Source organism: Symphalangus syndactylus, chromosome 16 (assembly GCF_028878055.3).
Source record: "Symphalangus syndactylus isolate Jambi chromosome 16, NHGRI_mSymSyn1-v2.1_pri, whole genome shotgun sequence".
NCBI lineage: Eukaryota > Metazoa > Chordata > Mammalia > Primates > Hylobatidae > Symphalangus > Symphalangus syndactylus.
In genome coordinates, this window is record NC_072438.2 from 63,693,967 (window position 1) to 63,838,145 (window position 144,179).

The window sequence follows — 144,179 nt, forward strand, 5'->3', positions numbered from 1 at the left end:
TCATAAGCCAAAGTCCCAAGATCAACTTTTCCAAAACTTAGGCCTATTTGTCAACATTGTTTAGATCTCAGTCATTGCTAAGCTTCCTCCTTAAGCCTTCTGGCTCCTTGTCTACCACAATTTTCAACTTCCCTACCCTCAATCAGTGCTCCACAGGGAAGGTTACAAGAAACCTCCATCTATATTCAAAACAAGGAAGGGAGATAATTAGGAGGATCATACTACCCATGGAACAAAAGAAAAGTCTTGCCTATTTAAGTCTATGCTAGCATTTCATAATACTAGCACTCTAGCTATAGCAAGAAACCACCCCTACACGACTCATTAACTATGCTGCTGTCTGGCAAGACACAACTAGCATATAATATCTGCAAGGTCTACAAGACAGTAAAGGGGCCAGCGCTAGAGTGAAACAGGATGAGCTCTATTCTGGGAGATAAAGAGATTTTTTAAGACTAGATTTTCTGCTCACTAGCTGTGAGACTGTGGAAAGTGACTGTAAAATGGACATTTTATTGAGCATATACAGCCAGTGTACTGAGCAATGAGGATAAGTCACTATTTTCACCAAGCTATAGGAGATTTGGGAACCAGATTTCCTCAAAAGTGCTTTTCTCTGCCACATTTAATGAATCTGTGCCCATGTCCATGCTAAACAGCCAATCATTACATTATTAAGAGACTCAAGATACTTTGGAGGCTTATTATCATCATAGCAAAGCTGCTTCATCCTATAGGGTCACAAGGGGGTCCAGTCAGTGGGCTTGAATACAGCTTTATATAATGCCTGACTTCAGGAGTTGCTCTTGGTGCTATCTGTGCAAAAAAGAGTTTCTGGACTTAGAGTTCAGTTGTGGCCCCTTATTAAATACTATCATAATGCACACGTGGGTTGTATATGGCCTAATGATACACCAATCTTGAGCCTTTCATGTTAATCCATTTTCTCTTAGGGATGCCAGGCAAAACTTTTTCTTTAATAAGAAAATTACATTTTACTGTTCCTGAAAATTCCTTGACCTCTCTGTGTTCCCAGTTGACTTGGGCAGCTGATTATTTTGTAATAGACCCTCAAGCCGACATCACATGTGCTTCGTTTTTCAGTCAATATTTCTCTGTCTTGGACATCATTGATCTGCCATATACCTAAGTCCCCTTCCCTGGAATTCAGTGCAAGTCTCCTCTCATAGAGATGCATGGAAATAACAGTGATAACAGAGCAGTTCCTATGTTTGTCTTTTCACAGGAAATTGTCCTCAGCCTATGAATCGAAAAGAACATTTTCATGTTTTCTTCTCTTGCCCACCTTCTCACCTCCAGCCCACCCCTTCTCAAACAACGGGAGTCTTTCCATCTGGTCTTGTTAACCCTTGGCTGAGGAAGCAAATTTTTCTATGTGATTGATATTTTGAATGTAAATCTAGAGCTTTGCCTTCACAGCCTGACAGGAATAAATAAAAAGACAAATTGTAGGTGCTTTGGTTATCACAGCAGGCGCTCCTATCATGGCATCAGCCTTCTTGTCCACAAATGTGTGAGTGGCCTGAAAGTCCAAGGTAATTGAAAGGCAGGCATAAACCTTTCTGTTTTCTCAGATATTAACGGAAATTGCCTCCTACTGAGGTCACTTTTCTGGCTTAGTGTTCTGAGAAAGAAACAGGCCATTCTGTTTCTAACACAAGTATTGAGTACGCTTTAACTAGTCCATCAAGGAAGAAAAATCTCAGTGGACTGGTATGGCTACTCAGTTCCGCCAATCCCATACTAAGAATGGCCCAATTTATCTCTCTCTTTCTATCTCTCCTGCCTCCCCTTTTCTTTTCTCTTCTCTTCTTTGTCTAACCACTCTACTTCAGAGAAGAGAAAGAGAAATACTGGATACCCCTGAACACCCACTTCATCTTGTGCCCAAAGTATGCAATATCTTAATTTATCTTCGAGTTTATGATGGTGACCACTTCCACTAGCTATTATGCTGTGAAAATAACTCAAATGCCTGTGGTGGGTGAGTATGTGTGTATAAGTGAGTAAGTTTGTGTGTATTATGTGTGAGTATGTGTGTATTATCTCCAAATAATCCAAATGCCTGTGGTAGATGAGTATGTGTGTATAAGAAATGTGAATAGGAACATAAAGAAAATATAGAAAAATGATAAACCATGGTGCCATGGTTTGCACATGTTTCCCAAAGTTCACATGTTGGAAACTTAACCTCCAGTGCAAGTGTTGGGAGGCAAGGCTTCATAAGAAGTGATTAGGACACGAGGGCTCTGTTGCTATGAATGGATTGTGTTGTTATAACAGGAATGGGTTAGTTATCATGAGGGTGCTTTTGTTATAAAAACGAGTTCAGCCCCCACTCCCTCTTGCTCTCACTTGCCCTTCCACGTTTTGCCATAGGATGATGCAGCATGAAGGCCCTGCCAGATGCCAGCAGCATGCTCATGGACTTCCCAGCCTTCAGAACCAGCAGCCAAATAAATTTATGCTAATTATAAATTACCCAGTTGGTGATATTCTGTTATAACAGCATAAAACAGACTGAGATAGGACGGGTCTCAGCAAAAAATATTGATTAATACACATACCTTGATCAAAAGAAAAAGTGATTAATAATTGGACACATAAGTGGACACATAATAAGCCGGGCACATAAATGGACACATACTAGGCTGTTTTAGGGAATGCTGTATAAACTAGCTGCTCAGCACTTGCAGGTCTTAGCAGTTACAAAACAATTAGATGGTTCACAAGACTCATGTGAAGCTGAGATTAGCCATGATCTGCCCAGCAAAGAGGGCAACCCTCAGTCAGATTAGCCAGTTAGCTGGCTATTTGCTAGGTAATCCAAAGTTCCAGGGGTCACTTGTCAGATTTCCTGCTTGGCACTGCACATCCCTACCATACCCTACCTGAATACCAAGAACCTTCCTTGTCTTTCAAGGTGATTACAAGTCATCCTGCACTGGGAAGGAAGGTTACATTAATAACAGTTTGAATGGGGCCCATTAAATCTCAGAGCTTAGACAAGCAGCATTACTTTTGATCGATTAGGAAATACATAAGATGTCACAGGAAAGCACTTCTCAAAACGATTAGGAAACATTCTCAGGCACCTTCTCTGCCCAGGTAACTTGTAGCGTCCTCATGAGTGGTAAGCAATGATCTGTAGGATGTGCCTTGGCCTCCACATAGCTCCCTGAAGCTAGTGATGATTAATGCACCAGCCAACTTCCTTCTCTCCGTCTGTTCCTTCTGAGGGCCAAATGACTCTAATCTCAGCAATGCTTTCTGCCCTCTGCCTCCTCCAAGGCTCTATCCCCTTCTAACCCAGATGACCCTCACCTGATCTGAGGCACAGGGAAGGGCAGGAAGATGGAATTCTCACACTCTGTATTCTTTTTCCATTTATTTTTGTGGCATAAAATCATTCCATTAACTTTCCTCAAAGCTTCTCCATAGGTGTTCAAGAACTTATTTTGGAAGTTTCAAAACATTTTTAAAAATTTAATCTTAAAAATGATTTTCTCCGTGCTGACCTGCTGCTACAATCCTAACTCTCCACAGGCAATTGTGAATGCCTCTGTTGGACTAGAGGAAAGGTCAGCACAAGAATGTTCAGAAAAGAAAAGGAGGAAAAAAATACAGTATTTCAAGATAACACCTCTTCAAGACAACATTCACTGCTCCTCTCCTTCTCCTCTCCTTCACTTCTCCTTCAATAACTCTGCTGAAATTCCTTTCTCAAACCTCTTAGTTACATCTACTCATTTCCTTTTTTTCAGACCTCAATCTCTGATGATATTTGATAATGCTGACCACATCCTCTGTATTATTTAGGAAGGGGGCATGGTGATACATAAGCGGTAGGAATCTAACTCCATACTAGCTTAAGCTAAGAGGAGAAATTATTGGAAGGATACTGAGGTATTTCCTTCCAAATGAATTACTTGTTCAACCTTTTGTCTCAGGGTCTGCATCCAGGCCTAGCATGTTCAAATGTGTCCTCCCATCCAGGGTAGAAATTAACTCTGTAATAACCTCTAACAAATGCAGTTGCAATGTCTGAATGTCATTGTTTTTAACCAATTGAAACCTGCCTCCTTGTAACTTCAACATATTATTTCTGCATCTTCCCTTAGGGCACACTTTGATACAAAAAGCTAGATCTGGATCAGACATAAAACTTCAGGCAAGAACACATTAACCATTCATCATGAAAATCTTCTCTAAAATGAAACATCATACAAATGAAACAATTCTGAAGAATAGCATCTTTAATGAGTTTTCTAATCCTTGTCATCTGAAGTTTTGAAATATATTTACCAGGGCCAAAACAATACAGAGATAGTATTTGTATAATAAAGCATATTTTAAATTTCATTTAAGCCCTCTCATTTCTCCTCCCACAGCTGCTGTTTTGTTTTGATGAAAGAGAAATAAGGAATAAATAAAAGGTCAATGCTTCAAACTAATCTAGCTGTGTACTCCCTGAAAACTCTGGGACTGTATCCACATTAGGGAAACTATTCTCAAATGCACAATCCCTCATGCCTCAGGCATGAACTGATGTTCTTTCAAAAGAAAAAAGAAGAGGGGAAAACTTCCAGTCCTATGTTTGAAACATACTAAAACCCCAAAGAGAAGACTGAATTGTATTTGTTCTCAGACAAGACACCCCTGTGACCACAGCATAATGAATTCAGCTCTGACATTTTAGTGTTTCAATCTCCCGACAAGAGTAAGTATTCCAGCCAGCCTTGGTGGTTCACGTCTGTAATCCCAGCACTTTGGGAGGCCAAGGCGGGTGGATTACCTGAGGTCAGGAGTTGGAGACGAGTGTGGCCAACATGATGAAACCCCATCTCTACTAAAAATGCAATTAGCTGGGCATGGTGGTGGGCACCTGTAATCCCAGCTACTTGGGAGGCTGAGGCACAAGAATCACTTGAACCCAGGAGGCAGAGTTTGCAGGGAGATGAGATCGTGCCACTGCGCTCCAGCCTGGGCAACAAAGTGAGACTCTGTCTTTAAAAAAGAGAAAAAAAGAATAAGGAATTCCTATCTGTGGTGGTTGACTCTATAGGATGAAGTGTGAGATTACTACTCAGGATAGAAATAGTTTGTATCTGTCATCTTTTTCAAGGTCCTCTTTGTATTTGGTTCCATTGAGGAAAACCAACCTCTCTAATCAGGAGATCACGTTCTTTCTGTTATCCTAGTCATTTTGTAGAGTGTGTTCTGGCCCATTGGCTGTGTCAATCATACTTAATAAAATGATAGGCCTGAATGGAGCATTCAAGTTTCTCTAGCACAATCCTCTAATTTTACAGATTTTAAAAAACCAAGGCCCAGAGAAGGTAACACGTATTTCAAGAACACGCAGCCAGCCTGTGCAAAGGCTCATATCCTTACTGACATTAAAAAGGAGGCAAAAGACTAATTCGATTCAGATTTGGGAGAACAAAGGATTGTGTTTATACAGATGGCTGGGAGTTGAGGAGGAAGGTAGACACTGGAGAAGAAGGAAAAGCTGTCCAGTGCCCAGTTATGCAGATGTTTTCACTCAGCCCCAGCTGCCTGCTGGATTCCAGGCAAGCTGACCAGGGCCTCCAGGAGCCTACTGGGTTTCCGCAGCACAAGGCCTTATGCTGGTGACAAAGATGCTCTGCCCTCTGCATCTCAGAGCGCCCGCCTCACACTCAGACATCGTCTGCTCCTTGCCGTTCACTTCCACACAAATGCTAAACCCTTCTTCCTCGCACTCCGATGCTTCTCGGCAGACACATTTGCTGCTTTCACCTGGAAAAGTAAGCGAAAGAGGTTTAATGGTACACTGTGGAGGTGGGGGAGTCAAAGCACATCACCTCCAAAGTAATAATGTGGTGATCAGAGCTATAGAAGCTCCTGCCTGGAATGATATAATAAATTATCCCCTGGAAAAGCAATAGGACCAGGAAATTAGGGCATTTTGCTCCACTCCAAAGAAATAGGTTTTGAGGTTGGTAGCAGGCTTTATATTGGTTAGACCCACATGAGGTGGTTTGATCCAAGTCAAGAGCTCTTCATCTGTCTCTTACATACATGCTGCTGTCCATATGAGGCAGCAATTGAGGTCAAATGAGAAGCCCTCAACAAAGAACCAAGTCAAGACTCAAACAAAGAGAGATTAAAAAAAAAAAAAAAGAGAACTTAACTTGCTTTGAGAGAGAGCATGACATGCAAAAGGCTACAAATCCCAAAAATCAAACCAGAAATGAGTTAGGGAGGCAAGGAGCCTGTGCATGGAAAGTCCATGGTTGGAATACACCAGCCAGGAGTCTTCCAAAGATGAGTAACAAGGTCAGCCGGCAGACAGTGGTGACTGCCTAACCAAAAGTGACCCAGACATGGCTAGAGTCACATATGTATGTCATCAGTCTGTGCTGCAAACCTTGAGGGAGTGAGGGGACAGGCGCCAGTGGGTACAGGCCAAGAGGGCAGAGAGTGAAGAGCTGACAGAGACCTTATGAGTCATAGAGTCCAGCTCCCAAATTTACAGATAGGGAAGCCCAGACAGTGACTCGGCTCTGAAGACCCAGCCATTCCCCTTTCACAGTACTGCCCAAATCATGGGAGGCTTGCCGTGCTCTTGGGGGAGTTCAAGATCACTGTAAGTGCTACTTAAACATAGTGTTAGCAAATATTGAACCACAACGTGAGAAAGTAACTTCTTCTTCTATTCTCTTCAAATCCGTCTGATTACTTCTAGAAGAAAGTGTCAGCTTGGTGCTAGTATGTTTTTAACACCCTTCTAACACTAGCTAAACTCACAGAGAAACAGCATAGTCAATGTTGGACCAGTATCTGGCTAGAGTCCACAACTTTATTTTGTTCCATTACATATAACTTTTATAGTTACCTAGTATTTATGGCAAGTGATACCTCCCTTTAAGGACATGATATAAAGTTTTCATTTTAAAGTTATTTTTATGTCAGACTTTTAAAAAATGAGTACACAATATGGATAATACAAGGACAGAGTAAAAATCATGAAGGTGGCATGGAATCACCCCCGTTTGGGAGAACATTTCCACATCAGGAAAGTGGGAATCTTATCCTCTGAGATCTGTGATCTGTGCCCCTCTCCAGTGAGGGGTATAGGAGAGGTCAGTACATGTCAAATCAGTCTGAGTTTTTAACATCCTCAAGTATCTTCTTCGGCCCACTGCTAAACTAGAAACTACATTTGTAAAATCCTCAGCACTGTGACTTTAGCATTCTTATACTTACAAATATGAAAGGCCCCTTACCATCACATTTTCCCCACGGTGGGCAGACACCACAGGCTTTCTCAGCTGAGGCAGGCAGAGTACAGCTGTCCCTACCAGCAAGGGTGTAATTTCTACCCTGACAGTGGAGAACATGCATCTTGCAAACTGTCAGAGGCAGTATCCTTTTGCTTCTCTCATCTCGAGCACATACATCCAAGGAAGACCTGAAAAGAATTTTTAATGACATTATTTACAAGATTTTTGTTCGTAAAAGCTGAGAAGGAGAAACGAAAAGTGATGCTCTGACCTTAGTGCCCCCAGATGTTATCACCCACAGCAAAAAAAAAAAAGGTGGAAACTCAAATCCCCTTCATTCCTAGGTCCAACTCACTTAGGTCTTCAAAATGAACATATTTGTATTTACTCTTCATTTGCTCACAATTTTTCTAAATGTAGATATCTAGTGTTGATCTAGTTCCATCTAGAACAGATCAGGTACAGCAAATTAGATGAGAAGGCAAGGTCTGCTAACAACAGCTGACAAAGGAGACACAAAGCCAGTGGAGACCAAGCATTCAGTGTGATCATAGTCAAATGGGACCATTAATTGCAGGAGAAATGAGCTCATCCCAGCCCAACAGTCAAGAGTTCATGTCCATAAAACTGCATCGTCCAAAAATGGATGACCCTAAATCATCACGGGAAGATGAAACTGTATTTTTCAATGCTACTTTTTAAAGTATCTATGTTTACAAAATAGTTTAGAAATATTTCCATAAGGTTGGGCGCCTGTAATCCCAGTGCTTTGGGAGGCTGATGCAGGTGGAACATTTGAGGTCAGGAGTTCAAGAGCAGGATGGCCAACATGGCGAAACCCCATCTCTACTAAGCATATAAAAATTAGCTGGGCGTGGTGGTGCACATCTGTAATCCCAGCTACTCTGGAGGCTGAAGCATGAGAATCACTTGAACCCAGGAGGCAGAGGTTGCAGTGAGCCGAGATTGCACTACTGCACTCCAGCCTGGATGACTGAATGAAACTGTGTCCCCCCCCAAAAAAAAAGAAATATTTCCATAAAATGTGCTACCTTTTTCATAGCATTGGTGCTAAAATAGTGGAAAAAAATAGCTATTTAGAAATGTCGCTATCAGAAAACTCCACATTTCTGAACGCGGATAGACACGGAGGGCATTACTGTCACTGAAACCTTAGACAACAGAGCATTTTTGTATACCAGATGGAGTCAGAAAGAGTCTATATTCACACACTTTATCTAGTTCTAATATTTTCCTTTTCTACCAAAAGCTAAATTTACTTGGAGTTATTTATAAAACAGAAACAAATCCTGTTGTTTTGAATCTATCTTTTCATGTTTATTGAAACTTTAAATAGAACTACTTACAACAGCTGAAAGGGTAAAGACCTTACAATACCACCTTGTTGCCAGTACCTGAGACCATGGAATGACATGGAGATTTATACCATAACTATTAACAACGAGCTGCAGATAAACTAAATGAAATGGGGAAGTTGGAAAGAGGATGAAAATGACTCAAAATAAACAATAATTATTAAAGATTAGCAGCAAAGTCAGAATATTAGAATCAGAATGTATCTAGGCTGACCACAATTTCCATCACACCATTTAGTTATTTATATTCTTCTTCACACCAGAAATTACTATATACAATAACAATTATCCACTGTAGCTTCAAGAAGTTGGATATCGGTTTTGATAACCAAAATCACTGAAAACCAAGTAATTAGTGTTTTGGTTCTTTTTTTTTTTTTTTTCCTTTTTGAGATAGGGTCTAGCTCTGTCACCCAAGCTGGAGTGCAGTGGCATGAATGTGGCTCACTGAAGCCTCAACCTCCCTGGCCTCAAGCAATCCTCCCACCTCAGTCTCCTGAGTAGCTAGGACTACAGGAGTGTGCCACCACACCCAGCTAATTTTTGTATTTTTTGTAGAGAAGGGGTTCCACCATGTTGCCCAGGCTGGTCTTGAACTTCTGAGCTCAAGCAATTGGCCCACCTTGGCCTCCCAAAGTGCTGGGAGTGCAGGCGTGAGCCACTGCACCAGGTCATGTGTTGGTTCTTAATTTTAAAAATGGCCACTAAGTCTAAGGGCTGGATATTTCTTATTTCCTCCCCGGATCCACTTTCCACTCTTCTCCACCTGCCTGGGAGGCTGACATGTATGGGCCACATCGTGGACTTCCTCGGCCTCTAGCTTCAGTTGGTTTGATCAATGGTGAGCACTGACTGGCAGGAGACTCGAGGCAGGAAAGAGAGTGCAGTTGAGGTATTTATGCCCCTGGCTCATGCCTGTGGGATCTCTGAGGTCCCTAAAATGAGAGTGTCAGCTCCTCCTCAGGGCCATCTCTACACAGCCCTCTCTGTCTCCAGTTTTTCCTGAATGCCCCTCTCCTTACTCCTTGGACCTGGGTATGGCTATATGGTCAAGCTGTTAGTCTAGGAATACCACCATGGGACTTGTAGTTTCCTTTCCTCTGTTCACATTTTTGTAAATATTCCTGCTAATAAAACTTTTCTTGTCCTAATTTAATTGTGCCATCTCTATCCTACTAGGACCGTGACACAGACATCTATTAACTACTTCAGAGATATCCTCCTACAATGGAATGATTTCAAGTTGGTGGCATTCTTAACCATGCAAATCTAGAGAAGATGCTTCAAGAATCAACAAAAGCAGCTGCTGTTTCCCTATCAGTATTGCTTTAAGAGTTTATGTGCCAAAGGAATTTCAGTTCTAATCCTCTAATCCTCTAAAGTTCTAAATCCTCAGCTGACAATTTGCCATTTTGCTCCATTTTATATATAAAACAAGCAGTGCTCAAGTAGTACTGCAGCCTTCTCCACTAGCCAGATTAGAACACTGCTTAATGCCATGGCTGTCAGCCCTTAGTGACCCAGGCAAATAACAGGCAGCAGATGGACTACATCAAAATGCAAACAAAGACCCTTAACTCTTGGTAAGCTACACCTTCCATCCAACAGACACTAGCATCTAAGAAACTATCCCTTATCATTAATAAAACAAAACAGAGAAGTGAGCAAAGGTGGCACTTACCCACATTCGTAGGGCATTTTACAAACACATCTTGAATTCTGCAGTTTCTCCCAGCGCTGACATTTAGGCACTGCCTGTGTTAACGGATTGTCTAAGAAAGGATAAGGGAGATGTGGTCGTTAGGAAAAAAGCTTCTTCATGGTAAACAAGGTATTATTTTAATTGCTGGACCAGGGTCTGTAGTATTCTCAAACTGCAATGCGTTTGCATAGTAACGATAGTAATAATAATCAAGCTATGATACATTTTACAAGCTATAGAGAGTTTCTAGAGCCACATTACAAATAACTGCATTAGTAGTAATAGCTACCATCTCATGAACATTTATATTTGTCATGCACTTTTTATACATTGGGATATTTATGCCTCCCTAACAAATGCCCACCTAAGAAATCAGAAAATTAAGAGTAAAAAAAGTTAGGAAGTTGGTGCTACTTCACCCATTTAACAAACTGGCCCAGGCAGCATTTAATTCTACATTGGTCTGAATCCAAGGACAATAAAGTGGCTCCCTTTCAAGAAGCTGGTGCTTATAAACTGTTTGTTGTTTGGACTGCAGTCTGCCTGCTGTGCCCATAATGAGGCAGAAAGCAGCAACATCACTTGACTTATACATGGAGAACTCCCTGGTATGCCGAGAAGATCTACAATAACCTCTTACATATGAATGTCTAAGTGGTCTCCCTCAACAGTGAATAAATGTCTGGAGGTCCTTACATTAATAAAATTCTTTCTATAACTTTGTGTTTTACAGAAACTGACAATTCAGTCATCATTTCAATTTTGACAGGTAAACACCATGGTCCAGCTTGCGAGAGCATAATGTGACCGCCATCCCCTCCACTATCCCTGATTGCAATGGGAATGATCTAAAAACGTCCTGACTTTCTTCACCTCCTAACAGCTTTATTACAATGAAATTCATTGCCATACACTTTTGCATCATAAAACTAGATAGTCATTTACTATATCTATAAAGGTAGTTTATCTGAAGAGGATGTTTTTATGAATACACAAACTATGGAATACTTCCTTACTTTGGAAAATTCAAGAGCCTTGGACATGACATTACAATCTTGTGAACATTCAGAAACCTGTAAAAATGGTGGCAATGTGAAGTATGCCTGCCATGGTCAGCAGTCTCAATAACAAGATTCATTATTAAAACACTTCTCTTGGCTGGGCGCGGTGGCTCACGCCTGTAATCTCAGCACTTTGGGGGGCTGAGGCAGGTGGATCACTTGAGGTCAGGAGTTCGCGACCAGCCTAGCCAACATGGTGAAGCCTTGTCTCTACTAAAAATACAAAAATTAGCTGGGCGTGGTGGCACGTGCCTGTAATCTCAGCTACTTAGGAGGCTGAGGCAGGAGAATCGCTTGAGCCCGGGAGGTGGAGGTTGCAGTGAACCGAGATTGCACCGTTGCACTCCAGCCAGCCTGGGCAAGCGAGACCTTGTCTCAGAAAAAAAAAAAAAAAAAAAAAAACCCTTCTCTTTAAAATGATATTATCCTAAATGCAATGTAGTACCTGAACTGGACCCTAGAACATAAAAGAGACATTAGTGGTAAAACAGGAGATATTTGAATAAAGTGTATAGTTTAGTCAATAGCATTGTACTAATATTAATTTTTTAGTTTTAACCAAGTTGTGTTATGTAAGATGTTAATATTAAGGAAGATGGGTGAAGGGTGTGTAGAAATTATATCTGTGACTTTGCTGAAATCTAAAATTATTCCAAAATGAAATTTTTTAAAAATGGTATTATCTACATCAGTGCTTCTTAACCAGGGGCAGTTTTGTCCCCCAGGGGACATCTGGAAATCACTAGAGACATCTTTGGTGTTCACAACTGCAGAATGTTATTGGCATAGGAGGATGCTACTGTTGGGTAGAGACCAGGGATGCTGCTAAACACCCTGCAATGCACAGAAGAGGCTCCCATAGCAAAGAATTATCAGACCTAAAATTCCAACAGAGTTGAGGTTGAGAAGCCTTAATCTAGATGTACCAAAACTTAAGGTCAATGATCAAGCCATGTAAATTAGTTCTGCACTGTGGTTAAAAATTTACTTTAGGACAAATCCCGAAATTTTAGATTTTAAAAGTTTACTTAAATTATTATAATGTCAAGCCGGACGTGGTGGCTCACGCCTGTAATCCCAGCACTTTGGGAGGCTGAGGCAGGTGGATCACGAGGTCAGGAGATCGAGACCATCCTGACTAACACGGTGAAACCCCGTTTCTACTAAAAATACAAAAAAAAATTAGCTGGGCATGGTGGCAAGCACCTGTAGTCCCAGCTATTCAGGAGGCTGAGGCAGGAGAATGATGTGAACCCGGGAGGCAGAACTTGCAGTGAGCTGAGATTGTGCCACTGCCCTTCAGCCTGGGCGACAGAATGAGACTCCATCTCAAAAGAAATAAAAGAAATTTATTATAATGTCTTTGTGAAAAAAAAAAAAAAACGATAGAATTACCTAGCCCAGAGAATTTTTGCATTTAAGAAGAACATAGCTTTGTTGCCTTTACAGCTTGGTTAACCAAATAAACACACTCTTGAGGCCCACCGAAAGTATGTGCTTTTGCTATTTTAAAAGCAAATTTATTCCCATCAAGACTAACTACAGGGACAGTAGGGGAAAGTGAGGAATTAATGTTTAATGGATATGGAGCTTCAGTTTGGAAAGATGAAAAAAAATGTGGTGATGGTTGTACAACAATGGGAATTACTTAATGCCACTGAACCATACATTTAAAAATGGATAAAATGGTAAATGTTATGTTATGTACGTTTTACTACAATAAAAAAAAAGACTAAATACTAGAACAGCCAACATTTTAAAACATCAACTTTAGAAGCCGGTAAGTCTTGGAATTTTTTTTTTTTGTTATAGGCTTAGGAGTAGTTACTGTTATTCACATCTTCAGAAAAACATACAGATCTGCAAAACATCCTTAATTAAAACTCACTTTAATAGAATTTTCTACTGGGTAAATGAAACTTCATGCCAAACTGTGGGGTAAAATAGCTGAAGTAGCATTTTAGACAGACTAGTCTACAATCTCATTTGGAACAAAAGTGCAACCTCATCAACTGTATATTGTTCTCTTTCATTTTTAGAATTATAAGTACTGGTCTATCACTTTAAATATTTCAAGTAAACTCATGTTTATACTTCAGTGTTTACAGAACACAAAACAACTGTCCTCTGAGATGGAGCTTTGATAACTTAAGAGCACATCAGGACAGGCAGGGAGGGCACTCCAAGGATGTGCGTCTTGCCCATTGTTCTGCCTCTCATCCACTTAACATCACAGCCCATATCTACCATCAGTATCTGAGTGCTCCATACCCTGTTGCATGGAGAACTTGGTTAGAAACATCTAATTCACCTCACACCATCACCTATGAAATCTAGTACTTCATCCTCACTACTAAAAATAAATTTCAGCATTTAATTAAATATCACATACTAGAGGGATAATATCACATAAAATAGTATGCAAGTGAGTTTTTCTTCATTCTCATTTTTGTTACAAATACAATATTTTCCATTTATTTAAAAAATGTAAACAAAGAATAAATAAGGGGTTATTTTCAAACAAATCTATCTCATCTAAAATTACCTCTAAAAAGAAATAATTTGGCTTTCTAAATCCTTTCTACCTTAGGTTCTTAAAAGACCATTTTAATTTTCTTGCTGTTAAAACACTGGATTTTTGAGTTTCCACATTAAGAACAATTTCACGAATCACAACACTTTTCCTTCAATAATGTCTGCTTTAAAGTGTTAAATGAAAATGCTTTCTAAATTTTCAATTTCAGAAATACTGATAAACTCTTTGAAAGCCCAAAAATGAAACATACAGAACTTTAAATAAATTATGATCTCAACTCTGTACTTAGGAAAAATGCAGGGGAAAAAAATCAAGAGGAAACAAACAAACAAAAAAAAACGGGTTTTAAAAATCCTTTCGCGGTGGCTCACGTGTGTAATCCCAGCACTTTGGGAGGCCGAGGTGGGCGGATCAAGAGGTCAGGAGATGGAGACCACAGTGAAACCCCGTCTCTACTAAAAACACAAAAAATTAGCCGGGCGTGGTGGCGGGCGCCTGTAGTCCCAGCTACTCGGAGAGGCTGAGGCAGGAGAATGGCGTGAACCCAGGAGGCGGAGCTTGCAGTGAGCCGAGATGGCACCACTGCACTCCAGCCTGGGCGACAGAGTGAGACTCCGTCTCAAAAAAAAAAAAAAAAAAAAAAAATCCTTTGTTGTCTTGGCACTATAACAGATATAAAGCTAATCTTTCACAAGGAGGGTTTAAATTAAAAGTTTCAGAATCACCAGGCTATCCTTGCCTTTCCTTGCTTTCATGAGTCTTTCTGTGCCATGTGAAGAAAATCTGTTAGTCTACAAACTGACCCCACGTTAGGGAGCAAGAATGGAGGGAATGACTCATAGCTATGGTGACACAGCACCATGAAGGTCGCCACAAGGACTCTCACTTGCCTGGGTACAAGTGTCCTTGGATAGACACGGAAGCCACTCACCTTTTCGTATACAGCGGGCATTCTTCATCTCAGGACTCCACTTAAGGCTGGAGCCACAGAGAAATGCTGAAGGACCTTCTAAGGACATGCCACCTGAACAGGAAACAGTCACCTTCTCACCAACTGTGTAGAAAGGTTTTTGGGGGTGACTGTGTATGCCATCCGTCAGTACAGGTAGAACACAGGCAATTTCTAAAGATAAAAGAGAGCAAAATATAAGGGTCATTGCTCTCCTAAACTATCTTTTTAAAAAAGTGTTATGTGATGCGGATACACTTGTTCTGCTTTTTCATATTAGAGGACAAGGAGGAAGAAGTGAGTTCACTATTAGGGTGGACTGAAAGACATGTCACACAGAGCCTGGCATGTAATTGACCCATGAATAACTAAAAACCAAAACAGCTCCCCCTCTCCCACCCCCCCTCAAAATGATGCAACAACTTAAAATGAACAACCCCAACAAAGTCCTAATGCCCAGCCAACTGTTGAAACTAAACTTTTCACAGCTGTCACTTATTTATGTGCTCTAGTGATGTTCCACCAGGAGAGTTTCATTAACTTTCATCCAGTTAGATATTTTGCCATCTGAAATTATTAAAACACCACTTTTATTTATTTATTTATTTATTAGGGACAGGGTCTCTCTTTTTGCCCAGGCTGGAGAGCAGTGACTATTCATAGGTCTAATCAGTGTATACTACAGCCTTAAATTCCTGGGCTCAAACAAGCAATGGGGAAAGGATTTCCTATTTAATAAATGGTCCTGGGAAAACTGGCAAGCCATATGCAGAAAACAGAAACTGGACCCCTTCCTTATACCTTATACAAAAATTAACTCAAGATGGATTAAAGACTTAAATGTAAAACCTAAAACCATAAAAACCCTAGAAGAAAACCTATGCAATACCACTCAGGACATAGGCATGGGCAAAGACTTCATGACTAAAACACCAAAAGCAATTGCAACAAAAGCCAAAATTGACAAATGGGATCTAATTAAACTAAAGAGCTGCTCAGCAAAAGAAACTCATCAGAGTAAACAGGCAACCTACAGAATGGGAGAAAATGTTTGTAATCTATCTATCTGACAAGGGGCTAATATCCAGAATCTACAGGGAACTTAAACAAATTTACAAGAAAAAAAAACAAGCAACCCCATCAAAAAGTGGGCAAAGGATATGAACAGACATTTCTCTAAAGAAGACATTTATGCAGCCAACAAACATATGAAAAATGCTCATCATCACTGGTCACCAGAGAAATGCAAATCAAAACCATAATGAGATACCATCTCATGCCAGTTAGAATGGTGATCATTAAGAAGTCTGGAAAGAACAGATGCTGGCGAGGATGTGGAGAAATAGGAACGCTTTTACACTGTTGATGGGAGTGTAAACTAGTTCAATCATTGTGGAAGACGGTATGGCGATTCCTCAAGGATCTAGAACCAGAAATACCATTTGACCCAGCAATCCCATTACTGGGTATATACCCAAAGGATTATAAATCATTCTACTGTAAAGACACATGCACACGTATGCTTACTGCAGCACTACTTACAATAGCAAATACTTGGAACCAACCCAAATGCCCATCAATGATAGACTGGATAAAGAAAATATGGCACATACACACCATGGAATACTATAATGGGTTAATGTCCTTTGCAGAGACATGGATGAAGCTGGAAACCACCATCCTCAGCAAACTAACACAGGAACAGAAAATGCATGTTCTCACTCATAAGTGGGAGTTGAACAATGAGAACACATGGACACAGGGAGTGGAACATCATACACTAGGGCCTGTCGGGGGATGGGGGGCAAGGGGAGGGAAAGCATTAGGAAAAATACCTAATGCATGCGGGGCTTAAAACCTAGATGATGGGCTGATAGATGCAGCAAACTACCATAGCACATGTATACCTATGTAACAAACCTGCATATTCAGCACATGTATCCCAGAACTTAAAGTAAAATTTAAAAAAAAATTAAAAACTCCTAGGCTCAAGCAATCCTCCTGACTCAACCTCCTGAGTAGTTGGGATCACAAGCACATGCCACTACACCCAGCTAAAGCACCACCTTTAAACTTGCAGACATAAAAGTGTTCAATGTTCCCTGACTTTCCATCTGTATTCTTTCTTACTCAGTTACATTCATTAGCTCAAATAGCTTACTTCAAAGAAGAACAGAGAAAAAGAAAAAACACACATAGTATAAACAGCAAGTCAGAATTCATGATTAAAAAAAAATCTTGCTAATCTCCCTAATGGACTTTGGACAATATTCTACAAAGTATTACTGTATCTTTACAGCATTGTCATCAGAAAACCCATTCATTCATTTATTCATTCAAAAACAGCATTTGATGGATGCACTGAAGGCTTTGACTTCACCACAATGAGACATATCAATGTAGCAAAATTGAGCTAATACTCCATGAATATATACAAAAATCTACAGCATTTTTTGAGTGGCTGTATTTTGCCAAATATGTTGTGTACTGCTTGGGACACAGCAAGGTACAAGTCACATCTTATGCCTTCCAAAACTTCATAATCTCGTATTGAATTTGATTGTTTCTGATGAGTCTGCTGTTTTGACAATAAATCTCCTACCAAGACAAAAAAATAGAAAAACTGTACAAAATTAAAAGGAAAACTATTTCTGAAAGAATCAGAGCACTAACAAGACAGTGCAAGTTTGAAAGTCCAAGATTTCAGAGAGAAGGGAAGTCTCATGTGGTGATTACATTTACATTTGGTATCACATTTTTCCTTGAGGTATTTGTAAATTAAAAAAAAAAAAAAGAAAATATGCTGAAAGGCTGCTAAAGTGAGGAGAAAACTGTAGCTCAGAGGCTAAAAAGATAAACAGATTTTAGCAGTCTCACAGGATCAGGATTTTAAAAACTAGAGCCCAGTCCTGTCAAAAAGAAGGGGCCAGGTAGAAAGCCCATACCTTCAGCTGGAATCCCTTAATGGCCACATCCTTGGAATAAAGATAACCCAGACATAAGCCAGCCTCACTGGTTGCCATAAACAAAAGTTAGTCTTCTCTAGAGGAAGATAGCATCATCCAATTTTCAAATTTTCAAATGTAAAGTCTGACATTCAATTAAAACTAATTTAACATTCAAAAAGACAAGAATTGACCAAATTCCAACCAAAAAAACCAATAGAAACAGACTTACAGTAACAGACTTATCTAAATAATGAAATTAACAGATACAGGCCCTGAAACAACCGAAATTACTATATTTTTTTAAATGACAAGATGGAGAATTACAACAGAGAATTAGAAAATATAAAACAGTAAACATAAATGTTTGAAGTAATTGATGTGTTATTTACTCTGATTTGCTTTTTACACACTATTTACACATATCAAAATATCGCTTAAAATTATATTTTTAAGTAAAAAATTTTAATATTTTTAAATATAATAATGTAAGAATATAGGCTCATTCATTATAATAAATATACCACATTAATGGAAGACGTTAATACCTAATAGGGAAACTGGGCGGGAAGTAAGGAAGTAGATGGGAGCTCTCTGTACTTTCTACTCAGTTTTTTGTAAGCTAAAACTGACCTAATAATGAAGTTATTAATTTAAAAATTCACTATGCAGTAAAAAAGTAGAAAAATGAAACCTCTAAAGTTAAAAAATAGCCAGGCATGATGGCTCACACCTATAATCCCAGCACTTTGGGAGACTGAGGCAGGCGGATCACTTGAGCTCAGGAGTTTGAGAACAGCCAGGACAACATGGTGAAACCCCATCTCTACTAAAAAGTACAAAAATTAGCTGGGCACTGTGGCAAGCGTCTATAATCCCAGCTACTCAGGAGGCTGAGACAGGAGAATTGCTTGAGCCCAGGAGGCAGAGATTACAGTGAGCCAAGATCGCACCACTGCACTTCAGCATAGGAGACAGCAGTAAAACCTGTCTCAAAAATATATATATATAAAAATAATTGTTTTAAGTTGAAAAATAAAATTGGTAAAATTTAAAACTCTATAATAGAGTTCTTAAAAGGAGATTATACAGAATGTACAGAGAATTAATAAATTGGAAGATAGGTCAATTGAAAACATTTAGAATGAGGCCAGGTGTGGTGGCTCATGCCTGTAGTCCCAGCACTTTGGGAGGCCAAGGCAGGCAGATCACTTGAGGTCAGGAGTTCAAGACCAGCCTGGCCAACATGGCAAAACCCCATCTTTACTAAAAATACAAAAATTAGCCAGATGTAGTTCTGCATGCCTGTAGTCCCAGCTACTCAGGAGGCTGAGCCAGGAGAATTGCTTGAACCTGGGAAGCGGAGGTTGCAGTGAGCCGAGATCACACCACTGCACTCCGGCCTGGACAACAAACCATCTCAAATAAAAAAAAAAGAAAATATTTAGAATGAAACAGAGGGGGAAAAGATGGAAAACAAACAAACAAAAAAATGATGTTAAAAAATATAATGGTCCAAAAAATGTATAATTTGTGCCCCATAGGGACAAGTGATCAAGAATGGGACAGAAGCAATGTTTTAGGACATAATGGTCAAGAAATGGTCTAAAACTGACAAAAGACTTAAAGCACAGGTTCAATAAGTGCTTTGAATATCAGCCCAGAAAAATATAAAGAAAATTATACCTAGACATCAGAGGAAAGTTGCTGGAGAAAACCAAAAGCAAAAAATAATTAATAATACCCTTTTCCCACCCTAGCACTACTGGGCCTGCATGTCTCTGTCAAGCCACAAACGCATGTCTCTGTTCCACAGGATGGGGTTTGTTAAAGTTGTTAATAACAAGGCCTACTTTAAAAGATACTAAGTGAAATTTAGAAGATGACAGGGTAAAGCTGATTACTATGTTCGGAAATGCTTGGTTATACATGATAAAAATAAATACAGCACATCCAAATACAGGATGATGCTTTGTGTAACAAACAGAGGTATCATTTTTCAGATTGCTTAGTCCTGTATAGAAGGGAACGTGATAGTCTGTGCAGTGTATGCACATGAACTGCCAAAATATGGTGTGAAGATTGGCCTGACAAATGATGCTAAAGCATATTGTACTGGCCTGCTGCTGGCCTGCAGGCTTCTTTATAGGTTTGGCATGGACAAGATCTATGAAGGCCAAGTGGAGGTGACTGGAGATGAATACAGTGTGAAAAGCATCGATGGTCAGCTGGGTGCCTTTACCTGCTATCTGGATGCAGGTCTTGCCAGAACTACCCTGGCAATAAAGTTTTTAGCACCCTAAACGGAGCTGTGGATGGAGGCTTGTCTATCCTCACAGTACCAAATGAGTCCTTGGTTATGATTCTGAAAGCAAGAAATTAAATGCAGAACTACACCTGAAGCACATCATGGGCCAGAATGTTGCAGATTACATGCACTACATAATGAAAGAAGATGAAGATGCTTACAAGAAAAAGTTCTCAATACATACAGAACGGCGTAACTCCAGACATGATAGAGGAGATGTATAAGAAAGTTCATGCTGCCATACGAGAGATTCCAGTCTATGAGAAGACGCCCAAGAAAGAAGTTAAAAAGAAGAAGTGGAACAATCTCAAAATGTCACTTGCCCAGAAGAAAGATTGGTTAGTTCAGAAGACGGCAAGCTTCCTCAGAGTTCAGGAGCAGGCTGCTGAGAGCTAAACCAAACAATTTTTCATGAGGATTTTTCAGATAAGGACAATAAACTTATTGACAAAGCAAAAAACAATAATTAATAATAATCTTCTTGAAAGTGGTCAGACAGAAAAGACATGATTTCCAAAGAAAAAAATTGCAAGACTAAAAGTTGACTTCTCCCTAGAAAACAATTGTCAGAGGGCAATGTAATATTAATAATATCTTCAAATGACTTAAAAAAAAAATAACTGCGAGCAGCCAGGCATGGTGGCTCACACCTGTGATCCCAGCCCTTTGGGAGGCTGAGGGGTGGGGATCACCTGAGGTCAAGAGTTTGAGACCAGCCTGGTCAACATGAAGAAACCCTGTCTCTACTAAAAATACAAATATTAGCCGGGCGTGGTGGTGGGTGTCTGTAACCCCAGCTACTCAGGAGGCTGAGGCAGGAGAATTGCTTGAACCTGGGAAGCAGAGGTTGCAGTGAGCCAAGATCGCACCATTGCAATCCAGCCTGGGAGACAAGAATGAAACTCTGTCTCAAATAAATAAATAAATAAATGAAATAAAAAATAACTGCTAGCTTAGAATGTCTTACCTAATAAAAATATCCTGGCCAGGCGAGGTGGCTCATGCCTGTAATCTCAACACTTTGGGAGGCCAAGGCGGACAGATCACGAGGTCAAGAGATGGAGACCATCCTGGCCAACATGGTGAAACCCCATCTCTACTAAAAATACAAAAATTAGCTGGGCATGGTGGTGCACACCTATTGTCCCAGCTACTCAGGAGGCTGAGGCAGGAGAATCGCTTGAACCCAGGAGGTGGAGGTTGCAGTGAGGCGAGATCATGCCACTGCACTCCAGCCTGGCGATAAGCAAGACTCCGTCTCAAAAAAAAAAAAAAAAAAAAAAAAATCCTTTGAAAAGTCAAGGTAAAAGGCAGACATTTCATCAGATTCACAATAAAGGAAAAGAAGCCCTTCAAGTAGAAGTTTCTTACTAATCTTTTCAAAGAACAAACTTTTGGCTTTATTACTCCCAACTAGCAAATATTCATATTTATATTCTATTTCATTTGTTTCTGTTTAAGGATTCCAAGAGAAAGAGAGAGAGAGAGATTAATATTAATAAGTAAAAGACAATGCCCATCAGTCAATGAATGAGTGGATAAAGAAACTGTGGTATATATATACAGTAGAATACTACTCAGCCATAAAAAGGAATTAATTAATGGCATTCGCAGCAACCTGGATGAGACTGGAGACTATTATTCTAAGTGAAGTAACTCAGGAATTGAAAACCAAACATTGTGCCAGGTGCGGTAGCTACGCCTGTAATCCCAGCACTTTGGGAAGCCGAGGCAGGCAGATCACGAGGTCAGGAGTTCAAGACCATCCTGGCCAACATAGTGAAACCCCGTCTCTACTAAAAATACAAAAACTAGCCGGTCGTGGCAGTGTGCACATGTAGTCCCAGCTACTCGGGAGGCTGAGGCAGGAGAATTGCTTGAATGCTTGAACCCAGGAGGCAGAGATTGCAGTGAGCTGAGATCATGCCACTGCACTCCAGCTTGGGCAACAGAGAGAGACTCCGTCTCAAAAAAAAGAAAAAGGAAAGAAAGAAAACCAAACATTGTATGTTCTCACTCACAAGTGGGAGCTTAAGCTATGAGGATGCAAAGGCATAAGACTGATGCAGTGGACTTTGGGGACTCAGAGAGAAAGAGTGGGAAGGGGATAAAGGATAAAAGACTACAAATTGGGTGCAGTGTATACTGCTTGAGTGACGGGTGCATCAAAATCTCACAATCACCATTAAAGAACTTACTCATGTAACCAAACACCATCTGTTCCCCAAAAACCTATGGAAATTTAAAAAAAATAAAATAAAAATTAAATTAAATTAAAAAATAAGACAAAGACAGACAAACCGATTATTTTTAATGGACACGAGACATGGACAGCCATTTCTCCAAAGAATATAACCAATGGCCAACAAACATATGAAAACAAGCTTAACATTATTAGTCATTAGAAAAAAATATAAAAATAGGCCGAGCACAGTGGCTCACGCCTATAATCCTAGCACTCCGGGAGGCCAAGATGGGTGGATTGCCTGAGTTCAGGACTTCGAGACCAGCCTGGCCAACATGGTGAAACCCTGTCCCTACTAAAAATACAAAAAATTAGCAGGATGTGTTGGCACACACCTGTAGTCCCATCTACTCAGGAGGCTGAGGCACAAGAATCACATGAACCTGGGATGCGGAGGTTGCAGTGAGCCAAGATGGCACCACTGCATTCCAGCCTGGGCAACAGAGTGAGACTCTGCCTCCAAAAAAAATATATATATATCACTATACGCTCACCACTATGGCTGATGCTATCAAGTGTTAGTAAGGACATAAAGTAATCTTGAATTACCAGATTATGCTAGAGATGTAAATCAGTACAACCACTTGGAAGGCTGGCAGCCTCCACTAAATCTAAATGTATGTATACCCAATGTATGAATACCCAATTACTCAGAAATTTCACAATAGGTGTATTCCCAAAGGCAGAAATATATATGTGTGTGTGTGTGTGTGTGTGTGTGTGTACTAGGGCTTTCCTCATATAGCACAGAGCAACTGATTTAGGAAAAATGCTACTATACTAAGCATTCTGATTTAGGAAAAATGTATCCCTGCAGCTCGGCCTATTCATTTGCTGAGCAAACTTATATTGCAAGTGAGATGGAAGCCAGAGTAGTTTTAGGGTGGTGCAGCATGCAGAAGCTATTATTCAGATGCGTCTTTCCGAACAGAATAAGATGCAAAGCATTTAAGGAAGTCGATTGATTGTGGTACATCCTGAGTAAGTGAACTCTAAAGAATATCCTAACGGTCTTCATCTAAAGAGAGTTCCCTGGCCTATTCTAATTTGCACCTGAAAGTTTTAAATTGCAATGAAATTGACCTCACTGAATGGGAACATTACCAACTAGAGAAGGCAGAGGGCTTATTCAAGTCGCTCCTAAAACTTGAACAGGATCATGTCAGACTTACAGGAAAGAAAGGCCAACACATGGGCCATATGGTGAGTGTTATTTATCTTGATTCATTCTCTTCCACTTAATTTTCTCATCTTAAATTATATACAACTGATGCCACTCACTCTGACAATGCATTTCCCCAACAAGCCACCGTAAATCTTCTCCACATCTGGCCACTGGGTTTCCAGTAAGAGAATATCCTTCATTGCAAGTGTACACTACATTTTTCCCCACAGGAAACATTGTACCTTCATCCTAAACAAAAGTAAAAGATGGAAAAGGAAAGAGTTTGTCTATTTTGCATTAACAAAATGTTTCTTTACATATATTTGGTCTATAAATCATAATCATCAGGCAAGCTACATTTAATTAACTGATTCAGAAAAGTGTCTATAAAAACATTTTCCCCATATAGTCAATAACACTAGCACCACCATTAATTGAAATAAAACTATTAATACCACTGTCTATAATGTATTGATTTCTCCCAAAATACCAAGGACTATACTAAGCATTCTACTAAAATTACATTCTATTAAAATTATTTGGACACTGTCCAAATAATTTCTTTTCCTTTAACTTTTAGGAAAAATCAGTTCTTTATTAGATTTGGAGAACATCTTTGTCAGTCAACTCTTCATATTAAGGTATTACCAGGCCGGGCATGGTGGCTCATGCCTGTAATTCTAGCACTTTGGGAGGCCAAGGCAGGTGGATCACCTGAGGTCAGGAGTTCGAGACCAGCCTGGCCAACATAGCGAAACCCTGCATCTAACAAAAATTAGCAGGGCATGGTGGTGCATGCCTGTAGTCCCAGCTACTCAAGAGGCTGAGACATGAGAATCACTTGAACCCGGGGGATGGAGGTTGCAGTGAGGCGAGATAGTGCCACTGCATGCCAGCCTGGGTGACAGAGCAAGACTCTGTCTCTCTCTCTCTAAAAAAAAAAAAAAAAAAAAAAAAGGTATTATGAGCTGTTCATTGACAATACTGCCTGAAAAATGTCAGCATGAACACCCAGAAATTTTCCAATCCTATTAATATGTTCATGAAAGTTTAAGTTTCTTGCTGATAACTTTTAGGGGAAGCATAATGTTGATCTTCTCCCATCCTACCCTCCTACTCCACAGTATATGTATGGAATGATGCTGGGGCTGGGTCAGATTCAAGAGCATTTCACTAACCTATAATGGCAGCAAGCGAGTTTTCATGGTGAAGCAAGGAGGAATTTGAAGTCTGAGCCTGGGGGTGGATGAAGGTTCATCACACTCATTCGGGGTCTCTCTTTCCTTACCCTTCTCATTCTCTTCCACCCAAGGGGATGGTGAAAAACTCAAGCCTGGGAGGGGGCTTGGAGCTCAGGCCTTGACCACCTCTGCTCTAGGGATTAGAACAAGATTTCCTGGTATCTCCTTCCCATTGTCAGTATGCGCTTCCTGGCCCACTCTGGCTCTATCATAGAAGTTAGTAGGAAACAGAATGGGCCAGGCTGATGCTGAGGTTTGAGGGAAATGGGGAAGAGCACATGTTCTGTTTCGACTTATGATCCTATTCCTTCCTCCACCTTGCAAAGACAAAACTAAACAAAAACATTCATATGAGGAAGTCTTATTCAACAGTGCACAAACGCGGCCGTATATCATAATCACTTGTAGAAATTACAAAATAGACTCTTAGGCTGTACTCCCAACCTATCAAATCAGAAAATGTGGAGGATGAGGGAGAAAGAGCCATCTCTAATTTTAAGTTCCCTGAGTAATTCGGATGCAGCCAGTCCATAGAGCAATATTTGGGACTCCTGGCTCTGAAAACAACACCACACACACTGCAGTTGGGGACAGCAGCCTCATGGTTTGCTAATATGCATGAGTTTGCTTGGCCTATTCTCTGAGCATATGTTCCATTCAGGAACTCCACGAATTATGGTGACTGTGGTAGGACAGAATGGGTGGTAGAAATGCTAGATTCATTTTCTCTCTCTCTCTCTCTACACAAACACACACAGACACACGTGCATGAACACACAACTTTCATCTCCCAGTAGTGCCTACATTTGGGGAAACCTCAGTGAATTTTCAGTGAATGCATGTTCAAGGGCCTGGGATTTGAAAAGCAAAATCCCTCGTGAGGAAAGCAGCGCTGGTAACATGGAGAGAGTCCTCATGAACAATATCCTTGTGAGCCATGAAGAGGCACCACTGGGGCTTCAGGCCAAAGCCTCATCATAAAGACTGAGAGCAGCACTAACTAAAATGTCCCAAAAGCCAAGAACAACAAAAGTCCCTAGAATGACAAATGGCAGATGACTACTCTTCTTTCCTGAACAGGAAAGTTCAATTGCTCAAAGTAGAATGATCCATATCTCACTAGACACTAGTTAACTGTCTTATTGACTCCTGGAATAAACCTAATACTTCATCCCAGGGCCTACAGTTATGAGGGGAAAAAAAATGTCAGTGGCAAAAATAAGAGAAGTTCTGTAAGTTAAAGAGCAAGCTTGTAGATTCCTAGTTTGGTGTTTAGAGTGGCAATGTTTAGTAGCCCTCTGGCATGATTACATTTTTGATTCACTGTGTGGCAGTATTGATTTCCCACACCATAGGAGATATACTGCCTTCTGCAGAATTCAAATCACCTTGGGCTAAAGAAAAAATCACACACTAAAACCCTCACCACTAAAACTAAAATGCACATATAAAATATTTTTGGCATGGCTTCACCATGGAGGAAGAAAATAGGTTACGAGCTCAGCAGAGAGATTGAAATTAGAGCATTATAAAGGAAAAAAATATCTTTCATAACCAACTTGAACAAATCCATCTTTCAAGGCAGGAGGTGATGGACAGAATTCTGTTGGAACCAAAGACAAAGGAAAGCAATGTGGTTCAAGCAACCTGGAAGGAAAAAAAAAATGTAATTAATGTGATTGATTTCCACAGTAAAATAATTATTTTGCATTACATCGGATTTCTCCTTTGTATCTGAAGGAACTCCATTCATTTAAGTACATTAGTGTAATATTTTTGTCATTCTTAGAACCAAATATCTGCTTACATCCTGTGGTAGAAAACTCAAACATAAACTCAAGCTAACAAAAGACAGTGATTTAAATAGCTGCCAGGTCAGTAGTATGAAAAACAAACAGAGGGAGGCAGGAGCCAAGATGGCCGAATAGGAACAGCTCCAGTCTACAGCTCTCAGCGTGAGCGACGCAGAAGACAGGTGATTTCTGCATTTCCATCTGAGGTATCGGGTTCATCTCACTAGAGAGTGCCAGACAGTGGGCACAGGACAGTGGGTGCAGTGCACTGTGCGTGAGCCGAAGCAGGGCGAGGCATCGCCTCACTTGGGAAGCGCAAGGGGTCAGGGAGTTCCCTTTCCTAGTCAAAGAAAGGGGTGACAGACGGGACCTGGAAAATCGGGTCACTCCCACCCTAATACTGCACTTTTCAGACGGGCTTAAAAAACGGCACACCAGGTGATTATATCCCGCATCTGGCTCAGAGGGTCCTGCGCCCACGGACTCTCGCTGATTGCTAGCACAGCAGTCTGAGATTAAACTGCAAGGCGGCAGCGTGGCTGGGAGAGGGGCGCCTGCCATTGCCCAGGCTTGATTAGGTAAACAAAGCAGCCAGGAAGCTTGAACTGGGTGGAGCCCACCACAGCTCAAGGAGGCCTGCCTGCCTCTGTAGGCTCCACCTCTGGGGGCAGGGCACAGACAAAACAAAAAGACAGCAGTAACCTCTGCAGACTTAAATGTCCCTGTCTGACAGCTTTGAAGAGAGTAGTGTTTCTCCCAGCACGCAGCTGGAGATCTGAGAATGGGCAGACTGCCTCCTCAAGTGGGTCCCTGACCCCCGAGCAGCCTAACTGGGATGCACCCCCCAGTAGGGGCAGACTGACACCTCACGTGGCTGGGTACCCCTCTGAGACAAAACTTCCAGAGGAGCAATCAAACAGCAGCATTTGCGGTTCATGAAAATCCGCTGTTCTGCAGCCACTGCTGCTGACACTCAGGCAAACAGGGTCTGGAGTGGACCTCTAGCAAACTCCAACAGACCTGCAGCTGAGGGTCCTGTATGTTACAAGGAAAACTAACAAACAGAAAGGATATCCACACCAAAAACCCATCTGTACATCACCATCATCAAAGACCAAAAGTAGATACAACCACAAAGAAGGGGAAAAAACAGAGCAGAAAAACTGGAAACTCTAAAAAGCAGAGCACCTCTCCTCCCCCAAAGGAACGCAGTTCCTCACCAGCAATGGAACAAAGCTGGATGGAAAATGACTTTGACGAGTTGAGAGAACAAGGCTTCAGATCATCAAACTACTCCGAGCTACAGGAGGAAATTCAAGCCAAAGGCAAAGAAGTTAAAAACTTTGAAAAAGAATTAGACGAATGTATAATTAGAATAACCAATACAGAGAAGTGCTTGAAGGAGCTGATGGCACTGAAAGCCAAGGCTCGAGAACTACGTGAAGAATGCAGAAGCCTCAGGAGCCGATGCAATCAACTGGAAGAAAGGGTATCAGTGATGGAAGATGAAATGAATGAAATGAAGTGAGAAGGGAAGTCTAGAGAAAAAAAGAATAAAAAGAAATGAACAAAGCCTCCAAGAAATATGGGACTATGTGAAAAGACCAAATCTACGTCTGATTGGTGTACCTGAAAGTGACAGTGAGAATGGAACCAAGTTGGAAAACCCTCTGCAGTATATTATCCAGGAGAACTTCCCCAATCTAGCAAGGCAGGCCAACATTCAGATTCCGGAAATACAGAGAACGCCACAAAGATACTCTCTGAGAAGAGCAACTCCAAGACACATAATTGTCAGATTCACCAAAGTTAAAATGAAGGAGAAAATGTTAAGGGCAGCCAGAGAGAAAGGTCAGGTTACCCACAAAGGGAAGCCCATCAGACTAACAGCTGATCTCTCGGCAGAAACTCTGCAAGCCAGAAGAGAGTGGGGGCCAATATTCAACATTCTTAAAGAAAAGAATTTTCAATCCAGAAATTCATATCCACCCAAACTAAGCTTCATAAGTGAAGGAGAAATAAAATACTTTACAGACAAGCAAATGCTGAGAGATTTTGTCACCACCAGGCCTGCCCTAAAAGAGCTCCTGAAGGAAGCACTAAACATGGAAAGGAGCAACTGGTACCAGCCACTGTGAAATCATGCCAAATTGTAAAGACCATCGAGGCTAGGAAGAAACTGCATCAACTAATGAGCAAAATAACCAACTAACATCATAATGACAGGATCAAATTCACACATAACAATATTAATTTTAAATGTAAATGGACTAAATGCTACAATTAAAAGACACAGACTGGCAAATTGGATAAAGAGTCAAGACCCATCAGTGTGCTGTATTCAGGAAACCCATCTCATGTGCAGAGACACACATAGGCTCAAAATAAAAGGATGGAGGAAGATCTACCAAGAAAATGGAAAACAAAAAAAGGCAGGGGTTGCAATCCTAGTCTCTGATAAAACTGACTTTAAACCAACAAAGATCAAAAGAGACAAAGAAGGCCATTACATAACGGTAAAGGGATCAATTCAACAAGAAGCGCTAACTATCCTAAATATATATGCACCCAATACAGGAGCACCCAGATCCATAAAGCAAGTCCTGAGTGACTTACAAAGAGACTTAGACTCCCACACAATAGTAATGGGAGACTTTAACACCCCACTGTCAACATTAGACAGATCAATGAGACAGAAAGTTAACAAAGATATCCAGGAATTGAACTCAGCTCTGCACCAAGCAGACCTAATAGACATCTACAGAACGCTCCACCCCAAATCAACAGAATATACATTTTTTTCAGCACCACACCACACCTATTCCAAAATTGACCACATAGTTGGAAGTAAAGCTCTCCTCAGCAAATGTAAAAGGACAGAAATTATAACAAACTGTCTCTCAGACCATAGTGCAATCAAACTAGAACTCAGAATTAAGAAACTCACTCAAAACCACTCAACTACATGGAAACTGAACAACCTGCTCCTGAGTGACTACTGGGTCCATAATGAAATGAAGGCGGAAATAAAGATGTTCTTTGAAACCAACGAGAACAAAGACACAACATACCGGAATCTCTGGGACACATTCAAAGCAGTGTGTAGAGGGAAATTTATAGCACTAAATGCCCACAAGAGAAAGCAGGAAAATCTAAAATTGACACCCTAACATCACAATTAAAAGACCCAGAGAAGCAAGAGCAAACACATTCAAAAGCTAGCAGAAGGCAACAAATAACTAAAATTAGAGCAGAATTGAAGGAGATAGAGACACAAAAAACCCTTCAAAAAAATCAATGAATCCAGGAGCTGGTTTTTTGAAAAGATCAACAAAATTGATAGACTGCTAGCAAGAATAATAAAGAATAAAAGAGAGAAGAATCAAATAGATGCAATAAAAAATGATAAAGGGGATATCACCACCAATCCCACATTAATACAACCTACCATCAGAGAATACTACAGACACCTCTATGCAAATAAACTAGAAAATCTAGAAGAAATGGATAAATTCCTTGACACATACACCCTCCCAAGACTAAACCAGGAAGAAGTTGAATCTCTGAATAGACCAATAACAGGCTCTGAAATTGTGGCAATAATCAATAGCTTACCAACCAAAAAGAGTGCAGGACCAGATGGATTCACAGCCAAATTCTACCAGAGGTACAAGGAGGAACTGGTACCATTCCTTCTGAAACTATTCCAATCAATAGAAAAAGAGGGAATCCTCCCTAACTCATTTTATGAGGCCAGCATCATCCTGATACCAAAGCCAGGCAGAAACACGACCAAAAAAGAGAATTTTCGACCAATATCCCTGATGAACATTGATGCAAAAATCCTCAATAAAATACCAGCAAACCGAATCCAGCAGCACATCAAAAAGCTTATTCACCATGATCAAGTGGGCTTCATCCCTGGGATGCAAGGCTGGTTGAACATACGCAAATCAATAAACGTAATCCAGCATATAAACAGAACCAAAGACAAAAACAACATGATTATCTCAATAGATGCAGAAAAGGCCTTTGACAAAATTCAACAACCCTTCATGCTAAAAACTCTCAATAAATTAGGTATTGATGGGAGGTATCTTAAAATAATAAAGCTATCTATGACAAATCCACAGCCAATATCATACTGAATGGGCAAAAACTGGAAGCATTCCCTTTGAAAATGGGCACAAGAGAGGGATGCCCTCTCTCCCCACTCCTATTCAACATAGTGTTGGAAGTTCTGGCCAGGGCAATTAGGCAGGAGAAGGAAATAAACGGTATTCAGTTGGGAAAAGAGGAAGTCAAATTGTCCCTGTTTGCAGATGACATGATTGCATATCTAGAAAACCCCATTGTCTCAGCCCAAAATCTCCTTAAGCTGATAAGCAACTTCAGCAAAGTCTCAGGATACAAAATCAATGTACTAAAATCACAAGCATTCTTATACACCAATAACAGACAAACAGAGAGCCAAATCATGAGTGAACTACCATTCACAATTGCTTCAAAGAGAATAAAATACCTAGGAATCCAACTTACAAGGGATGTGAAGGACCTCTTCAAGGAGAACTACAAACCTCTACTCAATGAAATAAAAGAGGATACAAACAAATGGAAGAACATTCCATGCTCATGGGTTGGAAGAATCAATATCGTGAAAATGGCCATACTGCCCAAGGTAATTTATAAATTCAATGCCATCCCCATCAAGCTACCAATGACTTTCTTCACAGAATTGGAAAAAACTACTTTAAAGTTCATAGGGAACCAAAAAAGAGCCCGCATCGCCAAGTCAATCCTAAGCCAAAAGAAAAAAGCTGGAGGCATCACGCTACCTGACTTCAAACTATACTACAAGGCTACAGTAACCAAAACAGCATGGTACTGGTACCAAAACAGAGATATAGATCAATGGAACAGAACAGAGCCCTCAGAAATAATGCCACATATCTACAACTATCTGATCTTTGACAAACCTGACAAAAACAAGCAATGGGGAAAGGATTCCCTATTTAATAAATGGTGCTGGGAAAACTGGCTAGTCATATGCAGAAAGCTGCAACTGGATCCTTTCCTTACACCTTATACAAAAATTAATTCAAGATGGATTAAAGACTTACATGTTACACCTAAAACCATAAAAACTCTAGAAGAAAACCTAGGCATTACCATTCAGGACATAGGCATGGGCAAGGACTTCATGTCTAAAACACGAAAAGCAATGGCAACAAAAGCCAAAATTGACAAATGGGATCTCATTAAACTAAAGAGCTTCTGCACAGCAAAAGAAACTATCATCAGAGTGAACAGGTAACCTACAAAATGGGAGAAAATTTTTGCAACCTACTCATCTGACAAAGGGCTAATATCCAGAATCTACAATGAACTCAAACAAATTTACAAGAAAAAAACAAACAACCCCATTAAAAAGTGGGTGAAGGATATGAACAGACACATCTCAAAAGAGGACATTTATGCAGCCAAAAGACACATGAAAAAACGCTCATCATCACTGGCCATCAGAGAAATGCAAATCAAAACCACAGTGAGATACCATCTCACACCAGTTAGAATGGCCATCATTAAAAAGTCAGGAAACAACAGGTGCTGGAGAGGATGTGGAGAAATAGGAACACTTTTACACTGTTGGTGGGACTGTAAACTAGTTCAACCATTGTGGAAGTGAGTGTGGCGATTCCTCAGGGATCTAGAACTAGAAATACCATTTGACCCAGCCATCCCATTACTGGGTATATACCCAAAGGACTATAAATCATGCTGCTATAAAGACACATGCACACGTATGTTTATTGTGGCACTATTCACAATAGCAAAGAATTGGAACCAACCCAAATGTCCAACAACAATAGACTGGATTAAGAAAATGTGGCACATATACACCATGGAATACTATGCAGCCATAAAAAATGATGAGTTCATGTCCTTTGTAGGGACATGTATGAAACTGGAAATCATCCCTCAGTAAACTATCGCAAGGACAAAAAACCAAACACCGCATGTTCTCACTCATAGGTGGGAATTGAACAATGAGAACTCATGGACACAGGAAGGGGAACATCACACTCTGGGGACTGTTGTGGGGTGGACGAGGGGGGAGGGATAGCATTAGGAGATGCACCTAATGCTAAATGAAGAGTTAATGGGTGCAGCACACCAACATGGCACATGGATACAAATGTAACAAACCTGCACATTGTGCACATGTACCCTAGAACTTAAAGTACAATAATTAAAAAAAGGAAAGAAAAACAAACAGAAAGAATGAAAAGAAAAAGAAAGTCTTAGGCCAACATACTACTTTCTGCTTTCTAGAGGTCACCTGTTTCAAAACCTATTTTTCCTCTTGCCGTTTGGTTCTGAAATTCATTTAATACAGAATTAATTCTGTATTGAAAATAAGGTATTGGGCAAGACGTGACAGCTCATGCCTGTAATCCCAGCACTTTGGGAGGACAGGGCAGGCAGAGAGACTGAGGTCAGGAGTTCTGAGACCAGCCTGGCCTACAAGGTGAAACCCCATCTCTACTAAAACTATAAAAATTAGCTGGGCACAGTGGTGCACATCTGTAATCCCAGCTACTTAGGAGGCTGAGGCAGGAGAATCTCCTGAGCTTGGGAGGTGGACATTGCAGTGAGCTGAGATCCCACCACTGTACTCCCGCCTGGGTGACAGAGTGAGACTCCATCTCAAAAAAAAAAAAAAAAAAAAAAGAAGGTAATTAGAGTTAGTGACCCCAAAAGAGAGGTAACACAAAATTATAACTACCTTTTACTAAGCATTTACTATGTGTCAGGCACCATGGCAGTTGCTCTGCATATGTGCATTATCTCAATTCATACAGCAACACCATGAGATACATGGAAAAAACAATGGCACAGAAAGTTCAAATAACTTGTCCAAGATTATGAACTAATAAATACCAAAGCTGGATTTACGTCTAGTCAATTAGGCTCCTACAATTGTGCACCTTCTACCTCTCACAAGGCAATAGAGAAATAAGAAGTCTTAGTGTCTACATCTTTTTCTGAATGTGTATAACTGAAAGCACATTATTTGGTGAAAGCAAGTTTAAGTAAGGCTTGGAGTAAGAATCTTAAGCCTAAAAGGAAGATGAGAGAACAGAAGTCCTAATATCATCCCACAAGTGCCAATCCTGACACTTTACCATCACTATGACCATCTCTTGGGGGAGCCTGTAATAAAGATAATGATAATGATGACATCTGTCATTAAACAATGGTTTTCAAGACTGCCTCTAAGGTCAAAATAACACTAATATTATCTCCACTCCAGAGACACAAAATCTGAGAGAAAGCAGTACAAACGGAGTGTGGCCTCCTTCTCAGCTGAGTTCCTTATAATCTTGCCACACTTTGAGAAAACTGTGGAAAGTTTGATTTTCCTATTCGTACTGAGAAAGAAGATACTTCCCCTCCCCTGAGCACCAAGAGTGAAAAATCTCTTCAATGCCTTTCTTAGGATGTACCTCTCCTCCTAGCTTTATGTCGAAAAGCAGGAAAAATGCATCCACTCAGAGATCTCCTCCCAGACCCTCATCCTCCCAGAAACATGTGCACCACAGCTGGCATCCTCTTCCCACCATAATTCACATGCTTGCCAGCTTCCTCAGTCAACAGATACTGATAAATGCCAGATTACAAGGCACCAAAGAGTTAGGAATAAGGCTTCCCACCTTATTCTTTTTTCTTTATTCACCCTATGCTTCTACCAGATACCAAGCACCTCATCTCTTTCTTCAAGTCACATGACCTTCAAATTATCTTACTAGAACATTTTGCCAAGTCCAGTCAGCAAAAATTACTAAGGACGATGTAAAACAGTAGGGTGTGGCATAAAGAATTCTGACCCAGGGCTGTGATTCATCAACTGAGCATTTTTGAGATGGCTTTTGCAGGGTCCTGACAAATGGAAAGTTAATGCCAGGCTACTGGGTTCACCCACCAAGATATTCTCCATCTCAAGCAACTGGCTCTATGCTTAATCCAAAAAATAAATGAGTAAGAATGGTATATCTTAAAAGTAATACTAACTTTAATGAATGCTTAGTAATCACTTTGGGTGCTTAATCTCATTTAATTCTGACAATAACAATAAACAGATAATCTTAATATCAGTTTACCTGCTATTATCATGCTAATTTTAGAGATGTGGCCAGTAACTTGCCCAAGGTCACACAGCAAGTCGGTGGCCAAAACGAATGAGAATGATCGTATCCACTCAGCAGGACTACTCCCAATTACCCAGCCTTTCGTAACACTTGTTTCAGGAAAACCTGAAGCACACAGAGCAAGCTCCTTCAACTCACCCTAGTGCTAAGGTACAAAGCAGTCCCTGGTAAAAATAGCCATTTAACTTCTAAATCTCTCGACAGCAGCGATCATGTGTTCCACGCCAACTGCAGACGGTACTGTGTTCTATGCAACTGCCAGGGGGTCGGGTCTCCATTACCTCAAGTGCTCCAGCTCCTCATCTTCGCATTGTGTGCTTTCTGTCATTTCTCCAATGCAGGATCTCCCACCGCCACTGGGAGGTGGGTTATTGCATTCACGGCTTCTTGTTTTCTTCCCTTGGACACAGGGGCTCCAAGAGGACCAGCAACTCCAACCTCCATCAACCCCTCCTATAAGATGAGAGAGAGGTTGATCAATAAGTTCTTAAAGAGGGCTTGAGAACTTAGTGCTATGCTTCCTGCTAACAAGTTAATTGGAGGAAGAGATCATTCTGGATATTGATTACCTTCACTCTTCATTGAGGTTTTCTACAATGTTCAGAATGGCTCTACATACAGACTAGGAATGTCCAAATTAAGATTGCATTAGTGAACCTCTTGCAATAATATCCTTAATTTGTTGATTATTTTACAACTGTTCCAAAGCACTTTTACGTACATTGTATCATTTATTTACTTCTCACAACAGTGAATGGAGGTGGGCAGGAAATATTACCATTCTATTTAATTAGACAGCAGGAGAGGGTGCTTCCATTTTAACAGATAAGGGGAAATCCAAGCCACAAAGGAATGAATCACAGTCGTAGAGTTTTAATTACCAGAACAGACCACTTGGAGAGACATTTGGGGATAAGGATGCCTTTGTAATGCTTGTATATAAGCCTCTATAGTTCAGTCTTATATTTATTCATTTATCGTTCATTTAGTGACTTCTATGAATCAAGCCTTTTGTCAAGCTCTGGGAATAAAGAAAGGAATCAAACAGCCCTGACCTTAAGTAATGAGCATTCTACAAGAGACAGACATGTAAATAAATATAGAAACAAAAGTATATAGATTGTAGTCATACTTTGACTACTCATAAAGTTAATTTCATATAGCCCTGTACTAAGTGCTTGAAGAACCATATACACTGTAGAGCACACAGCAGATGTTCAACAAATATTTGTGAGTGATTGATAGTACATCATACAGAATAGAAATAGAAATGTTTCAAAGAGCATGCCATCAGAAAGGTTAGGCAATGCAAATATACAAGCTCCACAGACCTTTGTTACAGCAAAACCTTATTGAGATAATTACAGAGGATGAAGGTGTTTTCATCATAACTCTATTCTAACAGAGAATGGGAAGTGGAGGGCACAGTGGGGCTGTTAGTTCAGATGGATAAATAGAGATAACAGCTAAGAGCCTTAACCACAGTAGCTATAATCTGGAAGTAGGAAAGGGAAGGAGGATTCTAAATTCATTTGAGACTTCATCTCTTCATACACAAAGAAGCATCTCAAGGAGCAAAGAAACAGGGTAATTCCCTTTCAATGTGTACAGGGTGACTAGAGAAAATTCACCCCACTGACCTGCTTCATTCCCTACGAGGACTCCTTGCTCACACGCCACACCAAATGTGTACGGTTTGCAATGGCACAGACAACGGGTCCCCTCAACAGTAGCCAAACCACCATTTTGACAAGGCTGGCAATGACAGGGGTCAAATTCATCCAGATACTCTTCAAGAGCCCGTTTCAGGTATAGTTTTTTCACAGAGGCACAAGGTACTTCCTTTACCAGCTCATATAAAGGTGTCAGCTATAGAGATAAAGACATTATGGTCAGTAATCAGGGATTTAGGCAAGAATACTTTGCTTTTCATGTTTAGGCACGACTCTCATTAAAACAAAATCAAAAGCCACTGGTAAGTTTGTTGCAATTGTTTCTTATGCAAATACAAAAGAAAGCAGTGCACTCTCTTTGCAACAAAATCAAGAAAAACATAGGGAAAATTAGGGTCAGATGGGGGAGGAATTTTTTGTATATCTTTTGTGCATGCATAAGGTTTTTTAAAAAAAAAGAAAAAAAACCAGGCCAGGCGCGATGACTCACGCCTGCAATGCCAGCACTTTGGGAGGCTGCGGCAGGGGGTATCACCTGAGGTCGGGAGTTCGAGACCAGCCTGACCAACATGGAGAAATCCCATCTCTACTAAAAATACAAAATTAGCCGGGTGTGGTGGCACGTGCCTGTAATCCCAGCTACTCAGGAGGCTGAGGCAGGAGAATCACTTGAACCCGGGAGGCGGAGGTTGCGCTGAGTCAAGATCATGCCATTGCACTCCAGCCTGGGCAACAAGAGCGAAACTCCATCTCAAAATAAAATAAAAAATAAAAAATAAAATAAAATAGACATACATTTTCTAGTTACAGCAAAGAAGCAAGTGAAATTAAATTCAGAATTAAATTTCCTAACTGAGAGATTTAACATCTCTTAGTGGAAATTATAGATTCTTTCCTCATGGAGAAATTTAAAACAGGTAAACATTATTATTCTGCGTTGGCTATTTCAGAAGAAAAGCAACTTTGAAACCACGGATGTGCTGACTCAACTTTAACAGTTTGCCCTCCCAGGAACAGAAACGTCTCTGCTTTGTAGCATTTGCCAGTTTCTGCAGTGTAGCTACTCTCACCATAGCCAATTTCAGGCTGCCACCATGATGCCTGAACTGGGAAGAGATATGCACCATTGGTTCCTGAGAGCCTAAGCTCTTGCGAACACAATGGCTTTGCATAGTCATATACCTGTACCTGCATAGTGCCTTTTCTTTCTCTGTTCCTTTTTTGCCCTGCTAAAAAGTTAGCACAAATATGATAATTTATAGTCCTATGTAGAAAAGTACATGGAGACTGTTAAAGAATATGTGTCTTTCTCTAAACAATAATTTAATCTAATCAAGAGTTTCTAAAGATTTGTGCAGAATGCTGACGATGAATATAGGCCATTTTGAATATTAACAGATGGTCCTTTAAGATAAGACTTTCTAGGAAAACTTCACCCTCCCTCCCTCACCTGTCTTTGGAAGCCGATGGGCACTTTATGGGTGTTAGGAGGGGACTTGAGGACCTATTGCAATTTTTGAGTTTATAAAATGTATCTCTGAAAATCAGGTTTTGCCTGGGACATTGACTTTCATGCAGGAAATAGATCATAGAATCGGTTCTACTATAATGTTTGTTTTGATAAGGTGAATTTGTTCCATTGAGATTGATATACTGAAAATTTTGAATATAGCACAGATTTGAGATTTTCTTATGTACAACTATGTCCACATGAAGCACAGGGTGAACACAAAATGCTTCACACAGCTGAAACAAGCCACATAGGAATATACAAAACTCATGCATACGCATGTGCGTAGACACACACACACATCCTTCAACATCTATGTCAGTTCATTTCCTGCACTGTAAACTATACTGTTCACATCTGCTGTTACAAATGTCTGTTGGGTTTCTGACTGCTGTCCTTCTACCACTTCACGGTAACTCACAAGCCGTAACCCTTCCAGCACCCAGAAAGCTTCAGGTCTTTTTCTAGGTAATGCACCACACTTATTGTAGTATAGATACATTTTTAATAATTTAACATGTATAAAACCATGCAACTATTTTTATTGGCACCTATCTTTTTCATATGAGTGTCACAGATGATAAATTTGAGTGCTGTGTCTCTAACCTGATTTTTTTTTCTATAAGCCCTTTATTGTGCAATTTTGCATAGCTCGATGATTTTTAGAAACACATACGTTGCGTTATAAAAAAATTGATGATAACAATAAAACATCTTAAAATTCTGCCAGCCAACTTGTTACTATCCTAATTTGTATGACTTCAGGAGCCCACGAGCCATGGCCACACAAAGAAAGGTGATAGGAACATAACAGAAGGCAAACCTACATGCCTTCCCTGTGCTAGAATCTATAACTCCTCTGAATTAGGAACCAAGGAAGACATAATCAAACTTAGATCAAAAGTTAAAAGTGCAAATTTTGTCATTAATTTCTCTTGGAAATTGCAAGACATTTAACATTTGCAACTAAAATATGAGTATAACACATCTTCTGTTTCTTATTATTATGTGTGCATTCATTTTACTCTACAAAATATAATTGGGATATAGAAAATGCTAATTATAGCCATGTCTGTTTAACCATCTTGATTTAACCACCTTCGTTTTCCTCATGCAAATAAACATGACTGCTTCCTATTGCTTTAAACAAAGCATGACATACCTTTTGTTTTATGACTTCAGGAAGATTAGTCACAGATTCTGCCCAGGAAGAATATCGCCTTTTGTTTCCAGCAGGATTGTCCAGCTCTAGGTAACTAAGGCCGGATATGAAGCCTGCACCTCCCCCTCTGATGAATGGGTTTCCTCTCAACACATTGTTCTGGGTTTCTATACAGAAGAAAGCAAATGAAAAGTGAAAAGTCTACCAAGTATTAAAAAAAATCTATCAAACTGTATGACAGCCTGGAAAAAGCCAAACTATGGAAACAGTCAAAAGATAAATTGTGGTCAGAAAGAAGGGAGGGATGAATAGGCAGAACACAAAGGATATTTAAGGCAGTGACACTGTTCTGTATACTACTACAATGGTGGGCACATGTCATTATACATTTGTCAAAAGTCATTAAATGTTCAACATCAAGAGTGAACCCTAATGTAAATTATGGACTTTGGATGACAATGTGTCAATGTAGGTTCATCCATTGTAACAAATGTTCCACTCTGATAGGAGATGTTGATAGTGGGGAAGGCTTTGCCTGTGTGGGAGCAGGGGATATACAGGAACTCTCTGTATTTTGCACGCAATTGTGCTGTGAACCTAAAACTGCTCTAAAAACTAAGCTATATTTATTTTATTTTTGGTGAGTTTCTTTTTTTTTTTTTTGAGACAGAGTCTCACTCTGTAGCCCAGGCTGGAGTGCAGTGGCATACTCATTGCAACCTCTGCCCCAGGGTTCAAGCAATTCTCATGCCTCAGCCTCCTGAGTAGCTGGGACTACAGGTGTATGCCACCACACCTGGCTAATTTTTGTATTTTTAGTAGAGATGGGGTTTCACCATGTTGGCTAGACTGGTCTCAAACTCCTGGCCTCAAGTCATCTGCCTGCCTCAGCCTCCCAAAGTGTTGGGATTATAGGCGTGAGCCACTGCACCTAGCCAAAACTAAGGTATATTTTTTAAAAAAGAAAAACAACTCTTGCCTGAGAGTAGATGATATTAGGGAATTATTGTTCATGTTCTTTATATTTTTAGTGTGAGTATCACATTATGCAAGATAATGTTCTTCTTAGATGATACATGCATATATTTAGTGATGAAGTATTATGATATCTGAAACTTACTTCCAAATACTTCAGCAAATATTATAAACACTTTAAATACATAATATATATTTCAAAGAATCAGTCAATATTATAAATATTATATGTACATATATGTAGTAAAATTACAAAATACTAATTGTATATAGGAAATGGGTATATGGGCATTTATTACAACATTCTTGTCTATATGTTTTAAAATTTTCATAATAAAATATTGGAAGGAAAACAGTTTATTGCATCTGGTATACTAACAATGAATAAAATAAGCTGTTAATTAACAGGAATCTATTACTTAACACATGAAAAGTGTTCTGAAAAGTGTGAAATGCTAATGGAAGCTTCTTTTCCATTTATGTGCCTCATAATTTTAGAAATACTTTATCTCCATTTGTAATGGTCATGACAAGAAATTTCCAACCTTGCAGATCGGATTTTGAGTGGTTTTCATTTCCTTGTAATTGTCCAAATTTTGCAATTTCATAAAATAAGCATATTGTACACATATTCAGAAATCATTAAAGCCTGACAGGTTTTTTTGCTTTTTTATTTTTTATTTATACACAATAATGGTACATATTTATGGGGTGCATGTGATATTTTGATACATGCATAGAATGTTTAATGATCAAATCAGGATATTTTGGATATCCATCACCTTACCATTTGTTTGTGTTGGGAACATTTCAAATCTTGTCTTCTAGCTATTTTAAAATATACAATAAATTATTGTTAACTATAGCCACTTGACTGTGCTATCAAACACTAGAATTTATTCCTTTTTTTTTTTTTGAGACAGCCTTGCTCTGTCGCTAGGCTGCAGTGCAGTGGCACTATCTCAGCTCACTGCAACCTCTACCTCTCAGGTTCAAGCAATTCTCCTACCTCAGCCTCCCGAGTAGCTGGGACTACAGGCATGCGCCACCACACCCAGCTAATTTTTGTATTTATAGTAGAGACAGGGTTTCACCTTGTTGGCCAGGATGGTCTCAATCTCTTGACCTCATGATCCACCCACCTCAGCCTGCCAAAGTGCTGGGATTACAGGCCTGAGCCACCACGCCTGGTCGAATTTATTCCTTTTACCTAACTACAGGTTTATACACATGAAGCAACCTCTCTTCATTGACCCCTCCTCCTCCCCAGCTTCTGATAATTATCATTCTACTCTATCTCCATAAGATCAATTTTTTTAGCTCTCACATATGAGAACATGCAATATTTGACTTTCTGTGACTGTCAATCTTGATAGTTTTAACAAATCACCTGATGCTCCCTCATCTTCATTGTTAGCTGTGTTTTCAATATATGCAGTTACCCTTTTTAATGCAGTGAATCACGTCCCATCCCTGTATTACTGAATCACAATCATCTGAGGGAACTGCAGATTTCTTAGTCCCCACCAAGACCTACAGGAGATTATCTGAGAGAATGAATAACCTTTGGAATCAGCATTTTAAAAGAATCCCCCAGGTAAGCGTCATGCATACTAAAGTTTGAGAATCACTGCCTTAGCCAGCACACCTATTTAAGAATTACAGATTCTCTGCTAAGAATGATGGTTTCCAGCTTCATCCATGTCCCTACGAAGGACATGAGCTCATCGTTTTTTATGGCTGCATAGTATTCCATGGTGTATATGTGCCGCATTTTCTTAATCCAGTTCGCAAGGACAGAAAACCAAACACCGCATGTTCTCACTCATAGGTGGGAATTGAACAATGAGAACCCTTGGACACAGGAAGGGGAACATCACACACCAGGGCCCATAGTGGGGTGGGGAGAGGGGGGAGGGATAGTATTAGGAGATATACCTAATGTCAGTGACGAGTTAATGGGTGCAGCACACCAACATGGCACATGTATACATATGTAACAAACCTGCACGTTGTGCACATGTACCCTAGAACTTAAAGTATAATAAAAATAAATAAATAAATATATAAAAAGAATTACAGATTCTACCATTATGATGTTTTTTTAAGGCTTTAGCCTCCCTTTCCATACCCCAGTGAGCTCTTTGTTCCAGCTAACTCTTTTCCCCTAGAAAAGGCAGCCCAATGCAATAGTCAAGACCCCAGACTGTTAAGCCAGATTTTATGCATTTGCATTTCATATCTAATTCTTATTAACTATAATCTTGGGCAACATTTCTGGGCCTCAGTGTCCCTGTCTGTAAAATGAGAATATGAATAATACTTAACACGTAGGTAGGAGGAGTACACTGGTTAATTTTTGTACATCACTTAAAATTGTGCTGGCACATAGTAGGTGCCCTGTGTTTGTTAAATGTGAAATAAAATAAAATTGGTAAGCGGCTTCCAACTGCCAGCCCAGCTGAGGACTGATGTCAACATCTTCTCAAAGCTCTCATTTCCATTTCTATGTTCAGATCATTCTTTTTCCACTTCATTCAAAAACTTTTCCTCCTCTGACATGTCAACTTCACGAAGACAAGCACTTTCTCTGGCATATTCACGGCTGTATCTTGAGTGTCTAAAACAATTCCTGGCACATACCACAGACTCCATAAATAGTTGATGAATGAAGCAAGTGAATGAGTACATAAACCTGGTTTTACTACTCATCTTCCTCCTTCTTGCATTCATCTACCAATATCCCAAGAATCCCTGCTTCTTCACTGAGAACCATGACACATGGGTCAGTGTCCACCTTTGCCATTACCCCAAGAGGATTTAAGCTCTGATACTGCTCAGTCTATGGCCTCACACAATGCACTGCAGTCTCACTTCCATCCCTACCATACTATGGAATCTCTTCCTTTAAAAGCAACTTTCTCTTCAACCTTTATTCTAGATTCATGGGGTACATGTTCAGGTTTGTTACCTGGGTGGATTATGTGATACTGAGCTTTGGAATATGATTGATCCCAACACCTAGGTAGTGAGCGTTAAGTACCCAATAGTTAGTTTTTCAACCCTTGATTCCTCCCTTCCTCCCCTCTCTAGCAGTCCTCAGTGACTATTGTTGCCATTTTTATGTCCATAAGTACCCAACGTTTAACTCCCACTTAAAAGTAAGAACATGCAATATTTGGTTTCCTGTTCCCACTTCTGCACAGCAAAGGAAACTATCAATGTGTAACAGACAACTCACAAAATGGGAAAAAATATTTGCAAACTATGCATCTGATAAAAGTCTAATATTCAGAATCTGTAAGGAACTTAAACAACTTAACAACTAAAAAATAAATAATGCCATTAAAAATGGACAAAAGACATGAACAGACACTTCTCAAAAGTAGCAACTAAGTCTTAATCACCAAATCCAGTGAACATTTTTAGGTCCTTATCTTCACTCTGTTGACCTCACTCCTCCTTTACTTTCCATCTCTTGTTTTTTAATTCTGCCAAATGTTTCCTTCTCCATTCTTCTTTATTCTCTACAACTTTACTTAGGTAATCTTTTATTTCATCACTCCATGTATTAAATCTTTTAATGGAACCCAATAGCCATCAGAATGAAATCCAAACTCCTTAACATGGTACCTTCACAGTCTAGATCAGTTTACCCTTTTGGTCCTTCTTCAATCACCCAAAGACTAGCATACCACCTTCCGCCCGTCTCCACTGCCAACCAGCATGCACCACAAACCTGACCTCCACGGAGTAGCCATGTCAGCAAGTGAAACTGAACCGTCTCTTGATATTGTCACTTGTCTAGGCTTGTTTGCCAATCATCATAAGGGAGAAAAGCACTGCATACTGATAACATATTTATAATACAGAGGAGATAACCTGGTGAACTCCCTATCCTGTGTGATGTCTCACTACCTTGACACATGAAAGAGAGAGCAGAGACAAAAATTACCAAATAGATTTTTTAAAACACAAAGTAGAACACCTGATAAAGCCTCAAAAGCCTTTGGAGATCAAGAATTAACAATAGAAGAGTGGAGTAGAGGTTAGGCTTGTAATTATTCACAATAGCAAAGACATGGAATCAATCTAAATGCCCATCAATGATAGACTGGATAAAGAAAGTGTGGTGCATATACACCATAGAATACTATGGAGCCTTAAAAAAAGAATAAGATCATGTCCTTTGCAGGGACATGGATGGAGCTGGAAGCCATTATTCTTAGCAAACTAAAGCAAGAAAAGAAAACTAAACGTTGAGTGTTTTCACATATATGCAGGAGCTAAATGATGAGAATACATGGAAATAGGGGAACAACACACACTGGTGCCTTTTGGAGAGTGGAGAGTGGGAGGAGGGAGATCAGGAAAAAAGTAACTAGTGAGTACTAGGCTTAATACCTGAGTGACAAAATAATCTGTACAACAAAGCCCCATGACACAAGTTTACCTACATAACTTCATGTGTACCCCTGAACTTAAAAGTCAAAAAAAAAAAGAAGTTAAGCTTGCAATGCAAATTGTTCTTTTTTCATTTACCTGAAGCATCTTTTAAAGCATTTTCAAGTTCCTTACATCCATGACTTGAAAATTTAACGATAAAATTCCAACCTGAGGATTTACATTTCTTTTCTTCGACTGAACTAAAATCTGGGGGAAAAAATATAAAAGAGACATGTTTAATTTCCGCATTCCTTGAAGATCTTCAGATATGAGAGCAGGGATAAGAGGTTGTTTGCTGCTACTATGGCCAACTAATCAAGAGTGACATGATATGAACATTTTCAAGTGCTCTAGAAGAGTCAAAGATCAGAAAAAATTGACTTTTGTTATTTTCCTTCTATCAGCTTCAGAGGGGAGGCAGAAGGGATTTCTACATAAAAAGGTGCAGGGAGTAGAAATTGAACACCCCAAAGAGTGATATCTTTCACCCATTTACAGTCAGCATCTTAGGCATAAGATAAATCAATAAAAGTAGGAGCATGACAGCTTCTTCCAGCAAATCTACTTAAGGCTCCCAAAGCTGGCTTCTGTTTCCACAGGAATTAACTCCTAAAATTCAAGTTCTTCTGGTTCAATCTCTCCATCTTTAACATCTGTGACTTCCAACATCTCCTTCCTATGACTTGTACCCTTAGAATGTGATCATTTCTACTCATTATCAAGGGGAGTTTTTTTTTTTTTTTTGGCCAATGCATTTTTTAAAAGTAGGATGGAAAATACTAAAATGTGCAAATATATTTTCTCATTTTACTAACTATATTACAATAACCTTAATGTTTCTTAAAGAACAATTATTTGGGGCATACACTATATCCCAGAGATTATCATTATATTTAAATAAAAATTTTAGGAAAAACATAAACTGCTCAAGAGTAAAATTTTTACTGAAAAATATAATTTTACCAGCTTGGAATGTTTTTTTAATCCTCTCCATTTCTTTTAAGTGCAATAAAAAGAAGTAAAACTGAATTTAGATCAAACTACTTGCTGGATTAATTCTCCAAAGAAATAGTGTCCTTGTCTTTGCTACAAAAACCTGTACTTGTGCACTCATTTCCAACCTGTAAGATTTGAAAAGATCAAATTCTAGTTAAATTTTATGTGGTAGAGAACTTAAAAAAAAATAGCTCGATGGAAATAAAAAAAAATTATAGTTTACCCATTTAAAAAGCTAAAAGACTTCCTCTGAATCTTATGTAAGAGATCTTACTCTTCTCCAAGGTTGTAACAGAATCTTTTCTGAAGAGAAAGACCTTGAAGAGGGGATTTGGAATAGAGACGGAAATGCGGGCATCAGCTAAAAGACAAAGTTAAGAAAAAAAAGGTTTGACTTGGAACATTAGTAAGCCAAGGCTAGTCTCTGAAGAGGAGGAGTGGATGTTAAGCCACCACCATCCCTGCCCATATCTAGACAGATAGTGAGGACCCTTCTGTCAATATGAAATTAACAAAGCATTAATTCAGGGGTATGTCCTGATTCTAACCAAAATCAGGCAATTTTAGCAGTGACATAGCATAAAGAATAAGCTAAACTGACTTTGAGGCCAATTAAACCCAGCCTTAAATATACCCTCCTTGCAATCTTTGTGACCTTGGATAAGTCTCATAATAGCACTGAGTCTCTATTTCTCACTGTGGGACAGAGATTATAATGCCCATTTCATTGGGTAGTAGTAAGGATTATTACTAATACATGTAACTCACTTGTCATGAGGAAGGTATCCCATCAATTTAAGCTATTGCTGTAAGTATTAAGTAGTAAACAGACTTATGATATTCAGAGCGGATTTTTTTTAAAAGAATGTGAGGATAAAAAACAAAGGTAAATGAAATACTTATTTAAACATTTTGATTTCTGAAATATTACTAAATTCCTCATTTAGTTTTTATTGAGAAATGCTGTTTAGTTTGGGAAAGCAGAAAGTTCAAAAAGCATTCTAAAAACCCAGCCAATACCCTCTAGAGATAGCCAATAATGATAATGATTTAGCTCAAGGTACTATGCAAAACAGTAGACATGTTTTTCTTAAATCATGTAAGATTTTAAGTAGAGAATAATACATTCTTGCAATTTTGGATTCCTTTGCAATTTAAATCTCTGTTTGTCAAATTTTAAAGCTCAAAAGCTTACATTAACTACATGTTATTTCCCCATTAAAATACCAGAAATGCTTTTAGACAACAAATTTTTTAATACTGTACCATTTTGTTTTAATTTTTCTGAGTCCACATAAAATAGAACTCTGTATTCTCCTCCTAACGACCCAGATTGCAGATAATGTGTCCCGTACTGGTCGATTAATCTTCGGTAGGCACTGTAGTCATACAGAGAGGGGAGGTGGGAAAGCTCCTTCCAGAAAGGCTCGGCAAGTTGTAAGAATTCTGGATTGTTATTAATGAACTGAGCCACTTCAACAGTGTTCTCAACAACCAGCAGCTGGTAACTCTATGGAAAGAAGAAAGAGTACAAGGAGTTTTAGGTGGAAGATAAAAAGGCAATGGAAATAGCTCTCTGTTCAATACGTTCATCAACTCTTATCTCCAATCAACCAAGACTACATGAATTTTTATTTTTGATGCACGATGAGCACTCCTATGGGCCCACTTACTGGATTCAATCAGGAATATTTGGAGTCTCAAATAGTAATAATATCTGAGTAATGGCCAGGCAAGGTGGCTCACTCCTATAATCTCAGCACTTTGGGAGGCTGAGGCAGGCAGAGCACTTGAGACCAGCCTGGCCAACATGATGAAACCCTGTCTCTACTAAAAATACAAAAATTATCCTGCCATGGTGGTACATGCCTGTAATCCCAGCTGCTCAAGTGGCTGAGGTAAAAGAATCGCTTGAACCCAGGAGGCAGTGATTGAAGTGAGTCATGATCACACCACTGCACTCCAGCCTGGGTAACAGAGTGAGACCTCATATCAAAAACAAAAGTCTGAGTAATGCTATGTTAAGCCATCATCCCCTCTCACATCTGGACAGATAGTGAGAACCCTTCTCTCAATATGAAATCAACAAAGCATTAATTCAGGGTTCAGGATTAATTCAGGAAAATTCAGCTTTGTCCTGCCTCAGCCACTTGAGTAGCTGGGATTACAGGCATGCGCCACCATGCCCGGATAATTTTTGTATTTTTAGTAGAGGTAGGGTTTCATCATGTTGGCCAGGCTGGTCTTGAACTCCTGACCTCAAGTGGTCTGTTTGCCTCAGCCTCCGAAAGTGCTGAGATTACAGGTGAAGAAATTATATGATAATTTCTTATATAAACTCCAAAACCCCAGGACCAAGTTGCTATGCCATCTTCAACTAGAAAAAGAGAATTAATCCATTAACTGATAAATATAAGTATATAAAATAATGTGTCCCTATGGTCCACATCTTGACAATGACTTGTAGGTATTATTTATCTCCCATGCTAGGGTATTTGCAGGTGAAGCTACTTTATAATGAGGTCTCTTAAACACTTCCTAAGCATCTTTTAATGACGTCCAAGACAGATCACAGATCTACTTTTGCCAAATCCCCACTATGTGAACAATATAATGTGGAGACAATAAATGTTTTTACAACTCATAGCTCCATAGTCAGTTTCTCAGTCATAAAACAAATAAAATCAATATTCCTTATATTTTCCTAAGTGATTTATTAATTAAGTTACTAACTTTAAGAATGTGATGAAATGTGCAGATTGTGAATAATGATCAGCCTAAAAAAATTATTCAGCCATAACTATGTATCAATTAGTACAATCCATCTCTACTGTTCAGGTTTCTCAAGAGGAAAGTTGTAGTATTTCAAAACAATGAAGTATTTAAAAATAAGCCTTTTAACTTCCTTAGATAAAAATGTTGGTATCTCAAAAGCAATAAAGTGTTTTTAAAGTATTTTATCTTCATGCACCTTCTAAAAAGCCTCTAGCATTTGCATTTAAGAAGCATATATAAGCATTAATTAGATTTTTTAAAATTGTATATGACACTTAAAATAGTATCACCAGTAATCACAAATTTAAGAAATTTAAGATCATTTAAAATAGAAGATTTCAAGGTAATAAAGGCTTCTTCAAATAAAAACAAACATCTTCAAATAAAATAAAAAGATAAAAAATAAATCTTCAAATAAAAACAAATATTTTTAATGAGAAGTTTAAACGATAACTAAATATGCACATAGGTCTCACTCTGTTGCCCAGGCTGAAGTGCAATGATGTGATATTGGCTCACTGCATCCTCTCCCTCCAAGGCTCAAGTGATCCTTCCACCTCAGCCTCCTAAGTAGCTGGGACTACAGGCATGCACAACCATGCTCAGCTAATTTTTGTATTTTTATAGAGACAGGGTCTTGCTATGTTGCCCAGGCCGGTCCCAAATCCTGAGCTCAAGCTCAAGCAATCCACTCACCTTGGCCTCCCAAAGTGCTGGGATTATAGGCATGAACCACTGCGCCTGGCCGGTATAAATAAATATATTATCAAAGAGATTTAATGAGACAATATTGTACCTTTTAGAGAAAGATATTGCATTGACTCTTAAAGGAAATACTATTACTATTACTAATTTTAATATGAAAGCTGATCCTTTTGATAAATACAAGTTTATTAATGTAAGCAATACTTAAAAAGAGTAAAACATGGAAAAGTTAACTGACATTTTATACTAACCTTTCCTTTATGGATTTCTTTGGTATGTGAAGTATAACCGTGTGAAGAAGATGATGAAGATCTAAAAAAGAAGCGCTTCCGACTGGAGGATGTATGTTCTGTCGAGGTATGTTTTATGTAAGACCAAGTACTATTGTAAAATTCATAATTAAAATCATTATTTATTTTCACCTACAAAGAAAATGAAAAATTTTGCTATGACTAAAGTAATGCTTGGAGATACTCAGGATACTTTTGTCACGGATCCTTTATCATGCATACTTTCTTCATGCAATCTTCCCAAAGAGAAAAGCTCTTCATTGGCACAAAGCAACTGTGACTCTCATTAAGACCAGGCCTGTATGATTACAAGGCAAGAGTTCATTCTATGATTATTTTTTGTTAAGCAGGACACATGGTACCAACAATGGCAATCCCAAGTGATTCACAAAATGCATTTAGGTACAAACAACTTCTATGTTCCTTTAATGTCAGCATTTGGCCCAGAAGTGAGCAAATTAACAAAAGCTACACTGACAGAGAACTAGAAAGAATTTGGTTCTTGATTTTTCGTCTAATAAAGGGGAACAGAGATGCAAATAGGTAATATGAAACAATTAGCTCTTTTGGACTTTGTTTTGGAATGTTCTATGTGATCCAATAGTGGATTTAATTTTCTGATTCTGTTTCACTTGGATAAATGCTAAAATTGCATTTTTTCTTTGCTAGATAGAAGAAAGGGTCACCCCAAAAGAATTTTAGAGTGGACAATAGGTTAGTCACATGTAGCTAAATGAGAAGTGGCAGCTTTAGCTTTTATTGAAGAGACAATCATTCATTTATCCTTTATTTTACTTTAGATCAAGTGTCAAAATGAAATGCCCAAAGGGAACTGGCAAGTAATATCAGTGTTGGAAACCTCCAGTGGACAGCATGGTGATGAAAAAGTGAGCACATACCCTATCTAAAAGGGACACACAACACTCAAATCTACTAGACAGTCACTAGATGTAACTACAGGTTCTGGTATTGACAAATTGTCTGATTTTTTCCAAGGGATACATTTGACTGTTTATGTAAAAATCTCTTGATTTGTTAAAATTATAGACAACTAATTTGCTAAAAATGTCAGTCCCTGTGGGAATAAAACAAATCAGGCAAGAAGACTCCCTCTCACTGTGTTTGTTCTATATAAATATTCAAATTCAGAACTATCTGCGTTTGAGATCCAAGCATAAGGATATAGAAAATTGAACTGATGGAAATGATATACTTTTTTGAAAACTAAAAGGAAAGAAAATGACAATATTACACAGTCATAATAAATGATGCTTGTGAAGGCAAAATATTCATGTTGCCGAATTAAATAAGAAGACAGGTATAAGTGTGAAAATGCTGTTAACACAATCATGCAAGTATACGCCCAGTCAAAAAATACAAGAAAGAAATACACCAAAATGCCAGAAAATACAATATGACTGTTATCACTACCCCCATTGAGTATCAGATATGCAGGCTAAAAAGATAAGAAAGATAAGAAGATGGATTTAAGCAAATCTTTTATTAGAGCATTATTTCCATTACGTTATGAAATTGGTTTGTTTAAAAGTCAGACGCAAAAATTCAGCTTGGGCTGGGAGAATATATATGTGTGTGTGTGTGTGTGTGTATGTATATACATATACATACACACACACACACATATATATATACACATATACACATACACACATATATATAATTGATTTAAAAAATATTTAGTTTATTATCTCTTTGGAGAAAGAAAGTTATATACATCCCTTTCAATGCAAAAAAAAAAAAAAAAAATTAGCCTATTTCCCCCTGTCTTTATATTGACAATTCAAATACAAATAAGCCTCTCAGATGCTTTAGTTCAGCATCTTCTCACTCCCATCCACCTACACATAGCTGCAGGAATCACCTTTCTCAAAGTGGTGTGGTCTTATTAAATTTTCTTTAATTAATACCCTCCTTCTTCCAGCTTAGATCCTGGATTCTCCAAGACTGATTCTTCCTCTGAAATCCCAAATTCAACCATCCTATATTCTAACATCTCTTATTCTTTTAACTCTCATTTTATTATTGCCACATCTATTATTTAACATTATAGAAACATGTTCTTCCACTTATTCTTTCTCCCTATCAATACTTTCAGTTTTTTCACTTCCTTCCTGTTTCAGCTTAGGCTTCTTGGCTCAGGACTTCAACCGTTCTCTTGCCAATGGATTTAACTTCCTTGCCTAGATGACCTGCTATCATGTTTTCCTGGCAAAAACCCAGCCCAGGCTTGCCAGGCCAAGCAGCTTAGCACCACTCCAGAAAATCGCACAACTGGCTGGGCGCGGCTGCTCATGCTTGTAATCCCAGCACTTTGGGAGGCCGAGGCGGGTGGGTCACAACATCAGGAGATGGAGACCATCCTGGCCAACATGGTGAAACCTCATCTCTACTAAAAATACAAAAATTAGCTGGGCATGGTGGTGCGTGCCTGTAATCCCAGCTACTCAGGAGGCTGAAGCGGAAGAATCGCTTGAACCCAGGAGACGGAGGTTGCAGGGAGCCGAGATCGCACCACTGCACTCCAGCCTGGTGACATAGCAAGACTCTGTCTCAAAAAAAAAAAAAAGACAGAAAGAAAATCGCACAACTCTACAGATTGGTGCCACTACAAATCCATTTGTGCTTTTCAACTTCAGTAGAATCCTCAAAACCATCCAACAATACTTTACTTCTCTAGTCGGTTCTCTCCTTCTCCCATTCTCTACAGTACCTATTTTTAAATTCCGAACAATTTTGAAAATTTTTCAAAATTCAATTCCTCGATTCTACAGCCACTTCCTTCACTCTCAGAAGATGATCTTACCTCTTTCTTTTTTTTTTTTTTTTTTTTTATTTTGAGACGGAGTCTTGCTCTGTCCCCCAGGCTGGAGTGCAGTGGCGCAGTCTCGGCTCACTGCAAGCTCCGCCTCCCGGGTTCACGCCATTCTCCTGCCTCAGCCTCCCGAGTAGCTGGGACTACAGGCGCCCGCCACCACGCCCGGCTAATTTTTTTGTATTTTTAGTAGAGACGGGGTTTCACCGTGTTAGCCAGGATGGTCTCGATCTCCTGACCTCGTGATCCGCCCGCCTCGGCCTCCCAAAGTGCTGGGATTACAGGCTTGAGCCACCGCGCCCGGCCGATCTTACCTCTTTCTTTACAAAAACTCCCATCTTCAGAGACCTCTTAAACTGCTGGCTAACAAATCTACAAACTTATTAACTTTTCTTTCCTTCTTTTTCTCCATAGGTGTCCCTCCCCTTGTCTTAGGATAAATTTTCTCTCTCTTCTCTGTATTGCATTCTCTCTGACCTCTTCAAAGGGTGGATTAGATGGGTTGATTGTTCCCTCTCCTACAGCTTCCATTTTTCTTGCTCTACTGGCTCCTTTCTATCAAAACATACATGTTCTAACACAACCAACTAAAATAAGAAAGGCTTTACCTGTTACTATATATTCCTTCTTTCCTACTTTCCCATCTCACCACCTTAAATGAGTTGACTATAATTAATTATCTTAGATTCCTCACCTCCCATTCAGTCTTCCGCCTACAATGGTCTGACTTCCAACAATGCTGCTGGCACTTTCCTTATTTCACCAGACAGTGAACACTTCTCTCAACATAATTCGGCACTGTTTACCACTCTCTCCTACTGGAAATACTCTCTTCTGTTGGCTTTCTAGTTTTCTTTTTTTCTCTCTGGCTGTTCCTTCTAAGACTCCTTTACGCATCTCCTTCTATTACTCCTCTATGCTAATTCCAAGAAGAACAGTGTTCTCTACTCTGTGGCTTCAATTACCATTCCTATACTAATAATCACCAAATGTCTATTTCCAGCTCAAACACCTTCTCCTGAGCACTTGGACATACTTTAGATATCTAAACTGGATTTGTCTTCTCCCTGCAAATCGGTCTTTACCCATCTCAGAGGGTTGTATTTTCATCTGGCCATTGGTCCAAATCAGAAACCCATTCATATCCCAGACTGCTCACTCTCCATCATATCCGGCATTCAGCCACTCACCAAGTTTTCTCAGGCCGCTATTATGTCCCTCAGGGATTATTACAACGGTTTTCTAACCAAGGTTCTTTCCCCCAGTTGGCCACCCTCCAATCTATTCTCCACTGTTCATAAGAGTAGCAACCCTTCTTAAACTCTCTAATGACTCTTTTTTTTAATCCAAACTCCTTAACTAACCAGAAAAAAGTCTTTTTTATTTACTTTCCCGATCACTCATAACCTCATTTCTTACAACTCTTCACACTTCACTCTGTAATCCAGCCAGTTTGAACTTCATTCAGTTATTCAAAAGTGCTCCTCGGGCCAGGGTCAGTGGCTCACACTTGTAATCCCAGCACTTTGGGAGGCTGAGGCGGGTGGATCACTTGAGGACAGGAGCTCAAGACCAGCCTGACCGACATGGCGAAACCCTGTATCTACTAAAAATACAAAAATTAGCCAGGCATGGTGGCACATGCCTGTAATCCCAGCTACTCGGGAGGCTGAGGCATGAGAATCGCTTGAACACAAGAGGCAGAGGTTGCAGTGAGCCGAGATCACATAACTGCACTCCAGCCTGGGCAAATGGGTGAATGAGACTCCCTCTCAAAAAAAAAAAAAAAAAAAGAAGTGTTCTTCTTGCGCTCTCGTTTTTTCATTTTCTCTCTCTCTCCCACTCCCACCCACATATAGAATGAGACACGATATACATATAGATAGAGATAGAGATATTCACTGTATATACATACATATATATACTATATAAAATGCTTGTAAGTATAGTGTCTGCTAAGAGGGGGTTTGGAGCCAGACTTCCAAAGTTCAAATCCCACCTTTGTCATCTACTATGCTGTGGATAAGCTATTTAGCTTTTTCGCCTCTGTTTTCTCATTTGTAAAATGAGATGCCAGTACCTACCTCCTTAATTATTATAAAGAAAATAGATCCATGTAAAGCTCTTGGAACAGTGCTTAGTATATAAAGGGTTCTTATATGTGAGATATTTTTAAACATCATTTAAATTATTCCTAGCTAACAAGGTAGATTTAGAAATCTCAGGTATCTAGTCCTCATACCAATAGAGGAAGCAAAGGCTTAGATAATATAGCATTCATTAAAATTGCCTTTACAATTTGTTTTTGTTTTTCATTTGATATGCATTTAGGATTTCTCTTCAAAATATGTAATGAAGTATATTCAAGACCAACCATAGAAGAAGTCATGAAGTTTCTCCACCTTGATCATAATTCATTCCCTTCTGCAATTCATCACACACTGAGAATAAACACAACAGTCTTCTGCCATCTCTCAGGCTGCACGAGGCAGAGGGGCACCTTCCCAAGCCACAAATGCCTTCCTTGTTGTATAAAAAGTATAAGTAGACAGAGAATGTGCACAGCATCAAAGTTAAGTAGCTTACTCAACAAGAAATTGGGTTTGCCCTGGATAAACCACGATGCTAGAAACCGAAACAGGGATTATAAGAGAGACCGGCCAATTCTGTTTTATGTTTATTACTAATATTTATGTTCCAATAAGCCAAAAGTCACTTTCCACCTCAAAGAGAGCTGAATACCCAGTGGGCCCGAGATGAATTTATTTGAACCATGGAGGACATTCACCACCTCCGCATCCACACCTGGGTTTAGCATTTGCATGGCTGACTCACTGCCTGTTGCTTCCACTTCACTTCCCTCAGACGGGCTCCTCAAAACATCTCTGTTCCTCACTTTATAGCAGGCTATAATTTCCCTCGACTCTGACAAACACCTTCACATTCGGTGATGGGGAAGGCATTTCAGATGTCAATCTAAAGACCAAGCCCTGCTGAGGAAAATGAATGTCAGGATCACGTTGTTAATAAATTATCCCTCTTCTTCAAAAATGCAGACTTCCTGTCTATCTACCTTCCAACAAAGTCAGAAATGCTCTTTCTTATTATTTTCTCTGCTCTGTAACTTTCTAAATTTGACCCTTTCAAAAATATACATGCAAGTCTCCACATTATAATTCTGAAACAATTAGGAATATATTCTCTAAGGTATAGAGGGAGAAAAAAATTATCTGTATATGCCTGTCTTACATTCTCCTTTCTGGCCAAAGGTTAAATTGTAATATGTGTTATTCACCATGTTGAATTTAGAATTGAAAAAGAAATTAAATGAAACACATGGGGAGAGTAAAATGTAATGGAAAAATAAAAGGCTGTGAAATCTGACAGACCAGATCTAAGCTCTACTACTTTTAATTTGGTGAGTTTGAGTATGTCAGCTGAAGTCCTCTTGAGCCTCAATTTCTACATATATAAAATAGTAAAATATTGCTTACTTTCCAAAGCTGCTGTGAGAATTAAACCTATGCTAATCACCTAAAATAGTGTAGATGCCACAGTAGGTATTCAAAAACTGGTAGCTACAATTATTTTTCACATCTGTTTTACTTCTCATTTATATTACTCAACAACTCTTAAATGCAACTAACTTATTCTATGGTAAATTGGAAGACGGTATGTTTGCTATTTATAATCAAAGCTGCTTTCTGGAGAAGGTTAATTTGGGTAAGCAAAAGGCCCTTTTGTCTGAACATTTCAGTAGTTTGGGTTTACAAATTTAGAAGTAATCAATATTAAAAGCTGAATTAGACATTTTTGGAGTTTGGGGACAAAGGGAGGAAAAGGAGTGAGAGAGGGGATCTTGAAAGACAAGAGCAAGAAAGAAGCTAACACCCAATGAGACCGGAAATTTCATTGTGTTGAGGCTGTGGAAGAATGTTTTAAGATAGAAGATGCCAACTGCTATTGCTTCAACATGTTTGCATTACTGCAACAGAAAATCTCTCCTCTATCTTCCTTCTAAATCTTCCGTAAAGTTTCCTAAAGCCATAACTGTTTTGCATGAGTACGTTTTGAGTTGATCAAAACCTACTCATGGGTGAGTTTAGGTGTGTATGACAGAAATAGCTTTTAAGAAAGAGAAGCCTGGAGCCAGAGGAGATCTGAGATCATAAGCAAAATTAAAAAGTTAAGCAATACCAATGTTGGCAAGAATGTGAAGTGGAGGCCACTCATCCCCACTGCTGGGGTATGAAATGATCTAGCCATTTTGGATACTTTACCTAGTAAAATTTAGTACATACATATCCTATGAGGTAGCAATTTGAGTTCCAGGTGTATGCCCTGGAGAAGCTCTAGTTCGTTTGTATGGGACTCAGACACAAGAATGTTCAAGGCATTTTCATAAGAAAAAATTGGAAACAGCAATAAAAATGCCACCTGCAACAGCATGAGTAAATCTCAAATCCATAACTTTTAGTGAAAAAAGTAACAGAAGAATAGATATGATTCTATTTATACAAACGGAAAAAATAGGCAAAACTAAATCACAAATTTATATTTAGGGACAAAGGCATATAAAGAATAAGCATTTATAGACAAAACAAGGATAATTAATACAAAATATAAGATAGTGGTTGCCTGAGGAGTGAGAAGGATGTGATCCAAGAGGGGCGTACAGGAGCCTTTAATTCACTGGCGATATTCTATTTCTTAAGGCAGATGGTGGGCATATAAGCACAGTTTTCTTCAAATTACACATATATGTTATCCACACTCTTTTGTATATATGAAATAGTTCACAATTTTAAAATAAAAGCATTTTAAGTGAGCTGACACTGTAGCAGTGTCAGGAGACTATCATTACCAGTCATGGACGGGGCCTTAAGTTTTAATGCCTGTCCCGGCACAGACAATAAGGTCTTGGGCCCATATAGAACATGAAGTTGCAAATGAGGTATAAGGATATGTCAGCTTGAATGACACATGTTAAAAGTATCACTGCCCTGTACCCCAAATCAAAAACACTGTGTATACTTTTTAAGTCAACATAAAACATTTGTAAAAATTGACCACACGTTAGGCCATAAGTAAATTCTCAACAAATACCTAAAAGTCAATATCATATAAATAATGCTCTCTGACAATTCCAGATTAGAAATCAATAACGTCGTAAGTACCTGGAATGTATAGGAGAGGACATTTCCACTCAGCCTGTAGAAATCTTTTCCATCCCCACTAAACACCTTTCTACATTGACCACCAAAACTTTTGGTATTGATGACTCTGTTCCTAAACTGGCCAGTGAGTTCATTGTAACTGTTAAAAGGAGGAGGAGGAGAAGGAGGAAATAAAAAGTCGTTAAAAACCAGAAATAGCACTTGGTGGGAAAAAAAAAATTATTAGAGAACTCTAGAAATTCTTAAAATGCATTACAGATAAACACTTCATTGAGAGAGCTCAAATGAAGAGCTCAGCATCCTAACGCACACCATACATTATCCAGCTTCCCTGCTTGGTATAATCGCTAAAACTAATGGCTTGGAAAATCCAACATTCTTTCCGTCTAAGAACATATTTGGGAAACACATGGCTCTTTTGTATCTATGGCAACAGCTGGTTTTGAATTGAATCTGTAGATAAAACCAATACAATTAAGGTTACTCTTGACGAGAGAGAGCTCTCTATAATAAATTTTAACTAATTGCCTCTTAGCATGCTGAATGGTGTACACTTTCAAATAATTTTACCCTATTTCTCTGTTAATAAATTTTAAAATATTTCAGAAAAATTACTTCTTTCACTCTAAAATAGGTTATTTTTAGGTCTTGAAACCTTAACAAGTCATATGACCCTTAAAAATTCTTCAGAATTCTCTTTGATAAGGTAAACACAGTATTTTCCAACCTTCACTTGGAAACGAAGTTTCTTGGCTAGTTTAGACAATTCCTCTTCAGCCTGGATATTACAACACACTTGCTTCTGTCTCTCTTCTCATCCTGTTCTCATTCTATTGTCTCTTCATTCTCTTGAATAGCCGCATATTATTGAATTAGTCTTTTTTCTCTCTCTCTCCCTCCCTTCCAACCCCCATGAAGTGACCAACTGTCCAGGTTTCCCTGGGCCTGAGGGGTTTCTTGGAATTAGAATTTCAGTGCTAAAACTAGGACCATCCCAGGACAAGGGGTCACTCTGCATCTCACCACATGTGTCTACAGGTATACATGTGTGAACAAAAATACTGTCTCAGGATGTGGCAAAGAGCTCTGAGCCAACGAAGAGTCTTGCCTATTAGGAGACTTGTTCGTAGACTTACCAAACTATAAAATAAGACAAAATTTAAAACTACAATTCATTGATGTACTCAGGAGGCTGCCCAGCACCTTACCCATTTCCAGTAAGTTCTATGTTAGGAGGAGGTTTATCGATATCACAGGAAGGTCTCCTTTCTGAGTCCTCACATCTGTCTTCATCAGCACTGTCTTCATCACAGTCAGAATCCCCATTGCAAACCAACGATTTGCTGATGCACTGACCTGAACACAAGAAAAATCCACATGCAAATGTAGAAGAGGGAAGAAGAGAAACACTACCCAGGACCAAAAAAGGGTTTTCCTGCCACCTGCAACACTGCACTGATATGCCAATATAAATGGGAGATAAATCCTCAGAGTGTCTCGGAAAGGACTAGGGAGTATTTTGTCTCCATTTTGTGGCACATGGAAATGGTTCTTAACTCAATTAGACACAAAATTGAAAATAGGATCTGAATTCAGAATTTCAGGATCTCACCCATAATCATCAAGCAGCTTGTCTAAATTATATAATTCCAACTACTGGGAAAATAGACTGACTTCCTGCCCTTCAACTTTCACTTTTTTTCTGTCATTCTAAGGTGACAAAGTTGAGCTTTTTTTTTTGATAATTTAAATTTGTAAGCTTTAAGAGCAGGACAATTTTATCAAAAGGTTAAAATTCAACATTTCTATAGCGCAATAGGGGCTGGGATTCAAATATGAATAAAAATGGCCTTTGCCAGACTTTTCATATACCTTACAATCTAATAGGAAATACTACAAAGACACAGATCATAATTGCTGTGATAGCCATAAATCTAGAGTACCAAGGAAGCACTGGTGCGTACCAGATGATCTAGTTCCTGCCTATCTCCCCAGCATCATCTCCAGCCATTCTCCCACTAGCTTCTTATACCCTAGTTACACCAGACTAACTGAATGAATAAAAGGCCAAGCTTTCTGTCATCTCCAATGATCTTGCACTTAGTTAGTTCTCTCTGCCTAGAAGGGTTTTCTCTACCTATCTCTTACTTGTCCTTCAAGAATCAAATTAAACATTATCTCTTCTTGAAAGCCATCACTGCCTCACAGGCTCTTATGCATGTTCTTCCTCTATGTCCTCACAGGATGTTTGGTGCACAGCTGTCCTTATAGGACATGTACCCAGCTATACTGCCACTCAATCCAATGTAGCAAACATTTGTTGAGAACGTGTTATGTACCAGGGACTCCAGAAGCCAACATGTAAGAAATATAATTCATGTCTTCAAGGAGTTCACAGTTCACCAAGAGAGACATTCAGGCCAACGAATAATCCAAATGACAGATGGTACAATACGCATAAAGAACATATGGAAGTGATTGGTTAATTACTTCTATCAGTTGGGAATTTAGGGCAGGCTTCCTGAAGGAGTTGTTATCTAATTTGGATTTTGAACGTAAAATAAGCATTCAACAGGTATCACTGAGGAGCACTTCTAACACAGGGATTATTTATGTACTATTCTGCCCATAAAACTTTAATATTTGTAAGGGCAGAGGCATGGGTTTCACTTGTATATACAACCCTCACCACTATTTGAAACAAGAATCATAAATGTTTACTAAATGTTGTTACATTAATCTGACTGCATAAATGCAACATAGAGTATTGGTCAAATAATATTCAATGCCAAAACTATGTTTCAATCACCCCATGCATAGGAGAGAACTGTATTGCTTGTTAATCAGCTCATTAGGGTTGCTTTTCTTGTAGATATAATAATTTAGGCAGTAACATTGTTTTCATCTAATCTCAATATATGTACAAGACTCTCTCTGCGTCTTTACTCAAAATACACTGTCAAGAACTATTTGGGTCTGTCAGTAACCCGAGTTCCATTCAAAGAGACAAAGAGCATTCCTATGTTTATTACCAGATGCATCCCCTTGGATTTGAAAAAATGATAGCTGAGTGTGTGATTAACATACCAACAAAAATCCTGATGGTATTTGGGGGAATTAACTTTAGGCCAATATAATAAATTCAGTAAAATTTAACAAATATATAACAAGCAAGTTCACTAAATAACATTTGAATTTACAATCTGCATGCTGAGCCTATGGAAAACAAATTACCTGAAAAGCACCTGAAACGCTCTCCACATCCCGTCTCTGTTGGACATCCTCTTGTAGGTTCACAGGACTGTGTTTCAAAAGCATTTCCAACACAAGGTTGGCCCCCATACTGCCCATACACAGCAACTGACCGCCTGCGAGTCTAAACACAAAGCAGGCAGTGGTTTGTTTGTTTGTTTGTTTTCAAAGAAATCTCTAGTTTCCTTTATCTGAGTAACAAAATCTGAGAGAAAGTAATACAATTAGACAAACAATGTCTGGAAAATTGTTCTGGTGTTCTACAGAAATAAAACCTCAAAATCAATGAATCCACAGACCTACTTGTCCTTGAGTTCAGCAACATTTCAGCTATTATTTATAGAGAGCTCCCAAGCATATATTGACTTTCAGGATTAAATGCAAAAAAAAAAAAGATGTTAGTGAATCTTTAAGAAAGTAACCTGATTGCAGTGAGCCGAGATCACGCCACTGCACTCCAGCCTGGGCAATAAAGTGAGACACTGTCTCAAAAAAAAAAAAAAAAAAGAAAGAAAAGAAAAGAAAAAAGAAAGCAACCTCAGTAAAGCTTAGAGGGTAGACATATAAGCAAATAGATTAGAGCATAGAATGATTAATATATTTACCAAATCTGTGTTCCAAGACCTCATTAGAGAAAGTGAAATGACTTTTTCTGGAGAGAGGATAAGGTACTGGGGAAGGGGTTAAGATGAAGCAGAGTTAGGGAAACCTTCAGAAGAGTGATGGCTATTCCTTTCAGCTAAACTGTAAGCCTTCTTCAGGAAGAAAGGCAAGCAAAAACAATTCAGAGAGAGATACATGAATATGGAAGTCAAATTTACAAAACAGAAGCCTAAGTAATCCAAAGGTGGAGCTACATCTACAAAGGAATATGTAAAATACAAACTTCTTGAGGGAAAAGAATATAGGAAAACTGAAGAAATTATCAAACTAAATGAGAAACTTACAATTAATTCCTACTAAAGTTTATTTAATCCTCATTCACTACGAACACATGTATCTAACATTTAAACAAAAAGAAAGATCTACCCCTGGCAATCAGTGAGCATCTTCCAGGCCTCTTCCTGTACTCACCTCTTCTCCATTAAAAAACAAAACAAAACAAAATGGAACCAAAACTGAGCATCCTGAGGATTTAAACCTTGAGTGAAGATCAACAGGGAAGAATTGCTGTACATATCAATGTCGAACTTATTCATCCATCCTCAATTGGGTTAGAAGTGGGAATTCCTTGGCATGAGGGGTCACAGTGGCATAATTTGAACTCTGAGCAGGTACGCACCAGCCTGAGCATGGCTCTGGTGCCTTTCATTGCATTTAAGCAAAGGAGCCACAAAGGAATATGAGTGGGGAACGGAAGTCGGTAAGGTTTCTTGATACCATTTTTAGTCCCTTTGTAAGTGATGAAGATGCTGCTCATGTGTGACTTAACAGTGTCCTTTTGTGAAGTTCCAGAGCCCAGATGGTGTTGTTTGCATAAGGAAGTGTTTTTCTTCTCCGTATTACCAGGGAGCCCTTGATGGCAGCCACTCTCCACGGTCTCATTCTCACCTGTCAAAGTCTGACCCTACAACCCCTTTCTCATTTTCACTTGTCTCTTTCTGAATGAAAATTTTGTTTTTATAATCTAGGATGTATCCATTGCATAATGACCTTCACTCAAAGAAAAAAATTGCCTGTATAAAAAACACCCTCTATCTCTCTGCTTCTATTTAGTGTTCTTTCTTCTTTCTAAATGATAAAAATATTTAACGTGTTTGATGTTTCTTTGACCTTTGCTTGTTATTCATGTACCTGTTTGCCTGTAATCAGAGCTGTTACTTATTATACTTGCTAGAAGCCAAATTCTTTATTCGTGTAATTTGTTTTGAAAATACTGCTCATGTAGGTACTAAATAAATACCTGATCTTAATGATGATGCTTCAAAATAATAATTATCTTCTATGGTATGATTCTGTTATTTTAATAATTAAAAGTGATTTTTAAATATATATTTTTACCCAAACTGGACTATTTCTAGAATATTTAACTTTTGAAATGTTCAGAAACTTTAAGATAAACATTTTATTTCTAGGACTATCCTCAGAAAATTATGGGAAAAGAGGACAGATATCTACATTCAAAAATGTTTATTAAAGTTTTCTTTATAACAAAAATGGAAACAACTTAAATATCAAACAATAAAAAAGTGGAAAAATAAGAAGGCTATATTCATATCATGGAACATAATACTGCTGTTATAAATTATTTTGCTGATAGTATAATGTTAGATTAAAATAGAATACAAAACTATGATAAAATAATCTCATTTTTTTTAATTATAAGCACACACAGAGAAAAAGTAGAGCTGAGGGAATAAATATCAAATGCTGTTATATAATTTGTTTCTTCTAAATGGTAGAATTGGCCAGGTGCAGTGGCTCACATCTGTAATCCCAGCGCTTTGGGAGGCCGAGGCGGGTGGATCACGAGGTCAAGAGATCGAGACCATCCTGGCCAAGATGGTGAAACCTCGTCTCTACTAAAAATACAAAAAATTTGCCAGGTGTAGTGGCACGTGCCTGTAGTCCCAGCTACTTGGGAGGCTGAGGCAGGAGAATCACTTGAACCCAGGAGGCAGAGGCTACAGTGAGCCGAGATCATGCCACTGCACTCCAGCCTGGCAACAGAGTGGGACTCCGACTCCAAAAAAAAAAGAAAGAAAAAGAAAAAGGTAGAATTGTGAATAATGCTTTATTTCTTTATAACTTTCTGTATTTTCTCCAGTGAACATTTTATAATAAGGAATACAAACATTTTTAGAAGCTTTTTATAACATCCAGATTAAGACCAACATTGTATTTGTATTACTTAGCAATTAAACTTTAAGACATTTTGCAAAATTTTTTTTTCATGGTTGTTCGCAATTTGTAAAGTAAAATCAAGCAGCCATTTTGCTATTTGCAAGTGTTTGAGATGAGAAGAAAAGTTGAACTCAGTGAATATAAAACATTTTAAATTATCTAAAAATTTCATTCTATGTTATTCCTATTTCTCTCATAGTTAAAGAGTTAGTAAATTGCCTTGAACTTTTAGCCTATATACATTTCTAGCTCCTAGGTAAGATCTAGAAAAATGAATATACAAGTTACTTTATTACAATATTACAAGTTACTTTATTACAATATTAATTATTAAACAAGTCATACTTTTCTCCCCTCAAAATTACTAACAGTTTTCAAGAAACATTGACACTATTTAATGAACATTCAAAAGTTAATACCATTTTGGCCATGCCTAAGTATTTCTGCAATAAATAATCAAATACAAAGTTTTGCATGGTCCTACCTGAGTCTTGGTACAGCCATTGCATTCTGACCAAGGGGCATAGGAGTCCCACTGGCAGTTGACTGGAGAGGAGGCCCTGCCACAGTGTCAAATTGTCCATCATAAAGCAGGTAGAAAGATACACAAGGGAGCACAAAGAAGAGTGAAAACAGTCAAAAATAGTTAAATGTTGCCTCAAATATTTTTTCCTAAGAGACACTAAAAGTATCCTAAAATATATAAAAATGGAGGGAGCCCCACTTTCCTAGAGATTAACACTTAATAAACACCTATTATGCTGGCACAGTGGCTCAAACCTGTAATCCTAGCACTTTGGGAGGCTGAGACAGGCAGATCACCTGAGGTCAGGAGTTCGAGACCAGGCTGGCCTACATGGTGAAACTCCGTTTCTACTAAAAATACAAAAGAATCAGCGAGGCAGGGTGGCACATGCGTGTAATATCACCTGCCCAGGAGGCTGAGGCAGGAGAATCACTGGAACCCAGGAGATGGAGGCTGCAGTTACTGGAGATTACACCACTGCACTCCAGCCTGGGTGACAGAGGGAGACTCCATCTCAAAAAAAAAAAAAAGGTCATTGACTATTGACAGAAGGAAGGACAGAGACACAGATGTATAAACAAATAATCATAGTACAATATATCTCATTTGATGGATTTCAGAACAGAAATGCATTCAGTATAATGTGTTATGGGAATATAGATAAGGGAGAGTTTGAGTTAAGAGGGTAGGTGAAAACATATGTAAATATGTTTTACGGCCTTTGAAGGGAGGAAGGTTTTACGGCCTTTGAGGGGATTCTGAATGATGAGTTGAAAAGTTATCCAGAAACACTTAACTGAGAGACAAGAAACTATCAACAGTCCCCATGAGAAGTGGAAAACTAAAAATTGGCAGAGGCCGAATGGACAGGAATTTATTTAAATGCACCCCCTGTTCATTTAGGCCACTTTTGAAGCACACAACCAAGGAGGGCAATCTGAGCTTAAACAGCTCCACTAAAATACAGTACATGTGAAAATGGAGAGTTGACTCTCATATAATGCTCACATTCTGGCCGTGTCATATGGAAAAGACTACCTGAGTCAGCTTTAAGAGACTAAGGAAGACTTGCCTAAAATGATGCTCTACGAAGGATAAAAGAACTAGTATTCCTGATTTCTGGATTCCCAGCACATTCCTTGGCTGGGTGATATCTTGAGTTAAGATGATTCTTGCATGTCTTAAGAGGGTCAGGTTACTCTGAAAGTAATGACTCTCATTCTGTAGTGTGTGCCTTGGCTGCTTTTACAGGGCCAATCTTGCCAACCTGTGGTTTTTGTATGGTACCAAAGATCAAAATACCTGAATACTTTTGACCCTTGAACAATCTGAACTTACTGTTATTTTTCTAGCCTCTGTCCTGGGGAAACGCAGAGGGCTTCCCCAAACATGGAGGCTTAGGGGAGGAAGTTTGCTTGACCTTCCTGCTGTGCTCCCACATCACCCTGAGCAGGCTTCTGTCAGAGTCCTTAGCACATTCATACTGCAATGAACTGGCTCAAGATACGAATCACCCAGCATGCTCCCAGTGCCTTCTTTCTCCTTGTGGTATCCCCAGTACCTAGCACAGCCCCTGACACATTTTCTGATAGTTCCATAAAGTGAACTGACCTGGCTCTGTCTCGTCAATCTGACACAGTGAGGACATAACAAAGCCTTGGATAAACGATGCTGGCTTTTTTTCCAGGCCTGAAGAACTGGTAAGACTATGTTCTTAAAAAACTCTCATCCTTTAAAATCCAGAGGATATTTTGCAAGGATTACATTTAAAGCCCAAATATTGCTCTAAGATATATAAGTCCACTGTGATTATCTGCATTACAGATAAAACCACGGCACTGAGACAAAAAACTTATACTTCTAGTCTTCAATTTTACAGGGAGAAAAATTAAGTAAAAGAACGATAATTAAAAACGCACACTTTTGTTATCATTGTCTTTTATAAAAATATGGAAAGAGAAAGTATGTTGGAGGGATCCACAGATTCAAAGTGCAATGTCAACATTAGACTAAAGAATTTCTGCCTGTAATCCCAGCACTTTGGGAGGCCGAGGCGGGCGGATCACGAGGTCAGGAGATCGAGACCATCCTGGCTAACACGGTGAAACCCCGTCTCTACTAAAAATAGAAAAAATTAGCCGGGCGTGTTGGCGGGCGCCTGTAGTCCCAGCTACTCGGGAGGCTGAGGCAGGAGAATGGCGTGAACCCGGGAGCCGGAGCTTGCAGTGAGCCGAGATCACGCCACTGCACTCCAGCCTGGGCAACAGAGCGAGATTCCGTCTCAAAAAAAAAAAAAAAAAAAAAAAAAAAAAAAAAAAAAAAAAAAAAGAATTTCTAAAACGGTTTTTAAATTTAATGATTTTTACACACAACCCAAAAAGTCCTCACCTTGAAAAAATTTGGAACTCTCCTATAAATCCCACCAAAACGAATAAGCTTATCACCTGGAGAAGAAAAACAATAAAGTATTATTTTAGCTTGCATTTCTTTTTATAACTATAAATTGACATTTATAATTGTATAAATTTATGGGGTACAAAGTGATGTTATAATTGCTAAATACAATGTGAAATAATTTAATCAAGCCAGTTAACATATCTATCACCTAAAATATTTAACATTTTTTGTGGCAGAGATATTTGAAATTTACTCTTGGCAATTTTGAAATCTATGATACCCCGGCCGGGCGCGGTGGCTCACGCTTGTAATCCCAGCACTTTGGGAGGCCAAGGCGGGCGGATCACGAGGTCAGGAGATTGAGACCCCGGTGAAACCCCGTCTCTACTAAAAATACAAAAAAAAAAAATTAGTCGGGCATGGTGGCGGGCGCCTGTAGTCCCAGCTACTGGGAGAGGCTGAGGCAGGAGAATGGCGTGAACCCGGGAGGCGGAGCTTGCAGTGAGCAGAGATTGCGCCACTGCACTCCAGCCTGGGCGACAGAGCAAGACTATGTCTCAAAAAAAAAAAAAAAACAAAAAAGAAATGTATGATACCCCAATATTAACTATATTCACCACACTGTACAATAGAATTCAATATATATTTCTGCTAACTGAGATTGTGTACCCTTTGACCTTTATTTCACTATTACCCCAGTCTCTGTAACCACCATTCTACTTAGCTTTTACGAGTTCGATTATTTTACCTCGTGTAAGTGAGAACACGTGCTATTTGTCTTTCTGTCCCTGGTTTATTTAACTTAACATAATGTTTTCCAATTCCATGTATGTTATCATAAATTACAGAATTTCCTCTTTTTAAGGCTAAATACTATTCCACTGTGTACACACATCACATTTTCTTTATCCATTCATCTGTTGAGGGACACTTAGGTTGATTCTATAACTTGGCTATTGTGAATAGTGCTGCAATGAACATTTACTTTTGTAAATACCAAAAAGTAGGATTGCTAGATCATAGGATAATTTTTTTTAAGTTTTATGAGAAACCTCCATGCAGTTCTCCGTAAGAGCTGTACTAATTTACATTCCTACCAAGTGTACAAGTGTACAGGGATTCCCTTTTTTCCACATCCATACCAATGCTTGTTACCTTTTGTCTTTTTGATAATAGCCATTCTGACAGGTGTGAGATGATAAATTAATGTGACTTTAATTTGCATTTCTCTAATGATTAGCAATGTTGAGCACTTTTTTTATGTATCTGTTGGCCATTTGCATGTCTTCTCTTCAGAAATGTTTACTCAGGTCTCTTGCCCATTTTTTGTTTTTACTTTACTTCCTTCCCCCTTTCCTGGTATTTTGCCAATTTTTTGTTGGGTTTTTTTGTCTTCTTGATATTGAGTTGTTTGAGCTCCATATATATTTTTGATATTAGCTCCTTATTGAATGTATGACTTATAAATATTTTCTCCCAGTCTGTAGGTCATCTCTGAAAACTGATAATTGTCTCCTTTGCCATGCAGAAACTGTTTAGTTTATTGTAATCCCATTTGTCTATTTTTGCATTTGTTGCCTGCACTTTTGGGGTCAGATCCAAAAAATCCCTACCTAGAACAATACAGTTTTTCCCTTAGATTTTTTTCAACTAATTTTTCAGTTTCTGGTCTTATGCTTAAGGCTTCATCCCATTCTGAGTTGATTTTTATATATGATGCTAGACAAGGGTCCAATTTAATTCTTTTGAATGAGGATATCCAGTTTTCCCAATACCATTTATTAAAGAGACTATCCTTTCCCCATTGTGTATTCTTGGCACCTTTGCAAAAACAATCAATTGACCATATATGTGGGGTGCATTTCTGGGCTCTGTATTCTGTTCCACTGGTTGATGGGTCTATTGTTTTGCCAGGATCATGATGTTTTAATTACTGTAGCTTTGTAGTATAGTTTAAAATCAGGCAGAGTAATACCTCCAGCTTTGTTCTTTTTGCCCATGATTGCCTTAGCCATTTGGGGTTTTTTGTGATTCCATATGAACTTTAAGATATTTTTTCTATTTCTTTGAAAAATGATGTTAGAATTTTGATAAAGATTGCATGAAAACTCTAGATCACTGTGGTAGTATGGACATTTTAGCAATATTTTCTTCCAATCCATGAACAAGGGATATCTTTCCATTTCTTTATGTCTTCTTCAATTTCTCATCAATGTTTCATAATTTGCAATGTACAGGTCTCTAACTTTCTTGGTTAAATTTATTCCTAAATATTTTTGTAGTTATTGAAAATGGGATTGTTTTCTTAATGTCCTTCTCATATAGTTTGTTGTTAGTTTATAGAAATGTAGTTTTTAGTGATTATTTTATATTCTACAATTTTACTGTATTCATTTATTAGTTCTAACAGTTTTCTGGTGGAGTCTGTAGGGTTTTCTGCATACAAGATTGTGTCACCAGAAAACATAGGCATTTTCACTTCTTCCCTTTCTATTTTGATGCCTTTTATTTCTTTTTCTTGCCTAATTTCTCTGGCAAGAATTTCCAGTACTATGTTGAATAAAAGTGGCAAAAATGGGCATTTTTGTCTTGATCCAGAGCTTAAATAAAAGGCTTTCAATTTTTCACTGCTGGGTATAATGTTAGCTGTGGGCTTCTCATATATGGCATTTATTGTGTCAAAGTACTTTTCTTCTGTACCTAACTTGGTGAGAGTCTTTCTTTATCTTGAAATATTGTTGAACTTTGTCAAATGTTTTTCTGCATCTAACGAGATGATCATATAGTTTTTGTCATTCATTCTGTTAATCTCATACAACATATTTATTGATTTGTGTTGAACCACCCTCACATTTCAGGAATAAATCCCATTTGATCATGGTAGATGATCCTTTTAATGTGTTGTTCAGTTTGCAACTATTCTGTTGAGATTTTTGTATCTATGTTCACTATGTTCATCAAGAATGTTGGCATGTAGTTTTCTTTTTTTGTAATGTGCTTCTTTGGCTTTGATATCAGGATAACACCGGCCTTATAAAAACAATTTGAAAGTATTCCCTCCTTTTCAGTTTTTTGGAAGGGTTTGAGAATTATTAGGATTAGCTCTACTTTAAATGTTTGGGTTATCTCTTGCACCCACCATTGCCATGTGACATGTCTGTTCCCACTTTGCCTTCTGCCATGAGTAAAATCTCCCTGAAGGCTTCACTGGAAACTGAGCAAATGTTGATGCCATGCTTGTACAGCCTACACAACCATGACCCAATTAAACCTCTTTTCTTTATAAATTACCCAGCCTCAGATATTTCTCTATAGCAACACAAAGAACAGGCTAATACAGAAAATTGGTACTGAAAATTGGGGCATTGCTCTAAAGATACCTAACAGTGTGAAAGCAGCTTTGGAACTTGCTTCCAAATGAGCAGAGGTTTGAAGAGTTTGGAGGGCTCCAAAGAAGACAGAAAATGAAAGAAAGCTTGAAATTTCTTACAGACTGGTTAAATGATTGTGACCAAAATGCTTATAGTGATAGGCACAGTGAAGTCCAGGCTGATGAAGTCTCAGATGGAAATGAGAAACTTGTTGGGAATTAGAGCAAAAGTCACCTGGTTTTGTCTTAGCAAAGAACTTGGCTGCATTCTGTTTATGCCCTAAGGATCTGTAGAAGTTTGAACTTAAGAGTGATAACTTAGGGTATCTAGTAAAACAAACTTCTAAGCAGCAAATTTCAAGATATGGTCTGGCTGCTTCTAACAGCCTACACTCAGATTTAGGAGCAAAGAAATGACTTAAAGTTGGAATTTATACATGAAAGGGAAGCAGAGTATAAAAGTTTGAAAAATCTGCAGCCTGGCCACACAGCAGAGAAAGAAAAAGCATCATCAGGAGAGGAATTCAAGGAGGGCTGTGGAGCAACCACTTGCTAGAGAGATTTGCATGACTAAAAGGAAGCCAAGTGTTAATAGTCAAGACAATGGAGAAAAGGCCTCAAAGGCACTTTAGAGATATTTGAGGCAGCCCCTCCCATCACAGGTCAGGAGGTTTGGGAGGAAAGAATGATTTCTTAGGCCAGGCCCAGGGTCTTGCTGCCCTGCACAGCCTTAAGACACTGCTCCCTGCATGCAGGCCACTCTCCAGCTCCAGCCTTGGCTCAGTGAGCCCCAGATACAGCTTGGGCTGCTGCTTCAGCGAGTGCAAACTGTAAGCCTTGGCAGCTTCCATGTGGTGTTAAGCTCATAGGCATACATAGCGCAAGAGTGAAGGACACTTGGCAGCCTCCACCTAGATTTCAGAGGATGTATGAGAAAGCCTGGTTGCCCAGGCAGAAGCAGGCTGTAGGGGTGGAGCCCTCACCGAGAACATCTACAAGGGCAGTAAAGAGGGGAAATGCAGGGTTGGAACCCCCCCACACAGTCCCCACTGGAGTACTGCCTAGTAAATTAGTGGAAAGGGGATCACTGTCCTCCAGACCCCAGAATGGCAGATCCACCAGTAGCTTGCATATTGAGCCTGGAAAATCTTCAGGCACTCACCTCCAACCCGTGAGAGAGTGGTGGTGAGAGAGTGGTGGCTGAACCCCACAAAGCCAAAGAAGTAAAGCTGCCCAAGATGTGGAGTGGAGCCCACCTCTCGCAGCAGTGTGTCCTGGATGTGGAACCTGGAGCCAAAGGAGATTATTTTGAAGCTTTAGGATTTAATGACTGCCCTGCTGTGTTTCAGACTTCCATGGGGCCTGTAGCCTCCTTCTATTAGCTGATTTCTCTTCTTTGGGAAAGGAGAGTTTACCCAATGTCTGTACCCCAATTCTATCTTGGAAGTAAGTAACTTGTTTTGATTTTACAAACTCATAGGTAGAAGAAACTTATTTCCAGATTGGACCTTGTCCTTGAGACTTGTGACTTTTCAGTTAATGCTGGAATGAGTTAAGACTTTGGGTGACTGTTTGGCAGGTATCATTGTCTTTTATAGCGTGAGAAGGCCATGAGATTCAGGGGGCCAGGGGTAGAATGGTATAGTTTAGATGTCCCTTTCAAATCTCATGTTGAAATGTAATCCCCATGTTGGAGGTGGGGGCCTGTTGGAAGGGGTGGATTTCTCATAAATGGTTTAGCACCATCCACCATCCCCTCAGTGTCATCCTTGCAATAGTAAGTCTCATTAAGATCTGATTGTTTAAAAGTGCATGACATTTTCCCCTCTCTCTCTCTTTTTTTTTTTTTTTTTTAGACAGAGTCTTGCTGTCGCCCAGGCTGGAGTGCAATGGCACAGTCTCGGCTCACTGCAACCTCCACCCCCTGAGTTCAAGTGATTCTCCTGCCTCAGCCTCCTGAGTAGCTATGATTACAGGCACCTGCTACCATGCCTGGCTAAATTTTGTATTTTTAGTAGAGACAGGGTTTCACCATGTTGGCCAGGCTCCTCTTTAACTCCTGACCTCAGATGATCTGCCTGCCTCAGCCTCCCAAAGTGTCGGGATTACAGGCGTGAGCCACCACACCTGGCCCCCTCACTCATTCTTGCTCTCACTGTTGCCATGTGACATGTCTGCTCTTGCTTCACCTTCCACCATGAGTAAAATCTCCCTGAAGGCCTCACCAGAAGCTGAGCTGATGTTGATGCCATGTTTATGCAGCCTGCAGAACCACGAGGCAATTAAACCTCTTTTATTTATAAATTACCCAGTCTCAAGTATTTCTTTATAGCAACACAAATAATGGCCTAATACAATTAGTGATATTGAGCATTTTTTCATATACCTGTTAGCCATTTGTATGTCTTCTTTTGAAAAATGTCTATTGAGGGCATTTGCCCATTGTTAATCAGATTAATATTATTATTAATATATGCTACTGAGTTACTTCCCTATATATTTTGATTCTTAATCCCTTGTCAGAGGAATAGCTTGCAAATATTTTCTCTAATTCCATAGATTGTCTCTCTTTACTCTTTTGTTTGCTTTGTAGAAGCTTTTTAGCTTGATATAATCCCATTTGTCCATTTTTACTTTTGTTTTCTGTGTTTTTGAGATCTTACCCCAAAAAATGTTGCCTAGACCATTGATCTTTGCTGTTTCCCTATGTTTTCTTCTAGTTGTTTCATAATTTCACATTTTACATTTAAGTCTAATTCATTTTGAGTTATTTTTGTATATGGAAGAAGATAGGCATCTAGTTTTATTCTTATAAATATGGATGCCCAGTTTTCCCAAAACCATTTCTTAAAGAGATTGTCCTTTCCCCAATGTATGTTCTTCTTTTTTTTTTTTTTTTTTTTTTGACAGAGTCTCACTCTGTCACCCAGGCTGGAGTGCAGCAGTGCGATCTCGGCTCACTGCAACCTCCACCTCCTGGGTTCAAGCGATTCTCCTGCCTCAGCCTCCTGAGTAGCTGAAATTACAGGCACGTGCCACCACACCCAGCAAAATTTCTGTATTTTTAGTAGAGACAGGGTTTCACCATGTTGGTCAGGCTGGTCTCAAACTCCTAACCTCATGATCCGCCCACCTTAGCCTCCCAAAGTACTGGGATTACAGCTCTGAGCCACTGCGCCCAGCCCCAAGTGTATGTTCTTCTTTTTTTTTTTTTTCTTTTTTTTTTTTTTTTTTTTTTTTTTTTTTTTTTTTTTTTTTGAGATGGAGTCTTGCTCTGTCACCCAGGCTGGAGTGCAGTGGCACAATCTCGGCTCACTGCAAGCTCCGCCTCCTGGGTTCAAGTAATTCTCCTGTCTCAGCCTCCCAAGTAGATGGGACTACAGGCGTGTGCCACCATACCTGGCTAGTTTTTGTATTTTTAGTAGAGATGGGATTTCACTATGTTGGCCAGGCAGGTCTTGAACTCCTGACCTTGTGACCTACCCACCTCAGTCTCCCAAAGTGCTGGGATTACAGGCATGAGCCACTGCGCATGGCCTCCAATGTATTTTTTTGTTCTTTTGTTTGTTTGTTTGTTTGTTTTTGAGACAGAGTCTCGCTCTGTCACCCAGGCTGGAATGCAATGGCATGTTCTCAGCTCACTACAACTTCCACCTCACAGGTTCAAGCCATTCTCCTGCCTCAGTCTCCTGAGTAGCTGGGATTACAGGTGTGCGCCACCACGCCTGGCTGATTTTTGTATTTTTTTTTAGTACACCATGTTGGTCAGGCTGGTCTCAAACTCCTAACCTCGTTATCCGCCCACCTCAGCCTTCCAAAGTGCTGGGATTACAGGCATAAGCCACCATGCCCAGCCCAATGTATGTTCTTACCACTTTTGTCAGAAATGAGTTGGCTGTAAATACATGAATTTATTTCTTGGTTCTGTATCCTGTTCAGCCATCTATGTGTCTGTTTTTAGGACAGTAGTATGCTATTTTTGTTAGCATACTACTTTTTTTTGTATAAACTATTTTTTTTTTAAATAAACTACTTTGTTGTAGCTTTGTAGTATAATTTAAAAGCAGGTAGTGTGATGCCTCCAGCACTGTTATTATTCAGGATTTCTTTAGCTACTTGGGGTCTTTTGCTGTTTCATAAATTTTTAGAATTTTTTTCTGTCTGTGAATAATTTCATTGGTATCTTAATAGAGATTGCATTGCATCTGTAGATCACTTTGGGGAGTATAGATATTTTAATGGTATTAATTTTTCCAATCCATGAGCATGGGATATCTTTCCTTTTTTGTGTTCTCTTAAATTACTTTCATCAGTGTTTTATAGTATTTTTTGTAGAATCTTTAACTTCTTTGATTAAATTTATTCCTTGGTATTTTATTTTATAGCTTTTATAAATGGAACTTATTTCTTGATTTTCTTTTCAGAATCATCTCTGTTAGCATGTAGGAATGCTGCTGATTTTTGCATGTTGATTTGGTAGCCCGCAAATTTACTGAATTCATTTATCACTGCTAAGATTTATTTAGTGTAGTCTTTACTTTTATTTTTTATTTTTATTTTTATTTTTTATTTTTTTGGAGACAGAGTCTTGCTCTTGCTCTGTCGCCCAGGCTGGAGTGCAGTGGCATGATTTTTGGCTCACTGCAACCTCGGCCTCCCAAGCTCAAGCAATTCTCCTGCCTCAGCCTCCTGAGTAGCTGAGATTATAGGTGTGCACCACCACGCCAAGTGAATTTCTGTATTTTTAGTAGAGACAGGGTTTCCCCATGTTGGACAGGCTGGTCTCAAACTCCTAATCTCAGGTGATCCACCCACCTTGGCCTCCCAAAGTGCTGGGATTACGGGCATGAGCCACCATGCCCAGCTTACATTTTTTTCTAAATATAAGTTCATGTTGTTTAAAAGCAAGAATAACTTGACCTCTTTCCTTTAAATTTGAACGCCATTTATTTTGCCATCTTGCCTAATTGCTACTGTTAGGACTTTCAGTATTATGTTGAATAAAAATGGTGACAGTGAGGAAAAATAAAAAATAAATGTTTGGTAGAATTCAGCCATGAAGCCATCAAGTCCTGTGCTTTTTTTTTTTTTTTAAATGGGAGAATTTTTATTACAGATTCAATCTTTTTACTCATTATTGGTCTGTTCAGATTTTCTATTTCTTTATGATTCAGTCTTTGTATGTTGTATGCTTTGGAGCACCTAAACATATAAAACAGATATTCATGTTTATATAATATATAAATATTGTATTGCAACCCATCCCTTTCTTCAGATCCACAGGATCTGATGGATTGCAATATAACAGCAGAAAACTTCAATATCTCAGTTTCAATGCTGGAAGATCATCCAGACAGAAAATTAATAAGAAAACATTAAACTTGAACAACACTGTACAGAAACACTTTACAGGACCTAAATGGACAGAAGAATTTAACCACTTCTTCTTAGTTATCCAATTTGTTGGTGTATAGTTCCTGATGATCTTTTGTATTTTTGTGGTATTATGAATCTTCTCTTTGTTTTAAATTAATCTAGTTTGTCAAATTTGTTCATCTTTTCAAAAAAGAGCTTATTTTATCTATCTTTTGTATTGTTTTTCTAGACTCTATTTCATTTATTTCTGCTCTGATTTTTATTATTTCCTTTCTTATGCTAACTTTGGCTTAGTTTATTCTTCTTTTTCTGTTTCCTTGAGGTATGACATTAGCTTATTTATTTTAAATCTTTCTTCTCTTTGATGTAGGCATTTATTGTTATAAACGTTCCTCTTTGAACTGTTTTTGCTGTATCCCATATGTTTGCTATGCTGTGTTTCCATTTTTGTTTATCTTAAGATATCAAGATCTTGTTATCTAAAGATTTTTAATTTCCCTTTTAATTTCATTGACTTATTGGTTGTTGAGGAGCATGCTAATTTCCATATATTTGTGGATTTTTCCATATATTTGTGGATTTTTCAAAATTCCCCCTATATTCATTCATTTATTTTTAATTATTTATTTTTAGAGACAGGGTCTTTTTCTGTCACCGAGGCTGGAGTGCACTGGCATAGTCATAGCTACTGCAGCCTTGAACTCCTGGACTTAAGCAATCCTCCTACCTCAGCTTTCCAATTAGCTGGGACTACAGGCACATAACATGACACCTAGCTTCCTCCCATAATTGATTTCTAGTGTCATATCACTGTGGTCAGAAAAGATACTTGAGGCCAGGTGTGGTGGTTCACACCTGTAATCCCAGCACTTTGGGAGGCCAAGGTGGACAGATCACTTGAGGTCAGGAGTTTGAGTCCAGCCTGGCCAACATGGTGAAACCCCATCTCTACCAAAAATACAAAAATTAGCTGCATGTGGTGGCGCACGCCTGTAGTCCCAGCTACTCGGGAGGGATGATGTGGGAGAGTCACTTGAGCCTGGGAGGCGGAGGTTGTAGTGAGCTGAGATCAGACCACTGCACTACAGCCTGGGTAACAGAGCAAGACTCCAACTCAAAAAAAAAAAAGATACTTGATATAATTTCAATCTTCATAAATTTGCTGAAGCTTGCTTTTTCCCCTAACATGTTATCTGTCCTGGAGAAAGTTCTGTGTGCACTTGAGAAGAATGTGTATTCTGTTGCTGTTGGATGGAATGTTCTGTGTGTGTGTGTCTGTTAGATTCATTAGGTCTAAAGTGATATTCAAATCCAATGTTTTCTTACTAATTTTCCGGATTATCTTTCATTGTTGAAAGTGGGGTATTGAAATACCCTACTATAATTGTATTGCAATCTGTCTCTTCCATCATATCCTTAATATTTATTTTATGTATTTAGGTTCTCTGAGGTTGGGTGCATATATATTTACAATTGTTATACCCTCTTGATGAGTTGACTCCTTTATCATCATATAATGTCATTTTTTTTTACAGTTTTTGACTTTAAGTCTATTTTGTCTTATATAAGTATAGTTATCCCTGCTCTCTTTTGTTTTCTATTGATGCGGAATATCTTTTTTCCATTGCCTAACTTTCAATCTGTGTGCCCTTAAAAGTGAGGTGAGATTCCTACAGGTAACATATAGTTGGGTCTTGTTTTTTTATTCATTCACTTACTCTGTATCTTTTTATTGGATAACCTAATTCATTTAAACTCAAGGTAATTATTGATAGATAAGGACTTACTACTGCCATTTTGTTATGTTGTTGTTATTGTTGTTGTTGTTGTATTGTAGATACTTTTCTTTTGGAGATAGGGCCTCTGTTGCCCAGGCTGGAGTGCAGTAGTGTGATCACAGCTCACTGCACCCTCAACCTCCCAGGCTCAAACGATGCTCCCACCTCAGCCTTTGTGAGTAGCTGGGACCACAGGCACGTACCACCACATCCAGTTAATTTTTTTTAAGTTATTGTAGAGATAGGGCCACCCTTTGTTGCCCAGGCTGGAAGATACATTTTTCTTTCTTTCTGTCTTGCTGTCTTTGTGGTTTCGTGGTTTTCAATAGTGGTATTCTTTGAATATTATTTCTGTTTTGTGCTTCTACTAAAGATTTTTGCTTTGTGCTTATTATGAGGCTTCCAGAGAACATTTTATAATCATAACAGCCTATTTCGACGTGATTACAACTTAACTTTGCATACAACTCTACATTTTTACTCTCCCTTCAGTTTATATTTTTGTGATGTCAGAATTTACATCATGTGTATCCTTTGATAAGTTATTTTAGTGCTACTATAGTTGTCATTAATAGTTTTAGCTTACATTTCTTAAATGATTTGAAAACTAATACATTTGTACAAGTCAAGATTTGTGACTTGGCAGTATAAAAAGTGAAAGAACCATGGAGAAGGCTAAGTGATTCTGCTTATCTTTTTAAGTTTCTATTTTAAATAGAAGTTTGAAGGATCTTCAAAAAATTAAAAATAGAACTAGCATATGATTCAGCAATCCCCTACAGGGTATATAGCCAAAGTAAATGAAAGCAGTATATCAAAGAGAAATGTGCACTTCCATGTTCATTGCTGCATTATTCACAATAGCCAAGATACAGAACCAACCTAAGTGTCCATCAAAGGATAAGGGGATAAAGAAAATGTGATAAAAAGACACAATGAAATAGTACCTGGCCTTAAAAAAAGAAGAAAATTCTGTCATTTGTGACAACATGGATTAACCCAGATAACATTATGTTAAGTGAAATAAAACAAGCAGAAATAAAACATTCAGTATTTTTCTAGAAAGAAAAATGCTGAATGATCTCACTTATATTTGGAATCTAAAAATGTTGAAGTCTAATATGTAAAGAGTAAAGGCTGTGGGGGCAGGGTAGGGATTGTCGAAGAGATGTTGGTCAAAGGATACAAAACTTCAGTTACATAGAAGCAATAAGTTCAAGAGATCTATCATACAAAATGGTGACTTACTTAATACCAATGTATTATATTCTTTTTCTTTTTTTTTTTTTTTGAGATGGAGTCTCGCTCTGTCACTCAGACTGGAGTGCATTGGCACAGTCTTAGCTCACTGCAACCTCTGCCTCCCAGATTCAAGTGATTCTCTTGCCTCAGCCTCCCAAGTAGCTGGGATTACAGGTGAGCGCCACCATGACTGGCTAATTTTTTAATTTTTAGTAGACACGGGGTTTCACTATGTTGGCCAGGCTGCTCTAGAACCAATGTATTATATTCTTAAAAACTCCTAAGAGAGTAGATTTTAAGTATTCTCCCTACAAATGATAAGTATGGGAGGTAATGCATATGGTTAATTAGCTCAATTGAGCCATTCTACAATATATACATATTTTATAACATCATGTTGTGCACAATACATACAATTTTTATTTGTCAGTTAAAAGAAATAAATTACAAAGATAAATAAATGCTTTTTTTAAAAAATTAAAATTTCATACAATCCTGTCAAACCCTATCTCCTACCGTTGAATTCTGTAAAGACAAGTAAGTGTTGGGTGATGCCATAGACACACAAATTGAAAATACTCAGTAGACTTAAATGGTTTCAAGCATTTCCTTAAGGTCCCATCATCTTTTAATCCCTTATTCCACTCCAGTTCTCTCTGACTACAGCACTCCGGAGGGATACCAAGAGGAGAGAAAACCTGAATGAAGTAGCAGTGCGAATGGCTGATTTTAAAAAGAAACCAAGCTTCCTAAGTCAGTAATCAAGGTTGAAGCACAGCAGTAGGCAGGGGGCAGTGACTCTCATCTTATTCTTTAGTACTGTGGGTGGTCCTTTTGGTGTTTAAAACACTCCTGAGGCCTTTTGTAATCATCTTTATGTGATAGCACAAGCCTAAATATTGAGGATCTGATAGGTTACAAAATTGTATGTAAAATGTGATTACATTTTGTTTGAAAAATCAAATGTGCATTGAAAAACAAAATCTAGAAAGAAATATAATAAAGCATAATAGTTTATTTCTGGTTGTCAAATTATAGGTAGTTTCTACTATATATTTTCCTACTTTAACTGTATGTATTTTCCTACTTTAACTGACAGCTGAAGGTGATGGAGAAGATACAATTCAAATCTTTACTGATTCTCTAAGAATATCAAATGCATCCAATTTACAGCTCTGGATAAAGGACTTTAAAATCATCTCACGTTTTAATAGTCCAATATTTTCTCTCTTCTTCCTGAACTACCCAAAACTCTTTTTCTCAATGTACCTATGAAAAGTCTTCTTAACATTATTTTCTAGATCTTTCCACTATCCTTCTTAGATAACCCATTCTCTTATTAGGTATCTTCTTTTCAGTTGTAAAATTCTCCTTGCCTGCTTCTAGCTGTTATAGTTCCAAAAATGTTTAAGCCTATTGTGCTGATTAGCATATCCGAAAGGGTGAAAAAGTGCCAAGGAGTTGGGAAACCGTGAACAATGTTGGGGGAGGTTATTTGGGGGAGATTATGAATACTTTTATGACTTCAACAAACATGTGGATCATATAATTTTTAAAATGTTTTTGTTTTAAATTATAAGCTATGTGGGGTGTGTTTTTTTTTTCTTTTTCAACAATGTGGCTTTCCTCTGTGCTGTGTCAGCTCATTGTTTCTTGTCCCTGGGAAAGCCTATCTCACAGCTTTACTAGTCATTATTAGGCATTAACCACTAGTCACATTTTCAGAAAACAATCTATTATGATATTCAAACTTCAATTTATCCTCCATTTTAAATCTCTCTCCCTTACTTTCAGTTTCTGGGTGCTTGTAATGAGGGAGGAGTGGGGTCCACTTCAAAATTGAGCCACCTGAATCCTCTTCCCCACCTCCCCAAGCTGCCTCTGTCCTCTCCAAAATCAGAGCAACAGGAATGAGAGAGACAAGAGTAAAACAGAATCTTGCTTGAATGATCCAGTTGGAGGCTGGTGATGGTAAATCAATGTGTTAGACGTTTGACTGCTGGGTCTTTATCTCTCGCGGTGTTTTTGTGGTTCTTTGGACATCTTCCTACTACTCTGTAGCCACTGTACTCTGGCACACATGATTCATCCCTTTGTTAATCACTTTCGATTCTCACCCATGCCTGCTTCCTGGTGGTCCTTTCCAAACTGATGCTATTTCTTCGGGTTGCTTCATCCTGCAGTCAAGCACTCTCTCAGGCAGTGTCTGACAATCCAAATCTGGCTCCCTTTTAACCATCCATATGCGGGCCATGGGATCCCTGCACACATCCGTGTCCTTCCAAACTCTGAATGTCCACGCTGTAACTGATACTGCTGGGTTTATTTACTCTGCTAAAGGAGTCTGTACCTTTACATTTTCTCAAATGTGCATAGGGTAGCATTTCCTATATCTCCTATGCACAATCTTGTATTCTCTTGAGAATGGGGATGGCCTAAGGGTCACCAAACAGATTTGGGAATACTCTCTTTGTAATATTGCATAGAATGTCTAGCATCTCACTTTAAAATGTGAAGGTCCTCCTGTCTCTCACCTTATACAAAAATCAACTCAACATGGATTGAAAACTTAAATGTAAGACCTGAAACTATAAAAATACTAGAAGAAATCCTAGGGAAAACTCTTCTGGACATTGGTCTAGGCCAAGAATTCATAACTAAGACCTCAAAAGCACAAGCAACAAAAATAAGGTTAGACAAATGGAACTTAATTAAAATTGAAAGCTTCTCTACAGCAAAAGAAATAATCAACAGAGTGAACAGACAACCTACAGAATGGGAGAAAATATCTGCAAATTATGCATCTGACAGAGAACTAATATCCAGAATCTACAAGAAACTCAAACGATGATAACAACAACAACAAAAACATTAAAAAGTGGGCAACGGACGTGAATAGACATTTTTCAAAGACATACAAATGGCTCACAAGCATATGAAAATGTGCTCAACATCACTAATCATCAGAGAATTAAATTAAAACCACAAGGAGATATCATCTTACACAGTCAGAATGGCTACTATTAAAAAGTGAAAAAACCGGCTGAATGTGATGGCTCATACCTGTAATCCCAACACTTTGTGAGGACAAGGCAGGAGGATTGCTTGAAGCCAGAAGTTTGAGACCAGCCTAGGCAACATAGTAAGACTCTGTCTCTACAAAAAATAATTCTTAAAAAATTATTTGGGGCGGTTGGACGCAGTGACTCACACCTGTAATCCCAGCACTTTGGGAGGCTGAGGCGGGCAAATCATGAGGTCAGGACATCAAGACCATCCTGGCTAACACGGTGAAACCCCATCTGTACTAAAAATACAAAAAATTAACCAGGCATGTTGGCACACACCTGTAGTCTCAGCTACTTGGGAGGCTGAAGCAGGAGAATCGCTTAAACCCAGGAGGTGGAGATTACAGTGAGCCGAGATCATGGCACTGCACTCCAGCCTGGGTGACAGAGCAGACTCCATCTCAAAATATATAAATATACATACATACATATATATATATATATTTGCACATGGTGGCACATGCCAAAATAGTGCCAGCTACTCAGGAGGCTGAGGCAGGAGGATCACTTGAGCCCAGGAATTCAAAGGTGCAGTGAGCTATGATTGCACCATTACTCTCTAGCCTGGATAACAGAGCAAGACCCCATCTCTCTTTAAAAATGTCAAAAAATAACAGATGTTGGTAGGAATGCAGAGATAAGTGAGAATAGGGAATAGTATATATTCCCACCAATATATACTATTGGTGGGAATGTAAATTAGTACAACTTCCATAAAAAACAGTATGGAGATTTCTCAAAGAACTAAAAATTGAACTACCATGAGATCCATCAATCCCACTGCTGGGTATCTACCCAAAGGAAAAGAAATTATTATATCAGAAAGATACCTGTACTCGCATGTTTATCTCAACACTATTCACAATAGCAAAGGTATAGAAGCAACCTAAGTGTCCATCAACAGATGACTGGATAAAGAAAATGCAGTATTTACACAATGAAATACTGTTCAATTTTTTAAAAAAGAATGAAACCATGTCTTTTGCAGCAGCATGGATGGAACTGGAGGCCATTACATTAAGTGAAACAACTTAGAAACATAAAATCAAGTACCTCATATTCTAACTTACAAGTAGGAGCTAAATAATGTGTACACATGGACAAAAAGTATGGAATAATAGACATTGGAGATTCAAAAGAATTGGGGATAGAAAGGGGAAGAGTGATGATGAGAAATTACTTAATGGGTACAATGTACATTATTTGGAAGATAGATACACTGAAAACCCAGACTTCAACACTACCCAACATATCCATGTAATGAAATTGCACTTGTACCCCTTAAATGTATACAAATAAAATAACTAAATGAATAAAAATTCTAAAAATAACCATAAAATTTCAAAAAATCTTGAGTACTTGTTCTTGGCCTTTGACTCTCAGCCAAAATGTGGATACTGAAAATAATTATTTCTAACATTCTGTCACAGGTGTTTTAAAATAATTTCAGCCAGGTTTGGTGGCTCATACCTGTAATCCTGGCATTTGGGGAGGACGAGGTGGTAGGATCACCTGAGCCCAGGAGTTTGAGGCCAGCCTGGGCAACCTAGTGAGACCTCGTCTCTACAAAAAATACAAAAATTAGCCAGGCATGGTGGCGGGCACCTGTAGTCCCAGCTACTCAGAGGACTAAGGTGGGACTTGAGCCCAGGATGTAGTGGCTGCAGTGAGCCATAATTGCACCACTACACTCCAGCCAGGGCAACAGAGCAAGATCTTGTCTCAAATTTAAAAGTATTTTTTAAAATAAAGAATTTCAACGAAATTTTAGGAAATATACTTTTTATCATCATGGATGCCTTTGTCATCACCTTCTTCATATACATGCTCATTATAACCCATCACGGTCTGCTTATTACAAAACCAGTTCTGTTCATGAGTTATACAAAGTGAATCTACTAACCAAAAGCATTTCCTGAAATTTTGCTAGCCTTAAGATAATTACCTTTGGAAAAAATACCTTATAAATGAACAAGAGAGACAGAACAAACACAAATAAATCACATGAATGACAGTGATAGACATACATCTGAACTGACTCTATAAAAGAATTGCTTGGTTGAAAAAGTATATGGGGCCGGGCGTGGTGGTTCACACCTGTAATCCCAGCATTTTGGGAGGCCGAGGCGGGCGGATCATGAGGTCAGGAGTTCAAGACCAGCCTGGCCAATATGGTGAAACCCCATCTCTACTAAAAAAAAAAAAATACAAAAATTAGCCAGGCATGGTGGTGCACGCCTGTAGTCCCAGCTACTCAGGAGGCTGAGGCAGGAGACTTGCTTGAACCAGGGAGGCGGAAGCTGGAGTGAGCAGAGATCGTACCTCTGCACTCCAGCCTGGGCGACAGAGTGAGACTTTGTCTCAAAAAAAAAAAAAAGAAAAGAAAAGAAAAGGTGTTTGGTATTTTTGTTCTGTGTCAATGTAGCTAAGCTGGAACTACATTCCCCTGCATTATCTTCTCCTCTTTATCATCACTGAGTGAGCATTAGCTCTACCTCCTTCTTCCAGTATGTCCCAGCTACAATCCTGATTTGAGACATTACTGTGCTTGACCATCACTGTGCTTGGGCACTGTGACGACCATTCTCTAGATTCACAGGCCCCAAGATCAGCTCTGTCCTGGATGGACAGAACAAATGGCTGGCCCACAGCCAGCTCCAAGGGAAGTCCCTCGGACATACATCCTTGGCCCTGACATCCTTCTCCAACACCTCAGACCCAAGTTATTTCCTATCCAAGAACACAGAGAGAACCAAAGGGAATCCTGTGACTGTCTCTCTGAATTTAGTTCACGTGGGGGCTGTGGGGCCAAAATATTGCTTCCTCTTAAAAGGTCTGACATAGAAACCATTTCTAGCTTCTTGATAGCCCAAGGCTTTCACAAGTGTCCCTTCTTTGTCACATATCACCAAAGCGTGTCCTTCAGATTTACTGTAAAAATATGAATGTCCACTTTCAAATACAGGTAAGAACTCTACATGCGACTTGGAGTGAAATAATTGCTTTAGTGTTACAGTTGTTTTAGAACTTGTCTATCAGGCTTCCCAATTTTTGCTGAAAAGCCCTTATACGTAAAATTTTTTAAAAATTAATTGCTTTATTTGTTGATATTTTGTCAACCAATTAAAGGACAGAAGTATATTTATTATTATAGCAGTAAACTATTATAATAATCAATGATTGTAAACATGTTAAGCCAAAGCAATTATTAAGATTTCTCATTGTAAAATAAAGTAAAAGATTAATAGTTAACACAAATATTAGGAAAAAACATTTTGGCTAGATGACTTTCAGAAGAGCATCATATTATTTTCTTTTTTTTTTTTTTTTTTTGAGACAGAGTCTCACCCTATTGCCCAGGCTGGAGTGCAGTGTCCAGTGTTGCCATCTTTATGTCCATGAGTACTCAATATTTAGCTCCCACTTAAAATTAAGAACATGGGGTATTTTGTTGTCTGTTCCTGTGTTAATTTTCTTACGATAATGACCTCTAGCTGCATCCATGTTGCTGCAAAGGACATGATTTCATTCTTTGTTATGACTGCCCATCATAACTTTAAACAAATTAACTTTGTTATTTGTGTTTAATTTTTAATTATTTAATTTCACAGAAGGCATGGGTTAATCAAGACCCATATCTTGCTCCTCCTCTAACCCGAATAATGAGCGAGCTTGGATTCGGTGCCACAGTGGGCAATACAGTGACTATGGAAGCAATCTAGCCACTGACAGGTCTGTGAAATTATTCCTACAGTCTTACAGTGCAACATTTTTAAAGTTTAAATACCAAAATTTACAATAATAAAATTTGAATAGCAATCTCAACTTATTTTTGCATTCCAAAGATTTAGTCTATGATAGTGATTTCTATCTTTGGTCTTATCTTTAGTTGAATAGTTTTTTGGTTGTGTTTTGTTTTTTAATACTTGGCCTTTTTGCATTGGGCCAGCATGTGTACTTGGTGGACCTTTAGTTTTATTCCATCTACTCGTATCCTCTATTCTCACAATGCTGACTCTTTCATCCAGGATTTCAAATTCTCAAGTTCCAAGTCTGCAAATTTGCTTTTCTATTAGCTCTTAGATAAATCACAGGACCCTATTGCCTGGCTCCAAATCCAAACAAGCAAAAAAAAAAATACACCAGAGGAAAGTTTTTCCCAAGAAATAACAATAGTACGATTGTATTTCTTTATGACTTTATCGGGACTTTCATAAACATTGTCTCCAATTCCTGATTCCCAGACCTCTGGAACTATAATTTCACCACAAGGTAAGAAAAAGGAATTCACTTTGGCTAAACTGTTAAATATGTTTAAATAAGGATTTATAAAAATCACCCCCAGGTCTTTTCTGTATTTTCCTCTGGCCTTCTACTTATTTGATGTCTTTCAGTTAAGTATTACACCTCTTCATTTAAATTACATTTATATTACCCCCGTTCATTGGAAAAGATAGCTTCATTTACAAAAGTAATGAAATTATTGTCTTACCTTCATGTTTAGGAAAACATTCAGGGCAGAAGAGAGGAGGAAAATTTCCTCTGTAAGGGCAGGATAAGTTTTCAACAGCAGGAAGAGGCCAGCAGGCTGCCTGCCTCTCTGCCTTTCCCTGCTCTGGATTATCTTGGCACTCATATATAGAGCAAGTGGTCCTGAGATTTAGCTCCTACCCCAACCGGATTCTCCAGCGACAGCAAGAGCCTGACCTTGTACTTAATCTGTGCCTTGAAACCAGATGCATCTTATCAATTATACAGCCTTAGCTACAGCCAGCTGGGACTGTTTGGAAGTTATAGATATGTTTCTTAGAAACATATCTATAAATCAGGAAACACAGCAAATGTTCTCATTTCAATGTTTAAGTGATTTTCAACCAAAGGAGACTCTGTAAGGCAAGGGATGATCCTCCTTCTTGTTTCAATCTACTAAACTAAGTGGATGTTTTCATGATTCTCTTAAAAGGTGTTATACACCAGACTTTGAGATTAAATATTTTGTGAAAGAAAATATTTAAATGCAGTTCTGTCACTCAAAATGTAAATGGAATGTTCTGGAGTAGAATTTTTCCCCAAAGTACAGCCTAACACAACCCAGTAGTCATCCCTTCATGCTTAACTTTCACAGAATAATCACAAAGAACATCAATTTTTGCAAACATATTTGAGGACATCACTAATTTTCTCAAGAGCTTCACTTAATTCTTTGATAATCAGATTACTGTGTTGGAAAGTTCTTCTCAGGGTCATTATCCACATCCATTTTCTCTCCTTCGCTTTTTATCTTGTCTTATTCTACCAGGTCTTCATTTGTCCATAGCTTTGCATTGATTCTAGCAAGTCCCCAACATCACCTTCATACCTTTGATAAGATGCTGCTTATTTTGCAAGATTTTAGATTTCCTACTAAAACTGAGCTGCAGTTGGCCGGGCGCGCTGGCTCATGCCTGTAATCCCACCACTTTGGGAGGCCGAGGCGGGCGGATCACGAGGTCAGGAGTTCGAGACCAGCCAATATGGTGAAACGCCGTCTCTACTAAAAACACAAAAAAATTAGCCAGGCATGGTGGTATGCACTTGTAGTCCCAGCTACTCAGGAGGCTGAGAGAGAAGAATTGCTTGAACCCGGGAGGCACAGGTTGCAGTGAGCTGAGATCACACCACTGCACTCCAGCCTGGGAGACAGAGTGAGATTCCATCTCAAAAAAAAAAAAAAAAAAAAAAATTGAGCTACAGTTTTATTTGTATTGTTGGACCAAATATTCTAACACTAGCTGCTAGTGCATTATGAGTGAGGTAGAATAAATGTTAAGCGGGAAAGAAAATTTGAGTTAAGAATAATTTTATAAGTAAACATTCCATTAGTGAAGATTTTCTAGCTTTAATGACTTTTTCTTCCTATGTCCAAAGCACTGGAATAATAAAGACAACACCTAACCTCCCCTCATAAATTAATGGTGGTTTCCAGAGACAAAGCTTCCACATCTTTTGTTCAAACCTTTAGTGATTTGTGTGGAAGAAATTTTGTCACAGAGACAAAGATCCTGACTCCTGAAAGAAATATATTTTTTATTCAGCTCCAACTGCATAAATTCCAGATGCCATAGACTCATCTTAAATTCTCAATAGACAATTCCATTTCAGCGGCTGTCTTAGTTTGGGTTCCCCCAGAAGTAGATTCAGAGACAAGAATTCAATTGCAAGTAGTTTGTTTTTGTTTTTGTTTTAAGAGATAATCTTAGAAAGCACGGCTGGAAGTGGGAAAGTGAGATTGGGGAGAAAAGAAAGTCAATAAAGGGTGTTTTATCAAGCAAGAGACTCCAGTGGGCAATTTGAGTTCAGTTCTAATGAGGAACCCTGAAAGACATTGCATACCAACTCTGCAATTAAGAGTTAGTCCAGCCAGGTGTGGTGGTTCACACCTGTGATCCCAGCACTTTGGGAGGCTGAGGTGGGTGGATCACTTGAGGTCAGGAGTTCAAGACCAGCCTAGCCATGATGGTGAAGCCCCATCTCTACTAAAAATACAAAAAAAAAAAAAAAAAATAGCCAGTCATAGTGGTTCATGCCTGTAATCCCAACTACTCAGGAGGCTGAGGCACGAGAATCACCGGAACCCAGCATGCAGAGGCTGCAGTGAAGTGAGATTGCACCACTGCTCTTCAGCCTGGGTGACAGAGCGAGAGCCTGTCCCAAAAAAAAAAAAAAAAAGTCCAATTAAGGGGTAAGGAGACCCATCGCTGATGATGAAGGTGGCTTCCGAATCCATTGGCTCTCTGGCACCACCAGCTTGCCCTGGGGGCAAGCTAAGCACACACCTGCAGCCATAAGTAAAGATTTTCAAGCAGGGAATTGTAGCATTTGCAATATTTGCAGGTGTTTACCTTTGTCATTTAGAGGCGAGCAATGAAGGAATATGGGTAGGGTACCAACAGCATCTGCTACAGTAGCTTTTTATTTATATACACATGCATGTATTAATTTTTTCATTCTGAATTTGATCATATTTTCTAAAATGTGTAATATTATAGGCTATCAGCTTTGACAGGTAGAAGCCTTAAGCTATATCCTTCCTTATTTTTATTCTTTACATGCTATAAAGGACCGTATTAGCCCATTTACAGAATATCCTTAATCTAGAGGATGATTTGGATATATTTATAGTAATTTAGAACTTGAATTGTTCAGCTCAGGTATCCCATAGATCATTCAATTCTGAAATATTCAATTCTGAAAGGGTTACAGAAACTTCCTTTCCCCAAATGCCTTGCACACTCCTACCTTCATATCTGTAACGTCACAAGAGCATTTCTTCTATCTGTAATTTTAATGGGGGAACCATTAGCACAAAGGCTTTAAATGCAGGTGGGAGCAATACTGTGGGAAGTTTTACTGCTGGCATAAGTTGTATGGACTTTATTCACACAATGAGTCACTGAGAATTCACCCACTGACGTTTTTAAGAAAGAATCAAAGCAGTGTTTTAGATTGATTGAAACAGTAGCTGTGTGCAGCCTACATAGAATAGGTAAGGAAAGGAGGCAGGAAGCGTGACTTGGAATTTATATCAGTAGTTTAGACAAGGGGATCAAGGCCTCATTTAAAAAGGGATAGACACAGCTGTCTCTACAAAAAACACAAAAATTAGCTGGGCGTGATGGCACATGCCTGTAGTCTCAACTACTCAGAAAGCTGAGGTGGCCCAGAAGGTTGAGGCTGCAGTGAGCTGTGATCAGGTCACTGCACTCCAGCCTGGGTGACAGAGCAAGGCCTTGTCTCAAAAACAAAAACAAAAACAGAAACAACAAAAAAAGAAGGGGCTGGGCACGATGGCTCACACCTGTAATCTCAGCACTTTGGGAGGCCGAGGCAGGCGAATCACTGGAGGTCAGGATTTCAAGACCAGCCTGGCCAACATGGTGACAACCCCATCTCAAAAATTAGCCAGACGTGGTGGTGGGCAACTGTAATTCCAGCTACTTGGGAGGTTGAGGTAGGAGAATCACTTGAACCTGGGAGGCAGAGGTTGCAGTGAGCCAAGATGGCACCACTGCACTCCAGCCTGAGCAACAGAGCAAGACGCTGTCTCAGAAAAAAAAAAAAAAGAAGGATAGACAAAAGAGCCAGAAGAATTCACAGGGTTTAGTGATTAAATATGGTTTCAAGTCTGATTGACTCACAGAATTGAAAGAATTTAAGAAAAATTTAAAGGAGGAAGAAAATTAGAAGTCAGAAAGGAAGAGATGGTTTTGGAGAGGAGACATTTTTACTTTGAGGAAAGCATCCAACATATAAGTAAAAATGTAGGTCTCTTTGGGAAGAGACAGGCTTCACCTATGTCTCTTGGAGGGGGACATGGGTGGAGCCGCTAGCATGGAGGTACATAACTAAAATCATGGACTTCAGTGAATCTTCTAGAGACTGAACATAATGAACCATAAAACCACAAGAAATGTCCCTGTTCAGGAGTAAGAAGAAAAAAAAATCCCAAAAAGGAGAGGTTACAGAAAAAGAAGAAAAACCAAAACAATGCAACATCAAGCCAATTCAGGGGAATTTCAAGATGAAGAACCCAGTCCACAATTACTCCCAGCAAATGCCCAGCCTTGGATTTGCAAAGCACAGTGCATTGTAAATTAAATGTTCTGAAAGTTCTGTAACAAGTAAAACTTTTTTAACTTTTTCAACCCAGAATTTCTCAAGTTCATGTGACCCCCTGGACTTTTATTTCTAACAAACCCCAAAACTGGTATATGGGCATGGTTTGGCAAATAAATGGTGTCTGAGCCAAAGCTAAATCAGTAGAGGGATAAAGCAGATTTCTGCCAGACTGGGGAAGGGTCAGTAAGGGCACAGCCCTCTCCTCATCTCCTGTGACACCAGCTCTTCCCCATTTGCCCTCACCCTTGGCAGCCCCTCAAACACTAACATCCCCAAACCCTAATGAAACTATTACGCCACCGATGGTATCAGGAAGCAATTCTGGTCCGCCACAGGGAGATATTTGAAAACATTTTAACGAAGCTATTTCATTTACTAGTCATTTCATTTTGCTCTGAATTGTTCCAACAGATTTAGCTGACTCTGGGGGTTTCAGAGGAACAAACTCACTGGGGAAGAGTAAAAGCCTCCTTTTTCCTCCTGTCTTGCATTGAGGCTGATAAGGTCAGAATTGAACTGGCTGGGAGTTGGAGTGAAGAAGCAAGAGCATCCTCTAGTGGCAGACTGCTCCAGGCCCTAGAGTCAAAGAATACCATTAAGCTCTGGAGTTAAACCACTCAGGAGGGAGTGAAACACAGTGAATCTTCCTAGGCTGCCAGGCAAGTGCTTGTTAAGCTAATAAGTACTCTAGGTGGTATCGCTTTTTCCATTTAAAGTGTCACACTGTGAACAGTCTGAGAATGAAAAATGGCTGCCAAGCAATGCCTTATCCAAAGGAAGGTTTCAGTAAAATGATGATTATTAAATGCTTTATCATTACACATAATAAGATGCTGCCCATCTCTGCTGGAAGCACTGCAGTAAATGCTGTGATTTGTGCGTTAATTTAAAGTGAGGCCACTAGATTAATACTCCCTGTTGGCATCCGGTTCTTCATAAGAAACTTGTTTAAGGTTTAAATAGATTAGGAAATACAAGGTTTCACACTTCCCTTCTGGACAGACTTCTGGACAGGTGCCATTGTACTTTTCCACACCGGACAAGCCTTTGCCCTGGTGACCCTGATGGCTGCAGATGGCAAGAATCAAATTACAATCACGAGGAGATAAGAAGTTTTGTCGTTATGGTTTTTAATAGCGACAGGCATTTGCTAAATTTAGGAGAAGGCCCAGATTTGTTTGGGTTTCTGAATGGCATCTGGGTTTTTCAGTTATTGCAATGCACATTGTAGCAGTAGCCTGCAAGTACAAGATATATTTCATTTGGTTTAAATTCGAATTAAGTCAAACAGCTCTGAGAAGGAAGACATAAAATACAAAGATTTCAGTGGTTCTGTAACTGCCTTATGTAAAGTCCTGTGGAGGAAGGGTAAAAAAGGACAAGGGCATTTATTTGATCTACACTTCAAACTTGTGGTGCCTAAACAGAAAGTTGTTTTTGTTTTCATACCAAGAGCTCAGCATGCAACAGGCCTAAAATAAAGATCAATCACTCAGAAAATGTCAGGCCACCCCATAATTTTAAGCTTTAACTCTTTAAACAATCTTTAAACAGATATGTTTTAGTATCAGATTCATCGTTAAATATTCCACAGGCCAAGAAAGAATAAACAACGTGGTTAAAAAAAGTAAAATCCTAGGCGAGTGGATCACAATGTCAGGAGTTCGAGACCATCCTGGCCAACATGGCAAAACCCCATCTCTACTAAAAATACAAAAATTAGCTAGGTGTAGTGGCACATGCCTGTAATCCCAGCCACTCAGGAGGCTGAGGCCGGAGAACTGCTTGAACCCTGGAGGCAGAGGCTGCAGTGAGTCGAAATCGTGCCACTGCACTCCAGCCTGGGTGACAGAGAGGGACTCTGTATCAAAAAAAAAAAAAAAAAAAAAAGGAAGAAGTAAAATCCTGAATTGTGCAACCTCTTAAAATGTTTGTGAAAAAAAATCTTAGTAACCAGTGAAGAATAGTCACAAATACCTCACTAGAAACTTCTTAGGAGGAAAATTTTTCTAAAAGCAAAATGAGTACTAATTTGTATTTCTTTTTTTTTTTATTTTTTTATTTTTTTGAGACGGGGTCTCGCTCTGTCACCCAGGCTGGAGTGCAGTGGTGTGATCCTCCCACCTTAGCCGTCTCTTGAGTAGCAGGGACCACAGGCACATGCCACCATGTTCAGCTAATTTTTGTATGTTTTGTAGAGCTAAGGTTGCCCAGGTTGGGCTCACACTGCTGAGTTCAAGTGAACCTCTTGCCTTGGCCTTCCAAAGTGCTGTGGGCCTCTAATTTGTGTTTCATTTATACAAATATGTGCTCTGAAAACCGATAATCTGGGTTCAAATCTTGGGCAGGTTTGTTAATCTCTCTTTCTGTTTTCTTATCTGAAAGGTGGAAATCATATTATCTAACCCATAGGGTTATTATGTTAAATGAGATAATCCAAATACAACAATTAGCATCATGCCCAGAATATAGTAAGCTTAGTCCAATAAATATGAACTAGTATGCAAATTATCGTAAACAATCCAGCTAGGCACAGTAGCTTGCTCCTATAATCCCAGCACTTTGGGAGGCCAAGGCAGCAGGATTGCTTGAGGCCAAGAATTCAAGACCACCCTGAGCAACACGGCAAGACCCCATATCTACAAGAAAATTTAAAAAATTATCCATGCATGGTGGTGCATGCCTCTGGTCCCAGCTACTCAGGAGGCTGAGGTGGGAGGGTCACATGAGCCCAAGAGATTAAGGCATCAGTAAGCCATGATCGTGCCACTGCATTCCAGCCTAGGCAACAAAGCAAGAACATGGCTCAAAAAAAAAAAAAGTTGGGCCAGGCGCAGTGGCTCACACCGGTAATCCCACCACTTTGGGAGGCCAAGGTGGGTGGATCACCTGAGCTCAAGAGTTCGAGACCAGCCTGACCAACATAGTGAAACCCTGTCTCTACTAAAAATACAAATATGAGTCGGGCATGGTGGTATGCACCGTAGTCCCAGCCACTTGAGAGGCTGAGGCAGTAGAATCGCTTGAACCTGGGAGGCGGAGGTTGCAGTGAGCTGAGATTACACCCATGCACTCCAGCCTGGGCCACAAACTGAGACTCCGTCTCAAAAAAAAACAAAAAAACAAAAAAACAGTGGAACAATCCAAATAGTCATCAATGATGGATTGGTTAAATAATGTATAGCATGTACACACTTTTTTTTTTTTTTTTTTGTGAGACTTGCTTTGTTGCCGAGGTTGGAGTGTAGTGGCGCCATCTTGGCTCACTGTAATTCCACATCCTGGGTTCAAGCTATTCTTGTGCCTCAGCCTCCTGAGTAACTGGGACTACAGGCATGTGCCACCACGCCCAGCTAATTTTTTTTGTATTTTTAGGAAAGACAGGGTTTCACCATGTCACCCAGGCTGGTCTTGCACTCCTGAGCTCAGGCAATCCACCTGCCTTGGCCTCCCAAAGTGCTAGGATTATAAGCGTGAGCCACTGCGCCCAAGCACAGTATGTACACACATTAAATGGAATATTATTCAGCTAAATAAATGGAAGAAACACTCTATGCACTGATATGGAAAGATCTACAAAATATACTCTAGAGGTGAAAAAAAAAGGTACAGAACAGTATGGTATTTTGGGTTAAAAGAAGGGAGGAGAATAAGAGTATATATTCTATTTGTTTGTATTTGTATGAAAAAACTCTCATAGGATACACAAAGAAACTAATAAAAATTCTTATCTGAGGATTAATGTGGGAAGGAAACTAGGTGAAGAGATGGAAACAGAATGAATAGAAAAAGAGGTGGAACTAAGACTTTTACTTTACACTATTTTATAGTTTTAATACATTAATGAATGTATTTCTGATTTTTTAAAAATATAATTACTTAATTTTATTTTGTTAGCTTTTATTATTTTAGAATTCAAAGTACAAAACAATAAGCATCCTGGCTGGATGTTGTGGCTCACGCCTGTAAACCCAGCACTTTGGGAGGCCAAGGCAGGTGGATCACTTGAGGTCAGGAGTTTGAGACTAGCCTAGCTGACATGATGAAACCCCATTTCCACTAAAAATACAAAAAAAAATTAGCCAGGCGTGGTGGTGCGCACTTTTAGTCCCAGCCACGTGGGAGGCTGATGCAGGAGAATCGCTTAAACCCAGGAGGTCGAGGTTGAAGTGAGACAAGATCACACCACTACACTCCAGCCTGAGCGACAAAGTGAGACTCCACCTCAAAAAAAAAAAAAAAAAAAAAAAAAGAATAAGCATCCTAATATATTCTTTGTCCTTTGTTTGCTTGTTTGTTCATTTGTTTATTTGAATGAATAATGGGATACTGTAGGGATACACATAGCACTAAAAGAAACAGCAATCTTACTAAAATGCTTCATAGTCACCAGGGCCAAAAGGATGGTCTGGAAGGTAGATATAGTGATTCACAGATCTTTGCTTTAGTGCACCACCAGTTTATTTCTTTGATATTTATGTGACCAAGTTTCCAAATGCAAGCTCTCAAAGTGAGCATATGAGTAAACATCACTGCTCCTATGTAATTAAATATACATGAAATGTAATAAATTACACAGACTCACAAAGAAATTGGTTTCATTCTCTTCTTGCTCCTTTTCATCTTCTACTGATTTGGGTCTGTTTCTGGAAAGAAAATGTGGCTTGCCAAAAAAGGCATCAAACAAATCTTGTCTCAGATTTAGAGTTCACAATCTGCTATCTGTATTATCCTCATAGGCCTCAATTTTCTTACATAAAAAAGGGAATGAAACTTTTTATAGGATTGATGAGATTCAAGATATATAAAAAACATAGCACATCATCCTGAGCACATATAAGCTCCACACTCATGAACAATAAATGAGTTTCTTTTAAATATGCATAAGTAAATGTGAACCAAAGAGAAATTTTTATCAAAACAGTTTATTTTTTTCTTATTATACTTTAAGTTCTAGGGTACATGTGCACAACATTCAGGTTTGATACAAAGGTAAACATGTGCCATGTTGGTTTGCTGCACCCATCAACTCATCATTTACATTAGGTATTTCTCCTAATGCTATCCCTCCCCCAGGCCCCTACCCCCTGACAGGCCCTGGTGTGTGGATGTTCCCTGCCCTGTGTCCAAGTGATCTCATTGTTTAATGCCCACCTATTAGATAGAACATACAGTGTTTTGTTTTCTGTCCTTGTGATAGTTTGCTCAGAATGATGGTTTCCAGTTTCATCCAGGTCCCTGCAAAGGACACGAACTCATCCTTTTTTATGGCTGCATAGTATTCCATGGTGTATATGTGCCACATTTTCTTAATCCAGTCTATCATTAATGGACATTTGGATTGGTTCCAAGTCTTTGCTATTGTGAATAGCGCCGCAATAAACATACATGTGCATGTGTCTTTATAGCAGCATGATTTATAATCCTTTGGGTATATACCCAGTAATGGGATTGCTGGATCAAATTGTAATTCTAGTTCTAGATCCTTGAGGAATCGCCACATTGTCTTCCACAATGGTTGAACTAATTTACACTCCTACCAACAGTGTAAAAGTGTCCCTATTTCTCCACAGCCTCTCCAGCACCTGTTGGTTCCTGACTTTAATGATTGCCATTCTAACTGGCATGAGATGGTATCTCATTGTGGTTTTGATTTGCATTTCTCTGATGGCCAGTGATGATGAGCATTTTTTCATGTGTCTGTTGGCTGCATAAATGCCTTCTTTTGAGAAGTGTCTGTTCATATTCTTCACCCACTTTTTGATAGGGTTGTTTTTTTCTTGTAAATTTGTTTGAGTTCTTTGCAGATTCTGGATATTAGCCCTATGTCAGATGGGTAGATTGCAAAAATTTTCTCCCACTCTGTAGGTTGCCTTTTCACTCTGATGGTAGTTTCTTTTGCTGTGCAGAAGCTCTTTAGTTTAATAAGATTTCATTTGTCAATTTTGGCTTTTGTTGCCATTGCTTTTGGTGTTTTAGTCATCACGTCCTTGCTTATGCCTATGTCCTGAATGGTATTGCCTAGGTTTTCTTCTAGGGTTTTTATGGTTTTAAGTCTAAATTTCAGTCTTTAATCCATCTTGAATTAATTTTTGAATAAGGTGTAAGGAAGGGATCCAGTTTCGGATTTCTACTTATGGCTAGCCAGTTTTCCCAGCATCATTTCTTAAATAGGGAATCCTTTTCCCATTTCTTGTTTTTGTCAGGTTTGTCAAAGATCAGATGGTTGTAGATGTGTGGTGTTATTTCTGAGGCCTCTGTTCTGTTCCATTGGTCTATATCTCTGTTTTGGTACCAGTACCATGCTGTTTTGGTTACTGTAGCCTTGTAGTATAGTTTGAAGTCAGGTAGCGTGATGCCTCCAGCTTTGTTCTTTTGGCTTAGGATTGACTTGGCAATGTGGGGTCTTTTTTGGTTCCATATGAACTTTAAAGTATTTTTTTCCAATTATGTGAAGAAAGTCATTGGTAGCTTGACAGGGATGGCATTGAATCTACAAATTACTTTGGGCAGTATCGCCATTTTCATGATATTGATTCTTCCTGTCCATGAGCATGGCATATTCTTCCATTTGTTTGTGTCCTCTTTTAGTCATTGAGCAGTGGTTTGTAGTTCTCCTTGAAGAGATCCTTCACATCCCTTTTAAGTTGGATTCCTAGGTATTTTATTCTCTTTGTAGCAATTGTGAATGGGAGTTCACTCATGATTTGACTCTCTGTCTGTTAATGGTGTATAGGAATGCTTGTGATTTTTGCACATTGATTTTGTATCCTGAGACTTTACTGAAGTTGCTTACCAGCTTAAGGAGATTTTGGGCTGAGGTGATGGGGTTTTCTTTTATATATATATATATTTTATTACACTTTAAGTTTTAGGGTACATGTGCACAATGTGCAGGTTTGTTACATATGTATACATGTTCCATGTTGGTGTGCTGCACCCATCACAATCATGTCATCTGCAAACCAGGACAATTTGACTTCCTCATTTCCTAATTGAATACTCTTTCTTTCCCTTGCCTGATTGCCCTGGCCAGAACTTCCAACAGTATGTTGAATAGGAGTGGTGAGAAAGGGCATCCTTGTCTTGTGCCGGTTTTCAAAGGGAATGCTCCCAATTTTTGCATTTGAGTGAGTTTCTTAATCCTGAGATCTAATTTGATGGCACTGTGGTCTGAGAGACAGCTTGTTGTGATTTCTGCTCTTTTACATTTGCTGAGGAGTGCTTTACTTCCAATTATGTGGTCAATTTTAGAATAAGTGCAATGTATATTCTGTTGATTTGCGGTGGAGAGTTCTGTAGATGTCTATTAGGTCTGCTTTTTGCAGAGCTGAGTTCAAGTCCTAGATATCCTTGTTGACATTCTGTCGCATTGATCTGTCTAACATTGACAGTGGAGTGTTAAAGTCTCCCATTATTGTTGTGTGGGAGTCTAAGTCTCTTTGTAGGTCTGTAAGGACTTGCTTTATGAATCTGGGTGCTCCTGTATTGGGTGCATATATATTTAGGATAGTTAGCTCTTCTTGTTGAATTGATCCCTTTACCATTATGTAATGGCCTTCTTTGTCTCTTTTGATCTTTGTTGGTTTAAACTCTGTTTTATCAGAGACTGGGATTGCAATCCCTGCTTTTTTTTTCTTCCCATTTGCTTGGTAGATCTTCCTCCATCCCTTTATTTTGAGCCTATGTGCATCTTTGCATGTGAGATGGGTCTCCTGAATACAGCACACTGATGGGTCTTGACTCTTTATCCAATTTGCAAGTCTGTGTCTTTTAATTGGGGCATTTAGCCCATTACATTCAAGGTTAATATTGTTATGTGTGAATTTGATCCTGTCATTATGATGTGAGCTGGTTATTTTGCCTGTTAATTGAGGCAGTTTCTTCATAGCATCAATGACCTTTACAATTTGGCATGTTTTCACAGCGGCTGGTACCTGCTGTTTCTTTCCATGTTTAGTGCTCCCTTCAAGAGCTCTTGTAAGACAGGCCTGGGGGTGACAAAATCTCTCAGCATTTGTTTGTCTGTAAAGGATTTTATTTGTCCTTCACTTATGAAGCTTAGTTTGGCTGGATATGAAATTCTGGGTTGAAAATTCTTTTCTTTAAGAATGTTGAATATTGGCCCCCACTCTCTTCTGGCTTGTTGGGTTTCTGCCAAGAGATCCACTGTTAGTCTAATGGGCTTCCCTTTGTGGGTAACTTGACCTTTCTCTCTGGCTGCCCTTAATACTTTTTCCTTCATTTCAACCTTGGTGAATCTAACAGTTGTGTCTTGGGATTCCTCTTCTCGAGGAGTGTCTTTGTGGTGTTCTCTGTACTTCCTGAATTTGAATGTTGGCCTGCCTTGCTAGGTTGGGGAAGTTCTCCTGGATAATATCCTGAAGAGTGTTTTCCAACTTGGTTCCATTCTCCCCATCACTTTCAGGTACACCAATCGAATGTAGATTTGGTCGTTTCACATAGTCCCATATTTCTTGGAGGGTTTGTTCATTTCTTTTTACTGTTTTTTCTCTAACCTTGTCCTCTCACTTTATTTCATTAATTTGATCTTCAATCACTGATACCCTTTCTTCCACTTGATTGAATCGGCTATTGAAGCTTGTGCATGTGTCACAAAGTTCTCGTGCCATGATTTTCAGCTCCATCACGTCATTTAAGGTCTTCTCTACACCGTTTATTCTAGTTAGCCATTCGTCTAACCATTTTTCAAGGTTTTTAGTGTCCTTGCATTGGGTTCAAACATCCTCCCTTAGCTCGGAGAAGTCTGTTATTACTAACCTTCTGAAGCCTACTTCTGTCAACTCATCAAAGTCATTCTCCATCCAGCTTTGTTCCGTTGCTGGCGAGGAGCTGTGATCCTCTAGAGGAGAAGAGGCATTCTGATTTTTAGAATTTTTCAGCTTTTCTGCTCTGGTTTCTCCCCATCTTTGTGGTTTTATCTACCTTTGGTCTTTGATGTTGGTGACCTACAGATGGGGTTTTTGTGTAGATGATCTTTTTGTTGATGTAGATGCTATTCCTTTCTGTTTGTTAGTTTTCTTTCTAATAATCAGGTCCCTCAGCTGCAGGTCTGTTGGAGTTTGCCAGACCCTGTTTGCCTGGGTATCACCAGCAGAGGCTGCAGAACAGCAAATATTGCAGAACAGCAAATATTGCAGAACAGCAAATATTGCTGCTCAGTCCTTTCTCTGGAAGCTTTGTCCCAGAGGGGCAGCTGCCTATTTGAGGTGTCTGTCAGCTCCTACTGGGAGGTGTCTCCCAGTTAGGCTACACAGGGGTCAGGGACCCACTTGAGGAGGCAGTCTGTCCATTCTCAGAGCTCAAACGCTGTGCTGGGAGAACCACTGCTCTCTTCAGAGCTGTCAGACAGGGACATTTGTCTGCAGAAGTTGTCTGCTGCCTTTTGTTCAGTTATGCCCTGCCCACAGAGGTGGAGTCTAGAGGCAGTAGGCCTTGTTGAGCTGCTGTGGGCTCCACCCAGTGTGAGCTTTCCGGCCATTTTGTTTACCTACTCAAGCCTCAGCAATGGCAGACGCCCCTCCTCCAGCCAGGCTGCCACCTCACAGTTCAATCTCAGACTGCTGCACTAGCAGTGAGCAAGGATCTGTGGGCATGGGACCGGCTGAGCCAGGCACAGGAGAGAATCTCCTTGTCTGCCAGTTGCTAAGACCTTGGGAAAAGTGCAGTATTTGGGTGGAAGTGTCCCGTTTTTCCAGGTAGTCTGTCATGGCTTCCCTTGGCTAGGAAAGGGAAATCCGCCAACCCCTTGCACTTCCCAGGTGAGGCGACACCCCGCCCTGCTTCTGCTTGCCCTGCGTAGGCTGCACCCACTGTCCAACCAATCCCAATGATATGAACCAGGTACTTCCGTTGGAAATGCAGACATCACCCGTCTTCTGTGTCGATCACCCTGGGAGCTGCAGACCGGAGCTGTTCCTATTCAGCCATCTTCACTCCTTCCATCTCAAAACAGTTTATTAGTCAAACACAGTGGCTCATGGTTATAATGCCAGCACTTTGGGAAACCCAGACAGGAGGATAGCTTAAGGCCAGGAGTTTGAGACCAGCTTGCACAGCATAGTGAGACCTCATCTCTACAGAAAGTAAAAAAAAATTAAAAAGCCAGATATGGTGGCAGTGCATGCCTATAGTCCTAGTTATTTGGGAACTGTGGTGGGAGGATAGCTTGAGTCCAGGAATTTGAGGCTGCAGTGAGCTATGATCATGCCACTGTACTCCAGCCTGGGTGACAGAGCAAGACTTTGTCTCTGGAAAAGAAAAAAAAAACAGTTTATCCAAAGACATGCCTTCAATAATACACAATGAAATCAACCTACAAACACTCAATCCAGGAGTCCAGAAAGAACCCAACTGTAATTACTACCAGGGTAATTGCCAACTATATGAAATTAGATTCTTATGAGTTTGTGAAGATAGTCATTGTGTACCTAGGGCTATTTTTAAATTTACATGATCCAAAATGAGAGTGCAGCAGCCTATTAAAGTATCGAAACTATTTTCTTTGGATTGAAGATTATATCAACTAGCATTGTGATAGTGATGGTATGGCTCACATTAATCAGAAGGTCCAGTTAACATCTGCATATATTATAACTTTGATTAAGCAAAAGATGAAACAAATTATGTTAATAAATGCTTTATTATCAAAAAAAGTATCTCAAAACATGTAGTCCAATGCAGGATGAAGAAGAGGCTGCCTCGTTTGTGAATAAGTCAGGAAGAAGGTTTTAAAATAGCAGTGTAGAAGTAAACTGGCTTACTACTCCCCACAGAAAACCTAAAACAAATATACAGCACTAAGATTTTCACCAGCAACAACCCATAACTCGAATATGAGAATGAGACAGATCCTGGGGCCACAGAGAAATGAAAAAAAAAAAAAAACTCTGAGCAGGTCTTAGGAGATAATTCTTCCTCATCTGCAAGGCCCACCCCATTCTGCCCAGCAACAAGTGCATAAAAATATCTCCCCCCAAAGCACCGTTTCTACACTAGAAAAACTGAGATTGAAGTGGTCAACCAGCTTTTCCAACATCTTGGATTTTCTGGCAGGAGACCGGTCCTTGCCTTAACCCATGAGAAGCACTGTAGCTGTCTGAAGGGAAAAATATACCTAAGAATGGGCAGCGACAAAAGGTAGAGGCAAGATTAGCATCCCCAGCCCTGGAAACTCTGCTCTATAACTTGGCCAAAGGAAATGCCAAATTAGAGTGGGTATTCAGCAGCAGCACACTATAGGAAGTACGTTTCATAGGTCCCCTTGGGCACACCACTAGTAAGCTTACCCACATGGCCAAGATAATTCCTTTGGGATAGGTAACACTGCAGTCATTTTCTAGAGCCAAGGAGAACCTGGACTTAAGGTGCCACGCAAAGCTGAAAAAAGGCAGTGACCTAGCACTAATGACTTGCTAAGAAAATATATACAATAAAAACTGAAACAAGCCAGAGAGAGAACACTGGAATAAATAAATTCTTCAATGCAAAGACATAAATTTATACCCATGAGAAACAACAGTAAACAGGGAATGACAACCTCCCTCAAAAGGACAAAGCAAAAATCCAGTGATTGACCCTAATGAGATGGCAATTTGTGAGCTCCCTGACCAAGAATTCAACAGCACTGTTAAGGAAACTCAGTGATCTCCAAAATAATACAGAAAAGCACTTCAGAAATTTATCAGAGAAATTTAACAAAGATATTGAAGTAATAAAAAAAATCCAACAGAAATCTTGGAACTGAGCAATACGTTTGCTGAACTGAAAAACTCATTACAGACTTTCAAGAGCTGAATGGATTAAGCAGAGGAAAAAAAATTAATGAGCTTGAAGACCAGCTATTTGAAAATACACAGTCAGAGAAGAAAAAGAAAAAAGAACAAAAAGGAACAAAGAGCACCTACAAGACATAGAGAATTACCTTCAAAGAACAAATCCAGAGCTCAGGAAGAACAAGGGATAGAAATCTTATTCAAAGAAATAATAACAGAAAACTTTCCAAAACTTGAGGAAGATATAAATATCTGGGCACAAGAAGATCTGAGAACATCAAACAGATTCAACTTAAATATGACTATCCCAAAGCATATAACAATCAGACTCTCAGCCACACACAGTGGCTCATGTCTGTAATCCCAGCACTTTGGGAGGCCGAGGTGGGCAGGTCACTTGAGGCCAGGGATTCAAGACCACCCCGGGCAACATGGCGAAACCCCATCTCTACTAAAAATACAAAAATTAGCTGGGCATGCTGGCATACGCCTGTAATCCCAGCTACTTGGGAGGCTGAGATATGAGAATCTCTTGAACCCAGGAGGTGGAGGTTGCACTGAGCCAAGATCATACCACTGCACTCCAGCCTGGGTGACAGAGTGAGACCCCATCTCAATAATAATAATAATAATACTTTACTGATAAAAAATGCTACTGAAGTGAATATGTGCCATTGGAAAATCGGTACTGATAAATTTGCTTAACACAGAGTTTAGCACAAACCTTCCATTTATTTTAAAAAATGCAGTATCTGCAAAGCACAATAAAATGAAATATGCTTGTATTTTCTCTCATTCTGTAGGTTCTTTTTTCACTTTCTGGTGAGAAAAGTTTTAATAGACTTTTGATGGACTAAAGTTTTTGATTTTGATAAAGTCCAATTTATCTAATTTGTCTTTGGGTGTTTATGCTTTTGTTGTCATATCTAAGAATGTATTGATGAATTAAAGGTCGTGAAGATTTAATCCTTCTTTTCCAAAGAGTTTTATAGCTCTTTTTTGGTCTTTTATCCATTTTGAGTTTATTTGGCATAGGTTGTGAGATAGGGGTCCAACTTCATTCTTTTGCACGTGGATCTCCAGTTATCCCAGCACCATCTGTTGAAAAGACTTTTATTTACCCATTGAATATTCTTGGCACCTTTATCAAAAATCGATTGACTATAAGTATATGGGTTTATTCCTAGACCCTTAACTTTATTCCATTTATCTAAATGTCTATCCTTATGCTAGTACCACAGTATTTCAATTACTTCAACTATGTAATAAAGTTTGAAATCAAGAAGTATGAATCTTCTAACTCATACTTCTTTTTAAAGTTTGTTTTGGCTATTTGGGGTTACTTTCAATTCCATGTGAATTTTAGGATCAATTATTTCATTTCTACAACAAACACCATTTTGATTTTGATAGGAATTGCTTTGAATCTTTAGGTTGCATTGGGTAGTATTACCATCCTAACAATATTAAGTTTTCAATCCATGAACATGATATGTCTTTTTATTTATTTAACACTTCTTTAATTTCTTTCAGCAATGTTTTAAAGTTTGTAATGTATAAATTTTGAGATGTTTGGCTAAATTTATTTCCAAGCATTTTATTCTATTTTGTTTTATGCTATTATAGATGGAATTTAAATTTTTTTCTGGTCAGGCACAGTGGCTCATGCCTGTAATCCCAGCATTTGGAGAGGCCAAGACAGGCAAATCACTTGAGGTCAGGAGTTTGAGACCAGCCTGGCCAACATGATGAAACCCCATCTCTACTAAAAAAACAAAAATTAGCCGGGCATGGTGGCAGGTGCTTGTAATCCCAGCTAGTCGGGAGGCCGAGGCATGAGAATTGCTTGAGCCCAGGAGGTGGAAGTTGCAGTAAGCCAAGATTGCAACACTGCATTCCAGCATGGGCAACAGGGCACGACTCCATCTCAAAAAAAAAAAAAAAAAAATTTCAGATTGTTAATTGATAATGTATAGAAATAAAGTTGATTTTTGTATGTGGACATTGTATCTCACAACCTAGATGAACTGGTTTGTTAGATGTAATAGTATTTTGTGTGTGAATTCCTTATAATTTTGTATTTAAAACCATGTTATCTGCAAGTAGAAATAATTTTACTTCTTCCTCTCCAATCTGGATATCTCTCTCTCTCTCTCTCTCTGACCTAATAACCTTGTTTAGAAACTACAGTACAATATTATATAGAAGATAGAAATTGAAAGAGGACATCTTTGTCTTGTTCTTCATCTTAGAAGGAAAGCTTTAAGTTCTTCGCCATTAAGTATAATTTTTTTTTTTTTTTTTGAGACAGAGTCTGGCTCTGTCACCCAGGTTGGAGTATAGTGGCGCAACCTTGGCTCACTGCAAGCTCCGCCTCCCAGGTTCATGCCATTCTCCTGCCTCAGCCTCCCGAGTAGCTGGGACTACAGGCACCTGCCACTACATCCAGCTAATTCTTTGTATTTTTAGTAGAGATGGGGTTTCACCATGTTAGCCAGGATGGTCTCGATCTCCTGACCTTGTGATCCGCCCACCTCGGCCTCCCAAAGTGCTGGGATTACAGGCGTGAGCCACCGCGCCCGGCCGTTAAGTATAATTTTAGATATGAGTTCTTCACAGACACCCTTTATAATGTTGAAAAAGTTCCCTTCTATTTCTATTTTGTTGAATGTTTGTGTCATGAAAGGCTGTTGGATTTTGTCAAAATTTTGTATGCATCTATTCAGATGATCATGTGCTTTTTGTCCCTTATTCTCAATATGGTGCATTACATTGATTGGTGTTCATGTTGAAACAACATTACATTCCTAAAATAAATCCTCATTTGGCCATGGTGTATAATCCTTTTTATACACTGTTTGATTCTGTTTGCTAGTATTTTGAGGAATGTTATGTCTATACTAATATGGAATATTGGTCTGTAGTTCTCTTTTCTTCTGATACATTTTTCCGCTTTTGGCTTCAAGGTAATATGGGGCCTCGTAGAATGAGTTGGAACATGTTCCTTCTTCTTCTGTTTTTTGGAAGGGTTTGCAAAGGATTGGAAGGACTCCATTTCTGCCCATCTCTATCCTCCTCCCTATCTTCTCATTAGTAACCACTTGTGTTAGTTTTGGGGCACCCTTTCAGTGCTCTTTTTATACAAATATAAAAAACTACAAGGCCAGGCGCAGTGGCTCACCCCTGTAATCCCAGCACTTTGGGAGGCCGCGGAGGGCAGATCACGAGGTCAGGAGTTCGCGACCAGCTCAACCAACATGGTGAAACCCCATCTCTACTAAAAATACAAAATTAGCCAGACATGGTGGTGCATGCCTGTAATCCCAGTTACTCGGGAGGCTGAGGCAGGAGAATCACTTGAACCCGGGAGGCGGAGGTTGCAGTGAGCCGAGATTGTGCTGTCGCACTCCAGCCTGGGCAACAAGAGTGAAACTCCGTCTCAAAAAAAAAAAAAAGAAAAGAAAATACAAATATATGCTTTTATTTCTCCTCTTACACATAATTTGTGTATTCAGACTCCCTGTATGTATGTGTTTGTGTTTGTGTGTGTGTGAGAGAGAGAGAGAGTGAGAAAGAGAGAGAGAGAGAGAGAGAGAGAGAGACAGAAAGTTTGAAGTTAAGAGAAGAAAATCATGAAACAGCCATAAGTTTTTCAGTCTAAGCACCCTTGGATTCTTTCAGTCTAACCTACCCTTGTTAATTATCCTCATCCCACCCCCTCATTTATCTCTACCATGCTAACTAACATGTCAAAATGTAGTATGTCAAAATCACAACCCTATTTAAATACAGTCCACCTGTTCACTGACTATACTCTGTGATTGGTTTTACTTTAAATTCATGATTATGAACTTCAAGTGGACCTTCAAGTGGCAATCACACCACTTTGCCTAGTCCACCGAGTAATTCACTACGATTATTTCACACTTTCTTCTCTAAACCTATTCCCATAAACTCACTTTCTGGTAATAATCTATTTTCCTACTTCATTGAGCAAAACAAACTGAAAAAACTTAAACTTGCTCACACTGAATCAGTGCACTCTGCCTTTCTTCCTGTTACAGTGAATTACTTCTCTATGTTCCTAACTCAGTAGCTAGAAATTCTGTCTCATGTTTCTCCTTGAGAGGCCCTGAATGGAAGGAAGATAAGTCTGGACTCAAACTGTGTCTTTTCCATCTTGAGAATTCCTGGGGTACTTATCAGAGCAAATTGGTTAAGAATACTGTTGGGCAGGGTCGGACACGGTGGCTCATGCCGTAATCCCAGCACTTTGGGAGGCCAAGGCGGGCAGATCACTTGAGGTCAGGAGTTCAAGACCAGCCTGGCCAACAGGGTGAAACCCTGTCTATACTAAAAATAGTATACTAAAAATACAAAAATTAGCTATCTGTGGTAGCACATGCCAGTGGTCCCAGCTACTCAGGAAGCTGAGGCACAAAAATCGCTTGAACCTGGGAGGCAGAGGTTGCAGTGAACTGAGATTGCACCACTGCACTCCAGCCTGGATGACAGAGTGAGACCCTTTCTTACAAAAAAAAAGAATACTCCTGTGCAGGCATTCCAGACAGGAAAATGCCTCTGCCCCTACTCCTACCCATGTAATCAAGCTGATGTCTTTGGGGGGCACTGGGATGGGCATGAAGATGGGTGAGTTGATGCTACCAGGACTTTAGGTGACAGTAACAGAGCTCTCTCTCAGCCCCATGGGGCTTAGTAGAATCGGTGCTGAGCTTAACCATTGCATGTTTGTGCCCTGTGATACTCTTCTCTTGTTCATCACCGTGAATCTTTCTTCACTGGTTTCTATATAATGTTGATAATTTGGATACCAGGGATAGGTGAGTGTGATGGGGAAAGTTGATGAGTATAGCTTAGACTGAAAGAATCTAAGAATTCTTACACTGAAAGACTGTGGATAACTATTTCACACTTCATTTTTCCCTCATACCTCCAATATCTACTGTCTCATATTCATTCTTAGCCAATAATTTTCTTACGTTATTGATAAAATGGAATCCATTGCAAGAGTATTTACACACATTCTTATTGTCTATCCATCCACCCACCAACATCTGTGCCCAAAATACTCTGCCTTACCTTTTGTCACCGTAGGTGAACTCCACATGCTCCTTGCTAAGGCAAATTCCTCCATTTGTATACCAGATCCCATCTTGTCCACTCACAATTAGAGCCTGAAAAGCCAGCCTTCATCCCTCTTAAAACCTCTGCTCAGGAACAACCCTGCACCACATGAGATTGCATCCCTACTCCCTTTACAATTCACTTTGTATGGCAGGGAAATTATGTGGCCCTTCTTCCAGCAATCATTTGTAAGCTTTCCTCCAAACAAGCTGCATTTTAAGACTCGATGATACTCTGCCTTTGGGCCATAGTAGGTGCTCATAGCATTTTGCACATTGACTAACATTCACAGACACAATCCCAGATCTCAGGGCTGCAACTTCAGCCAGAGAGTTTCTAACTAGGAAAGGTTTTGCCTAGTGCTTGATCCATTATTGATGAATGACCCCAGTAAAGTTCTATAAAGTATATTGATGCGGCCCATTCCAAGAAAGCTTATTATATAATCTAATCCAATAAATTCCTCATACTTTATGCCAAGGGAACTTTTTTCACTCTCATAACTAGTAAATACTCTGCTGAGTAATTGCCTGTGTGCCCTTCTGGTGCAAAAAGATAAAATTGACCCTCTATTCACCCCAAGTCCCTTCAGCAAGAACATAAAAAATATGACACTGCCTATAACCAAAATTGGGTTTCTTAAGCATTTTATATTTTATCTGACAGCAACCTTCAAAAAAAATCATGGGAGGAATGCCACTGATAAATTAAGCTCCTAGGCAATGAAAGGTGCTATTGAGCCTGATTATTTTGGAATACATTGCAGCAGTGTTTCTCATGAGTTATTGGTAACAAGAGTTCATTGGAAAGACTTAACTGTGACGCAGCCTCTGTCCTCTGCCCTCCCTTTTTTCACTTCTCGTTCAACCAAAAAATTCTTCCATGTAAATTTTCATGCACTTTCAGGCATATTTTCCAGATACCCCTGACCTAACTATTCTCTCTCATGAGGCCTGACATTATAGCCTTAACAATTTATTCTTTGCTTCAAACAATTCATCTCCAGTCTGGGCAACTTAAAAGTAGTATACTAGAAAAGAGTACTGATCATGTGGAAGAAAAGAGAAAAGAGGGGTGTGTTCGTCTGTTTTGTGTTGCTATAAGGGAATGCCTAAGGCTGAGTAATTTATTTAAAAAAAGAGGTTTATTTGGCTCATGGTTCTGCAAGCTGTACAAAAAGCATGGTGCCAGCATCTGCTCTTCTGGTGAAGGCTTGGAAAACTTTTACTCATGGGGGAAGTCAAGGGGAGCCAGTATGTCACACGGCAAGAGAGGGAGAAAGAGAGAGAGGTGAGGTGCCATGCTCTTTTAACAACCAGTTCTTATGTGAAGTGACAGTGTGAAAACTCACTTATTACTACAAGAAGGGCACCAAGCCATTCATGAGGGATCTGCCCCCATGGCCAAAATACCCCCTACTAGGCCCCCCACCTCAAACATTGGTGATCACATTTCAACCTGAGAATTGAAAGGGACAAACATCCGTACTATATTAGGGGGTAAGGAAAAGACAGGAAAGCAATTAAGCAGTGTATTAGTCTTTCAGTCTCAGCTGTGGCAGGGTCAAGCAAGTAATGCCAACACCTCTGACTCTCAAAGCTTCCACTCTGACCTCACCTTCTCCTACAGTCCACTCTGCTGCCATGACTGAACTGGTCATCTACTTTGCAAAGGGTTTCTTGGCTGCAACATCACCACCACTGCTATCTCCAAGACTCCAGTGGTTCAATCAAATGCGTTAAGCTGCTCTGTCATTTGCAGCCGATTGCTATGAGCAAACAGATTGCTGCTGACTCCTGTCCAAAGGCACAAGGCAAGGCCAGGTGTGATGGCTTATGCTTGCAATCTCAAAACTTTGAGAGGCAGAGGCAGGAGGATTGGTTGAGCCCAGGAGTTAGAGACCAGCCTGGGCAACACAGGGAGAACCCATCTCTGCAAAAAAATTTAAAAAATTAGCCAGGCATGGTGGTATGTGCCTGTGGTCCCAAGTCATAGAAGGCTTAGGCAGGAGGATGACTTGAGCCTGGAAGTTTGAGGCTGCAGTGATCCCTGATCATCGTGCCACTGCACTCCAGCCTGAGCAACAGAGTGAGACCTTGTCTTTAAAAAAAAAAAAAAAAAAGGCCAGACACGGTAGCTCATGCCTGTAATCTCAGCACTCTGGGAGGCTGAAGCAGGCGGATCAACTGAGGTCAGGAGTTCAAGACCAGCCTGGCCAACATGGTGAAACATTGTCTCTACTTAAAATACAAAAATTAGCCAGGGATGGTGGCAGATGCCTATAATCCCAGCTACTCGGGAGGCTGAGGCAGGAGAATCGCTTGAACCCGGGAGGCGGAGGCTGCAGTAAGCCAAGATCACACCATTGCACCCCATACTGGGCAACAAGAGCAAGACTCTGTCTCAAAAAAAAAAAAAAAAGAAAAAAACTTAAAAACTTGGCTGGGTGTGGTAGCTCACACCTGTAATCCCAGCACTTTGAGAGGCCAAGGTGGGTGGATCACCTTAGGTCAGGAGTTCAAGATCAGCCTGGACAACGGCGAAACCCTGTCTGCTAGAAATACAGAGTTAGCTGGGCATGGTGGCGCACACCTGTAATCCCAGCTATTCAGGAGGCTGAGGCAGGAGAAGCACTTGAACCCAGGAGGCAGAGGTTGCAGTGAGCCGAGATCACGCCACTGCACTCCAGCCTGGGCAGCAAGAGTGAAACTCCATCTCAAAAAAAAAAAAAAAAGAACTTGATAGAACAACCACCCACAAAAAAATTTTTGACAGAGGCTCGCTTTGTCACCCAGGTTGGAGTGCAGTGGTGCAATCTCGGCTCACTGCAGCCTCCATCTCCTGGGTCCAAGTGATATTCCCACCTCAGCCTCCCAAGTAGCTGAGATTACAGGCACCCACCACCACACCGGGCTAATCTTTGTATTTTTAGTAAAAATGGGGTTTCACCATGTTGACCAGGCTGGTCTTGAACTCCTGGTCTCAAGTGATCCACCCACCTCAGCCTCCCAGAGTGCTGGAATTACAGGAGTGAGCCACTGCACCTGGCCAAAAATTTTTTTAGTAATAAAGAAACAACTAAAACAGAGGCATAAGGCATTGTGTACTCCATCCAAGTGCCAAGGAGGTTTCATTCACCACTACAACTTGAAAAGTGCTAGTCTAAACCACGCAAAGTTTGCAAGATAGCAGACCTAGAAGAGGTCAAAATGTCACAGTCAAAAAGATGAAAAAAGAAACAGGAAAATGTTATGGTTTCTCAATCTAGTTGTCAAATGTTTACTGAGCACCTAATGTGAGCAAGGGTCTCATCTAGGCCTCAAGAATATGGCAGTGAACAGAACAGACAAAGCTCCTGCTCTCTTGGGGCTTACACTGTTTATTCATGTGAAAACATGAAAATGCCCTTCAGGATTTTCAGTGAAAGGGCTGCGCGGAAAAGATGCTGGTCGACATCACTAGAAAAAGATCTACCCTTATTCTCTTTCAACATAAGAAGAAGAAGAGGGCCAGGCATGGTGGCTCACATCTGTAATCCCAGCAATTTGGGAGGCCAAGGTAGGTGGATCACCTGGGGTCAGGAGTTCGAGATCAGACTGGGCAACATGGTGAAACCTCGCCTGCTAAAAATACAGAATTAGCCAGGTGTGGTGGCGGGCACCTGTAATCTGAGCCACTAGGGAGGCTGAGGCAAGAGAATTGCTTGAACCCAGGAGGCAGAGGTTGCAGTGAGCTGAGATCATGCCACTGCATTCCAGCCTGAGCAACAGAGCAAGACTCTGTCTCAAAAAGAAGAAGAAGAAAGGAAGAAGGAAGAAGGAAGAAGAGTCAACATTCACTCAGTACTTACTGTGTGCCAGACAGTGAGTTAAGTACTTCGTATACATTGCCAAATATTCTAATATAGGCATTTGCACTATTTTTTTTTCCCTTTTGACCGATTTTGGTATAACAGAAAAAATGTTTCATATGAATTCAGAACATTTGGGCTCAAGTCCTGAGTTGACCACTTGCTGGCTGTGTGATCTTTAGCAACTCACTTAACTTTCCTTACTCTCAATTTTATTACATAGGAATATTACCTTTACAAGTCTTTCCAGAATCATAGAGAGGATCAAGTGACATTACTTGTTAAGCACTTAGGACAACACTTGGCATGTAGAAAAGACTTAATAAATTAGATCAGTCATCATTATCATAACTATTTAAAATTTTATTCATAGAGAAAGGAATATAAGTAAAAGACATTGTACAGTAGATTCAGCCTCATGGCATGCATTTCACAGAGCACTAAATTTTTCTTTTTGTTAGTTCATATTTTTATTAAGTAGAAATTACATAGTACAACTTATACTCAAGTTATTTTTATCTTATTTATTGTATCATAGATTATAAAGCTAAAATTATATTTTACTGCCTTATGTTCCATTTTTAAAAATCTGAGTGCATCTCTCTTCTAGCAGCAGAAACCAAAATGCAGTTTTTACTGCATAAATATCTGCTAGTAAGAAATATGAAAATGGTACTTATTTTGTATAATATTTCCCAGCTTCAGGCCAATATTTAAGACATTACAAAGCTTTTACAATATCAGTTATTATTGTCAGCATGTTTGTACCATTTTTTAAGTCACTTGTATTAATCTGTTTTCACACTGCTGATAAAGACATACCAAAGACTGGGAAGAAAAAGAGGTTTAATTGGACTTACAGTTCCACATGGCAGGAGATGAAAGGCAGTTTTTCCATGGCAGCAACAAGAGAAAATGAGGAAAAAGCAAAGGTAGAAACCCCTGATAAAACCATCAGGTCTTGTGAAACTTATTCACTATCACAAGAATAGCACAAGAAAGACCAACCCCCATGATTCAATTACCTCCCCTGGGTCAATCCCACAACACCTGGGAATTCTGGGAGATAAAATTCAAGTTGAAATTTGGGTGTGGACAGAGCCAAACCACATCATTCCACCCCTAGCCCTCCAAATCTCATGTCCTCATGTTTCAATTCCAATCACGCCTTTCCAACAGTTCCCCAAAGTCTTAACTCATTTCAGTATTAACCCAAAAGTACACAGCTCAAAGTCTCATCTGAGACAAAGCAAGTCCCTTCTGCCTAGGGGCCTGTAAAGCAAGCTAATTACTTCCTAGATACAATGGGGGTACAGGTATTGGGTAAATACAGCAGTTCCAAATGGGAGAAATTGGCCAAAACAAAGGAGTTACAGGGCCCATGCAAGTCCGAAATCCAGTGGGACAGTCAAATTTGAAAACTCCAAAATGATCTCCTTTGATTCCAGGTCTCATATCCAGCTCACACTGATCCAAGAGGTGGGTTCCCATAGTCTTGGGCAGCTCTGCCCCTGTGGTTTTGCAGGATACAGCCTCCCTCCCAGCTGCTTTCATGGGCTATCATTGAGTGTCTGTGGCTTTTCCAGGTGCACAGTGCAAGCTGTTAGTGGATCTAACATTCTGGGGTCTGGAGGATGGTGGCCCTCTTTTCATAGCTCTACTAGGCAGTGCCCCAGTAGGGACTCTGTGTGGGGGTTCCAACCCTACATTTCCCTTCTGTACTACCCTAGCAGAGGTTCTCCATGAGGGCCCCACTGCTGCAGAAAACTTTTGCCTGGGCATCCAGGCATTTCCATACATCTTCTGAAATCTAGGCAGAGGTTCTCAAACCTCAATTCTTGACTTCTGCGCACCCACAGGCTTAACACCACATGGAAGCTGCCTAGGCTTAGGGCTTCCACCCTCTGAAGCCACAGCCCAAGCTGTACATTGACCCCTTTCAGCCACAGCTGGAGCAGCTGGGTCATAGGGCACCAAGTTTCAAGGCTGAACACAGCATGGAGACCCTGGGCCTGGCCCACAAAACCACTTTTTCCTCCTGGGCCTCCAGGCCTGTGATGGGAGGGACAGCTGTGGTCTCTAACATGGCCTGGAGGAATTTTCCCCATGGTCTTGGGGATTAACATTATGCTCCTTGTTACTTATGCAAATTTCTGCAGCTGGCCTGAATTTCTCCCCAGAAAATGGGTTTTTCTTTTCTATCACAAAGCCTGCAAATTTTCCAAATTTTTATGCTCTGCTTCCCTTATAAAACTGAATGCCTTGAACAACACCCAAGTCACCTCTTGAATGCTTTGCTGCTTAGAAATTTCTTCCACCAGATAGCCTAAATCATCTCATTCAAGTTCAAAGTTGCACACATCTCTAGGGCAGGGGCAAAATGCCACCAGTCTCTTTGCTAAAACATAACAAGAGTCACCTTTGCTCCAGTTCCCAACAAGTTCCTCATCTCCACCTGAGACCACCTCAGCTTGGATTTTATTGTCCATGTCACTATCAGCATTTTGGGCAAAGCCATTCAACAAGTCTCTAGGAAGTTCCAAACTTTCCCACATTTTCCTGTCTTCTTCTGAGCACTCCAACCTGTTCCAATCTCTGCCTGTTACCCACTTTCAAGGTTGCTTCCACACTTTCGGATATCTTTTCAGCAAAGCCCCACTCCTAGTACCAATTTACTGTATTAGTCTGTTTTCATGCTGCTGATAAAGACATACTAGAGACTGGGAAGAAAAAGAGGTTTAATTAGACTTACAGTTCCACGTGGCGGGAGTTAAAAGGCACTTCTTACATGGTGGCAACAAGAGAAAATGAGGAAAAAGCAAAAGTGGAAACCCCTGATAAAACCATCAGATCTTGTGAAACTTACTCACTATCACAAGAATAGCACAGGAAAGACCAACCCCCATGATTCAATTACCTCCCCTGGGTCAATCCCACAACACATGGGAATTCTGGGAGATATAATTCAAGTTGATATTTGGATGGGGACACAGCAAAACCATATCACTTGCATAGAATGACATTGCATAAGCGTAGTATCATTTTCTTAAGTATTCTGGGCTTTCCTTATCTTTTATAAACAATGTAAAATTGTACATCTTTTACATATATACATTTTTACAGACATTAAAAAGAATATAAGTAAGTTGAATTCATAAAGTAAATTTTCTTGGTCAAAAGTTCCATGATTTTGTTTGTTGTTTGTTTGTTTGTTTGTTTGTTTAAGATGAAGTCTTGCTCTGTTGCCCAGGCTAGAGTGCAGTGGCATGATATCAGCTCACTGCAACCTCTGCTTCCTGGGTTCAAGCAATTCTCCTGCCACAGCCTCCCAAGGAACTGGGACTGCAGGCATGAGCCACCAAACCCAGTTAATTTTTGTATTTTTAGTAGAGACAGGGTTTCACCATGTTGGCCAGTCTGGTCTCAAACTCCTGACCTCAAGTGATTCACCTACCTCAGCCTCCCAAAATGCTGGAATTAAGGGGTGAACCACCATGCCTGGCTTTTATTTTTATTTCTTATGAATGAAATACAATTGCCTTCCCCAAAGGCAATAATAATTTATACCCTCACATGCAGTGAATGTGCTTTTATACCCACACTTTTAATAACATTAATCTTAAAAATTGTACTTGGAAGAGGTTGAATCTAACGGCCAAAAGGTGGCTGTTGACCTGAAGATTAAGGTGTTATAAAACCCAAAGGGAGGCCGGGCGCGGTGGCTCACGCTTGTAATCCCAGCACTTTGGGAGGCCGAGGCGGGCGGATCACGAGGTCAGGAGATCGAGACCACGGTGAAACCCCGTCTCTACCAAAAATACAAAAAATTAGCCGGGCATGGTGGCGGGCGCCTGTAGTCCCAGCTACTCGGAGAGGCTGAGGCAGGAGAATGGCGTGAACCCGGGAGGCGGAGCTTGCAGTGAGCCGAGATCGCGCCACTGCACTCCAGCCTGGGTGACAGACCAAGACTCCGTCTCAAAAAAAAAAAAAAAAAAAAAAAAAAAAACCCAAAGGGAGGGATTGAAACCTCCTTTTCAAAATTATGACTGAGACAGTGAAACAGATCTAACTTAACCGACTCCATCTTGCTTCTAAGCTCCAAGCTGTCCTTGTTCATTCCTGGCATAAGGTGAACTAACTTTAGGGGAAACTTTGTAGTTTATAGTTTAAGCAAAGACGGTAACAGCCCTTTCCCAAAGCAGACCTCCTTCTTGCCTGGGGACTAGATTGCCTTTATAGGACTAATATTAGCCACAAGATTAGAAATTATGGTTTAGGAGTCATGCAGCTGGAGGCTACAAGATTCAGACCCTCTCTAAACTGCTCCTAAGATCAGTGCTTGAGATATTTTGCAGACCCTGCACTTGATGGATCAGCTGGCACCACCCAGATCAATAAACTGGCTGAACTGATCTTGTGGCCCCCAAACAGGAACTGATTCAGCCCAAGAAGACAACTTCCACTCCCTATGATTTCACCTCTGACCAATGAGCACTCCTGGCTCACTGGCTTCCCTGCACCCCCCAAGTTATCCTTAAAAACTCTGCTCCGGGACAGGCGCGGTGGCTCACACCAGTAATCCCAGCACTTCGGGAGACCAAGGCAGGCAGATTACTTGAGGTTAGGAGTTCTAGACCAGCCTGGCCAACAGGGTGAAACCCCGTCTCTACTAAAAATACAAAAATTAGCTGGGAGTGGTGGTGGGTGCCTGTAAGCCCAGCTACTCAGGAGGCTGAGGCAGAGAATCGCTTGAACCTGGGAGGCAAAGGTTGCAGTGAGCCGAGATAGCACCACTGCACTCCAGCCTGGGCGATAGAGCAAGACTCGGTCTCAAATTTTAAAAAAAATAAATAAATAAACTCTGCTCACCAAATGCTGGGGGAGACTGGTTTGAGTAATAATAAAAATCCAGTCTCCGAAAAAAAAAAAGTGGCTGTTGAATTACTAGTAAAGTTTAACTGTACACGTTTTTCTCCATCCTCTACAAACAAAAATAATAACCAACCTCTGAATACATTTAATTTTATCTTCCATATTTGATATGTATTAAGTTGAGAAGAACTCTCTCAGTTCACTAAAGAAATATTTTTACTGTCTCTGTCTTTAAAGAAAAATAATTATAAACAAAATGTGGTATGTCAGCACCAGATTTGAAAGAGTTGGACAGACCTGGTTTCAGGTATCCGTTATTAATGTGTAAGTATTCAAAAGATCCAGAAGGTGGCGGTATAATAATGTTTTCCTAAATTTTGGACCCAGATTATCTGAAAATATATAGATTGCTACCATTTTTATTTTCTCTTTTCTTAAAGTGATGCATGATCATAAAATGCAAGGCACTAAGGAACAAGAGGAGGAAACCTCCACACACTTACAGAAAGAGGAACCATGAGGGGATGGAATGTGCTCAGGTGGGGAATTAGAGAACTCGCTACAAATTTCAGCTCTTTGGGCAAGTCCCTTAATCTTGAAGTCTACGTTTCCTTGTAGGTGAAATCATATGGCAATGTCCACCCATAAGACCACTGTGAAGACTAAATGAGATAAATTATTTAAATGTACGCAGCACACTGGAACATAAGAATGTAACAAACATTCAATCAATTTTTTTTTTTTTTGAGACGGAGTCTCCCTCTGTTGCCCATGCTGCAGTACAGTGGCACAATCTTGGCTTACTGCAAACTCCACCTCCCAGGTTCAAGCGATTCTCCTGCCTCAGCCTCCCGAGTAGCTGGGATTACAGGCATGCGCCACCACACCCGGCTAATTTTTGTATTTTTAGTAGAGACGGGATTTTCACCGTGTTGGCCAGGCTGATCTCAACTCCTGACCTCAAGTAATCTACCTGCCTCAGCCTCCCAAAGTGCTAGGATTACAGGCATTAGCTACCGCACCCAGCCCAATCAATATTATTTTATGCAGTTCTGTAGGGAACTACTCCAAGACTCAGAATAAAATTATTGTTTAGGAAACAATGAAATAAAAGCCTCATACATATATAATAAAAACCTATTATGTTAAAGGCCTACATCTTGAAAGGGGTAATAAGACACACAGGAGAATGTCCTCCCTCCTCAAGGGGTGGGGAAAGAATTACCTAAACAGGTAACAGTGCAAGGCAGTGAAGAGAAAAAAAGGTCTCCAGCGGGTATGATGGTCTGAAAAGTCTTCACGTAAAATGAAAGGAAATAATTTGATATTTGAAGGAGAAGAGAAAAGGTATTTCAGAGGTAAGAGTGGTACAGCTCTGGGTGTGTTTGGAAGGCCATCAATGAATAATTTGACTTCTCTAGAAATTAGGTAAATAAGAAAAATTAGAGTTGCATTACAGAGAGGCACAGATTAGGGCTAATAGTTACTGACTACATGCCAGTGCTTCTCAAACTTTAGGTGAACAAGTTACCTGGAGATATCATTCACATGGAGATTATTATTTAAATCATATTCTGGGATGTGGCCTGAGAGTTGTTAGATATGAGTTCTAAATTTCTCTTCAAAGAATCAGTATTTCAGTATGTTCAATTCTTTGCCTTCTACTTTTAATTTCCTCGTAAAGCAATCTTTTTCGATTACCTGCTCCACCCTGACTCATTCTGATTACCTGCTCTGCCCTGACTCATTCCCCACCCTGACTCATTCTGATTTCCGGCTCTGCCATAACCATTTTTCCCACCAAACCACTCACCCTGTCAGTCTTTAAATTAGCCAATCGGAATTAGTTTGGCCAGTGTGGTCTAACCCTAGCCAACAGGGGAATGACACAGCAGCAGAGGCCACATGCCTCAGGAATAAGAACCCCTTCCCCTCCCTTGTCCAGCTGTGCACTCACCATTGCTCCATCTGTGAGGGTGCACCCTTCTATGGGAGTAAATTGCCTTGCTGAGAAGAAAACAAGAAAATGTTATATTTGAGTGCTATTTATTTTGTGGCACCAAAACTTTATTTATAACAGAGTCTATGTTTCTAAAAAGCTCCCAGGTCATGTCTGTGCTGCTGATCTGAGGACCACATTTTGAGTAGTGAGACTATAAATGAAAAGACCCTAAACATTTGAACAAGTTATAAAAGAATCTGAATGTGGTGACAATTCATCTAGAGACAAGATTCAGGTTTGACTAAAATAACGAACATGGAGTAAAACACAATATAAATGTTTTCATGTTGGGTACTACTTAAGGACCCATGAAACTTATAATTTGAGATGTTGGGAGAAGAAAACTACAAGCATATAAATAAACCAAAAAATAGGCAAATGTAGACAGTTATATGCAGACAATTAGCATAAGGTGATGTAATAGAGAATGACAGGGTAGATACTCTAAAGGGAGTGGTCAGGGGAATCTGAATGACAAGAAAAATGAATCTGAAATATGTTATCTGAATATTAACGACAAGGAGGAGCAGATCATGCCAAAATAGGAGCAGAAGAGCATTTTATTTTATTTTTTTATTTTTGAGATGGAGTTTTTGCTTGTTTGTTTGTTTTTTGAAAACAAAACAAACTCTGTGGCCCAGGCTGGAGTGCAGTGGCACCCTCTTGGCTCACTGCAACCTCTGCCTCCCGGGTTCAAGTGATTCTCCTGCCTCAGCCTCCTGAGTAGCTGGGATTATAGGCACGTGCCACCACACCTGGCTAATTTTTGTATTTTTAGTAGAGATGGGGTTTCACCATGTTGGTCAGGCTGGTCTCAAACTCCTGACCCACCTGCCTCGGCCTCCCAAAGTGCTGGGATTACAGAGATGGAGTTTCACTCTTGTTGTTCAGGCTGGAGTGCAGTGGCATGATCTCAGCTCACTGCAACCTCTGCCTCCCAGGTTCAAGCAATTCTCCTGCCTCAGCCTCCCAAGTAGCTGGGATTACAGGCTCGTGCCACCATGCCCAGCTAATTCTGTATTTTTAGTAGAGATGGGGTTTAACTATGTTGGCCAGGCTGGTCTTGAACTCCTGACCTCAGGTGATCCACCCACCTTGGCCTCCCAAAGTGCTGGAATTATAGGCATGTGCCACCGCACCCAGCAGGGAGAACATTTTAGATGGAAGTGTTGTTTTGGAAAGACTGTGAATGCAATGTGGCTAGATTTTATGAATAAAGGGATGAGTGGTATAAGATGCTGCCTGGAGACACATTCAGTCCAGGTCATGTAGTGCTTTGTTTTTGGTTTGGTGGATGGGGGCTGGTTTTTTTTTTTTTTTTCTTTTTTTTTTTGAGACAGGGTCTTGCTCTGTCACCCAGGCTGGAGTACAGTGGTGCAATCATGACTCACAGCAGCTTTGACCTCCTGACCTCAAGCTATCTTCCCACCTCAGCCTCCCAAGTAGCTGGCACTACAGGTGCATGCCACCATGCCCAGCTAATTTTTTTTACTTTCTGTAGAGATGGGGTTTCACCACGTTGCCAAAGCTTGTCTCAAACTCTTGGGCCCAAGCCATCCACCGTCCTAGGTCTCCCAAAGTGCTGGGATTACAGGCATGAGCCACTGCACTCAGCCCGTTTAGTGCTTTGCAAATTAAATTGTAGAATTTGGATTTCATTCTAAGTGCAATTAGTTGCCACTAGATAGTTTTAATCAAGGAATATATAAGTGATATGATTTAAAACTTTTTAGAAATTATTTTGACTTGAAAATACTAATCAATCTTAACATGACTCGTGCTGCCTGATGTCATGCAATAGGAAAAGCCCAGTACAACCTATGAGGTATTCTTGCCAAATGAATTGAACCCGGATCTAATTAAGCCTCAAGCTCTGCCTACCAGTTTACAGGAAATTTGGAGGTTAGAAGAACATGTTTAACAACACTACAAGAAATCAATTAGCTAGATACAGAAAGTGGAGTATTCTACAGGATAAATAACATTTTTTTCCAAAAACAAATGGATAAAATAGGTATACTAGTATAGTCTTACAAAACACAACAAAAAAAAAAGCTAGAGAGGCATACCAACCAAATGCAATGTGTTTAATTTAATGATGATTAAATAACAAAGCATATATTGAAAAATCGATCATTTTTAGGTGTAATTATTCTATACTGGTTTTACTCTTTAAAATTCGTACCTGTTGGAGATATCTACTGAAACATTTATGGTTGAAATGATATATCTTGGATTTGCTTTAAAATACTTAAAAGAAAAAAAAGAAAATGTGTTAGTGGGAAGATAGATAAAGATGGGGAAATTATTGATAACTTTTGGAGCTGCTGTGGTAGGATAAAGAAATGTGATATACTATCCTCTTTATGTGTGGGGGGTTTTTTGTGTTTTTGTTGGTGGTAGTGGTGGTGGTAGTTGTTGGTTTTGTTTTGTTCTGTTCTGTTTGTTTTTCTTTTTTTTTTTTTTTTTGTTTGAGACGGAGTCTCTCTCTGTCACCAGGCTGGAGTGCAGTGGCATGATCTCGTCTCACTGCAACCACCGCCTCCCAAGTTCAAGTGATTCTCTTGCCTCAGCCTCCCAAATAGCTGGGACTACAGGCATGCACCACCATGCCCAGCTAATTTTTGTATTTTTAGTAGAGATGGGATTTCACCATGTTAGCCAGGATGGTCTCAATCTCGACCTCATGATCTGCCAGCTTTGGCCTCCCAAAGTGCTGGGATTACAGGCGTGAGCCACCTCACCCAGCCTCTGTTTTGTTTTTCTAAGACAAGCTTTCACTGTTGCCCTGACTGGAATGCAGTGGTGCAATCATAGCTCACAGCAGCCTCAAACTCCTAGGTTCAAGCAATCCTCCCACCTCAACCTCCCAAGTAGCTGGGACTACAGGAACATGCCACAACTTCTGGCTAAATCTTTATATTATGTATATGTTTTTAAATTTCCCTGTATATACACACATACCTCACTCTGGTTGAAATGCACAGAATGGGTTGCAGGGAGGCAATAGTGAAAGCAGGGATGGCAGTTAGAACACTGTTGCAGTGGTCCATGTACAAAGAGCTGGTGGACTAGACTAGTGGTGGTGGTGGAGATATTAAAGAAGTGGATGGTCTCAGAATACTAGGGAAAGCAAATTGACAAGACTTCCTGATGATTTGGGATAGGGTTGAAGTGAGTTGGAAAGGAAAGGGAAGATGCACTTTCAAGATAATTTCTGAAGTTTTAGCATTATTTTGAAAGGTTGTGTGGAGGCTGGCGTGCAGGGTTAGGAAGAGTTCTATTTTATCCATGGTAGTTTTGAGATTCCTATAAAGAGCCTTTTTTGGAAATGCAAGATAAACTATTGGGTGGAATTTGCAGCACAAGTCAGGACTAGAAATGTAGATCTGGAGGTGAGTCCTGCAGATAATATTTACAGTCAGGCAACTGGGGGATGTCACTGAAGAAGTGGAGAAATAGAGAAGGAACCTCAGTATAGATGCTAGAGACTGAGCACAGGAGAATCCAGTGGAGCGTCAGTGTGCCCATCTGTATAGCAGAATTGTAATAGGGCTATCAAAAGGATTGTGCATGGTTTTGTATGCAAAGCCCTCTGTGGCACATAGTAAATGTTCAATAGCCATTATTCATCTTTGACCCATGCATTTTTAGCAAATAACCTCTCCTCTTACTTCCCTGAGAAAAAACAGGAAGCAAAGACCTGCAGGAGCCAACTCCATCACTTTCCTTCTCCCCAACCCTCAAACTCACTTGTAAGTCTATCATCCATCTCCTCCTCCTTTCAGTATCAGAAGACAAATTCCCTTTCCTTTTCTAAGTTCATTTTTTTCAACAGGCTGTCAATTCTATTCCTCCCACCACTTCTGAGATGTTGCCCTACCAATTATGACATTCTGTCTTACACTTTCCCTTCCTCTCCCTTTCTAGCTTCTTCCTTTCAGCCTATAAATATATGACTTCATTCTATCTTCTTGTTTTTTTGTTTTTGTTCTCGTTTTTGTTTGAGACAGGGACTGGCTTTGTCACCCAGTCCTGAGTGCAGTGGGGTGATCTTGACTCACTGCAACCTCTGCCCTCAGGATTCAAGTGATTCTCATGCCTCAGCCTTGCAAGTAGCTGGGATTGCAGACATGTGCCACCATGTCCCGGCCTCCTAAGGTGCTGGGATTACAGGTGTGAGCCACTATGCCCGGCCACTTTTGCTCATCCTTGTGCTGAGGCTGTAACAGTCCTTTCTTTGAACTGATCCCCATCGTTTTCACAAATTGCAACCACATTTGTGAAAACTAACAATAGGTCTCAGGTTAGAATTATGCAAGGGGCCTGACCTTTGCTAAAGAATAAGCATAGTTAAATAATGACCTGCTACTGCCTAGCTTGCTTTTTTTTTTGAGACAGAGTCTTGCTCTGTCGCCAGGCTGGAATGCAGTGGCACCATCTCAGCTCACTGCAGCCACTACCTCCCGGGTTCACACCATTCTCCTGCCTCAGCCTCTGTGGTAGCTGGGATTACAGGCGCCCACCACCATGCCTGGCTAAATTTTGTATTTTTAGTAGAGACAGGGTTTCACCATGTTGGCCAAACTGGTCTCAAACTCCTGAACTCAGGTGATCCTCCCACCTCTGTAGCAGGACAAGCCGCAGACAAAACTCCTCAGACACCGAGTTAAAGAAGGAAGAGGTTTATTTGGCCAGGAGCATCAGCAAGACTCCTGTCTCAATAGCCGAGCTCCCTGAGTGAGCAATTCCTGTTCCTTTTAAGGGCTCACAACTCTAAGGGGGTCCGCATGAGAGGGTCATGATCAATTTGAGCAAGCAAGGGGTACGTGACAGGGGCTGCATGCACCAGTGGTCAGAGTGAAACAGAACAGAACGGGAGGTTTCACAATGTCCTCCCATACAATGGCTGGAATCTATAGATAACATCAGTTGCTAGGTCAGGGGTCGAATTTTAACTATCAGGCTTAGGTCAGGCAGGCCCAGGCCTGGTTTTGGGTCTGGTTCCTTGGTTTCGGGTCTGGTTCCTAGGCACCAGGCTACCTGCCTTTAGTTCCGCTTCTCTTTCCTTTTCTGAGTATAAAACAATATAAAACAATATGAGAGGGTCTATCTCTCTTCTCTCACCTCAGCCTCCCAAAATGCTGGGATTACAGGCGTGAGCCTCTGTGCCCGGCCTCTAGCTTGCTCTTCTGTAAGTTGCTTACTGCCCCAGAGTCATGTAACCAGAGACTGAAATATTTATAACTTCCCCCACTACTCCTATAGATAACATCACTATTATAAAACCTAAAGAAATGGTCTTTGAGATATTTTTCCAATTTAGCATTTTGGCAGACCAAGAAGACATCAACAGGCCTTCAGACCCCCTCCCATGACCTGAATCAGCGGCGTGAAGACAATTTAGATTGTCTGTGATTTCATCCCCAGCAATCAATTGTTTCAGTTCCCCAGCCCCCTGCCCACCAAAGTACCCTTAAAAACCCCAGCCTCTGCCAGGTGTGGTGGCTCACACCTGTAACCCCAGTACTTTGGGAGGCCAAGGTGGGTGGATAGCTTGAGCCCAGGAGTTTGAGACCAGCCTGGGAAACATGGTGAAACTCCATCTGTATCCAAAAATACAAAACTTAGCTGGGTGTGGTGCCACACGCCTGTAGTCCCAGCTATTCAGGAGGCTGAGGTGGGAGGATAGCTTGAGCCCCGGAGGGCAACGCTGCAGTGAGCCATGATTGCACTATGACTGCACTACAGCCTGTAAGACAGAGTGACACCCTATCTCAAAAACAGACAAAAAAACCGAATCCCACCCCCAGCCTCTGAATTCTTGGGGAGGTGGATTTGAGAAATTTCTCCTATCCTCAAGCTTGGCTGGCCCTGGGATAATTAACTCTTTCTTTGCTAAAAAACCTGCTGTTCTCGGTGCATTTTTTTTTTTTTTCTGGCAGCTGGCAAGAAGAAACTGTCAGGCTGTAATAGCAGTATAAAGGAAAATAAAAAATCTCAGGAGATTCAACCTCCTTATGCCAAAGCGAAAGTAAAACCTGGAGGCTGAGTCATGCAACGCCCTCTTCCAAATGAATAGCTGTTACTAGCACTATGCATCTGCCAGATTCCTGCAGAAAGGTAAAAACCCCAGGCATCTGGGAATGACAGCCCCTGCAGATCATTCATAAGTAAATTCTTTTCTGGCCTCCCATAAACAAGGACCCGCCAATTGTAACTTTCGATTTGCCATCTAAGTTTAGCTCCTAAAACTAAAGTCTGTTCGATTCTACACTGATAATGTCAATTACAAGCCTATCTTTTCAGATGTGGAACAAAAACAAGAAGAGATCAATCATTCCTCCACTCACCCAGATTGGTCTGCATAATCGATTCTTTGCTTACTCCCTTTTTTTATTCAGACATTCATCTTATCATATATAAAGTGTAGATTTACTGGGCACTAGCTAAAGTCTCACAAGAATGTAGCCATTTGCCTTACTGCCTACCTGTCCCTCTTCCTAGATGCTTTACCCTCCTGTATAAATGTAGAAATATTAAATCTCCCGAACACCTCTTTGGAAAAAACAGCCACAGATGTGTCTGTAGCTTGTGCTTTTCTCAGGCACACCATAAAGCTGGCTTTATAAACCTCAATTGATTGAGATCCTTGCCTTGGTCACTGATTTTGGTTATCAGTAGCAACAGTGAACAGTAAAAAACAATCACAATTGTGGACATGAAGATTTTTTTTTTTAACTAGAGCTTTGTGCATGCATTGCGCATTTTATCTGTTCCCATGTATCATTAAACACTGTTCTTTGCTTGGTGACAATAATCATTTTATAATGTGTTATTCTCATATAAAGAGAAAAATAACGGACAATGCTTTTGCTTCCTAGGGGCTCCAAAAACATTAGCCAGCTGTATCAAATAACTCAGAAAAATCAGTAAGATAATAACAGATGTGTCTCCTTGCATTGTGGCCATTGTCAGTACATTTAAGGAAGAAAACGACACAGAAGCCAGGCTGAGAAGGGCTGAGGCTGAATGGGAAGTGTGGAAGTGGACATTTATGAAATTTCATTGAGAAAGAAAGGGCTGTAGGGCCAGGAAAGGTTTTTCTTCCTTTCTTCTTTTCCCTTCTTCCTCATTCCCTTTCTTCTTTAATTATTTCCTTTTCCTTCTCCTCATTCTTCTAATTCATCTTCCTTTTCTTAAAATCCAAGGCAACATAATATTTGGAAAAAATTTCAAACACTGTAGAAATATATGATGCAGGATGCCCCTGTAGCTAGGAGGAGCTTTTTTTTTTGAGACAGAGTCTCATTCTGTTGCCCAAACCGAAGTGCAATGACACAAACTCAGCTCACTGCAACCTCTGCCTTCCGAGTTCAAGTGATTCTCCTGCCTCAGCCTCTGGGGTAGCTGGGATTACAGGCATGAGCCACCACATCCGGCTAATTTTTGTATTTTTAGTAGAGACAGAGTTTCCCCATGTCGGCCAGGCTGGTCTCAAACTCCTGACCTCAGGTGATCAGCCTACCTTGGCTTCTCAAAGTTCTGGGATTACAGGCGTGAGCCACCGCACCTAGCCGCTAAGAGGAGTTTTTAATATTGGCTACATATTACATAACCTGGGGAGGTTTTAAAAAAATTCTGATACCAAGCCCACATCCAATATCAAAGACCCCAGAATCTCTGAGTGGCACTCAAATATCAGTATTCTTTAAAGCTCTGTAGGTGATTCCCATAATGCAGTCAAGGTTAGGACCACTGCTGCAGGGCTTTGTTCCTCAAACCGGCATCAGCATGAACATTCAGCTGAACCTCAGCTCTGCACTCCTCTCTGCCTAATAAATCCTAATCTGCATTTTAACAAGGTCTCTTGGGATTTCATGTGCACACTGAAATTTGAGAAGCACTTTCTAGAGAAAAACCACTGGAAGCAATAGAGAAGTTTTGTTATTGTTTTATTTAAAGATAGAATGGTAGGCCAGGTGTGGTGGTTCACACCTGTAATCCCAGCACTTTGGGAGGCCAAGGAGGGAGGATTGCCTGAGGCCAGCAGTTTGAGACCAGCCTAGGCAACATAGTGAAAACCCATCTCTACAAAATATACAAAAACTAGTACCCAGGTGGTGTCACACGCCTGTAATCCCCACTACTTGGGAGGCTGAGGCATGAGAATCACTTGAATCCAGGAGGTGGAAGTTGCAGTGAGCAAAGATTCCACCACCACATTCCAGCCTGGGTGACAAAGCAAGACTGTCTCAAGAAAAAAAAAAAAAAAAGGAAATTTAGCCTGGTAGAAGCAAGATGGAGTCAGTTGTGTCAGATTTCCCTTAATACTACAATTTCTGCAAAGGCAGCTTCACCACCAAAAGATAGAAACTTCTTTTATTCACCTGCTCCAAATCAATTTACTTACTTTAGATTGGATTTAATAATTTCTGTGAATTATTTCCACCCCAAGAGAGTTAATAAAAAAAATAGTCAGGTCAGGTGCGGTGGCTCACATCTGTAATCCCAGCACTTTCAGAGACTGAAGCAGGAGGATTCCCTGAGCCCTGGAGTTCATAAACCAACCTGGGCAACATGGGGAAACCCTGTCTCTACTAAAAATGAAAAATTAGCTGGGCGTGGTGGTGAGAACCTATAGTCCCAGCTACTCGGGAGGCTGAGGCAGAAGGATTGCTTGAACCTGGGAGGCAGAGGCCCACTGCACTCCAGCCTGGGTGTCGGAGCAAGGTTCCGTCTCAAAAAAAAAAAACAAAATGAAAGAAGGAAAAGGCAAGGCCAGGTGCGATGGCTCACACCTGTAATCCCAGCACTTTGGGAGGCCTAGGCAGGTGAATCACGAGGTCAGGAGCTCAAGGCTAGCTGTCCAACGTGGTGAAACCCCATCTCTACTAAAAATACAAAAAAATTAGCTGGCCATAGTGGCAGGCACCTGTAATCCCAGCTACTCTGGAGGCTGAGGCAGGAGAATCGCTTAAACCCAGGAGGCGGAGGTTGCAATGAGTCCCAGAGGTTGCAGTCAGCCGAGATCATGCCACTGCACTCCAGCCTGGGTGACGGAGCAAGACTCTGTCTCCAAAAAAAAAAAGAAAAGAAAAGACAGTCTACAGTCTAGTTTATGGAATAACAGAAATCTTTATGGCCTTGCAAGGTTTTTGGTGAATAAAGTTTTTTTAAACATGAAAAAAATAAAGAAATCTTTATGGCCCTGTCAACCTCAATTATAAGAGAGAGGCTCTGTAATGGAAAATGTTAATCTGGGAATACAGCATGCAATGGGAATAGGCATGCCTTGGTAAACTATGTATTCGGGGAGGAAAAGGAAGACAAAAGTTTTTAAAGGAAAGAATGAGGCGGATTATGTAATCGTTTTGAGATAATTACCTTTGGCTACAAAGATCAATAACAAGGGTGACACCAGTCCAAGGTCAGATAGACAGTTGCTGGGCAAATGTCCTTGTAGTAGTATTTTTTTTGTATAAGGTTAAGATGGTCTTTGTGCAAGGTTGTGTTTTTTGTAGTCTTTTTTGTTATTAGGCACAATACATGAGACTTCTCTCTCTCTCCCTCTCTCTCTCCCTCTCTTTTTGTAGACACAGTGTTTTGCCATGTTGGCCAGGCTGCATTTGAACTCCTGGCCTCAAGTGATCCACCTGCCTCGGCCTCCCAAAGTACTGAGATTACAGGCCTGAGCCACCATGCCCGGCTGAGAACTCTCTCTTTTTTTTTTTTTTTTGAGACAGAGTCTCACTCTGTCTCCCAGGCTGGAGTGCAGCGGCATGATCTCGGCTCACTGCAACTTCTGCCTCCCAGGTTCAAGGGATTCTCCTGCCTCAGCCTCCTGAGTAGCTGGGATTACAGGCACGTGTCACCACGCCCAGCTATTTTTTGTATTTTTAGTAGAGACAGGGTTTTACCATGTTGGCCAGGCTGGTCTCGAACTCCTGACCTCAGGTGATCCACCCGCCTTGGCCTCCCAAAGTGCTGAGAATACAGGCATGAACCCGCGCCCCGCACCCCGCCGAGAACTCTTTCTTTTCAGCTTTCCCTCGCTTCCTTTATCAGTGTTTTCTTAACGTTAGTGACTCCATTTTGATTCTGATAACTTTCACAGGCTTCATGTGTGCTTTAGGGTAAGGAGCAGCCATACCCAGATCACAATAGCAACGTTCCTTTATCAAACGAGTGTATAATCTAAAAGCTTTTCGTCATTGCAACATCATTCAAAATTCGCTCTTCAATTTAGGCAATTGCTACCACTCCCCATCAGTAAAATAATGTATAGTCTATAATAAGTAGTAAATTGTGATCAATGTTTGTTTTGGGGTACTATCTGTTGACTTTACCTGGCCCTCTTTCTTTTCTTTTCTTTTTTTGAGACAAGATCTCACTCTGTTACCTAGACTAGAGTACAGTGGCACAATCTGGGATCCCTGCATCTTCAACCTCCCTGGCTCAAGAGATCCTCCTACCTCAGCCTCTCAAGCAGCTAGGACCACAGGCACGTGCCACCATGCCCAGCTAATCTTCTTTACATTTTGTAGAGATGGGGCCTCACTGTGTTGTCCAGGCTAGTCTCAAATTCCTGGGCTCAAGCGATCCTCCCACCTTGGCCTCCCAAAATGCTGGGATCACAGGTATAAGCCACTATGCCAGCCTGGTATTTTTGATATTCTACAATATTGTGATTGACTGTTTCTCCTCCTCTTATTCCTGGATGCATGGTCTTGCCACTAGTAACGGCATTTCCCAACCTCCCTAGCAGCTACATATGGCCATATGACCAAGTGTGACCCTATGGGAGCTGATTGTAAAACATCTAAAATTTCCAAGTCATCTCTAACTTAAAGTCAAGTTGGTTCCTCTGAACTTTGCCTTTTCTCATGTTTTTGTAAACTGAATCAAAGAAATGAGAAAGACCAGCTTCATTCATACACAACGGGATGATGCCCAAGGAGATGGAATAACAACAAACTAGAAGAAATTTAGTTCTTGATTAACCTACTAAGAAAAGCTGCTCCATCAACCTAGACAGGCTGACATGTTACGCGAGGGAAAAATAAGTTCCCATATTATTTAAGCCATTATACTTTTGCCTTATTTTTACTACAGCATTTTAGCCTTTACTCTAACAAATACCAGTAGCTAATTAGCACTTAAAGGCACTGGTATTTGTTAAAGGATAAGATGCCCTTAGCTAATTAGCACTTAAAGGCACTTATTAAGTCAGACTGAACCATTGGCAATCAGAATGACGTTTATCTTCCCCACCAAATATTTTGTTTCCATGAATCCTATATAGCAAACACTGGAAAGGTGATTATACCTTAATCACAAGAGGAGACTATGAAAAATTCAAAGACCTAAGGAAATGTAGGAGATCAAGTGAATACAGGTAAAACCTAGGTTTATGAAGCTAATTTGATTCATTAAGTGCACAACTTTGTCCCAACGCCCAGTCTTTGTATCACATTGGTATGCATGCCTTTCAAGCATCTCAACAAATAACACAATTTTTTTAATGTTAAAAAGACAAATTTTATTTACTTTCTTGTACAAAATATATATGGATGTTTGAGATGTTTGAAACAGAATTTTTAGGCCAGGCGGGGTGGCTCACGCCTGTAATCCCAGCACTTTGGGAGGCCAAGGTGGGAGGATCACTTAAGTCCAGGACTTTGAGACCAGCCTGGGCAATATAGAAAGAAGAAAATAGGATTTTCAGGTGTCGAAAGTGGTAAATCATTGAGTAGACTGTGGCATCTGCTTACAAAAATAGTCAGGTACAAACTTGAATGCTCTCAATGTAGTAAATTACATATATATATATATATATATATATATACATGTATACATATATATATATATATATATACATGTATACATATATAAACAAGTTTTTGTGTTTTGTTGTTGTTGTTGCTGTTTTGAGGTGGAGTTTTGCTCTATCGCCCTGAGCTGGAGTGCATAGGCACCATCTCGGCTCACTGCAACCTCCGTCTCCTGAGTTCAAGCAATTCTCCTGCCTCAGCCTCCCGAGTAGCTGGGATTACAGGTGTGTACCACCACATCTGGCTAATTTTTGTATTTTTAATAGAGACAGGGTTTCACTATGTTGGCCAGGCTGGCCTTGAACTCCTGACCTCAGGTGATCTGCCCTCCTCGGCCTGCCAAAGTGCTAGGATTAGAGGCATGAGCCACCGCTCCCAGCCCAGACTTTCTTAATACATTTGAAAAAACCAACATTTCGTGCTATCTATACTGCCTGCTCCTAACACTATGTTTGACTTTGATACATTCAACCCTAGTGCAAACTCAAAAATGTAATAGGCTACCTGTAAATATATATATATATATATATAGAGAGAGAGAGAGAGAGAGAGAGAGAGAGAGAGAGAGAGAGAGAAAGTCCAGGAAAATGTTATTCATGAGTAATGGGACATTACTAGTTACTCTTCATTATAAGACTACAGGTTGGCCGGGCTCACACCTGTAATCCCAGCACTTTGGGAGGCCGAGGTGGGTGGATCACCTGAGGTCAGGAGTTCAAGACCAGCCTGACTAACATGGTGAAATGCCGTGTCTACTAAAAATACAAAAATTAGCCAAGCATGATGGCAGGTGCCTGTAATCCCAGCTACTTGGGATGCTGAGGCAGAAGAATCGCTTGAACCTGGGAAGCGGAGGTTGCAGTGATTGCACCATTGCACTGCAACCTGGGTGACAAAGCAAGACTCCATCTTTAAAAAAAAAAAAAAAAAAAAAAAGACTACAGGTTATTTTTATACTTTTTTTTTTTTTTTTGAGACAGGGTCTCACTGTCACTCAGGCTGAAGTGCAGCAGCACAGTCACAACTCACTGCAGCCTAGACCTCCTGGGCTCGGGCTGTGAAGTAGCTGGCACCACAGCGGCACTCCACTATGTCTGGCTTTTTGTTTTGTTTTGTAGAGACAGGGTCTCGCTATGTTGCTCAGGCTGGTCTTGAATGCCTGGGCTCAAGTGATTCCCCCACCTCAGCCTTCCAAAGTGCTGGGATTAAAGGTGTGAGCCGCCATGCCTGGCCTTATTTCTGCATTTTCAAAACTATCTATAATGAGCTTGTATTAAATAGTTTTATAATAAAGAGGGAACATGGATATTTATAGGATGTCACAACTACCATGGGATTTCTCATTCTTTTCCCATGTCTTCCCAGTTCGTATTCCAAAGCCTTGCACATAATAGATGATCAATAAATAAATGTTAGAGAAGGAAGAAAGAAAAAAAAGAAAATGAAAGAAGAATGGGATGGAAAGGGAGGAATCTGCTGGATGTCTCCTGCTTGACCCTGCAAATTCACTGTCCATTCTGCTCTAAATCCTAAAAGTCTGGACTACATGGGCTGCCTGGACAGGTTACCTTACCCTCTGGCTTCTGATTGGGTTTGGCCAAGGGGATGCACCGGCCGCCGACCAGAGGTAGGGCGGAGATATTTATTTCCTTCAGGTCACTCACTGTAGCCTGCTGTATCCCTCAACTAACTAGACCCAAGACCATTTCCATACAGCTCTTCTGATTGGGGAAGGTACTTTCTTCTCCTCTCTAGAGTGCTTTTACTGGATCCAGAGTACTGCACTCTCCTTTGCATTTTCTTTTCCTTCATCTTGTTCAGCCCTTTAGAAATATTTTCTTTAGGGCCAGGTGCGGTGGCTCACACCTGTAATCCCAGCACTTTGGGAGGCCAAGGCAGGCAGATCACTTGAGGTCAAGAGTTCAAGACCAGCCCAGCCAACATGATGAAACCCCATCTTTACTGAAAAACACAAAAATTAGCTGGGCTTGGTGGGGCATGCCTATAATCCCAGCTACTCGGGAGGCTGAGGCAGGAGAATCACTTGAACCCGGGAGGAGGAGGTTGCAGTGAGCTGAGATTGTGCCACTGCACTCCAAGCCTGGCAACAGAGAGAGACTCTGTCTCAAAAAAAAAAAAAAAACAAACATGGACACAATATTGATTGTTTAATACATGCACAAAGGAAAAATATCTATTGTGATATGATACCATTCTCAAGGATTAATTAGTACTTTTCAAAGACCAGCTCTCATTCATTTGTCAATATGACTTTTCCTTTTTTGATGTACTTGAAGGTAGTTTTTTTACACATAAAAGACTATTTGGGGACTACTGTAGTGCTTTAAATTAATATTAATTTTACTAGAGTTACCAATTCAAAAACTGAAGCTATTAAGTTCGATTTATAAATGTTAATATTTTATTCTTAATCTAGTGACTTTTAACATCCACTTTTAAAGTGTCCTTTTATCCATATTTGATGTCATTTACAAACCTAGTTAACTAAATGTCACTTAAATATTTTAAATTTAATACACTATTTTTCCTTAATGCCTCTAACAAGCAGAATTTACCCAAATGTTTAGAATAATATGAATCTAATAAAAGTATAAATTTTGTGAATCTTAAGTTCTCTTTAACATTTTAGTGTTTTTTATAAACTTATCTTTTAACTTAAGAAAATTACAACTCTAAAATTGAAAACTCAATAACATTTTAAATTTGAATCATGAGGTATTAGTATATTAATACCAGACCCTCTAATAAGTCCAATTTTCTTACTATTACAAATATTTAAAATATTGTATTAGTCTGTTGTCACACTGCTATAAAGAACTACCTGAGGCCATGCACGGTGGCTCAAGCCTGTAATCCCAAAACTTTGGGAGGCTGAGGCAGGTAGATCACAAGGTCAGGAGTTCGAGACCAGCCTGGCCAACATGGTGAAACCCTGTCTCTACTAAAAATACAAAAATTAGCCAGGCATGGTGGCAGGCGCCTGTAGTCCCAGCTACTCGGGAGGCTGAGGCAGGAGAATCGCTTGAAGCTAGGAGGCGGAAGTTCAGTGAGCCAAGATCGGCGCGTGCCACTGCACTCCAGCCTGGGTGACAAAGCGAGATTCCATCTAAAAAAAAAAAAAGAACTATCTGAGACTGAGTAATTTATAAAGGAAAGAGGTTATTGACTCACAGATCTGCATGGCTGGGGAGGCCTCAGGAAACACAATCATGATGGAAGGTGAAGAGGAAGCAAGGTATGTCTTACGTGGCGACAGAAGACAGAGAGAACAAGGGGGTAAGTGGCACACTTTTAAACCATCAGATCTCGGCTGGACTTGGTGGCTCATGTCTGTGATCCCAGCAGTATGGGAGGCCAAGGTAGGTGGATTACTTGCGATCAGGAGTCTGAGACCAGCCTGGGCAACATGGTGAAACTGCATTTCTACTAAATACAAAAATTAGCTAAGTGTGGTGGCAGGCACCTGTAATCCCAGCTACTTGGGAGGATGAGGCAGGAAAATTGCTTCAACCTGGGAGGCAGAGGTTGCAATGAGCCAAGTTCATGTCACTGCACTCCAGCCTCGGTGACAGAGCAAGATTCCATCTCAAAAAAATAAAAATAAACCATCAGATCTTGTGAGAACTCACTCACTATCACAAGAACAGCAAGGAGGAAATGGGCCCCATAATCCAATCACCTCCCACCAGGTCCCTGGTCCCTCCTGAGGGACATGGGGATTACAATTCAAGAAAAGATTTGGGTGGAGACAGAGCCAAACCGTATCAAATATGAAACAAACATAGATCTTTCCCAAAGTTAATGCCAAATAATCAATTTTATTGGTTGTTAATTCATTATGTCTACCTATAAGGGTCAAATGAGAGTTTTACCATTCAAGCAAATTGGGGCTATTAGCAGAAGCTAGTTGATTTAACCACACCAAATAAGCAGGGTTATCTGCTCAGTGGCTGATATTGAACCAGAAACTTTTGACAAAGACACTTCTGGAGCAGCCAACAACTAAGACACTTTTTCGTCCTATTGTACAGTCACTTTGCAATTAGAGACCCTAACCCCATTCTTCTCCAAGTGGGGCTGTCTCATGGACCCCCATTCCCTGGGTGCAAGTTATACATTATCTAATAATACTCAAGATTGGATTCAATTATCTACTGCTTGATTCTAGTCTTAATTATTTAAATATTTTTCTTCTTGGTTAGGGATACGACTCTTACAGATATCTTAAAGATATCCAATTCGGGCTGGGCGTGGTGGCTCACACATGTAATCCCAACACTTTGAGAGGCCTAGGTGGGCGGATCACCTGAGGTCGGGAGTTCAAGACCAGCCTGACCAACATGGAGAAACCCTGCCTCTACTAAAAATACAAAATTAGCTGGGTGTGGTGGTGCATGCCTGTAATCCCAGCTACTCGAGAGGCTGAGGCAGGAGAATGACTTTAACCCAGGAGGCAGAGGTTGAGGTGAGCCGAGATCATGCCATTGCACTCCAGCCTGGGCAACAAGAGTGAAACTGTCTCAAACAAACAAAGATATCCAATTCGGTCATGTATATCTTTCTTTATTTTACATGCTAATGACAGTAGTCTTTTACTTTCATGGCAACTCTTCTGCTTACTATATGATAGGAATGGCCTGGATAAAGGATATGCTTTATAGATCTCTGGAGTTAGCTCTTTAATGCTTCCCTCCCCTCTTCGGCCCTGCTTTTGAGTGGTGTGCCTTAGCTTGTGAAGGATTGGTTGAGGATGACTTAGGTTGAGTGGGTCTGGGCTGAGAAGGCTTAGACTGGGGAGGCCGGGGCTGGCTTGGCTTAGGCTGAGTGGATTTGCATGGAGAAGGTTTAGTTTGGGAGGGCTTGGACTGACAGGATTTTGTCTGAGAGGGTTCAGATTGAGAGGGCACAGAATGGAAGGGTTTAGGCTGGGAGTGTTTGACTGTAGATGGGTTGGACTGATCGGATTTGAACTGAGAGCTCTTGGACATGGGATGGGACCCTATTTGGAGAGCTGGATTTGAAGCCCTACCCTGTGTCTTCATCTGGGTTCCTTGCTGAGAATCAGGTCTTAGTTTTTGTGTGGCTCCTGCTGGTTCAAAGGACTGAGGGTGAGGCTTTCCAATATGGGATGTTCTTATCAGTTTTCCAGTTGCTTCAGTTAACTCTGTTCCCCTGGTGCAAGCTTGCTGAGGCCATGGCTTCCCTACTGCTCTTGCTGGCTGTGAATCCAGGGAATAGGAGTGACCTATCTGGGAGGCTACTGCCTTAGACCTTTCAAGGGTTCCCATCATTTGTGGTCTCTCAGGGCAGGCCTGTACATGCTGACAAATGGGTCTTGGCAGTCTCCCAAATGTTCCATTCGAGTGACATCCCTGAGCAGCTCTGGAAAATTTCATGAATCTTTCACCTGAATAAAATATCTGGGGATGGAAGGATTGAATACCAAAATTTTTACCTCGGCCCTGGGCCCTTGCATTCTGAAGAGGCAAAGGACAGAACCACTTAGGCCTCTGCTCTGACCCAAAGGGGCGGCCCATAACCCAGGGGGCTTTCAAGGAAACATGGTTAAAGTTACCTCCAATTCTGGTGGGAAAGAGCCAGGAGTTCTCTAGAAGAGGCCTGAATACTGGGGTACCATAGAGATTCTGAACATTCTGGCTGAGCTCACATTGAGTCCCAGGCTCTCGAATTGGCATTAGAGCTTGGCTTTTAGATGAGCTTTTTAGCTGACTGTGTCTTTGCTGACCCTCACCTTCAGCTGTCCCAGCCATGTTTTCTCCAGAGGAAACTTGAATTCTCTGAGTGTTTTCAAAGTCTTCATCTACCTGAATCCCCAGCTCCCTGGCCAGGGCGGCCATATCCTCCATAGACACACATCTGAGGCAAGAAGAGAACATCACTTCCTGGAGGGCAGCTTGAAGGCCCTCCATGTTCTTCCTTCTATCCCCAGCATCTCCCCGCTCCCAAAACAGTAGCTGTGCTGACTTCAAGTTCAGTATCCTCTGAAAAATTTGAGCCTCTTCACTCTCTCTGGCTTGGGAACTAAGAACAAAGTAGCATCTTTCAATGGCAGCTTCTCCTAAAAACATTAGCAAGTCCCATTCCTTCTCACCTAGACAGTCAGTGAAAAAAAACACAGCTGAAGAAACTTCCATCAGAAAACCAAACTGAGTCCAAAAGCTTTCTAGATTTCCACGGAGATTAGCCAGAGCAACAGGCTTTTGGAAAAAACAGAGGTTTTCCTTTCTATCATCGCTATCAGGAAAACACCATGTTACCTCAACCAGGCCATCAGAGATCTGCCGGGGAAGCACCAAAAGAGGCAAATCTTGATGAAGAAAGATTTTGTGTGATTTCAACTGGGCAGGGCTGAGAAGTGCGTTGAGGATTCTGGACTTAGAAAAGCTACAGTATCCTAGACGCACAAAAGAGATGATAGGCATCTTCATGAGAGTCAGAAAATTTTCTGTATCCTCTGTAGGCCCCCCTGAAAACTGTGTTGACTGCTTCTTCACAATGTCCTTCATGGCCCCCAGCATTAAGATGCTTTTGTTGTTTTCTGCATCTGGCAGTAGCAGGGGAAGAGCAAACTGGCACTGATACATGTTTGACATGACTTGGCGTTGCAAAGAGCTATCTGAACACAGCATGGCGGCACAAAGGACGTCGAGGGGATTAATGGTTTGTATGTCTCGAATTTCCAAATTCTCCACTCCAGCCAGCAAATCCTCCTTGCTATCTTCATCCAGAACCTTGTGCCTGAAGATTGAATCCCTAGCCGTCACATCTAGTGCTTGAACTTTCATCAGGAAATTCCAGGCTAAGTCTCCTGGACTCTCCGGGGTCCACTTACGTCCTCGATCTAAGGAGAATTGTTTAACAAAATCTGGCAGAACCTTTCTGCTTCTATCCATGTTCAAACATAACAGGACGTCTTTAAACACCTTTTTTCTTTCTGTAGGAGAGAAGATAATAGTGAATGCCATGTTCAGAATTTCAATTTTCCTCATCGACTTCTTTTTTTGAGATAGTCTCACTCCATCACCTAGGCTGGAATCCAGGGGCGTGATCATCACCCTGGCTTAAGCAATCCTACCATCTCAGCCTCCCAAGTAGCTGAGACTACAGTCACCCACCACCATGCCTGGCTACTTTTTTTTTTAATAGAGATGGGGTCTTGCTATGTTGCCCAGGCTGATTTTGAACTCCTGGTCTCAAGCGAACCTCCCAAAGTGCTGGGATTACAGGCATGAGTCACTGTGCCCAGCCTGACTTTTAAAATTAAGTAAGTCATCTGCATTATTTTTTGCTTTGAGGCAGAGTTTGAAATAAAACTGTCACCCAGGCTGGAGTGCAATGGAGCCATCTCAGCTCACTGCAACCTCACCTCCTGGGTTCAAGCTATTCTTGTGTCTCAGCCTCCCAAGTAGCTGGGACTACAGGTGTGTGCCACCATGCCTGGCTAATTTTTGTATTTTTAGTAGAGATGGGATTTCACCATGTTGGCCAGGCTGGTCTTGAACTAGCCTCAAGTGATCAGCCTGCCTCAGCCTCCCAAAGTGCTAGGATAGACATAAGCCCCTACACCCGGTCTAATCTACATTTTCACTGCAAAAAGCTGAAACAATATAAATAAAGTGGAAGTCTCCTTTCACCATTCTGGCAAGTCAGCTTCGTTTTTAGGGGAGATATCAATATGGTACAGTATATTTGCTTCCCATCCTTTTTCTCTGCAAGTACTTAAGTATGCATGCATATATAGAAATATACAGTTTTACTTACTAGATGCTATTTTTTTTTTTTTTTGAGATGGAGTCTGGCTCTGTCACCCAGGCTAGAGTGCAGTGGCAAGATCTCAGCTCACTGCAACATCCACCTCCTGGGTTCAAGTAATTCTCCCAGCCTCAGCCTCCTGAGTAGCTGGGATTATAGGCATGTGCCACCACACCCAGCTAATTTTTGTATTTTTGTAGGGATGGGGTTTCACCATGTTGGCCAGGCTGATCTCGAACTCCTGACCTCAAGTAATCCACCTGCCTCAGCCTCCTAAAGTGAGGGATTATGGGCATGAGCCACCGTGCCCAGCCCATGCTATTTTTTTTTACATAAATGATATTATACTAAACAAATGATTCTTCAGCTTCTTTTCACTTAGTGGTATTCCTTGTAAATTATTTCAAGTCAGCATATATACTGATCTACCTAACTCATTTTAGCTATTTCATGGTACTCCATGGTTTGGATGGATGTAACTATTTAACAATTGCCTATGGATGATCATTTAGGATTTTTATTTTTAAAAATGTGCTAACATTTACATGGAGCAATGAAAAAAATCTTGCTAATGTTAAATTATACACATCTATGAGAAATACTCTAGGTTGATACTGGTTTCCTTTTTTTTTTTTTTGGAGACGGTGTCTCACTCTGTCGCCAGGCTGGAGTGCAGTGGCTCGATCTCGGCTCACTGCAACTTCCACCTCTTCGGTTCAAGTGATTCTCCTGTCTCACCCTCCCGAGTAGCTGGGACTACAGGCGCCTGCTGTCACGCCCAGCTAATTTTTTTTTCTTTTTTTTTTTTTTTTTTTGTATTTTAGTAGAGATGGTTCACCGTGTTGCCCAGGCTGGTCTCGAACTCCTGAGCTCAGGCAATCCACCCTCCTCAGCCTCCCAAAGTGCTAGGATTACAGGTGTGAGCCACTGCGCCTGGCTTTTCGATTTTTTTTTTTTTTTTTTTTTTGAGATGGAGTGTCACTCTGTCACCCAGGCTGGAGTGCAGTGGCACAATCTCAGCTCACTGAAACCTCCACCTCCTGGGTTCAAGTGATTCTCCTGCCTCAGCCTCCCGAGTAGCTGGGACCATATGCGGGTGCCACCACACCTGGCTAATTTTTTGTATTTTTAGTAGAGATGGGGTTTCACTATGTCAGCCAGGATGGTCTCGATCTCCTGACCTCATGATGCACCTGCCTCGGCCTCCCAAAGTCCTGGGATTATAGGCGTGAGCCACCGCACCTGGCCGATACTGGTTCTTTCTTAAATTTATCTCTTGCTGAAGTTTACAGGAACTGAAGATTTTATTTCCTTCAAAGTTTTTCTCAGAGTTTACATGCTATACCTAATTTTTCCTGATCTCCCATTTTCCAAACTATCTTCTACCTACTTTTTTTTTTTTTTTTTTTGAGACAGAGTCTTGTACTGTTACCTATGCTGGAGTGCAGTGGTGCAATCTCAGCTCACTGCAATCTCAACTTCCTGGGCTCAGGTGATCCTCCTGCCTCAGCCTTCGGAATAGCTGGGACCACAAGTGCACACCATCAACCCCACCTAACTTTTCATTTCTTCATTTTGTAGAGACAGTGTTTCACCATTTTGCCCAGGCTGGTCTCAACTCCTGGGCTCAATTAATCTGCCTGCCTCGGCCTCCCAAAGTGTTGGGATTGTAGGCATAAGCCACCCTGGCTGGTCTGCCTACTTCTTATAAATACAGAGATAGTACATAACAGAGAGAGACGATCAGACTGGATTTTGTACTCCTGACAGATGGCCAGCTAGCGTAAAAATGTAAAATTACCTTTAAAAATAGCCTTGAAGAAACAACAGAAATAAGAGAAAAGCATGGATTTTAGGAATTCATAAAAGTAACTATAAGAAGCCTTTGAGTAGTCTCAAAGTTGCTTCAACTGATATATGTGTTGGGGCAAAAAGGTGAGGGGGAAGTTGAATCTAGCATGAAGAGTTCACAGAGGAAGCAGTGAGAGAATAGGTTGCAGGACAGCCTTTAAGTTCTGCTTTTTCCTATCTCATACTTTGCCTTAGGAAAACAATTCTCTACTTCTTCAGCCAGAAATTGGTACCCATGGCTGGGTGCAGTGGCTCACACCTATAATCCCAGCACTTTGGGAGGCTGAGGTGGGCAGATCACTTGAGGTCAGGAGTTCGAGACCAGCCTGACCAACATAGTGACACCCCGTCTCTACTAAAAATACAAAAATTAGCCAGGTGTGGTGGCAGGTGCCTGTAGTCCCAGCTACTCAGGAGGCTGAGGCAGGAGAATCACTTGAACCCAGGAGGTGGAGGTTGCAGGGTTGCAGTGAGCTGAGATTGTGGCCCTGCACTCCAGCCTGTCATCTCAAAAAAAAGAAAGTCATCAGTACCCACAGGATCCAAGCCAGGCATGTTGACAAGGTAATAACAGTGTCACTATGGAGCAGATCAAAGCAACAGAGTAAATGTACACACAAAACAGAGATGTATCCAATTAAGGACAGAGCTAGGTGAAAAAAGTAAGCAATAATATCAGGAAACTAATCTCAATTTTATAAATTAACAATTCATAAAAATAACTCAGCTAAGGCAAAAAGAAATAAACAGAGATTTCAGCTGCCACCCATGGAAAAGGAGTCTAAATTTTGAATTTAAGTACAGTTAGGTTAACTGGAGACAAAAACAGACCAAAATAATATTCAGACTCTTGGGAGACATATAACAATCTAGAGTCTCTATGACCTATTATATACAATGGATAGAACACAATCCAAAGCTAATAAACACAGGAAGAAACAGGAAATGTAACTCATACTCAATGGACACTGACTCCAAAATGACCCAGATGTTAGATTTAGCATATAAGAATTTTACAGTAAGTCATGGTGGCTCATGCCTGTAATTCCAAAACAGTGGGAGGCTGAGGCAGGAGGATCACTTGAGCCCAGGAGTTCAAAACCAGCCTGGGCAACATCGTGAAAACCCTGTCTCTACAAAAAATACAAAATTAACCAGGCCTGGCAGTCTGTGCCTGTAGCCCTAGCTACTTGAGAGGCCGAGGTGGGAGGATGGCTTAAGCCTCAGCCTAGGAGGTTGAGGCTGCAGTGAGCTAAGATTGTGCCACTGCACTCTAGCCTGAGCAACAGAATAAGACTCTGTCTCAAAAAAAAAAAAAAAAACAATTAAAATTAAATAAGTCCACAATGAATGATTAAACAGGAATTCTCAGAAAAAAATGTAAAGTATTTTTGAACAGGAAATTCTGGAATTAAAAATCACAATATATGAATGTGTTTAAAATCACTAGATGGGCCAACAACTAATTGGAGATGACAGAAGAAAGTAAATATCTAACCTGAAGAACAGAGAGAAAAAATATTAAAGAAAACTGAGCAGAGTCTCTGGAACCTGTAGAACAATACTTTTAAAACTCTAAAATTCATGTACTTGAAGTCTCAGAAAGAGAGAAGAGAAGAAGTGAGAAAGAAAAAGATCTCGGTAAATAACGGCTGAAAAGTTTCCAAATCTGATTAAAAGTTTTTTTATAGATTCAGGAAACTCTGCAAACACTAAGAGAAAAAAAAAAATCACCCCTAGACACATCAGAGTCAACTGCTCAAAAAAAATTAAGAAAAAATCTTGAAAACAACCAGAGATAAATGACACAGCACTTACAGAGGATCAATGACAAAATGACTGAAGATTTAGCATCAGAAACAACAGAAGCTAAAAGACAGAGGAATGGCATCCATAACATGTTAAAGGCAAAAGTTGTAGAATCCTATATCCAGCAAAAGCAACCTTCTGGAATGAAGGCAAAATAAAAATATCTTTCAATAAACAAAAGCTAAGAGAATTTACCACCAGCAGACTTGTACTAAGAGAAATAATAAATAAATTTTTCAGGCTAAAGGAAAATAATATAAAACGAAAAACTGGATCTTCAGGAAAAAAGAAAGGCCACAGGGAAAGGTAAACGTATTGGTTCCACCCAGTAGTTGAATCCAACAACAAGCTGGAGGGGGAAGAGAGTCAATTGATACTGTCTATACAAGCTGACCTTCTATAGTGCAGAGCACACAAGGCAATAGTTTAAGCTTTTCTGAGACTGTGACACTGTGATATTTTTTACGTAAAATTTCACATGACAAAAGGCATGAAGACCTTCCTTTGAGTTAGAACAATTTTTTTCAGTTCTTAGCTGCACAGACAAATATTACTTGGGAAAGAAACAAAGAATAGCCACATGCCTCAGTTAACTAGAGTGGATGGGCAGCCATTAGAATTACATTGCAGATCATAACTACATTATTATTAAGACTTTTCTTGATCTGTTTTGCTAAAGATGTTAGATTGACTGTAATAATGTCCCCAATTAATGGCCTTCTGGTATCCATAGTCTTTGCTATCTTATTTTGCAAGAAGTAGAACTTGTTTTCCCCCAACCCTAAACCTGGCTTTGAGACTTGCTTTTGTCAACAGAATGTGGCAGAAGTAATGGTGTGATGGGTTGAAGTTTGTCTCCCTCAAAAAGATGTGAAGTCCCCCAGTAATGCAGAATGTGGCTTTATTTTGTAAATAGCATCTTTATCTTTACAGAGGTAATTAAGTTAAAATAAGGTCATGGGGAGGGGGGGCCTAAATCAGTATAATTGGTGTCTTAATAAAAAAGAAAAATTTAGACACAGAGACATGCACAGAGGATAGATGATGTGAAGAGACACAGGGAGAAAATGGTCATCTGTAAGTCAAGGAATGCACGAAGCTACCAGGGGCTAGGAGAGAAGCCTGAGACAAATCCTTCCTAGCACCTCCGGAGGGAGCATGACCCTGCTGATACCTTGATACCAGGCTTCTGGCTTCCTGAACTGTGAGACAATAAATTTTTGTTGTTCTAAAGCCACTCATTTGTGGTACTTCGTTACAGCAGCCCTAGGAAACAACACAGATGGCATAGATGGCATGATGATCATTCTAAAGCTAAGGCTCAAAAGGCGTTCACTACTTCTCTGTCTCCCCCCCCGCCCCCACCACCTTGCTCTCTCTCCCTCTCTCTCTCCTTTACCCTCATCATAAGAATATACTTGGCCAGGCACGGTGGCTCATGCCCATAATCCCAGCACTTTGGGAGGCTGAGGTGGGTGGATCACCTGAGGTCAAGAGTTCGAGACCAGCCTGGACTACATGGTGAAACCCCATCTCTACTAAAAATACAAAAATTAGCCAGCCGTGGTAGTGGGCATCTGTAATCCCAGCTACTCAGGAGGCTGAGGCAGGAGAATTGCTTGAACCCAGGAGGCAGAGGTTGCAGTGAGCCAAGATCATGCCACCGCACTCCAGCCTGGGCAAGAGTGAGCCTCCAACTCAAAAAAAAAAAAAAAAAAAATAGAATATACTGCATCTATTCTGAAAACAAGCCCAGAGTAGCCTGCTAGAATATGAGAGACCAACCTTCAACCACCTCATCACAGATGCATGAGTGAACCCAGGGAAGACCAGCAGAACTGCCCAGCCAACCACAGACATGTGAACAATAATAAACTCTCAGTGTTTGAAGTGACCGAATTTTCAGATGATTTGTTATGTAGCATTATTGAGGCCAGGAGTTCAAGACCAGCCTGGGCAACATGGTGAAACTCAGTCAGTACCTGATACAGAAAAAAAAATTTCATGAAAACAAAACAATATGTAAGAGACGCACTGCAATATTAGAATGTTACCTATGGAAGAAGGTAAATGGGAAATGGAGAAAAAAACAGAATAGATAAACAGGGGATTTTTGCAGAATAATGATGATACTATGCAATGAATTAATTAATTCAACCCTATGCACCAAATAAAATAAATAAATAAAAATTAAGAATGGGGCCCCAAAATAATCATGTATTAAGAAGTTATTTGGGGGTGGGGCAACAGGCATGGGTTGAATTATGTCCCTCACAAAATTCATATGTTGAAATCCTAACCACCAGTACCTCAGAATGTGATGTTATTTGGAAATAGGGCCATTGCAGATGTAATTAGTTTTAATAATGTTATTAGGGTGGGTCCTAATCCAATATGACTGGTGTCCTTTTTTATTTTGGCCAAAGGGGTGCACACTCAGGGACAAGGCCATTTGAAGGTGAAGGCATATCAGAGGGATGCTTGCATAAGCCAAGCAGTGTCAATGATTTCCAGCAAACCACCAGGAAAGCTAGGATCCTTCAGATCACATCCTTCAGAAGGAAGCAATCCTTGTCCAGGCGCAGTGGCCCATGCCTTAATCCCAGCATTTTAGGAGGCCGAGGTGGGTGGATTACTTGAGGTTAGGAATTGGAGACCAGCCTGGCCAACATGGTGAAATCTCGTCTCTACTAAAACTACAAAAATTAGCCAGGAGTGGCGGCACGCACCTGTAATCCCAGCTACTTGGGGAGCTGAGGCAGGTGAATCGCTTGAACCCGGGAGGCGGAGGGTACAGTGAGCAAGGTTGCACCATTGCACTCTAGCCTGGGCAACAGAGCGAGACTGTTTCAAAAAAAAAAAAAAGAAGGAACCAACCCTGTCAGTACTTTGATTTCAGATTTCTAGCCTCCAAAGGAATGAGACAAGAAATCTATGTTTATTGTTTAAGCCACTGATTTTGTGGTATTTTGTTACAGCATCCCTCACAAACTGATACAAGGTGTGATGAGGAAGAAATGACTCTCTTCCTACCCATAAGTGGATTGTGAGTTCCCAAGATTTGAAATGAATGTGAGATGGTAGTTACATTTTCATCCTCTACTCAGAACTTAGTGATGTTTATTTTCCCAGGCAATATCACTCCAATGAAACACTTCTTATATTTTGAATTTTCATTAAGAAATATTCAGATTTGGCCAGGTGCAGTGGCTCACACCTGTAATCCCAGCATTGTGGGTGGCCAAGGTGGGCAGATCACTTGAGCCCAGGAGTTTGAGACCGCTTGAGCAACACGGCAAAATCCCATCTTTACAAAATACAAAATTAGCCTGGAGTGGTGGCTGGCACCTGTAA

General features: G+C 40.1%; 2 protein-coding genes, 1 non-coding gene and 1 pseudogene across 4 annotated transcripts in view; 2 read left to right on the plus strand and 2 right to left on the minus strand.

Annotated features, from left to right (window-relative positions):
- Positions 1 to 4,259: 4,259 nt before the first annotated feature.
- On the minus strand, positions 4,260 to 85,886 carry C7 (complement C7). Its single transcript, XM_055246253.2, has 18 exons — positions 85,708 to 85,886; positions 66,373 to 66,428; positions 63,943 to 64,018; positions 60,597 to 60,738; positions 58,571 to 58,718; positions 57,363 to 57,501; positions 49,314 to 49,484; positions 46,849 to 47,092; positions 44,683 to 44,793; positions 39,166 to 39,332; positions 36,461 to 36,689; positions 35,102 to 35,273; positions 26,377 to 26,464; positions 23,693 to 23,825; positions 14,896 to 15,087; positions 10,347 to 10,437; positions 7,293 to 7,477; positions 4,260 to 5,802 (listed from the first exon to the last, which is right to left on the minus strand). Exons 1-18 carry the CDS (start codon positions 85,849 to 85,851, stop codon positions 5,621 to 5,623), a joined length of 2,670 nt encoding a protein of 889 aa, XP_055102228.2. The 5' UTR covers positions 85,852 to 85,886; the 3' UTR covers positions 4,260 to 5,620.
- On the plus strand, positions 19,661 to 20,562 carry LOC129464820 (large ribosomal subunit protein uL18-like; annotated as a pseudogene).
- On the plus strand, positions 84,221 to 84,282 carry LOC129465079 (U7 small nuclear RNA). The gene has a single exon (XR_008651858.1). It is a non-coding gene; the product is annotated as a U7 small nuclear RNA (small nuclear RNA).
- Positions 85,887 to 133,190: 47,304 nt separating the features above from the next.
- Positions 133,191 to 144,179, minus strand: part of CARD6 (caspase recruitment domain family member 6) — a 14,533-nt gene continuing 3,544 nt past the window's right edge. For both annotated transcript variants that reach the window (XM_055246130.2, XM_055246132.2), the window contains one exon: positions 133,191 to 136,347. In XM_055246130.2, the coding sequence (XP_055102105.1) occupies positions 134,072 to 136,347 (2,276 nt within the window). In that variant the 3' untranslated portion in view covers positions 133,191 to 134,071. The remainder of the gene's footprint in view (positions 136,348 to 144,179) is intronic.

What these genes read in the sequence shown, in the direction of transcription:
- C7 (XM_055246253.2), bottom strand. Translation starts at nt 85,851, where the DNA reads ATGAGTGCCAAGATAATCCAGAGCAGGGAAAGGCAGAGAGGCAGGCAG. An exon ending in ATGTTTTCCTAAACATGAAG is followed by an intron (nt 66,429 to 85,707) that starts GTAAGACAATAA and finishes TTTCTTCTCCAG; the next exon opens with GTGATAAGCTTATTCGTTTT. An exon ending in ATAGAACTTACTGGAAATGG is followed by an intron (nt 57,502 to 58,570) that starts GTAAGGTGCTGG and finishes TCCTTTTAACAG; the next exon opens with TTACAATGAACTCACTGGCC.